The following is a 144,179-nucleotide window of genomic DNA, read 5'->3' as shown; positions in this document are numbered from 1 at the left end:
AATCATACATTCACTTTCGGGCTGCATCATATTCTTATTCATGAGGGTTTTCAGTTCCCCAAACAAGACAGTTGTCTCTGTTTATCCTCCCTGAAACATGAAAAGTTGCCTTATCTCAGAACATGAGTAGGCTTAACTGTAAAAGTTCCTTGTCTCATTCAGTCGTTTCAGCATCAGTTCATAAAACTCCAGTCATGTGTCTTGATCTTCTTCTGTCGCTTCATGCACAAATTTAATCTTGTACAGTTTGGCTTTCAAATGTTTACCCATTGTTCGTTGTTGACTGAGGGATTCGCAACTTCAGCGACCGCCGCGGAATCGATTTTCTTGGATTTCTCTCCAGGTTATCGGCAACCTTTCGTGCCGTGTTTGAGCTCACTGGTGACCGACCACTTCTTTGTATATCAAAAATATTCCCGGTAGCCAGAAACTTGCTGTACCAGTTCTTTATACTCCTGACATCAGGAGATATTTTTGTGTACTCCTCTGAAGTTTCGCTGCACCAATACACCTGATTTTAGTTCTGCATACCAACACAAACACACACAAACACACACACACACACACACACACACACACTGTGGTTTGTCTTGTACCGTCGCCATTTTCATTCCTTTGTTGTTACTAGTGTTGCCAGCCTCATCATTGTGATAGTGTTGATAACCAAAAAGTTACAGATCATCGCACAATTTAAAATGTATTTCACTGCAATACCATTACTTTTTAGAAAGTTACAGGCATTTGTTTTATAGCAAGGACTTTATAACAACCCTGCATTGTTATTTCTGGTTTTACTTTCGATTTCCATAAAGCAAGAGCAGTAAGTGCTAGCGAGTGCAGTTTTCTTCAAACGATTAAACATCCGAAGAATATGTTGGATTTTCGACTTTATGCCCCTTGTTTAACCGAAAGCTGTAGAAATCTACCCACCCCATGCCGTAAACGTCCCCAGCACCTGGCGGCCCACTTGCCGGTAAATGTCGATTGTCGCTATAGATACGCGTCGAAGGATTGCAGCTAGTGTGCCACTGGCGGCAGGGTTTCGTCGAGTCGAAAATGATATCTAGAATCGGGGTGTTGAAGATACCACCAAGTAGCAGCGAGGACTTCATTTTGGTCCGCGCTCCTTCGATTCATCGCGGAGTATCGCGAAGGGACCAGCACGAACTATCGCCAGTCATGTGCATGCGGTTATTATTATATATTGCTTTTCCTGACGAATTGTTCCTTAAGTGAGCTCCATGGATCAAGAGTAACCCCTGCCTCTACATCATGAAGTGAACAATCTTGAGATGAGTGCGTATAATTGTATAAATTTAGATGGCAACTGTCGCCGATCATTTGAAAGTGAATATGGGAGAACCATGGAATAAAGTAAACAGACGTTCGTCATTTGTTATAAAATTACATGGCGAATGAATTTTATCTGATTCCAAGCGGTTATTGTCGAATGTACACGGTTACAGGAGCATTCTGATTAGCCAAATTAAAAAGCCCTCCACGATGTATCCCTCTACAAGCGACTTTTTTTCCATCGCCTCCGTGGCCAAGTGGGATTCGAGTGCCAGCCGTCTTACTGTGCGGTCGTGTGAAAAGTGCTCTGAAAGTGTGTTTCTATAGTGTCTTGCTTAGAGAGCTTTTTGCTCGAGAACGTATAGTTTTCTGTTAGTGTTTTGTTTATCAGTGCATCATGAATACAATACGTAAAATTACCGTCAAATTTGAGTTTGATAAGAGTTTCCGCTATTTATTACCGACACCATTTGAGGTTCATACCTGGCTTGCCGAAGAAGTAAAGCTCACCTTGAACCAAATCGAGGCCATTTCAACTGCACACCGAAGATTATTGTGTTTGTTAAGTTTAGTGCCCCTAGTACCTATGATATTTTTTTGCGTACGACACCTGAAAAGATGATTTTACCCACTCTGGTGGAACCGAAAGTTTTGTCCATATTCTCAGCGGTTATGAAGATGTCATACGAGTGCTGGTTTTAGAATTGCCCATTGAACTCAGTCCCGAAGTGATTCACTCAACAGTAAGCCCGTATGAATCTGTTTCTAATGTACTCGATGAACAATGGTCTGATAAATTACATTTTCCTGTGTATAATGAAGTTCGTGTTGTGTATATGACTCTAAAAAAGCATATTCCGTCTAAATTGACATTTCAAGGTTATCATGCTACAGTTATTTATCCTGATCAGCCCCTACTTGTTTCTACTGTAGCAGTAGTACGCATGTTTATAGTCAATGTAATAAACGTCAGCCTCGTAATCTATCTGCCCGACGTTCACCTGGTCCTCTACACATGACTGAGTTATTTGCCGGGCCTTTACCCCAAACTCCTCAGTATTCAAGCTCTACTTCGTCTTGTCCCAACACTGCCTCGTCAGAAACTGTGGATATGACAGAACTCGAACTCGGTGTTCCTAGCATACAAAATGTGCAACTTTTCCCCTCCTCACGACCACCTGATTCGAAAGAGTTACCCCTATTATTACTAGTGCATCATGACACGTTCTGATATTCGTACCAGTGTAGTTAATCCCAAAGTGTTGGAATGTTCCCTGTCTACCCCTGTGCCTCCCCTCCCTCTTACTTCATCAAGTCTACCCCTCAATAGTCATGACGTGTCTGCTAACTCAATTGACAACTCTATAAGTGAAAATTGTACTGATAAGTTATTGATGCCTACCCCCGAAGACACAACTGGACGAAACAAGAAAAGAAAGGTCTCCAGATTTGGGGATGTCTTCTGTAATTGGATTAAGCTGATATATTGTAATTGGACAATTAAACTCAAAACTAATGGGTATCTCAGTTCTGCTTTCGAATTAGTAATGGTATTCAACAGGGCGGTCCGTTGAGCAGTCAGCTTTTTATTGTCAGTTTAAGGCCATTTCTATATAATGTCCGACATGCCCTTCATGGTGTCACTATATATAACACTTCTGTGCGAGTTTACTCATTTATGGCCGATGTTACATGTTTTACGACTGGTCACGCCGATTTAAACGTTTTAATACAGCACGTAAGGCTCTACGAATCAGTATCTGGAGCCCAGCTTAACCCTAATAAAACGTACGTAATGCCTCTTGGTAAATCACCCGTTATTGCAACTACTTCCATCGGTCAGATACAGCAGTCAGTTAAAATCTTGGGAGTGACTTTCAGTTCTACTATGTGCACATTATTACTAATAATGTTGGCCTTGTAGTCAATCGGGTAACTTATGTTCTTTGCCAACATCGATTTCGTAACCTTAGCCTCTTATCTTGCCTAGAATGTGTGCGTTTGTATGGGTTATCTCAATTATATTATATGCCCAAGTACTGCCTTTTCCTTCCTGTCATCTTGCAAAAGTTAAAACAATTGTGGGTAATTTTCTATGGAAACTTATGATTTTTTGTGTTTCCTTCCAAATCTTGTGCAACGATCTCCACAACCGTGGATTAAATTTGAAAGATATCGAATCGCAAACTAAAGTCCTATTTCCCCAACGATGTTTACGTTTACTGCACGAGCGTCCTGATCATCCTACCACTCAGCTCCTCCTGAACTTATTACACCGTGTTCCATTAGAAGCACCCTTTTATCTTGGACATCTCCCCCCTCAATATACTTATCTGAAATCAGTTCTGTATGAGGTTTGTTATCGACTGTTGAATAATGATTTAGACGAAATGCCCTCTGCAGTGTTGGGTAAGTTACTTGTAAAAATGTAATGCGTTACAAGTTACTTTACTTTCTCTTAAAATGTAACGCGTTATTAATGCGTTACTTGCCCCAAAAAAGTAACTGTTACTTTACTTCGAAAGTAACGCGTTACTTTTAGGTCCGAAACTTTAAAAATGTGAAAAAAATATGACTTCAATTTTCCGTACTACTATTACTACCGCTATTATTATTATTATTATTATTATTATTATTATTATTATTATTATTATTATTATACGTTCTGAATCGCTTTATGTAAATGCAAGGACAAATTTTTACTTGATATATGAACATTTCAATATAATGTAAAATTGATAAAATGCCATATGGCGTTACTCGTAGGATGGACACGTGCGAGTTATCTTTGAAACTCGATTCGACTAGAAACAGACATCTTTGAGCTCGAACCGAGAACTAGGCTCGAAAAATTTCCTCCAACTCGACTCGAATTGGGGTCGACTCGAGCCAAATCTGTGTATAGTTTCGAGTACTTCTTCAAGTATATTACATAGACATTATAATTATCAATGACACTACTACTACTACAACTTATATTATTATTATTATTATTTATTAATTAATTATAACAACACTGTATATAAAAATGAAAGATGGGTGGTTTGTATTTAAATACTAAAAAACTAGTTGATTACCAACCTCGGTAGTCGTAAAGTCTAGGAGTCAAGGACATTGTTCACGAGCTTCTGAATTTGGGTTGAGGTTCTAGGTTGAGTATTCGGGCTCGAGCCAAATACTGTTAAACGTTATAGGGCACTGGTCAAATATCTTCAAAACTCCTCGGCCCGAGTTTAGAATTGTCAACGACTCGAGTAACTCGGCTCACAGCTCATTCACTATCGACCCGAACCAAGAAGTGAGCCAAGCCAACATCTCACCCAACCGATTCGGCTAGAGCCCTCGGCTCAGTTGAGCCGAACCGAGCCGATGGTTCACCCCAAGTGAGCCGGCTCGAGCCATCTCAGTTGAGTCGAGCCGAGCTTGTTATAAAAAAGCTCTTGTGGTCTCGCTATCGAGATGAGACGAGATGCGAGCAGTGTCCCTTCTCGTGAGCAACACTAAAAGTATTCCATATTACTGTTTAACTTACATTTCTCATGGTTTTTGTTTTCCAGTGTAATCAGGCCATGATTTCAAGACGACTTAAAACGAACGAGCCATTTATCAAACTCGACTGGACTCGAAACTCGACGGGAAAAACTGAATCGGCTCGGAACTCGACTCGAGGATATTACCCTTGATTTGACTAGAAACTCGACTTGACTCGACTCGACTTGAAACTGATCTGAAAGAACTCCAATATTACATACCATCAGCAAACTATTTTCTAGTAATAAAGCTCGTCAGAACATAGTTTATTCATATTAATCCCTTACTGTAAATCGTTAATTATGGCACCCTAGTTATCGATTAATATGTTCCCCGGGGCACTTCAGACACTTTACTTTTAAATTCTGTCCACCATCATCCTCAGCTCTTAAGAAAAAGTATTCTTTCAAATGTTCGAACAGTAAAATATTTTCGTTCTCCAACTTTATAAAAACACCACCAATCAAAGTAAAATAGACTACCAGTATCATTGCACTCCTAGTTCACTCACTGAATGTATTGATTTGGAGCTGTCAAAACCTACGACAAAATCTTCCAGGTGCTTGCAATTAGTACACGTGATTTCCCCAAGGCTGTCCTCATCTTCAAAAAACAGCAAGTGGCACTACGAACTTATCTGTTTCTCTGTGTGTCTGTGACTGTCGGTCACTGACATACGTAGTTCATGCTCGATTGTTTCATTCTGAGAAATTCACTTACAGGAGAGAAACATTTGTTTCCGAAAAAATATACATATATTGTAGTTACTCATCCGAAATGTAACGCGGAAAAAGTAACGCAAACTAGGTACGTTACTTAAAAATTTGTAACGCGTTACCGTTACAGTTACTTTGGAAAAGATGTAACGCGTTACTAGGAAACGTTACTTAAAAAGTAACGCGTTATAAGTAACGCGTTACTTGCGTTACGTTACTTCTCAACACTGGCCCTCTGTCAAAAAACTGTATTCGGCCCTTCGCCAACCTTACTTCTAATATCGTTGCTAAGCATCCCCATCATAATTGGCAGCGTATCTGGTGTATTTTACATGCGTCTTATTTAACTTATCATTCAAGATCCGTGTGGTTTATTATGGTGCATCAAATTGTTGATACTATAGCCCGACGACATTCACTTGGATTTAGTGACTCTGATCTTTGTGCTTCTTGCAATGTAAAGGACACTATTCAACACAGTCTTACAGAATGTATTGAAGCAACAATGGTGTGGCCTCAGTTTTGTCGCTATATGGCCCACATGTGCCGCGCTAATGTGTCACGGCTATTTCAATAGACTTAATTCTTTTTCCCGACTTTACTTTTTTCCGAGCACTAAATACCAAGCTGTTAATTGATTGATTGAAAACACTGTCTTATATTTGTTAGCAGAATCTCAGAAACTTGTTCATACTTCCTATACTATGTTTTATATGTACAATTAAACCAAATTTCTTTTGCCATGCGCAATAGCTTATTTTTTCTAGAGTGCTACGTATATAATGTACATTTTCCTATACCCGCCATTTGTATCACCTTTCTTATTTTGTTTATTGACTTGTACTGATATTACGTTGCAATAAAAAAAGTCGTAAGAGCACGTTCCTAGTGATCAAAAGGTTGGTGGTTCGCGCCCACCTCGGGGTATTTTTTTTAACTTTTTTAGTGTTTTTAGACTCACCTTAATGTAAACAAATTACGCATATAGGCGATTTAACATATTTCGGGAGGGTAAGTTTGTTGTTCATTGGCGTTTTGTCGCGTCCTTGCCGCTGGTGGTATAATTGTCAAAACGGAAATTGCGCCACCGCGGATCGTCGCTGCGGGGCCACCAATTTTTGCCGAGATGTCACTAGTTGCCCATCGGTGGTCCGCCGATGCCTACGGCATGGGGGAGGTACTATCGGTTCTATTTCGAATATCAATCTTAATATGGTAAACACGGTCAAAGATAACAAGAAATGACTTTCTGATGTGGTTTCAGTGTCCCAGATATAAGATCCATCTCTGACCTTATTCCTGCATTACAACTAAAAGTTTAGAACAACTACAGTCAGTTTCAGTATTGGGTTCGCATATTTTGGAAGTCTACTGCGGTTTATAATGTGAAACAAAACTCACGTCTTTCCCCAGTAGCCCAATAGAGGGAAACATTGGGCATCCAAATGCCAGCGTTGGCCCTTCGTTATGATTGGGAGCTCTGAGAACCATTTCCCAATCAGTTCAATTGACAACGTAATGCCTGCGAAAGAAGTAAAGTTGAGGTTTTGAGTATGAAGTCGAAACTGCTGAAGAAATGACGGAACATTTGATTGGCCAATATACACTTAGGACAACGTTGCGCCAATGTAGCTTCCATCACTAATTCCTAACTATGCTTACTACATATTAATGTATTTGAGAAGCTTATTTTCAAAACGGGACATTTCCATTTCCAGTTTTTTGCTAAATTGACATTTACCAGTTACTGAATCTATAGGATAAACTCTGTTAGATTACGCGATAGGCATTATGCAAACAAGAATGTTTTGGGCAGAAATCACAGTGTAAAACTACTTTTGTTTGTAGTATAAGGTGTGATTTAAAAAAAAATACTATTAATGTAGCTGCATAGTGCCATTCATTGATGTTCTATCCATTTCAACTAGTAAACCCGGTAGCCTAAACCTTTGGTACAGTCAATGTGTTTGAACGATTTGTGATATGTTCGTTGGCTTCCAGATAAGGACGTGTTATTAGTATCTGTCGCGCGCCAACATTAAGTTTTCTTCTAATCTGAAAAACAAAAGTACCAAAGAAGCTAACAAAATGTCAAAATCATGTGTATGACGATGAAGCGGTGGCATTCAAGACTGATTGCAAGAGCTATGAGCGATTCAAAAGCAGCAAGGAGTCGGTTGAAAACCAGCAACGATCGAGACGTCCTTCGACGTCAAAAACATGAAAACGTGCAAAAAGTGGCACAAATTACTTGTATTTGTTCAAACACGCGGATGACTTTTCGAGAGCTCTTCGAAGAACTAAAACTAAACATCTCGTATGGGTCCGTGAATAGCATTTTAACCGCCGATTAAATAGGCAAATGGCTTCCTTCTTGACCATGCAAACGCGCCGTGCCATACTTTGCTCTTGATCTGATCTGCGAGTTTTAGGCCGACAAAATATTCCTATCTATCCACATTGGCTGTGATCTCCAGATATAGACCATGTGACTTCAGGCTCTTCCCAAAAATTAAAACCGTGCTTAAAGGAAAACGTTCTGACACCATTTCTGACATTGAGAGGGCCATGACACAGCAGCTGAACGCCCTTCCAAAAGAAGCCTTCCAGAAATTATTCCAGTCATGGATTCAATATTGGGATAAGTGCATTGCTAGCCAAGGACAGTTGTTTGAAGGAGATTAAATCAAATTCCATGTAAGCTTATTTGTTTCAATAAAACTATTCGCATTTTTATTACATCTCGTATATTCACTTCTACTGTAAAATTCGAGCGTTCCCGGGTTCGATTCCCGGTGGGGGCACTCGGTCGAAAAAGTGACATAAGCTTTTTCAGGCCAGCCATCCTGAATGAGGTTTTCCTGGGTTTTCCCCATTCACACCAGGCAAATGCCGGGATGGTGCCTGATATATAGATACCAGGTCTCTTCCTTCCTTCCCCAATCCTTTCTTCCTTCCCTTTGCCCGAATAGTGCTCGCCGAGGGACGTCATCTCTCAAAACGTAACGGTCTAACATGGCCATAGATGCCGAGAGCCAGAAATCTAAATCTATTGTAAGATTAGGAATTGTGAACCATCTTATCCCAAAAATTAAGAAACGATTAAAGTTAACTTCGCAAAAAAAAAAAAAAAAAAAAAAAAAAACTAGAAATTGAATTTTTTTTTCTTTTCAAAATAAGTTTCTCAATGTAATTGCTCTTAATTTACTATTGTACTCTGCAAAATATATATTTCAAGGTCTCAATGACTTCATCTCAGCACCTACACATAGATGGCGTATACTGAAAGAACGTATTGAGCAAACCAATACGAATAGAAAAGACCAAAATGAAAGCAAAAGGATAAGAGCGGACGGTGTTGAAGCTTTTGTTTCGGGTTGCAAAGAGAGTGAGTACACTCTTGAGACATTAACGAAAAATGCTACCGGATGGGAGTTGACGGGAGACATTTAGCAACCTGGAGTTTTGGTTCTATTTGTTTTGCTAAAATATGACATTCCATAAAGAGTGAACATCTAAAATGAACTAAATGCACCAACACAGAGAATTAGACCGCACAGCGTGACAAAAGAACTGAAGATCTTTACAATCGTTGTAGAATAACAGAGAGAAACATTTTAAGCCATGAAACTCTCTAGACTTCAAATCCCTTACTTGGTACAAACAGAAAATGATTAGAAATTACTTACTGATGAGAAATGATGATGCATTTGCTGATGAGAAAAGAGGAACCGATTCAAAAACAAAACCGAGGACTAAATTTCAAACTGGACTGTTTTTAATTATTTATTATCAATAATCTTGTAGTCAACTCAAGAAACGAGAAAAATTGCAATACCTAAGCAAAAAGACTTGCACAGTTCTATCATAAAATCATTTATGAACAAAGTGAAAAGAGCTAAATCATTAACAGTTTGTATTTCCAAGTCTGGTAAAACAGAAAAAAAAATGGTCTTCGTAAGTAGTGTATGTATATCAAAAGTAGCATTAAAAAAAAAAAAAGAAAGAAAAAAGATGTTCCAAATTTAAAACGAGCAATAAGATTTCATTTGTTGTTGCGTTTATCCAGGGCGTACTTACGTTTTGGCGATGCTTTGCCAATTTTAGTCCTGGAAATGTGAAATTTCTGCAAAATATTTCATTTACTTTAATATAGTAAATAAAATTTCGGGTGGGCTTAAGCCCGGAGGCCCCCTTAAATACGCCACTGCGTGTAGCCATTGCATAGCAGAGAGAGATCTGTCTGCATTGAGAGGAATTAAAAACAGGAAAGGTCAACAATAAAAGAAGCGAAGCTTTATAACTTTACCGTATAGCTTATTGCTTTTCTGTTATGAAAGTGGTATTACTAATCTTTATACTCAGTGTTGCCTAAATTGACATTGGCAACATTTAGGAATGGGTATGACAATGCCAAAGGCGTTGATCTTAATTATTTTATTTGGCTCAATCCTTCACTTTCAACGAAGATGTGGAAATGAAAACGCAGTAGGCATTGCTGTTACCTGTATTATTCCTATGTATGTCAGCTGTCCTGCGGATAGACAAGGGTAGGAAAGCTAAAGGCGTTGCTTTTCTTTCTTTCTTTATTTCATACATTCCTTTACCTTCAACAAAAGCGTTGTTCTTTATTTCTTTTTCCGGCATTTCTATATTCTGAAAAAATGCGTACACTTTATTCTTCCCATCCACAACAGCTGGCCTGAGAGTCGACAAAGGTGGCAATACCAAAGCAGAGCTATTCGTTCTTTATCTGAATTATTCCTTTACTTTCATCAAAGGCGTGGAACAGCAACGCCGAGGGCAAAGGAGGTTAACGGTTGGAAGGGAGTGACATTACGGATTTTTATCATTGCGCTTTCTTTGAAACGCGTATCCTAAAGAAATAAGGGGTTCACATACTTTCCGTAAATCTATTCTTCCCCTGCGAAGACGGGGTATTTCAGCTAATACATATATGTGTTCAGGTGTATACTGGTATAGTGCAAACAATCCCGAAGAAGGTTGTAATAATGCACCTTGATCTTTTTGTTCTTCATGATTCTTGGAAGAATTGAACAGAGATATTTCAGTGCTATACTAGTTTAGGGGGCACATAAATCCATTATTTATGTAGTTTTTTCCATCACAAAATCGACCCCTACTATCTTATAAATTGTTTCCTACAGGACGAGTTGCATTGCAGGCTGCAGATTCACATTAGGATGAATGAACCATTATGGGTATGAATCAGTGGTAAAAGAGAAGGGAAACGCGGGTGTATGCCGTTCCCCCACTTCCAAAAATGTATTGTATTTATTTTCATCCTTTTTTATACAAACTGTTCACAACGTGAACGTATGAGTTAAACACGTCACAAGAACATAGAATGTGTACATATTTATACATTTAGATCTTACATACAATATTAAAAATAGTGTCAGTTTAAGTTAAAGAGGTACAATTTTTCCTTATTCTAATTTACATATAACGATATAAAAACAACAGTTAATAAACTCTTACCTTATAGATATGCAAAAAAATATATATACTTTAAACCTTATTAACTACAGACATTTTTGATATAACTGATTATGGATTTGTGAGATATTCTTCTACAGAATAGAAGCAGTGCTCGAGTAGCTGACTGCTTTATTGAAACCGGATGTTTTTTTTTTTTTTTAAGTGGAAGGAAACTTGTTATAAATATTCACTGCCATAGGATATGTACTATTCTTATGCACTTTTAAACATGAAGACTCTACATGAAGATCCGACGCTTGTCTTGTATTATATAAATGAATACCTGAGTTCAGCCGGAAACTGCTGGTACCTATCTGTATATCTTTTCTTACAAATTTTAGGATTTCATATACAGTGAAACCTGTCAACTTGGCCACCTCTCTAAGTTCGCCACCTGCTTATCTTGGCCTAGTTTGTCTTGAACCTGCATTTTCCCATAAGACATTCGTTACTTACTACTCTATAAGTTGGCCACCAGTCTATCTTGGAAGTTGGCCACACTGAAGCAATGTTTATCCTATGATGATAATGATAAATTTAACTGCATATCTTGGCCACGCAAAATACAGTTTTGTTATTTTTCTTAATTCTTTCGAATTCCCATATGAGAGGCAGATGTTCTGTATTTGTGACTGGAGAAAAGAAGCAAGGATTCGCGCGATTTGTTCTTGGAGGTCAATGGCCAGAACACTAAGTAGTAGTAGTGGTCCCCGTTCGCCCGAATGACTCATCCTCACTCTCTTTTATGACCGGGGTGAAAGGTCAATGACCTTGGCCCAGGGTCAATGACCTAGGGGTACATAGGACCACCCCCTCTAAATTTTGGCAGGGGTACCATGGCCCACCCCCTAAATTTTGGCAGGGGTACATAGGACCACCCCCCTTAAATTTTGGAAATTGCCAAATCTAAAAATTTGGTGTGGTAGCCTAGGACCATAGTATGTACCTCTATCAGTATTGGGTGTCTATGTCGTTCCCTTTCATGGGTAAAAAATTGTCAAAAATTCAAATTTCGGGGGTTTTTGACCTAATTTATCCCCTTTGATGAGGTGTTATTACCCTAAATAGTTATATGGACGTATACAGGGGTCCATTACCTTTCATAACATATGGGTATATTAATGCACCCCTTGAAAAATTTGGGAGGGGTACCTTGGCCCACCTCTTAAATTTTGGAAATTGACCAATTTAAACATTGGGTATTATAGTACAGGACCCTAATATGTACTATGATAAATTTGGGTGGTCCACCTCATTTCCTTCTAGGGGTACAAAATTGCCAAAAATATACCGGTAAACGTAAGCAATACGTTATACCACGTGTTTGGTTTTTGGTCGATTTTATCCCCTTTGATGAGGTGTTATTATCCTATATAGTTATATGGTCATGTATAGGGATCCATTACCTTTCATAAGATATGGGTATATTTGTGCACTCCTTTAAAAATTTGGGAGGGGTACTTTGGCCCACCCCTTAAATTTTGGAAATTCCCAATTTAAACATTTGGTATTATAGTACCGGATCCTAACATGTATTATGATAAATTTGGGTGGTCCACCTCGTTCCCTTTTAGGGGTACAACATTGTCAAAAAAATAAACGTAAGCAATACGTTGACCACGTGTTTGGTCTTTTGGCCCAATTTATCCTCTTGGATGAGGTTCTATTACCTTATATGGTTATATGGTTATGTATAGGGGTCTATTCCCTATTATAAGACATAGGTACATTGGTGCACTCCTTTAAAAATTTGAAAGGGGTACTTTGGCCCACCCCTTAAATTTTAGAAATTGCTCATTTTATATATTTGGTATTATAGTACTGGACCCTAACATGTATTATTATGATAAATTTGTGTGGTTCACCTCGTTCCCTTTTAGGGGTACGAAATTGCCAAAATATAAACGTAAGCAATACGTTGTACCACGTGTTTGGTTTTGACCTAAATTATCCCCTTGGATGAGGTCCTATTACCTTATATGGTTATATGGTTATGTATAGGGGTTTATTCCCTATCATAAGACATAGGTACATTTGTGCACTCCTTTTAAAATTTGTGAGGGGTACCTTGGCCCACCCCTTAAATTTCAGAAATTGCTCATTTTATATATTTGGTATTATAGTACTGGACCCTAACATGTATTATGATAAATTTGGGTGTTTCACCTCGTTCCCTTTTAGGGGTACGAAATTGCCAAATTTTAGTACAACCACGTGTTTGTTTTGGCTCAATTTATCCCCTTGGATGAGGTCCTATTACCTTATATGATTATATGGTTATGTATATTGGTCCATCCCTATTATAAGACATGGGTATATTGATGCACCCTTTAAAAATTTGGGAGGGGTACCTTGGCCCACCTCTTTATTTTGGAAATTGCCCAATTTAAACATTTGGTATAATAGTATAAGACCCTAATATATATATATATATATATATATATATATATATATATATATATATATATATATATATATATATATATATATATATTACTATAAATTTGGGTGGTCCATCTCGTTCCCTTTCATGGGTACGAAATTGCCAAATTTTAGTACAACCACGTGTTTCGTTTTTGACCTAATTTATTCCCTTGGATGAGGTCCTATTATCTAATATGATTATATGGTCTTGTATAGGGTCCATTTTCTATCATAAGACATAGGTACATTGATGCACCCCGGGAGGGGTACCATAGCCAATCCCTTAAATTTTGGAAATTTTTCAATTTAAGCATTCGCTATCATAGTATATGACCTCAATATGTATCATGATAAATTTGGGTGGTCCACCTTGTTCCCTTTCATGAGTAAAAAAAATGCCAAAATATAAACATAAGCAATATGTTGTATCACGTGTTTGGTTTTTGGCCCAATTTATCCCGTTTGATGCGGTCTTATTACCGTATATGTTTATATGGTCATGTATATATTTGGTCTAGGAATTAATTCGTGCGGGTGGACAAGAGATGGCGCAACGAACCTGCGTCCCACAGTTCCGTGTATCCACACATGTGTTGCAAACCCCTGTCATCGCGTATCGTTCGTAGTATAGGGCAGTGGATTAAAGCGTCAACAACACCAGTTTGTAGTTAAGTGAACATGGCGAAATTTGTGCCTGATAAAGTGTTTTTGCGGGGTGTCCTGCTGCATTACTTTAACATGCAGAAAAGTGCGACTGAAAGTCATCGTATTTTGGTGGAAGTGTATGGTGACCATGCTCTAGCTGAGCGAACGTGTCAGAAGTGGTTTGCACGGTTTAGAAGTGGTGATTTCGGCTTGGCAGACCAAGAGCGAGCTGGACAGCCAAAAAAATTTCAAGACGAAGAATTGACAGCATTGCTCGAGCAGGATTCGTGTCAAACGCAGGAACAACTTGCAGCAGCATTAGGCGTTGATCAAACAACAGTCTCCAAACGCTTGAAAGCCATGGGAATGATTCAAAAGATGTCACATTGGGTTCCACATGAATTGAAAGACAGAGACGTTGAAAGACGAAAAACCATTTGCGAATTGCTGCTTCAACGACAGAGCAGAAAGGGGTTTCTGCATCGAATTATTACGGGTGATGAGAAGTGGATCCATTACGAGAACCCTAAATGAAAAAAGGCCTGGGTGAAACCAGGTGAACCAGGTCCATCACAACCAAAACGAGATATTCACTGTGCAAAGATTATGCTGTGCATATGGTGGGATATGAAAGGTGTGGTGTACTATGAGCTGCTGCAACCGGCCGGATAAATTTGGGAATTATCATATAACATAATTCGGTAAACGTTTTCTAGGACCATTGTAGATGTTGGTATTCCTCTTATGGTCAAATATTCAAAATTTAAAGGTTATTGACCGGCTTTATTATTGAATAAGTACAGGATTTATTACTTTTTCATAAGACACAGGTGTATTTGTGTACCAATCTTAAATTTTGGGAGGGGTACATTTCTTATTGTCATATCAATAATTGGTAATTGTTCTTAAAATTGGATAGTATCTCATTCATTGGGTAAATCATTGTCAAATATGAGTATGATCACGTGATCAGTTATTGACCTATGATGGGATTAGGAGTCCAGGACATTGGTACATTTAAACTTTGTAGGATAATTTGAGAATTGTCAAATGAAATTGACTCATTGGTATTGATTATTACAGCCAAATATAAACGTAAGCAATACGATGTACCATGTGATTGACCTTGATGAGGTAGTGTACAGGGATACATAGCTAACCTTATTGAATCTTATGACTCATAGTCTTAAGGGAATACATGCTACAACACTGGCAAAATTATTGTAGATGCAATTTGATTGGTTGATCACTATCTTTCGTGCAATCTGATTGGCTGATCACTATATTTCGTGCAATCTGATTGGTTGCTGATTTTCAAATCTTTGCTGCATTCAGTTTTAAGTTTTGTTTAACATTTAAAAATCTTGGTTTCGTTCAACATTTTGCACTCACTGATAAATATGATCAAAACCGTTTATTTGTTAATCGAATAGTTAAAAACCTAATAAAGTTTGACGGTTAACCGTGAAACGTAAATTTTTTTTAGTTTGAAAATTTTTTGTTTGAAAGTTTTTGTTTGAAAACTCTTGTTTCAAATTTGTTTGAATTTTTTTGTTTCAGAATTTTGTTTGAAATTTGTTTCATAATTTTTTGTTTGAAAATTTTTAAATTTTTTTGCTGCAAAATTTTGTTTGAAATTTTTTTGTTTAAAATTTTTTGTTCGAAATTTTTGTTTTGAAATTTTTCGTTTCCAAATTGTTTTTGTTTAAAATTTTTTTGTTTCGAATTTTTTTTTCAAAATTTTGTTTGAAAATTTTTTCGTTTCAAAATTTTGTTTGAATTTTTCGTTTCAAAAATTTTGTTTCAAAGTTTGGTTTGACATTTTTAAAAGTTTGTGCACTTATTAGTAAAGAACCGGAACTGTTTAGAACTAAAACCTCTGGCAACATTGTGGTGCAATAGTACACGTCCGAACATGATAATGCAACGTCATCAGTTTTGCATCATATATAAGTATCGTTCGAGGTAGTATTCATAATAACATCATCATGGCTACTTGTCTGCAGTTTCTAAACACACGTGATGTGATGAAATCATTTACCAAGATCACTGATTTACAACAAAATATACCTTATAGAATCTTAGCTAGCCAAAAAATCCCTACAAAGTTTGGATTAAGAATCGTAGTGAAGCTTGAAAATGATAAGAATATAATTTTACCAGCAAGATATTTACCCATGGAAGCATCAAAACAAGAAGAACTGCTGCGTTTCTTAAATACTGGATCTGTATCTTTATGTTACAAAGGATTCTTGGGTCGAAGTCATCAATTTGAATTTAGTACACAGCCGGTTTCGTCAGCAATTGTGATGAAATCATGAATTCAAACGTCAGCACATTCCTTTGACGTCAGACATAGTTGTATGAATTTGGCTAGTCAGCATGACGTCAGCAACTGTGATGAAATCATGAATTCAAACGTCAGCACATTCCTTTCCAATGACGTCAGCCGTAGTTCTATAAATCAACCAATACACTGTCATCCCACGAAATCATTTGAGCAAGTGCTTTTAAGGAGGAAAGATGTGTACTTCTAACGATAAAGAGTTCATCTTCGCAAGCTATTATCCAATAAATATATTTCAAACAAAACATGTGATGATTGGTATCAGTGCTAGAACATTTGAACCAGTGATTCGTTTGGGCAAAGCAGAACAATTTGGTGTACAACTGACCTGTGAAGAATGACAAATATTATGTTCACGAATCGACCAAATGAACGATTATTTTCATGATGAGCTAAATGTGACCATAGTCAAATCATTAGGCTCAAATCATGAAGTGGTGATGCGTACAGTCCTCGAAGAGAAGATGGTGCTGTTACGTAAAAAGAGTACATTCCATGTCCCTCGCAACATGGTGTATCTAACGCAAACGGAATGGAACAAATTCATCAGCGTATTTCAGTGTGTTAAACATGCAGTGGAAGTGTGTAACAAATCAAGTATATTCCTGAAAAAGTACTATTTTGAAAAATGTGTTATGCATATTGTACAACATGTATCTAGATATTGTGATGGTTATCAACATCGTTCGTGGGTGCATACCTGTATTGATAAACAGTTTATTTGTGATCAAATGGACATTGAGTTTCCACCAATTGATATTGCAATAGACCTTAAAAGACTTCAACAGGAATTAAAATTATATGCTAAAGACAAACTAGTGCAAGAAGTTCAAAATACATTGTATCGACAATATCCAGAACCACTATCTGGTATGGATGTATGTGGAGTGTAATAAAATGATCCATTTCAATGAATTGTGTTTTTTTTTATTTCAAGTACAACCCCATGTTCTGACGTGTACTATTGCACCACAATGTTGCCAGAGGTTTTAGTTCTAAACAGTTCTGGTTCTTTACTAATGAGTGCACAAACTTTTAAAAATGTCAAACTAAACTTTGAAACAAAATTTTTGAAACGAAAAATTCAAACAAGATTTTGAAACGAAAAAAATTTTCAAACAAAATTTTGAAAAAAAATCGAAACAAAAAAAATTTAAACAAAAAATTTTCAAACAAAATTTTGCAACAAAAAAATTAAAAAATTTTCAAACAAAAAAATTTTAAACAAAAAATTTTCAAACAAAAAATTTTGAAACAAATTTCAAACAAAATTCTGAAACAAAAAAATTCAAACACAAATTTGAAACAAGAGTTTTCAAACAAAAACTTTCAAACAAAAAATTTTCAAACTAAAAAAAATTTACGTTTCACAGTTAACCGTCAAACTTTATTTGGTTTTTAACTATTCGATTAACAAATAAACGGTTTTGATCATATTTATCAGTGAGTGCAAAATGTTGAACGAAACCAAGATTTTTAAATGTTAAACAAAACTTAAAACTGAATGCAGCAAAGATTCGAAAATCAGCAACCAATCAGATTGCACGAAATATAGTGATCAGCCAATCAGATTGCACGAAAGATAGTGATCAACCAATCAAATTGCATCTACAATAATTTTGCCAGTGTTGTAGCATGTATTCCCTTAAGACTATGAGTCATAAGATTCAATAAGGTTAGCTATGTATCCCTGTACACTACCTCATCAAGGTCAATCACATGGTACATCGTATTGCTTACGTTTATATTTGGCTGTAATAATCAATACCAATGAGTCAATTTCATTTGACAATTCTCAAATTATCCTACAAAGTTTAAATGTACCAATGTCCTGGACTCCTAATCCCATCATAGGTCAATAACTGATCACGTGATCATACTCATATTTGACAATGATTTACCCATTGAATGAGATACTATCCAATTTTAAGAACAATTACCAATTATTGATATGACAATAAGAAATGTACCCCTCCCAAAATTTAAGATTGGTACACAAATACACCTGTGTCTTATGAAAAAGTAATAAATCCTGTACTTATTCAATAATAAAGCCGGTCAATAACCTTTAAATTTTGAATATTTGACCATAAGAGGAATACCAACATCTACAATGGTCCTAGAAAACGTTTACCGAATTATGTTATATGATAATTCCCAAATTTAAAAGAGAACATAAACATATAGAGGTAATAAACCATATAACGTGCTAAATACTTATCAAAGGGGTCAATAACCTGAGTGGATGAGTCAAGATACCCCTCCCAAATTTTTAAAGGGTGCATCAATGTACTCATGTCTTATGATATGAAATGAACCTATATACATATACGGTAATAAGACCGCATCAAACGGGATAAATTGGGCCAAAAGCCAAACACGTGATGCAACATGTTGCTTGTGTTTATATTTTGGCATTTTTTTTACTCATGAAAGGGAACAAGGTGGACCACCCAAATTTATCATGATACATATTGAGGTCATATACTATGATAGCGAATGCTTAAATTGAAAAATTTCCAAAATTTAAGGGATTGTCTATGGTACCCCTCCCGGGGTGCATCAATGTACCTATGTCTTATGATAGAAAATGGACCCTATACAAGACCATATAATCATATTAGATAATAGGACCTCATCCAAGGGAATAAATTAGGTCAAAAACGAAACACGTGGTTGTACTAAAATTTGGCAATTTCGTACCCATGAAAGGGAACGAGATGGACCACCCAAATTTATAGTAATATATATATATATATATATATATATATATATATATATATATATATATATTAGGGTCTTATACTATTATACCAAATGTTTAAATTGGGCAATTTCCAAAATAAAGAGGTGGGCCAAGGTACCCCTCCCAAATTTTTAAAGGGTGCATCAATATACCCATGTCTTATAATAGGGATGGACCAATATACATAACCATATAATCATATAAGGTAATAGGACCTCATCCAAGGGGATAAATTGAGCCAAAACAAACACGTGGTTGTACTAAAATTTGGCAATTTCGTACCCCTAAAAGGGAACGAGGTGAAACACCCAAATTTATCATAATACATGTTAGGGTCCAGTACTATAATACCAAATATATAAAATGAGCAATTTCTGAAATTTAAGGGGTGGGCCAAGGTACCCCTCACAAATTTTAAAAGGAGTGCACAAATGTACCTATGTCTTATGATAGGGAATAAACCCCTATACATAACCATATAACCATATAAGGTAATAGGACCTCATCCAAGGGGATAATTTAGGTCAAAACCAAACACGTGGTTGTACTAAAATTTGGCAATTTGGTACCCCTAAAAGGGAACGAGGTGAAACACCCAAATTTATCGTAATACATGTTAGGGTCCAGTACTATAATACCAAATATATAAAATGAGCAATTTCTAAAATTTAAGGGGTGGGCCAAAGTACCCCTCCCAAATTTTTAAAGGACTGCACAAATGTACCTATGTCTTATGATACGGAATAGACCCCTATACATAACCATATAACCATATAAGGTAATAGAACCTCATCCAAGAGGATAAATTGGGCCAAAACAAACACGTGGTTGTACTAAAATTTGGCAATTTGGTACCCCTAAAAGGGAACGAGGTGAAACACCCAAATTTATCATAATAATACATGTTAGGGTCCACTACTAGAATACCAAATATATAAAATGAGCAATTTCTAAAATTTAAGGGGTGGGCCAAAGTACCCCTCCCAAATTTTTAAAGGACTGCACAAATGTACCTATGTCTTATGATAGGGAATAGACCCCTATACATAACCATATAACTATATAAGGTAATAGAACCTCATCCAAGAGGATAAAATCGGCCAAAAACCAAACACGTGGTACAACGTATTGCTTACGTTTATATTTTGACAATTTTGTACCCCTAAAAGGGAACGAGGTGGACCACCCAAATTTATCATAATACATATTAGGGTCCTGTACTATAATACCCAATGTTTAAATTGGTCAATTTCCAAAATTTAAGGGGTGGGCCAAGGTACCCCTCCCAAATTTTTCAAGGGGTGCATTAATATACCCATGTCTTATGAAAGGTAATGGACCTCTGTATACGCCCATATAACTATTTAGGGTAATAACACCTCATCAAAGGGGATAAAATCGACCAAAAACCCCCGAAATTTGAATTTTTGACAATTTTTTACCCATGAAAGGGAACGACATAGACACCCAATACTGATAGAGGTACATACATGGTCCTAGGCTACCATACCAAATTTTTAGATTTGGCAATTTCCAAAATTTAAGGGGGGTGGTCCTATGTACCCCTGCCAATATTTAGGGGGTGGGCCATGGTACCCCTGCCAGAATTTAGAGGGGGTGGTCTTATGTACCCCTAGGTCATTGACCCTGGGCCAAGGTCATTGACCTTTCACCCTGGTCATAAAAGAGAGTGAGGATGAGTCATTCGGGCGAACGGGGACCACTACTACTCACTACCCTCATAAAGGGATGGTGAAGGAAGATGTGAATAAGAAAAAGCACGTACAGGAATTCAGGAAATGATTGTACGTATTTGTTTACCCTGTCTGTTTTCGTAAAACCATTAGCTATATCAGCTCCTCTCATCAGTGGGGAGCTTTAGTAATGCCGGAAAATTCTCAAGGTTAAAACTAACCAACAATTGCCAACTATGAATGCCAACTATGCCAACAATGAAGCATAAGATATCAGCAATCTCATAAGAGCATTGCTTTAGAATTTTATCAGGAAGTTCATCATATCCTGAAGAACTCTTATTTTTCATTTTCAGTGTAGTATTTAAGATTTCTTGACTAGTTACTGGTTGTAAGAACAATGATTTTTCGAAAGTATTATCACCTCGACAGCGTCACAAACTGTCGTATCTGTTTTCTAAACTTTTCAGGAGAGCGATTTTTAGGTGTTTACACAACTTTGTACAGCGATAACGCAAAGCTATTTTACCGAAAGGAGTGAACATTTACCAAGTTATAACTTAAATAATAAGAAATCAGTGTAGAAAGTTTTATGAAATTTGTCTGTAAAACGTTGTGGAAAATTTGGCGGGAAAGAGATACGACAATTGTGATGATGGTAATCCTGTCTTGTATGAAAGATACGACGCATATTTTTATACTGAGAACTACATTAATAGATGACCAGTCGGAATGTATTGCACTTTTATTGAGAAATTTCATTTCTATTACACAAAATAATTTAACGAACGCTTTCTGGGATTCTTGAGAGTAAAACGAAATTCCTGAGAACATACAAGAAACACAACATTAAGAGCGTACTAACCATAACATAAAATAATGTCAGAATATAAAATCTTGCAAAGTAATTGCAAATTCATGCTTTGATATCGCACTTGACAACGATGGTTTATGTGGCAAGTTTCTGTAAAATTGAACATGTTCAGGGTTTCGAATGATTGGAGTTGGGCCCGGACACAATAATAACAAGTTCCTCGTACTTCTCTGGAGATAATTTTTGAGAAGTCTGAAAAGTAGGAACTTCTATCGTGGTGGATTCAATCTGCGTTCTTTTCAGGGGAATAGTTCTGTAAGTGTCCTCCAAATGACTTGTCTTAAACTGAATGCAGTTTAGAGAGCCTTTGTGCACTTTTACTTCGCGCATTTCCGTCCAATTGATTGGATCTCCATTTTCGTCACGTCTAACTGACAGAATACGAAGACTTTGGGACAGAGATCTAAAGTCTCGTAAATTGCTTCTGTCAACACAATGAACGGCATCTGGGTTCTTTTTCCTTGCCAGTTTAACAATCGGTTCAAGTTGCGAAGGTACAAAAATACTGCCACAGTGCTTAATATATGTGCTTATAGCACTGTGGACAGAATCTCCCTCATTTTGTCCATGCCGAGATTCAAAGAATCGGAGAGAAATTTCTCTGATGTTCTTACGTGTTTGCACCGCATACCGCATCATAGCAACCAACCTGAACTCCTACTAGGTCCATCCTGTATTTCTCTAACTCATTCGTTACGGATTTTAACGCGCCTGCCCTATAAAGAGTGTTAGATATAAAAGAGAGAGTGTTAGAAATGTTGGGGGAAACTGTATCATGAGGGTCGTCCTAGAGGGTATGGTGGCGGGAAAGAGACAGAGGGAAGAAGGAGACTACAATTAATGGATGATATAAAAACAGAAAGATCATATGTGAAGACGAAGAGGTTAGCGGAGGACCGTAGAGCATGGAAGCTTCTCAGCTGGGGAAAGTGACCTGCCAATAAGGGCAGAATACCTATTATGATGATGTCCTATAAAGACTTATAATATTCCATGTTTCAAATTTCATATCCATTTTCTTTTGCTGAGGTCGTGCCAAGTTATCAGTCCTGGTCCGAGGCTTCTGTGAATGTTTCTGAACAAGTGTCTTTTTGCTCACAGGATGAGTTTGTTAGCCTCACCCAAACCCCAAAGCTGGAGGGCCACTCTTTGTCTGTCCGCGACTGCTTATTCAGTATCTTAGGAACTAACCTCTATATCTAAAGGCCTTCTGCTCGATCCGCAACCTGAGGATGCCCCATGCCGTGTACATATATATACAGGGTGGCCCAAAAATAGGTATACACCCCTACATTGATCAAGTATAACATTCTAGCTTATAAGTTTATTTGCTTTGGCTGTTCCGAGCTTAAGATATAATTAAAAATACATTAAGAACAAATGATAAAGAAACTAGGTCTACCAAATGGATAGCAATAAGAAATGATATAAAAAGCAATGAGTTGATTAATACGGGACTGTATACCTACTTTGGGCCACCTTGTATATATAAACAAATTGCTTTGAATATAGACGTATCTGTCCTGTTGCGAAAGATTCGTAACTCAAGATACGACTGTTTGTGAAAATGGCTTATATACTTCATCTTGAGATACAACACAGTGACGTCATCACTACTGTCAAAACAACGCATATTACAGATGTGTCGTTTTGAGAAATTGTAGAAATCAGTGTATGCAAGTACATATAGTAAAATATCTCAAATTTCGATTTTTTTTTAGATACACTTTGTGACGCTGTCGACTATCATTGTGTCTATTAACGTATTGTTTGCTAGATATTGTTTAGTAGTTTTTGTTCATGTTATTACTGATAAGCTTTTCCACTTCATTCGTGAAGTAATCGTTAAAAGCATTTGCAATTTCAATCGGTTTTCTAATAATTTTATTTTGACAAGAAACGCTAGTTATCTTAGAGGAGGGTCTTCGTTCTCCAGATTCTTTCCGAATAACTTGAAATGTAGCTTTCATTTTATTGAAAGCTTTCCCAATGTAAGTATCATTTTCTAACATTTTTGCCTGTTTTATGACCTTATGTAAAAATTCGTCTGTACATTTTATAGTATCGTTAAACACGGGAGTACAGCAGCGTCAGGATTGTTGATGTAAATAGCGCTTTTTTTCTACAGAAACCTTTATTCCTAAAGTTTTCCACTTCGAAGGATATTTACCGATTTATTTATTTCAAATTTTCGTTTAGGAAAAGCAATATTAAAATAATGATTTAACAAAAGAGACACTGACCAAAGCTTAAAACTTTACTTTATTTTAAATTATAATTTGTAACTGTTTCGGATATCTAGCATATCCTTCTTCAGACACGATCGAAATTAATGAAAATACAGACATATATATAAATGTTGTTATAACACAGATATCCGAAACAGTTACAAATTATAATTTAAAATAAAGTAAAGTTTTAAGCTTTGGTCAGTGTCTCTTTTGTTAAAACAATTAATCCAAAGCCATGAATAGTCTTACTATAAAATAATGAGTAAATATACATAAAAAAAAAAAGAATTAAATTGGTCATTAACATTACATTCATTATAAACATCTTCCCACGATTCAGTTTTCAACAATTATCTAAAATATCCCACGTTAGTGGGTGTAAATGAACGCATTTCAGACCATTCCACGCCCACGTTTGTTTTCTTATTAATTACTTCCACGGAAAAATAAAGAAGTTGAGCATTATGATCAGAATAGCCTAGGTTTAGTAAATCAACATGAAATACGAAATTATCACTTGTTATTATAATTTGGTCAAGAGCGGAGATTCTTGTTTTGTCTATTCTGGTAGGAATATTTACGAAAGGTTTCAGGTTAAATGACGTGCAGAGCGAAATGAAATCTTTTTCTTTGCTATTATTTTGTAAAACATCAATATTAATATCACCACAAATTACTAATGACTTTTTAGAGGGCAAGAATTCGGAAACTTACCTAATATATTCAAAAAGTCATTGACATTACTGTCTGGTGTACGAGAGAGACAGATAAATATTAAGAGGACTCCATACCTCCACAAAAATGCGCAGAACAGACCTTCCGTTTTGAACATTTTTCTCAGTTACGACTAAAGATAGAACTATGGAGTTTTTTTTAATATTCTTCACAAAACATGTCGGCACAAATCTTTCAGAACAAAAATTTAAAAATTGTCATCCTTAATGAGTAAATTTGGTATTAAAATGGGGAATAAACGTCATTTTCGCATGCAATTATCTCCAGAACCCCACATGCTAATAAAAATCCGTTTTGAAGGAATTGTGCATTGATCTTTGCACTTGACATTCGCACTATAACTTGTAAAGTCAGTTTTGATATATCGATACTGTGCGTGGAAAACGAAACCATTGTAACAGCGTAAAGTTTCTCTGCACTGTAGCGACATCTTGTGCTTATAGTTCGACAGGGCCTAAGCCCCACCCACAGTAGAATTCGGAGGGATACAATAAAGTAGTTCGCGAGGGAAGATCCGCATGCGACGTCTGCTGGCAAGGAAAAGCAGCATTATTGTACAAACTTCAGTTCAATTTTGAGTTTGATCGCGTAAATATGTCCACTGAAGCAGCTTGTTTAGCTATAATAATGGCTTGTGCATGGAAGGGGGAAAACCCGCGAAACCAAAAAGGAAGAACAGGTTGTGGATGAAAGAGTGGTTCAAGAAACGGTCTAGTTTAGTCATCAAAATTTAATTACCGACAGGCACGTATCCAGGATTTCGTAATGGGGGAGGGCCGTGATATGAAATACGGTGGTCATCACACCAGGGGCTCGATCATTCTAAACTTTTTTACTGGAACATATATTGGTTCGTTTAGCCAGGATTTCGTAACGAGGGGGGGGAGTGACATGAAATTCTGAAGGCCCAGGAGCTCGATCAATCTAAAGTACTTTATTATCAACATATATTGGTTTATTAGGACAATAAAATGAGGATATGTTGCTAAGTATTTTAATAACAAACTATGAAGAAATTTCGAGTAAAATAATAAAAAAAAGTATTGAAAAAATTATAAACTATTTACGCCCTTCTTCTGTTTATTCAAATATAACAATTTTCCTTTCATTATGACCTCAACTATTATAAAAAGTACATATTCACTATTATAAACAGTACATACTCAATAATGTCTTGTAAAGTATTTTACAATATTTACGTTCCTTCGTTTCCCGGCGGGAGCTCATGTGGTTCGGATTCCACGTTAATCAGTAGGTCCACGTCTCATATAGCCTTGCTGCTGAAAGGGACGATAAACTAAACTCAACTCAACTCAACTATATTTGCGTTCCTTTCTCTGTTGAATCAAATGTTAACAGAACTTTCTTTCCACATAAATTTTTGTTTTTATTATTCCGTCAACTACTGTCTGTTCCAAATAACATGTCAAAAGAGCAGTAGAAAATTGTTTTTTGGAATAACATGTTTGATACTGTAAGGATGCGATGAAAAATTATGATTTAAAAAATGTCCCACGCAATTACACAACGGCACTATGCTTTCGGAAGCTTGAAATCTCCCTGACTAATAGCAGAAATTCTGACAATTCCGTAACTTTTATAGAAATTGCAAATTCCCTGTCTCTTCCAGGATATCTCGCTCACCTCGCCACCATGTATTGCAAGTAATACAAATTTCCTCATGAGAAAGAGTACCAAAAGCTTCCTGTAGTTTATTTATAACGCTGATCCTCTTTTTTTTCTCATTTCATTTTGTTTAATCTTCCCTTATTTTTTTTTCATTTCTGGACTCGAAGGAGGGATCCTGACCCCCCTAACCCCCCTTGGCTACATGCCTGTTGCCGAGCTTGAGATAAGTTCGACTGTGGTCTTATTTACGAATGGATTCAACTATATTTGGTGAAATATTGGAAATGGGTACTCCTCTTATTCGAGAACAGGATACAAATATGAGAGATGCGATATCTCGCGAGCAGAGGTTCTTTGGCACTTTGCATTATCTTGCGTGCGGAAACACGTACGAGGACTTAAATTTGAAACAGCCATTGTACCCCAAACGCTTGGACAAATTATTATAGAAACGTGTGAGGCCGCATTTTTCAGATTCCTGTTTTTATAATCTTCACTCTTTACCTTTCACAGTTCAGGTAAATTTCGATAAAGTTCAATAAATTCTTGCCAGAATTCTTGAATCCTATTCATTAACGCCACAGCGCGAGAAATAAGCGTTTCTACATTAGGTCTCCTACTTATAGTGCCCATACACGGTCCACGGTTTGTGCAAACAATTTGACCAGCTGTATGAACTGTTTGCGCAAACATTTGTGCAGACTTTTTCCACATCGAACTCGTTCAAAAATTGTTTACATGAACATACGTTTGCGCAAACACGTGGACCGTGTATGGGCATGTTTGTGCAAACACGAGCTTTATTTCCGAGTAAGAGGCCTAGTGTACAGACGCTTATTTCTTGCGCTATGGCGTCAATGAATAGGAATCAAGAATTCTGGAGAGAATTTATTGAACTTTATCGAAATTTACCTGATAAAGAGTGAAGAGAGTGAAGAGTGAAGAGTGAAGGTAAAGAGTGAAGATTATAAAAACAGGAATCTGAAAAATGCGGCGTATGAGAAATTGGTAGCTAAAATGAAGAAAATAGATTAGAAGGCGGATAGATAGTCAGTGAGGAATACAATCAATTTTCCAGTATTTCACCACATGTAGTTGAATCCATTCGTAAATAATTTTTATAGTCCACAGTCGAACTTATCTCAAGTTCGAATATTACCTAGGTAAATTTTGATGACTAAACTTAGACCGTTTCTTGGACCACTCTTTCATCCACACCCTCTTCTTCTGTTTTGGTTTCGCAGGTCTTTCGCTTCCAAAGCACAAGCAATTACTATCGTTAAACGAGTTGCTTCAGTGGACATGTTTACGCGATCAAACTCAAAATAGAACTGAAGTTTGTGCAAACAGTTGAACCGTGTATGGCCGAATGTTTGCGCAAACACAGTGTTTGCACAAACCGTGGATCATCTATGGGCGTGTTTGCACAAACATGCCCATACACAGTCCACGTGATTGCGCAAACATCATGTTCGTGTAAACAATTTTCGAACGAGTTCGATGTGGAAAATGTTTGCGCAAACAGTTCATACAGCTCTATACACGGTCAAACTGTTAGCACAAACCGTGGACCGTGTATTTATCCTATAAGAGATGAATCCTAAGTTTTCGGAAACGCAACCATTGCACGTACTGAATAAAGTGTGTAACACAGTGGTTTCCATTTCATGAATTTTTGGTGATTGTATGCATTTACACATTATTCACAGATATAGCAGTCTTTTTTGTAATTAGAGCTCAGATATTTGCTATAATTACGACTCGCTCTTTAAAAAATACGATAAAAAAACGCGTAAAAAATGCTTGTCATAAACATGAAAAATGCACTGAAAGAGCCTTAAACTATATTATGACATCAAATATTATTCTAAAATATGCTATTTTCACTGTACCTTAGCTGAGATTTATTACAAATATTTGAATTAAAGTGCGTCAAAATAAGTTTGAATTAAAGTACGTCTCCTTGCAACGTAAAATTATACCTACGCAATACTTTTATGATATGTTTGATACAGCGAAACAAAATTATAGGTTCACACGAGAGGTCATTGTTGAATTGTAGTGCAATTTTTATATAGTGTGAATGTTATATCGACTTGTGGAAAAACAATAGGGAAACTGTAGTCGCGTTCTTCTTCTTCTTCTTCTTAATAATAATAATAATAATAATAATAATAATAATAATAATAATAATAATAATAATAATAATAATGATAATAAACTGAAAAGCGGGAAAAATGTGCAGAAAAGTTCTAAAAAGGCAAACAGCAAGAATGCCAAAAATACTTTTACGATGAATGGTCAAGAGCGTTATTTTCCTCATTACATGGACAGCTAATGTATTTTGTTTTGTTCCCGACAAATATATATATATACCGTATTTACTCGCGTAATTTTCGCTCCTTTTTAGAGGAAAAAAGTTGTTTTGAAACAAGGGTGCGTAAATTATGCGGGGAAAAAAATTAGCCACATCAGTGAACATCATCTAATTTTTTTCCCAGTCAAAATAACACGAAAATACCGGTACACATTTTCTTTGTAATAAGAATTGACAACAAACAACTAATTCTAAATTTGTAGAAAAATAACATTAAAAAATTGATTAAGAAGTCATGTGGTTTCTTACAAATCACTATCAAATCCTCGCGTGCGCAAATTACGCGAGGAAAATAAAATATACAAAAAATGCCCTTCAAAATTGTGATGCGAAAATTATGCGAGGGCGAAAATTAAGCGCGTATTTACGGTATATATATATATATATATATATATATATATATATATATATATATATATATATATATATATATATATATATATATATATATATGTACTTGCCCTAGTTATAATTAAATTATCTACCATTTTGCTATGGACAATGTTGATTATGGGTCGTCAGAAAGTCTTCGGTATTATCTTGCAGGGGGCTGCCCTCATCCTTCTTTTCTCTTCGCATACTTTGAACAATTCGAACTGGCTCTTCTATGCGCCACGGCAACCGTCTTGTATGGATGGATTTCTAGGCGGATGGGCACTTGATGCTTCTATGTTCGAGCCAAACAGGTTTTCAGCATTACCTCCTGCAAGCAAATGCCAACTTCTCCCTCCCCCTGCCCGTTGCATTTCGAAGCAGATATATGCGAGCACACAGGACAAAAGAGGTCTTCGCCGGGATTTCACGGATTCTTGTCCACACCACAATTTCCGCAGCACTCGCCCCACACAGAATAATTTGTTTCACCCCCAAGTCCAAGACTTTCTCGTCAGCTGAGCCGTTGGCTTCAACGTGTAGAATGTACGAACTATCTCCTGACTCGGATTCTGACCATTGCGGCGGTGCAAGGGATTTTGGCTGAGAGAAACTGTCAATCTCGTGACGTATCTGCTACGTCAGTGGTAAAAGCCACGCAAATAACATCTCAAAAATCACGCCCTTTTTACCCCTGTTCCTCGGTTTTAAGTTTTCTCGCTTGTATGGCTGAGCCTTAAGTTTAACTTTTAAAAAAGCTAGAAAAACACGGTATAATAGCAAGTAACTTATGAGATACTTAAGAAGTCACTCAAATATATCCAAAGATAGGAAACTAGAAATATACAAAATAGAAAGGATTGTTGTAGAAAATCTGAAAATCGGAGTTAGTGTGGGTGTAGCTGCACCCACTGTGGCGTCGCCTATGGATTTAAATTATGATCACAAAATTCAAGTGCTACAGATTCGAAAGTTTTCTCAGCGTTCAATGTAAGGGTATTCCTTAGCAGTTTTGATACGAAGGTCTTCTTTGTCAAATATGACAATACCGCCATGAGACATATTTTTTCTACAATAGTACGCAGATAGTTTAAAATCTGCGAATTAAACTGTTTCTATTTCTTCTTTAGTCAGCCAGAGCTCCGATATACACATCAGTTTTATTTAATTCGTTTTCCAAAATAATTTTTAATTCGATTATTTTACGAGGGCGTGCTGGGAAGTCCTTAGCTTTGCCCCCTTCCGATATTTATAATGTTTGTTTTTATTTGAAAGGTACATGTGTCTATATTTTGTGACGAAATATTAAAACATTGGTACTAAGAAAAGTTATTTTTTTAGGTGAGTCCTTGAGATGGCAGGGCAGCCGAACAACTTCAACGATGTTGAAAGTCGAGCGGTGATGAAGTTCCTCTTCCTCCAGGGGAAATCTGCAAAGACGATCCATGGTGAGATGCAACAAACATTGGGGGTCCATGCACCTTGTTATGCCATAGTGAAGAACTGGGTTGTGAAATTTAAGCCAGGCCATTTTGGCACTGAAGATGACCCCCGCCCTCGGAGACCATCCATGGTGATTGTCCCAGAAATCATTGAACAGGTTCATGAAATGATTCTCAAAGACAGACGAATATCTGCTAAAAGTATAGCAGAGGACCTAGGTATATCCGTCAACGCGTTGGTGTCACTATTCGTGATCATTTGCACATGAACAAACTTTCTGCCAAATGGGTGCCGAAATGTTTGCAAGCCGATCAAAAGCGTGCAAGAGTGCTTGCTTCCAAATAGGTTTTGAGCCGTTTTAAGCAGGAAGGGACTAATTTTGTGGAACGTTTGGTCACGGAGGATGAAACATGGATCTGTTTATATGATCCGGAGACAAAGGAACAATCAAAAGAGTGCATCACAATGGTTCACCGAGGCCAAAAAAGTTTCGTGTGCAAAAATCAAGTTCAAAGGTTCTTGCCAGTGTTTTTGGGGATAAGGATGGAGTAATCTTTGTTGATTATCTAGAACAAGGTAACACCATAACCGGAGCTTACTATGCATCATTACTGGAAAGGCTTCACTCAGAGCTGAAGCAAAAACGCCGTGGAAAGTTGTCCCGAAAAGTTGTCTACCTTCAAGACAACGCATCTCCTCACAAGAGCAATGTTGCGATGCAAAAATTGGCTAGCTTAGGGTTTGAAAACTTGCACCACTCACCATATTCACCTGACCTGGCCCCATCAGACTACCACCTATTCCCAAATTTAAAGAAACACTTGAAGGGGCAAAAAATCGCCACCATTTCTGAAGTAATTACAGCAGTAAACTCATGGTTTGACACCCAACCAAAAGAGTTTTATTTAGAGGGCCTAAATAAATTGCAGGCCCGAAGCAAAAAAAATGCATCGAATTAAAGGGAGAGTATGTTGAATAAATCCATCAAAAATTTAATTTTGTCTTATTTTTCTTAGTAAAGCTAAGAACTTATCAGCACCCTCTCGTATTTCCTAATCCTTGGGCGTTATGGTGTAGGATTTGGAAACGGAGTGGAGGAATATATATAGCATTCCTCTACTTCCTAAAAAATACAATGGGCAAAGATAGGCACAGACGACGGCATAACGTTATGCGTCCTACCTTTTTAGATCCACTTCCCCCTGGTATGGACACAATATCATTACGAATGTCAGAGATAAGACCCCATTGTATTTTGATTACTTCTACATTCTTCTTTTGAAGAAACATTAAATATAACTCCTGTAAATTTTAAAAATCTATGCATCCCTAAAATAGGATAATAGCTAACTTCATTTGCATGTTGTGAAGCTCGCAATCACACACGTATTTGCATTTTGGAAGCTAACGTAGTTATTCATATTGTGTGACGGGAGTGACGTGCTCTCCACATTAGAACATTTTAAAGACATTCTATGGCAACTATGATTAACGAAGGAAACAAAAGAGTAACAAATTGCGATTACGTGCTTTGCATTGACCTTGTACTTAAAAACCAAGGAGGAAGAACTGCAGCAATATTGGTTTACGGAAAAGGTGTGTTATGGGTGATATAATGTTCACGCTGCAAATAAAAGAATTGTAGGTTTTTCAGCAAAGTAGTCCGTACTTACTGAACTTGTAATGTTTTATAATACTATAGGTAACTTGTGTATTGTACAATACTAATAGTCTTCTTATTTCTTTTAACTTAAAGTGCAAGTACACTTTCTAATATTCACAGAGTGGTCGAATGAAAAATTGTTTTTAGTTCTGTACGCTACAAACAATAACACATGGGCTGAAAAGTCCCGGGCCTAACACATAGATGGCGGTAGTTGTATTGCAGTCACCTTGTTTTCAGTGAATACTAACCTTCACAAGACAGCTGTGAGAATTTCATGATATTCTATTCATTCGTCTGTGAGTTATTGTGCTAAGAGTGACCCTACTTGTGTTAGTTTCAAAACAATGGATCAAAAACAATTTCGTGTTTTAATTTTACACTGCTTCTTGATGGGAAAAAATACCGTTCAAGCGAAGCAATGGCTTGAAAAGTGTTATGGGGACTCCGCTCCATCAGAAACAACAATAAAACGTTGGTTTGCTGACTTCAAACGTGGTCGTAGAGACACCGAGGGACGACTTGGGCAATGGGGACCAGTTGTCGACAGGGACAAGATGGGTATCATTCGATTCGTATTAACGAGTAGATCAATAATTGATATGCCATTTTCCCGAAAATTCAATGTTTACCCGGGAAATTAATAAAAATTCGGGATTTTGAGCAATGCTGACCAGTTGTCGACGGGGACGAGATGGGTATCATTTGATTCGTATTAACGAGTAGATCAATAATTGATATGCCATTTTCCCGAAAATTCAATTTTTACCCGGGAAATTAATAAAAATTCGGGACTTAGAGCAATGGGGACCAGTTGACGACGGGGACGAGATGGGTATCATTCGATTCGTATTAACGAGTAGATCAATAATTGATATGCCATTTTCCCAAAACCCAATTTTAACCCGGGAAATTAATAAAAATTCTGGATTTTGGGCAATGAGGACCACTTGTCGACAGGGACAAGATGGGTATCATTCGATTCGTATTAACGAGTAGATCAATAATTGATATGCCATTTTCCCGAAAATTCAATGTTTACCCGGGAAATTATTAAAAATTCGGGATTTTGAGCAATAGGGAGAGTTGTCGACGGGGACAGGATGGGTAACATTCGATTCGTATTAACGAGTAGATCAATAATTGATATGCCATTTTCCCGAAAATTCAATTTTTACCCGGGAAATTAATAAAAATTCGGGACTTAGAGCAATGGGGACCAGTTGACGACGGGGACGAGATGGGTATCATTCGATTCGTATTAACGAGTAGATCAATAATTGATATGCCATTTTCCCGAAATCCATTTTAAACCTGGGAAATTAATAAAAATTCTGGATTTTGGGCAAAGAGGACGAGTTGTCGACAGGGACAAGATGGGTATCATTCGATTCGTATTAAAAAGTATATCAATAATTGATATGTCATTTTCCCGAAAATTCCATTTTTACTCGGGAAATTAATAAAAAATCGGGATTTTGAGCAATGGGGACCAGTTGTCGACAGGGACGAAATGGGTATCATTCGATTCGTATTAACGAGTAGATCAATAATTGATATGCCATTTTCCCGAAAACTCAATTTTTACCCGAGAAATTAATAAAAATTCGGGATTTTGAGCAATGGGGACCAGTTGTCGACGGGGACGAGATGGGTACCTTTCAATTCGTATTAACGAGTAGATCAATAATTGAAATACCATTTTCCCGAATATTCAATTTTTACCCGGGAAATTAATAAAAATTCGGGATTTTGAGCAATGGGGACCAGTTGTCGACAGGGACGAGATGGGTATCATTCGATTCGTATTAACGAGTAGATCAATAATTGATATGCCATTTTCCCGAAAATTCATTTTTTACCCGGGAAATTAATAAAAATTCTGGATTTTGGGCAATGGGGACCACTTGTCGACAGAAACAAGATGGGTATCATTCGATTTGTATTAACGAGTAGATCAATAATTGATATGCCATTTTCCCGAAAATTGAATTTTTACCCGGGAAAATAATAAAAATTCGGGAATTTTGGCAATGGGGACCAGTTGTCGACAGGGACGAGATGGGTATCATTCGATTCGTATCAACGAGTAGATCAATAATTGATATGCCATTTTCCCGAAAATTTAATTTTTATCCGGTCAAATAAAATTTCGGGATTTTGGGCAATGGGGACCAGTTGTCGACAGGGATGAGATGGGTATCAATCGATTCGTATTAACAAGTAGATAGATAATTCGTATGTCGATTTCCCGAAAATTCAATTTTTACCCGGGAAAATAATAACAATTCGGGAATTTGGGCAATGGGGACCAGTTCGACAGGGATGCGATGGATATCAATCGATTCGTATTAACAAGTAGATCAATAATTCGTATGCCATTTTTCCAAAAATTCAATTTTTACGCGGGAAAATAAAAAGTCGGGAATTTGGGCAATGGGGACCTGTTGTCGACAGGGATGAGATGGGTATCAATCGATTCGTATTAACAAGTAGATAGATAATTCGTATGTCGATTTCCCGAAAATTCAATTTTTACCCGGGAAAATAATAAAAATTCGGGAATTTGGGCAATGGGCACCTGTTGTCGACAGGGATGAGATGGGTATCAATCGATTCGTATTAACAAGTAGATAGATAATTCGTATGTCGATTTCCCGAAAATTCAATTTTTACCCGGGAAAATAATAAAAATTCGGGAATTTGGGCAATGGGGACCCGTTGTCGACAGGGATGAGATGGGTATCAATCGGTTCGTATTAACAAGTAGATCAATAATTCGTATGTCGTTTTCTCGAAAATTCAATTTTTATCCGGTCAAATAATAAAAATTCGGGATTTTGAGCAATGGGGACCAGTTGTCTACAAGGACGAGATGGGTATCGTTCGATTCGTATTAACAAGTAGATCAATAATTCGTATGCCATTTTCCCGAAAATTCAATTTTTACCCGGGAAAATAATGTAAATTCGGGAATTTGGGCAATGGGGACCTGTTGTCGACAGGGACGACATGGGTATCATTCCATTCGTACTGACGAGTAGATCAATAATTGATATGTCATTTTCCCGAAAATTCAATTTTTACCCGGTTAAATAATAAAAATTCGGGATTTTTTGCAATGGGGACCAGTTGTTTATTAATGGGGAATACCTAAACAATTAGATGAGAATTTTTTATGTATTCTATGGCATTAGATAAATTCAAATAGATTTTGTGAAGTTGTCCATTGCCGGTAACACGATTTGTAACGTTATTAGTAGGTTCCTGAGGTTATTAAGAAAAGAGCTATTTGACATGAAACTATATTGGGCTGTGTTAATATAGTGGGAGGTGTATTTGAAAAGTCTGGCTTTGATAATTTTCTCGCACACGATATATTTATTTGTGAGTTGCGAAGTAGGCCTGTAAGATGACACATGCTCTTTCAGTGCGGATTTATAGATGATGTTGAAACGGTCTGTTTTCCAACAAGATTTAAAATAGCGTTCTTGACGATATGTGGTATTTAGTATTGTTGGTATTTACATGGACAATATAAATACATATGACATATTATATGAAGTATAATAACATGTGTAGAGGAGAAATCACCTGATTAGGTGATGTCGAAAAAGAGAGTTGTGATGTAGAAGACAGAGGCTCTTTTTTGGTGGTGGAGGCCATCTTATGCATCCTCTTGCATTGTTTGTTTAATGTGGCTAATATCTTGTGGATGTAGGTTGTGACAGCTTTTAGATACTGCAAGCTGGAAATAAACTACTGGAAACCCGAATCTTGTTGTGAAATGACTTGATATTAGACCGAATATACTTGTTTTATGTTTGTTTCTTTTATAATATCAAATGGTTTCCTTGCAACTGAGTCAACTAATTTTCCATTTCCCTGTAGATTAAAAATTCACATTCATCTTTACTAAAGTAGATGTGTGTAACATTACTAATAATAGAACTGCATCCTAGTTATTTTTTCGCAAAGAATAAGTAGAATAGCATCTAAAATTTATGACGAAACTTGAAGAAATAGTTTTCCTTCTTACAGGGTCTGTGATAAGTACTAAAGAAAAATACCCTAGAAAAATCTCTTCCTGCACATAATTCTCCGTTTCAAAAGATTATACAGAACGGGAATTCCAGTTCTGCCTAAAGATAAGATCATTTAAAATGTTTTCTACAAAGTGATGGAGGGCCTTTAGGAAGAACGAGAAGACATCATATACATATATATCGGATGTTATAAAAATGGCACCCATAGCCCACAGATCACTATTCTAAGAGTTAAAATAAAACAAAATATATATTTATATACCTTTCGAGCCTTCGTCTGGAGACACAAATTGCACTATGTCGCAACGTCGCACATAACGTACCATAGATTATATTTACCAATCTATGAAAAAATTATATCGATTCTTTCCAGGTGGCAGCTAAAGTCGATATTGATTGACAATAGCATCACTTATTAGTGTAGCAATCGGTTTAACTGCTTGTTCTATTCGTAGAGTAATGCTAATGGCTCCGAATTAATCTGCTACATTGCCACATTGTGAAATTTTGATTCCCCATAGCGGCTGAAGGAGGCTCCGGAGGTCAAATCATCATATAACATTTTCGCTTTATTTCGGCCTGTAGAATAGTGCTCTGTAGTTCGTGGGCGCCATATTAAAACACCCAATATATAACGTAAAGAAATACAAGAAACTTACGTAGGTACGTTGATCACACTTCAAATATGTATTTAAGTACTATATAAAAACTATTTTTTTAAAAAAAAAAAAGTAATCAATGGCCTTAGAATCTAAATTTCAAAGTGGAGGGGCCAGAGAGAAGTTCCCCCATTCCAACTTATTCTGTAAATTTATCTTTATGATTTTAGAAACAAATGATTTATAAAATTTAATCTTTGAGTTTTACGTCCCCAATTTATGCCGGCTAAGCGAAAGCAGACGGTGATGATGAAAAATGAGTGAAATGGCTTAATGAAGAAAGTGGGAGGAAACGGGAGAACCCCGAGAAAACCCACGCACACAAATGATTTGTTTTTCCTTTTAAAACAATCAATGGCAAAAGGGCAAAGGCAAATTCATCCAACAGTAAGTTCATGTTTGACGGTAGCTGCAATCAGTCATTAGCTGCAATGATACCCATCTCGTCCATGTCGACAAAAGGTCCCCATTGCCCAAATTCCCGAATTTTTATTATTTTCCCGGGTAAAAATTGAATTTTCCGGAAAATGGCATACGAATTATTCATCTACTTGTTAATACGAATCGAATGATGCCCATCTCGTCCTTGTCGACAACTGGTCCCCATTGCTCAAAATCCCGAATTTTCATTATTTTCCCGGGTAAAAATTGAATTTTCGGGAAATCGACAAACGAATTATCTATCTACTTGTTAATACGAATTGATTGATACCCATGTCGTCCCTGTCGACAACAGGTCCCCATTGCCCAAATTCACGAATTTTTATTATTTTCCCGGGTAAAAATTGAATTTTCGGGAAAATGGCATACGAATTATTGATCTACTTGTTAATACGAATCGAATGATACCCATCTCGTCCTTGTCGACAACTGGTCCCCATTGCTCAAAATCCCGAATTTTTATTATTTTCCCGGATAAAAATTGAATTTTCGGGGAAATGGCATATCAATTATTGATCTACTCGTCAATACGAATCGAATGATACCCATCTCGTCCCTGTCGACAACTGGTCCCCATTGCCCAAGTCGTCCCGACACCGATGATGCAGAACGCAGTGGACGTCCAAATGAGGCAGTAACATCAGAAAACATTAAAAAAAATCCACAAACTTGTTTTGAATGATCGAAAAGTGAAGGTGCGTGAGTTAGCTGACATCGTAAAGATATCAAAAGAACGTGTCGGCTTTATATTGCATGAGCATTTGACTATGAGAAAGCTCTGTTCAAAGTGGGTGCCGCGTTTGCTCACTGTTGACCAAAAACAAGAACGTGTTGATGCTTCTGAGCAGTGTTTGGCCATGTTTAAACGTAACAAACCGGACTTTTTGCGTCGATATGTGACCATGGATGAAACATGGATCCATCACTTCACTCCGGAATCAAAACGATCGGCATCTGAGTGGACAGCAACTGGTGAACCTCGTTCAAAGCGCCCGAAAGCACAACAATCGGCTGGCAAGGTTATGGCCTCGGTATTTTGGGATGTGCGTGGTGTAATATTCATCGACTATCTTGAGAAAGGACATACCATTAACAGTGACTATTATATAGCGTTATTGGAGCGTTTGAAGGCCGAAATTGCAAAGAAACGACCGCATATGGCAAAGAAAAAACTTTTGTAACATTATCATCAAGACAACGCACCGTGTCACAAGTCAATCAAAACAATGGCAAAACTACATGAATTGAACTTCGAATTGCTCCCACATCCACCGTATTCGCCAGATTTGGCTCCCAGCGACTACTGGCTGTTCGCAGACCTGAAAAAAATGCTCGCCGGTAAGAAATTTCGCACGAATGAAGAGGTTATCGCTGCAACTGAGGCCTATTTTGAGGCAAAAGATAAATCGTTCTACAAAAGTGGTATTGAAATGTTAGAGCGGCGCTGGACTGATTGCGTTGCTCTTCATGGAGATTACGTTGATGAATAAAGCTAATTTTGAACCAAAAAAACGGTGTTTTCTTTGTTAGGCCCGGGACTTTTCAGCCCATGTGTTACGTGATTAATGAAGGTGAATTAATATGAAAGAATTAATGAAATGATAGATGAGGACTAAGGAAGCTAGTGATTCTGTGTCCATTTCAAACTCATACGAACCTTGATCTAGTAATGGAACCTTTATACCAGTGGTAATAGTTATCCCATTAAGTTACCGTACCGTATCTTCACTTTCAATGGTCAAACTAGTTCCATATGACCCCTACATGTTTTCCGGAAAACCAGTGTGAAAAATTCAGAGTAACATTTATTTTACAAAGAGCAAGTGCCGGTAACACGAAAGAAATTAAAATTTTACCTCACCTGCTACACACTTAGGTTGTTTGTTAAGCAATGTTTTACTTTGGTCATTTCAATCAATGAATTGACTCGTAGGGAACTCGTCGCGGTCCATGTACCGTTAAGGGGGTCCAAAAGTACACTGGACCCCCTTAAGCTAAGCTAACCTAACCTAACCTGACCTAACTTAGCCTAACCTAACCTAATATAACGTTATATTATGTAATCAAACGAAAATTAATAGAAAAAAGTGGTGTCAAAGGCACTGGACCCCCTTAACGAAACATTGACCCTAGTCGCTTGGAAGGATTCGTTAAATATCACTAGAAATCAGTTCCTAACCTAATCATCAACAGTAAGTCATCACGGGACTCACTATCAGTAACGAATCTAGAAGAACAAATACATTCTCTAAACCGGAACCAAAAGATGCAAATCACTGAATTGGACATTACTGCTGTATCGCCGGATCACACGAAAATTGAAGAAAAAAGATAGTATTATTTAGTTTCTTTCCCACCCTGGCACATTTGGTAGTGATTATTGTTCGAAATATAATGTGGACGTATGCCATAGAAACTAGTGCATAAAACACGAACCAACTTGTGCTAGGTGGTCACTAAAAAGCACGAATGCTATGTGAGTTAAGACAGGAGCGCAGCAGGGGGGCCGAGCGGCAGCAAGAGGATGCATCCGAAGGGAGCAGGCACGTCAGCGGCCGTGGATATACGCTTAAACTAGAATAGTGAAAAAACACTTTCTGTCATAAAATGCAAGGTAGGGGAGATACAAAATGTCATCCAAAAAAGTACCAAATGTACTAAATTCGGTTAGATTATATTGGGTTTGTTTAGATGTTCCTCTTCTTTTCTGTAGTTTCAATTCATTTCTACACTTACGACAATCTGTTCGCCTGTTTAGTAGCCCATGCTTTTCACAGAATTTCAACAACTATTACTCCTTCTTTTTGTACAACTCGATAAAACTCATACACGATATGTGACAGTCTTGTCATTTACGCACCATTTCTACACTGCCTTTCCCATAAATCATAACAAGTGTACCTCTCCGCTAAATAGTCCCTTCCGCCTCCACATATAGTGCCGCTTACAACATAAAAAAACGATTATTTTTTTCTTAACTTCCACTATTGCCTTGACCTGACTTTCACTCACTCTTCCTCACAAACCAAACTAAATTATCCATTTCATCTGGTAAATTTTCTAAAATTGATCCTGTGATACCCTAAATCGAATGAAATGACCTAACTAAAAACTTGCCGTTTGTTGATTTGAATTTAAAGTACCTTGTTAATAGCGATGTTAGATGATAGACGACCAGTAATATTCTGACACAACATACTGTAACTAAATCTACTTCACTATTTGGTATTATTGTGGTGGAACGTGGTGCAAATGGGGTGGGTGATTTCTTTCACGTCCGAAGGTATGAATAAGATGGTCTAGTCTGAAGCACGAACAAGGCTTGAATTTGATGCAATAGCCGGATACACAGACCATAGGGCCGTTCCCCACCATACAATCTCTCCTTCAACAGAGTTGAATAGGACCAAGTCGAGAGATCCAGAAGAGAAGAGTACGGTTGTATAAGTGTGTGTTAATTAACACTCAAGTACACACGCCTTGCCGTAACCACACGCGATACGGGGATTCCCTCTGAAAATAACTCCTCATAGATTTCTACTTTAAAGGTATTTTATTTAGAAATTTTTACTACAGTATAACCTATGTATCTATTTGTTAAAAAGATCAAGAAAGTTTTGTAATTGTTTTTCTGTGAGCGCCAAAATAACCTTTTGCAAATATGTTGAAATTGCAGTAAAATAAGCAATTTTTTTTTTTTTTTTTTTTTAAACGTAAGCACACGCGGTGACGGGGATTGCTCGCACTTTAGAAATTTATTCTTCTCGTAACCTCTAATACAGTTTTCCAAATCTCCCTTTATTCTTACTTAAAACTACGTATGCAAAAGTAGATTAGACCTATACTAAATGAAAACACATGAAACATTTCAATGTAAAAACATTTGGAAAACTAACGTATTTGCAGGTTGATCCACATCACTACGCACGGAATCCGCATCACCTTCACAATCTGACATAGGGAACGGTGGTTGTGATAGGTCAGCTATCTTTACCTTCAACTTCATCATCTCTTATTGAGTTAAACAGTTCCAAAACCCGTCTCTGCTCTTCTTCATACTCGATTGTGATCACAGATACAAGTAACGCGAGTATAGTATGATTATCAAAAAATAGAAACGCATACACACGCGGTGAGGGCTCTTCCCTACAAAACTTTGTCTTTCCACAACGAAAGTTCAAAGAAAAGTGAGCGTCCCATATACATGCAGAAGGAAACAAATTAGGAAGTTACAAGGCGCTTCGGCTACGAGCATAAAGCTATTGTAAAGCAATCATTTTCTTTTTCTTCAAATGCGAATAATCCTCGCTAGCGCATGTGCTTAAGTGTTAATGCGGATACGACATGCAGAAGTTTACACCGTAATCAACCAACTAGTATGCTTTACTGTACTAATGTCCAGCACTATTCAATAGTTCAAGTAATAGGCTTTGAATAGTATTCTATAGTGCCCGAGAATTTGTCATTTTATTTACTTCCGTTTGTTCCAGTTCCCAGTGGGTGAAGAAGTGTCTTTACTTAAATCGACTTTGGAGTTGCGACTCCTAGTAATTTCCCATCAGATTTAGTGATATGCTTATTTTGTTATTGATCTAGTACGCTTTTGGTGTAAAAGAACGTAATTTAATAATGCGGATGTCTCATTTGTGGAGTATATAAATGACAAAAATTTTATTCTCTAAATTTTATATATATATTTTGCTCGAAAGAAATATTTATTTTTCTCTTCGTCTTTTTTCAATGTTGAATCTCTGCTATTAACTGATTGATGGAATGAACAGGTCCTGTCTCCTGCCATATTTTCTTTGCTTATAATGGGATGTGATTCTTGGTTGCTTGATGGATGAATTTGTTTTCTGAAGTAACTGCGGAAATAATCGTAAGATGCTTTTACGTTTCCTTACACACATAGGTTTAGCTCTATTAGTATCTTTTGCTAAGTTTATACTGAAAACCAATCATAAAAGCCTATACCTCTGTTGTGCAGGATCCCTGGTTCAATCCCAGAGCTTGCCAAATGAGCTCTGTGGTGGGCATATACCGTATGCGTATGTTTTCTCGGAGTTCCTCCGTTTCCTTCCACTATCTTCATTTCACAATTATTATCCATCTTAATATCATCGTCTCCTTTGGTCTTGGACTATAATCGTGGGACGTTATACTAAAAAAAAAAATAAACAAACACTATTATTATTATTTACTGACAGGGTTGTTGGAATTTTCCCCAGCCCAAAATTCCCCAGTGTTTTATTTGGGGGGGAGGTAACACCCACAATAAAAGCAAAAAAAAAAAAATGGCCAACCTCAAAAAATATACTTCAAAATTTGGATTGGAATTATAATCTTAATACGATTATAATTACTTGCTTTAATCGTACTTATTAATGTGTGCCTAGTTACAAAATTGGCTTAAAATATGTATTTACCACCAGAATAGAAACCACTGAAAACGCAAAAGGTTTGGGAATCATTCACAATGAATTTTGTTCATGAAGGATCAAATTCGCTGTAACATTGTTCAACTGTAATCTATTACATAAAAATGAAAATAATCCTGTTTCTGCTCGCAACACAGGAAGACGGTTAAAACGTTTGGAATGAATTTTCGGATGCAGTTAGAAAGGTGACATTTTATATATGAACTTCCCATTAAAAGCAAGTGGATCCGTGTCCCTGTATTTCTGAGAGTTTCCATTTTATGTGGGGCATTTTCTATAATTTGAAAGCAATTTTAACTGGTGTTTCTGATCATATCACACGGGGAAACGGTTAAGCAGTTTGAAATGAATTTTTGAACATACAACAGTTAGTACCTACCCTGAGCTGGGATTTTACGTATATCACTTTGATTCAAAAGCGCATCCTAAAACAAGAAGTAGAGGAAGTTCAAAATTTATGTAAAAAAAAATACAATATGTGTCGGGCACGTCAAGTTAGGAAGATGAAATTCGGTATATAAATACCTCAATAAAAATAAGAGGACATGTCACTTCCTGTTTTTGAAAATTTCAACCTTAAAGGAAGAAATAAGGGGGCTTTCTGTAATTTCTTTCTTCACATTTAAATCTACGATGTCTTTTTTTGTGATTGCGTCACGGGAAATGGTTGCGCGGTTTGAAATGACTTTTAGAACATAGTAACTATCTTAAGGTGGAATATTATCATGTAACTTTCCTTAAAAAGCGTATCCTAAGGAAAAAAATAGGTTAAAAATTCATCCCAGAAATAGAATATCTTACTACACTTTCATTAATATGCGTACCCTAAGGGAAAGAACAGGCTCAAACATTTTCCTTGAACCTAATTCTTCCCGTGCAAAAAACGGGTATTTCAGCTAGTATGAAATCAAAAGTAATGCGGCTACATTTCCTTTGTTTTTGTTACATACTTTGTTACATTTCCTTTGTTTTTGTTACATACTAATATAAACAGATAAAATGTATTTCTCTATATGTCAGTTAATTGTAAATCGAGAACGCTTCACATGAAAAAGAAAAGTACTAAAAAATACACCTCTATCTTCTCAACATTAACGGCAATCAGATCGTGGAACTCCCTAATTCTTCTTGCGTATCTGATGGCGTATGTGAAGCACAGTACAATTATTATATGTCACAAAATCCCTTTAATCGTAAAATCTATTGTTAGAAACCAAATTGGCAACTGAAAATCAGGAAAAAATCCATTTTCAACATTTCACTTCTTAAAAAAAAAAAAAAAAAAAAAAAAAACATTCAATAAGGCAATTTTTTTTATCTTTGGCTCCTGAACTTGAGGCACTATCCCAGTATTTGCCTGGCGTGTTTTCAATGAAACCCAGGGCGGCTGGCTCAGTGATTTAAATCATAAATGTGAGAGGGGATTTTATTCCTATTCTGTATTACATAAAATTACCCACCTCCTTGTTATTGTAGATAATTGTGTACTTCCTTCTTCTAGAAATCGAAATATAAGCGAGTGTCGATGGTCCAAAGTGTGGGATTTCACGGATTCCTTGGACATATTTTTTTCTTTCTTCTTGTTATTTCTAAGTTTAGTTCAATGTTTCATGATTATGCACCAGGGCTAAGGGAGACTGTGACGATATGGATAATAATGATGGCGTGACAAAAGTGGTAAGGAACGGGAAACCTTGAGAAAACCCATTCTCATGATGTTTGTCCATCATAAAATGCATTTGGCGGAAGCTGGGATCGAACTAGGAACCCGTGCTAGATGTGAAATACCGCGGTCCCACAAGGGAATTCCATAGTTTCATGTGTACAGTAGAACATATATGCTTAAATGATATATTAAAGTAAAAATATAGCTGTATATATATAGCCTACGCATAAAATTTAATAAAACCCAATTTTGCCCAATAAAACCCAATTTTACTCAATAAAACCCACTGGGCTGGGCTTTTTTTTTTTAACTGGGTTTTTCACAACCCTGTTTATTGATGAACGCTATAGGATACTCACTCACTCACTATTTCGTATGGAACCCAGAGGTTTAATGCCGTATTTACAAAAGCTCTCCATTGACTTCTGTTCTTTGTCAACTAGATATAGTTTGTATTTGTTTTCCTATTGCTGCGAAATCCATCTTAATATTGTCCTCCCACCTCGCCTAGGACTTCTTAATGGTCTTTCCCCGATTGGTTTCCAGTTAAAATATTGAAAGCGTTTTTACTTTCTTCCATTTTGGCTACATGATCTGCCCACATCACCCTCCTAGACTCAATGATTCTAACTATGTTGGGTAAACCATATAAATTATATATGTTCCTCGTTATACAACTTCTGTCGTTCCTCATTCCCATCCGTCTTGGGTCCAAATATTCGCCTTAGAATTTTATTTTCAAATACTTTCAATCTTCGTTCTTCCTTTAAAGTAAGTGGCTATGTTTCATAACCATACAATACAATAGGCATAATTATTGTTTTATATATTTAAACTTCAAATTCTTCGACAGGATTCGCGAAGACAAAAGATTTGAGAACGAATAAAAACGCGAATTCCCTGTCTTCAGTTGACATTTAATTTCTTCGTGGATAAGGTTTTGGTCTGTTAATGTTGATCCAAGATATTTGAAAGTACCAGTACCCACTTTATCGAAAGTATTATTTGATATTTTAGCGTATCCATAATTTGTAGTGTTATGGTGAGGCGAACTTCCATGTATTTAGGTTTCTCTGCATTTATTTCTTGTTGTCACATTATCCACTATCAAATTTACGTCGTCACCAAAAGCCATAGCCTGATGACTGTCATTCAGCGCTAGGCCCTAATTGCTATCTTTGATATTCCTTACAGTGTATTCTGGAACAAAATTGAATTTTAATGGAGGTAAGGCATCTCCTTGTTTCATGCCATTCTCAACATCAGAGCTCGTGGACAGATATTTTCCTATTCAGATTTTACTTCGAGTTTCCTTTAAACACATCTTAATTAATTTTCGATAACTTTTTCGATATTCCTAATTTGGCAAGAATGTTAGGTTTGTTTAGTAACAAAGTCGTAGACCTTTCTGAAATCAATGATATTTGATGTACTGCAATATTGTATTTCCATTTCTTTTCTAGTATTTGACGAATAGTTAATATCTGGTGAATAGTTGATCGATTTCGTGTAAATCCGCATAGATAATCTCCAACAATTTCATCTGCACATGGAGTGAATCTTGCTAATAGTGTTTGAAAGAATTTTATAGGATGTTAACAAAAGAGAGATCCCTCGATAATTATTATAATCAGTGAGAAAAAGCAGAAAGGCAAAAAATATGTAGCAGAATTTTCTTCTGCATGCAACAGGTAGCGCTTTCGGAAGATGCAACTTCCTTCTTCAGCCTGTGGTAGGCTTCAAAAAGGATAAAAAAACATCGAACATCAATTATGTTAAACTGGTTCTGCTATCTACTAAAACGTGATCAATTTGGTTCTGTGATTTTCCATCTGGTGAGGTCCAAATATGTTTATGAATATCACGATGTGGAAGTTTTGCACTTTTCACGATAAGGTTTTTGGATACCTTGGATGCTGCAAAGTTCACAAGTCTAACACCGTTATCATTGCATTCCTTATGCAGACGCTCGTTCCCTATAATCGATTTGAAAATATTATTTCGTCCTACCTTCGCATTGAAATCAAAGTGGTGAATACATATCACAAAATAAATAATAGAGCTGTCTGTGTATCCCGTGACAAATTTCCTTTTATTTGTGAATAATATCTCAAACGATACAGAATTTTTCGTGATTTTCGAGGGCGACAACTTTTTAAAACGATTAAGATAAAGTACTACGACCAGAATTAGTTCTGCGGAAGGTCACAGAGCAGACCGGTATTATTCATGAATGAAAGGAAAATCTTCATATGATACAGAGATAGAGAATCGTAAGTGTTCTTCCATCATTTGACAGATCACTTGCGCAATTGAGAAGCTTCTGTGCACCACGGTCTTCAGCTAATCTTTTTGTCTTCAGGTACGATTTTTCTGTTTCCATACCTTGCATCAGCTGTAGCCACTTTCACCCCTCCCTCTCTTTCCGGCCACCATATTTTCACACAGTTCTTTCATGATAGTCTCTTCTTAACCTATGTTCTAGCTAGTTTCTCCTTTATTTAATTACATCTAATATTGTAATTTTCTCCTTCTCTAATACCTTATTTGTTTTCGTTTGACCCACATAATTCTTTCCGTTTTTCTCCACACAAACATTTCGAAGGCTTTTGGTCTTTCTTCATCGCTTTTGCATATTGTCCTGTTTCAGCTCCATATAGTATATTACCCCATACGAAGCATTGTATTAGTCTTTTTCTCAACTCTTTATTCCAGAACAAACAAAATCGTCTTCTTCCTAAGTACTTCTGTCGCTATTCTTATCCTTGCTTCTATTTCACGTTCACATTTCATGTCAGCATAATTAATACTACCCAGGTACGAAAACTTGTTACATGTTGTATTTTCTCCCCTTGTACTTCTGTATTCGACACAAACTGCTTTCTGTGAGCTCATCCGTGGCTAAGCGGTTAGCATACGCGTCTTTGGCGTGGGAGACCCGGGTTCGATTCCCGAGGGAGCCCATGTGGTGTGGTTGGGATACAACATTAATCAGTGGATCCACGTCTCATATAGCCTCGCTGCTGAACGGGACATTAAACTCAAAATCAACTCAACGCCTGTGTCTGGTGTTTGCAAAATGTAAACAAACGCCATTTCACCCTTGTTTATACATATGTGGATATAAGTTTCCGGTGTTAAAACGTATTATGGACATTCTTTATATCTGCAAAGCCGTACCGTAAGTGGTGTTTTTCTGTGAGTACGGAAAATACTATTAAAGGTAAAAGAATGATAAAACCATCCCCTTACCTAATATATAATCTGTCGCTCCTCACTCTGTCTTGGAGCGCGGAGCGTGCAAACAGTGACGATCGAGGTTGGAAACAGCCCTATACATATACGTATCAAATAGGACAATATAGAAGTATGTGTAGTTTAATAATAATAATAATCTCGTCTTTTAATTAAAATTACGCACTATTTCAGCTCTTTCGAAACAATAAATCCTGTAATTTAAGTACGAGGTTAATAATTATAAATTATGTACTATAATTTTTTATAGCACTAACATAAATAAGAGGAAGTCAGCGCTGGATTCAGAAGAAAGGGTATAGGTAAGAAGTTGGGAAGAGAGCCCTAAATATAGCTTTTATATAAAGGAAATTTGGACTTTGTAACTTATGTGAAAGTGATATTTAGGATAACCTAGGAAATTTAATGTGAAAAAGGGACTCTTGACGAAATTTAATATAAAAAAGGGGCTCTTGACGAAATTTAATTAATCTTATTTGGCATAAAACCTGGCTGTCAGTTCGGAGCCCATGTTAAGATGTATTCCGAATAATATTACGATCTTTTCCCAACGAGCGACCGGCAGTGAAGACTATTTTAGATTCCAGCGGTGATGGGACTATGCTTGTAAGGACAAACATTTGTTTCTCTTATTTTCTTACAACAAAATGTTATTATATTTTTCCTTCTTAAGTTCTTCTATCCTCTTGTTACTGACATAGCGGATAATTTTGATTTTCAAACTTTTTTTTTTTTTTTTTTACCTGGGATACCTTAAATAAATAAAAGTGTCCCTAAATTAAAAACACTTGTCATTTAATGCAAATGTTAATACAATGAAATAACTTAAGATAAGTTAAAGTAACAAAACAACAAAAAGTAATTTCGTACTGCCAATATTAATTTAGAATACCGAATGAAGTTTCGTAGTTGGAATGACACTTCAGCAAGTTCCTGGAATTCTGATAATAAAGGATAAATTAATCGTCAGATGCTATTAGGATTAAGTTAAAGTTTACTACAGTTTACTATTGCATATAGAAATCAGTTTGGAAGCGCATATTCGCGAATTTTATTGTCAGTGTTTTTAATTTTCTTCGAGCCTTATAACTAATCTAAGGTATAATTATCAGCGCTTATTACTATCATCAACCATACTAAGTAATATTATTTATTTACGTACGTACTTATTTTTGTAATTGTTGGAAAGACCAGTTATATATGTAAAGGGCTGAACCGTTGGAAATGAATTTTTGAACATAGTACTGTACCTTAAACTAGATTTTCGTCATATCACTTTGATTAAAATACGTATCCCAAAGACGGATCGGAATCAAAATTTATGCTAGAAATAGTGTGTCCAAGGAAGTTAAGAAAATGAAACTTGGTATATAAAATCCTCGTAAGAATAATGGGTCATGTGTCTGCGGGTTTCAAAACTTCCGTTTTTAAGCGGGAAGGAGGAGGAAATCTATAATCCCCCCGCCTATATTCAAATCAATGTTTTCTGTCATACCATCACGGGAAAACGACTGAATCATATAAAACAAATTTTTGAACATAGATGGTCGATCCACTTTTTATCATGCCATTTTCATTAAAAATGCGTCGAATGAAATGATATCTTGTTGCTTAACGTCCTACGATTATACCCTTAGGCTAAAGGAAACAGATGATTAATGAAAGTGAAATCAATTTTTTTTGTGCTCTCCTACCGGGAATCGAACCCAGAACCAAATATACCAAAGCACACATGCTAGCTACTAGACCCGCGGAGAAAGCGCATTAAAAATGTGTCCCAAAGGACTGGAAAAGGGGGGGGGTTAAACTGTATTCGAAAAATAGAATATCTGACGAGCCCCATATGTTCCAAAAATGAAAATTCATATATATTCTCTTAATTATAAATAAGTGACCTTGTGCTCTAGTGTTGTAGAAAATTCCGCTTCTAAGGGCACAGAAAATTTATGTATTATTCTCAATATATAAAAATAACATCGACGTTGTCTGTTTCATCGTCATGGGGAAACGAATGAACCATTTGAAATAAATTTTTGAGCATAGTTAACATTTGGCTCGAACCGAGTTTGTATCTTGTCACTCACCAAAATGCATATCCTAGGGGGAGAGGGGAGGTTTAATTTATGACAAGGGAGGGTTTCAGATTTATTACAAAAATATGTATCGTACGTTCCCTCCAAGTTAGGAAGATGGAACTCAATATCTTTATTGAAAATAAGTTGACGTGTCTCAGGATTTTGAAAATTTAGCCTCTAGAGAGGAACATTTCTGCAATATTCTAATTTCTTACTTTGTATTCTTAAAATGGCGAAAGTGAGGAAACAGTTAAAGGGTTTAAAATCAATTTTTAAACATAAGTCGGGTTGACCTGGGTATTTACCATTAGCTCTACATTTGGATTGAAATTTGTGTCGTAAGCGAACCGGAACGGGGGAGTATATGTTTCGTAAACAGTATCGACTGCACTGTTTAAGAGGATTTCTTGAAGATAGTTAGCACTTGGCTGAAGCTGGATTTCTGTCGTTATATTTCGATTAAAATACTCATCCTAAGGGAATGGAAAAGAGGGTTGGGTATATTTGCTATAAACTTATTCTTCCCGTGCTAAGAACAGTTATTTCAGCTAATTGAAAATAGGAAGGAAAATGAAAAATAAATTTGAAGAAAAGAAAGCTTGATTCGAATCACCGTACTACTAAAAGATCTTACACATTATTTTACGTGTTATTTTCTCATACTGACAGTGAGTGCAGATAATTTGAAATCAAATATTCATCTATTCACACACATTTCATTCTGATATGCAAATTTACCTTAAATAATTTTGTAATTTTAAAGCAAAAGATACTGATGTTCATTAGTAAAAGGTTATGACGAAAGAGTATAAAAAATGCATTCAGTTAACACACATACGCACTACATATATATATATATATATATATATATATATATACTGGGGCGGATCCAGGATATGATCAAGGGAGGGGCTAAACCATATTTTGCCGTTTTATCCAGTACAAAGCAGGATTTTATCCAGTGTATACCTGAGCGTCAAGGGGGGGCTATAGCCCCCCCTTGGATCCGCCACTGTATATATATATAGTCTTTTGAAAAGAATGTATATTCTGTTTGGAAAGTAATACAAACTTTTTGCAGTTTACAAAATGGTACACGTTCATATTTTATTTTGGTTCTTTACTGATTAAGACGCCTGAAAAGAAATATGTACTAAGGAGGTTATTATAAGTATCTGTCTTTAAACCAATTATTGTGAAGTGAAGTCTCAGGATCACTGTGACCGCCCATTCGTTTATGTAGGGAAAACAATAATGTACTGCTAGTAATTGTCACGTATGAGGAACACCAGGGAAAAAAAACATAACATAAATATTAGAAAAACCCTTATTTCTGTTTTATTTTAATATTACTTAGTAAAAAATATTGAAACCTCCGTGGTTTACGAATTGAAAAGAAATATAATTTAAATTGGATTCTGTTTTTAGAAAAAAACAAGTACAGATGATTTTTTTAAAAAAATCAACCTAAATGATTTTTTTAAATCATATTTTATTAACCCTGCTTATAGTAATTTTTTTCTTCCTTCTTTCTGAGAAAGAGTTCTTTAGTTTTGCTTATATATAAATTGTCTTCTGTAGCCTTGTGTTGTTCGTTGTTCAGTATTGTTTAAAAAAAATGTATTCTTAAGTTTAGTTATTCATAATATCCGTAGTGTGTGATTAGTGATGAAAACATGAAAGATGAACGCAATTTACACATTTAGAAGAAAACGGCTACATGTGGGAATGCTTATTCAAATTTCAATTAAGCTGAGAATAATATTTTTAATGGAGTATATGTAATAGTCACAAATTTTGGAAAAGGAAGAAACAGGGTTGGCTGGTTTAAACCAACTTTAAAATTTAAAAAAAAAAAAAACTGGTTTAAACCAAAAAAAAGAAAAAAGAACGAATAATGCTTTAAATCTTGTGAACTTCATGGTGACGTTTCCACATATCAAATCATCTGCTTTAGTTTTATTTCCTTGTAATCAAGGTGTTCCATTTTCAATTCTCAGTCGAACCACATCCTTTCTTTCAAGTGTTAACCAAGTAGCAGTTCGGGTGTCACTTTAAGCGAAAGCCTTGATAACCTTTGTATTACATAAGGATATTAAGCCTAAACATACAAAACGACATCAAATTGTACATTTCTGCTTGCTTGGATGTCTGTTGTTTTATAAAGAAACCAAGGTTGCTTACATATATTGATAGAAATTGGTAAAATTTAACGACTGCCTACGTAGCTTCCAGCATTAACTTGGATTGGACTTTCAGTTTTAATTTTATTGAATGATGTCTACGTACTAAATCTGTAATTTCATCCCTCAGTTTTAACATACTGATTATGATACGTTTACCTTAAAATTTTGCATACCAAGCAATAACGAAATTTTCCCAATAGCTAAGGCGGGAGTTTCCCGATTTATATATGATGATTACATTACAAGTATGTAAAGATCAGTACAACGTATTTTTATCAGAATGCTTCGTGAGCGAGTCAGCAGACTCGTCGTATTTGAGGCCAACTAATCCCGGTGTCGAGTTCAAATGGAGAAAATTTCTCTCGGATGTAAGCCGAGAAGCGGTTTGGATTCCGCTTTAAGCTTATGAGACTCCTTTTAGCATAACCCCTTGTTGCATAATAACACAAAGGCGAAACAAACTTATTTCTGTCCATATGTAATATAAACACATAGAGCAATTCATTAAAAAAAAAAAAAAAAAAAAAAAACAGGTTTAAAAATTTTTTTTTTTTTTCGAAAAAAAAAAAACATGGTTTTTGCCAACCCTGGGAAGAAAGAAAGTATACATTAATGTGTTGGCAGTTTTACTGGTAAAGATCATAGTGAAGTTGATGTTTAATACATTGTTCTTATATATAATGACTATAATGATTCCGTCAAGATGTTCATTAAAAGATCAAATGACACAGTAACGTTAAGTGACATGAATAAAATCGAAGTCCCAATAAAAAAAAAAAAGTTGAGACGACTTATGCGATGCGGACCAGTTGTTGACTCAGACGAAATGGGTGCGATTCGACATCTTTACCAAAGATATTTCCTCGAAAATTCTATTTTAACTTGGAAACTAACAAAACTCTGGGATATATTGCAATGGTGATTAGTTGTCAGCTGGGAAGGAAATAAGTGTCATTTAACTAAGTAGACAACTGGTCCCCTTGCTTAAAATCGGGATGTTTCTTTTAAAATTCTGGGTTAAAATTGAATTTTCGAGAAAAATGTCTTTGTAAATCTAGATATATGGAACGATACGAATCGAATGACAACCATTTCATTTGACTCTCATTACCCAAAATCCAGGAGTTCTAATGGTAAAGAATTTACTAACCTTCCTAGTATTCTCACATAGTCATTGTCATTTCAACATATCCCGGCGGGAGCTCATGTGGTTCAGATCTCACGGTCAACTGTAGATCCACGTCTCATATAACCTCACTTCTGAAAGGAACACTCAACACAAATCATTTCAACATAAATATTTCGAATGCTTCAATTGGCCATTCCCCGTCAGGAACGAATACCAGCTTAAACCATTTTTTTGCAATAAACTTTTCACATGGGTAGTTGGAGTAACGCAATGGAAATTATGAATTATATAACTATTTTTTCCAATTCTAGATAGTCTTCTCCCTGCTCAATTAAAATGGAGATAACTCTATTTTCTTTCAAAAATCAACAAATTTATAAATGTACACTACTAGGAAATAACCTGTTTATTATTCCTGTAGAACAGAATTCTTCTTTTCTCAACTGAAGTTTTTCAGTAACTGAATTTGTTAAAAGTATATTTATAACGTAGCTCTCATCATTAATAAGAAGACTTATTTAAATTGATGTAGGTTCAATGTAGCCATGCAACAATGTTATCCATGTTTGTGCATTAAACCATACCACAATGCTATCCATGGTGGTACATTCAATGATTATTATTTATACAAATCTTCTTTTATCAAATAAATAACATAAGGAATTAATATATAATTAAAGAGACGGGGTTATATTGTACTTTGAAAAGTAGTACATTTGCTTGAAATTCAATGGTCAGTTATCTCGGGGTGAATAAAGCTATTTTATTTCTGTTTCGAACCGTTTAAGACACAGTGGGGTGCTTTAATCAATTGTAATGTATGAATACATTCACAGGATATTCAGAATAATAAAATAAGTATGTTAAATTCATCCGTAGAAACATTCATATGTTTATCGTAAATACAAGCCGCAACAAAAGTGTTTAATTGAATTTGATTTAATTTTAGCATTCCTTTCAGTAGTGAGGCTATATGAGACATGGACCTACAGCTTAACATGGGATGTGAACTACATGAGCTCTGGCCTGGAATTCACCACGGGTTTCCCACGTCAAAGACATGCACGCTAAGCTCTTAGCACGAGGGAGCTCAAAAGTGTAAATTAAAATCAAACCTGGCTGGTAATGTGAACTGAAAGAAATAAATTCAATATCACACCCCTAAACCATATCTGTTATTGTTATTGTTATTGTTATTATTATTATTATTATTATTGCATGCTGTATACGATGTATGTATGTATTTGTAGTTTTGGTGATTTTTTCTTTTTTATTTTCGATTAGAAACACACTCATTTTTGTTAATTGAAGTTTCTTAATGAAAACTTGTAGTTTATAAATATATATAATATATATTCTACTTGCATGCGCCTTATGTTTGTGTATACATCCTTTTTTCATATTTCTTTTTTTTTTCTTTTGTCGCACTTGGGACTTTAATGCTGTTTGTGTCAGTAAATATATTATCATTATTATAGTTGTTTTAATTTCTACCTAATATATTTATCTAGGTATGAACAGATTCAAGCATATATTAGATACGAATCAACGAAAGAATAGATGGTCCCTCGACCGAAGATCTGTAGCATCCGATAATAAAGATGTGCTGAATGCAGCTGATAGAAAAGCACCCAATACAAGTATTAAAGAGCCTACACCAGGAGAAGGACTTAGGTCAATACGCACCACAGGAGTTTTTAGAGCTGTTAATTTTGAACTATATGTGAAACCAGTAAGTTTTCTCTTTCATTTTTCTTTCTGCGGTAGTGAGTCGAAAAATTAATGTAACATTTGAGTTGAGTTGATTTTGCGTTTAACGTCCCGTTCATGAGGGAGGCTATATCAGACGTGGACCTACTGATTAACATGGAATTCGAACCACATGAGCTTGAACCCGGGTCTCCCATGCCAAAGGCGCGAACACTAACCGCTTAGCCTAGAAGTAGCGTAACAATTGTTACAAGATTTCTGTAGTGAAGTAAGTCCTGGAGTGGCCACTTTAAAATGACAATGTCTTGTATATAAAGCTGAATTATTTGTAGCATGTTTGTCCTGTATACAAATCAATACTGTTGAACCGTTTGAAATGAATTTTGGAACATAGTACCTGTCTCGAGCTGGATAGTGAATTGTTTAAAATTGTTTATGCGCGTTCTGAGGGGAGGAAGCAGCTTCAACATTTATGTCAAAAATAGCGTATTATCTCAGTAGCTCCTCAAGTTAGAAAGAGCTAAAAGTAATTGGACACGTGTCCAAGCATTTTCGAACATTCTGCTTCGAACGGAATAAGGGATATGGGAACCGTGGGTAAAACAGCAACTTCTTATCCGTCTTACCTATACGGTTAGCGTTTGGTGCGGCAGACCCGCTTCGATTCCTGATAGAAGCTTATGTGATTCGGATACTACGTTAAGTTCTAGGTCACATCTTATATAGCCTCGGTGCTGAAAGGGACGCTAGGCTCCAAGCCAATGAATCAATCTACTGCGTATTATATTTTACCGGAGTAACGCTAGTACGTCATCAGCTAGTAGCCAATAATGATGCAGCTTCTATAGTCAATCAGATAAAAAAAAATCAGATCAAGTAAGAGATTGTTGATTGTTCACCTTGTATTCTCAGTCTTTTAAACAAAGAGCGGTCGCGAAGTGTTGGTCTGAAAATCATAATAGTATTACTTTGGAGGTAGATTCCAAATGCTCCTTTCGCTTTCGTCGAGGATCTGTTGCTTTTTCCCTTATGTGAATGGTAGCACAAACAATGATTTTCAATACAGCTATTTTCAAAAATGATATTCGTGACTACAATAAAGATTTCACGGAGGAAAATAATGGTATACTGGGTGTATCAAAAGTCGAGGGTTATAGGCCAACTCCGATTTATGAGTGAAGGTATGGAAATTTTTTTTACTTATTTATACATGTTACTGGACCTTGCCGCCATTTATGGCCTTAAGCCCGTCACGTATGAGGAATGACGTCCCTCGCGAGCACAGTATCTGGAAAATGAAGAAAGGAATCGGCTTCGGCTTGTGTGTGTGCGGTGCCATCCCGGCATTTGCCTGGTATGAATAAGGAACACCCAGGAAAAGTCTCACTTAAGATTGGGTGCTCTAAAAAAGGTGTTACACCTTTTCGACCGAGTATCCCCACTGGAGCGTTACCAACTACGCTACGCGGATCCACCAGAAAAAGGAAAAAGAGGAATGTGATTTTGGAAATAGGTGGTTTTCAATCTAAAATGGTGGATTAAAAAAAAATCCATTGGTGAGTCCCTCTTATGTTAAATAAAAGGGCAATATTGCCACTTTAACAGGTTGTTCCTTTGGATCCTCACCACACCAAGAATACAGTATTGTTGAGAAACGGATTCCAGGTGTTCTAAGTTCCCTTATATAGCAATATTTACATTTCTCTGTCATTTTTGTGAGCCCTTTCATTCCGTTCGAACAGCCTGATGCACTGGAAACGTCATTTTTTCAACGTAAAATATTCTTTAATAGACGCATACCAAGGATAATGATAAGCAGTCGTTGAAACGTATGTGAATAAATTAATAAATATGGACGCTTAAGTGAATTCAAGATTAGTATGTCATTATTATAACAGTAGACTTGTTTATTTACTGTCATATATGTGTATATCGAAAAAAAAAAAAAAAAAAAAAAAACTTGAAGAAACATTCTATATTTTGGATGCTGTAAAATGTTTTGATCCTAAACCTTTATTTTTAACAAACCCATTTCTAACCTAGCGTTGAATTATGAGGAAGAACAGGAAAAATAGCGTTCAAAATGCTAATATCAAAAATTGAACTGTTTAAAAACAGGTTTTGTTTGAAAATCCTAAAATGATTAATGCTATAATGGAACAGCATTTATATTGATTGCGCAAATAATTGTCATTATGAGTAACTGTATACAGCTCAAAAATCCATTAAAATAAGATTAAATTGCTCTTTTTAATTTTTCTTTTAGAACAAATATGTGATGGCGTTCGGATTGTGTGCCATAACATGCTGTTTAGGTTACATTGCATACATGAAAACTAAATACGAAGGAATGGGATTTTATACCGCAGTAAATGAGGATGGCGAACAAGTTTTAAGAAAGAGAAGATCCAGATGGGAGTAGAAATGTAACCACAATTTAGTATATGATATGTATATATGTATATCTTGTACATAGCTGATTGTTTTCTATACTTTTTTCAATAAATTTGTATAGAATCTTTAAATCGATTATTATTGAAATTGAAATGCTCTCTCAAATTGCAGCTGAATGTAAATTTTGTCATTCAAAGAGAACATCAAGATTCCGTTTGAATTTTATTTTTACAATATCAACAGCATAATTTCTTAACGATCCTGTCCATTCTCTGAGCAAACCGAAATCTCCATCAGTTCGTAAACCTATTTTCATTGACATGGTGGAAGACGAACTGATGGATGGCAGTAGGTTCGATTTAAACGTTGATGTTTCCACTATGGTGCTTCTCCAATGGAACATTAACGGATTCAGCAGACATCTTGAGGAATTGAAACAACTTATCTCTGAGCTGTCACCAGTTGTTATGTGCTTCTTGCAGAAAATCCATGCCTGACCCTGGACCTAAATAGGGGCACCCTTTTTTAAATATATACCTTTCTTAAGGAAAATTTCTTGAAATTTTCTCCCGAATTTAGGGACGACTATACATGTATGAGGTATCGTTCGAAAGTCTGCATCCTTCTGAAGACAATGATGCACGAGCCATGAATGTAAGGTAATAAAGGTACGAATAGAAGCCTCTTAATAAAACAGCAAAACTTGATGAGTCAATCACAAAAACTCGAGATACAAGGCAAAACTTCTTATTTTGCTGTATAGAATTATGTTTAATACTGCACTTATTCCGGTCAAATTAAATATAATAAAAAAAGATACAAATATAACCCGGTGTGGCAGATTTTATATATATATATATATATATATATATATATATATATATATATATATACACTAATCTTTCTAATTGTGAATCACTTACAAACATGAAAACTGAATCAACTAAAGCCCATAATATACGATTTGGTTTTAGCCAATTTATCATCAAATAACTAAAACAATATGCAACGTATAATATTTGCAAATGAAAGACATACAATTGTTAAAAAAATAAGTAATAATCAGTAAAATATATAATCTAGATAAAAGATTTTGAAAACAGTTTCGTTATCAAATGAGTTTATAACAAATTTCTATAACAATCATAAATAAAGCGCCATGGCTCACATTTAAAAAAAAAAAAAAAAACTAATACATCTAATAGATGCAGGATGCAGTCTACGAGGATCAATATCTGCGCTTGATAAAATTACCTCTGAAAGGAATGGGAAAGAAAAGATACCCAAATAAGAAGCATGTGGGATTTTTTATTCCCAGCCGATAAAACCGCGAGAATGTTAGTGACAATACGTTTGTCATTTGAAGAATACGATGGAAAGGTCACTAAGAAAAATTTTGCGAATACAGTACAGTACGTCAAAATACTCCACCTGTCAAAGAACTCCACGCAAAATTTTCAAAAGCACTTTTATACGAATACTCCGTGTAATATGTAAAAGAGAATTTTAGACATAATTCAGGTTTTGTTAGAATAGTTAATCCATAGCAATGCTAGTATCTCGTATTTCCTGCTCTACCAAAGGGCGGCTAGAGCAGCAAAAGAGCCAGATAAAAAGAATTCGCTCCTGCAGTGGTTATTAAGTTTCATTACTCGAAGCTTTAAGAAAAAATCACGTGGTTCACAGAAAGATTACTTCACCTGTCTACGTATGCGAACTTGCATCCACATGCTCTTCATGAATCACTCCTGTACTCTAAGAAGACGGCAGGCACGTACAAATAATTGTATGGAATGTGTTGACACGGAACTCAACGCAAGGTTATTTTCAACAGAATGTACCACACGCAGCTGAGTCTCTCTCTGTAATCAGTAGTTTCTTTGACGAAAGAATCGTTTCATCAAATTTGTTCCGATTATCAGGTCTGTCGTCACCTTTATTTCTTGCAGAGTATTTTAAAGACCGTTCATACTAGAATCGGCCACGAACCATGGATGATTCAAAGAACAATATACTAATCGAATCAACAGCATTGCGAATACATTGCAACGTACTGTACAAAACATGTAGTGACGGATATGAATCCGAAGTTAAGTAAAACTCCCATCAGAGGTACTTTACATTTAGAACGTAGTTGTATCTTCATACTTTCTATTAAACAAAAATTCTGAAGATTTTAAAAACACCTTTTTAAATGAATCACCCTGTATAAATTTTACTGCTTATATAACGAATTCATTACCATAAACAGTGAAAACATTCCAAATCCTTCACCAAAGTTTTTTTTTTCTTCAGATAAACTGAAATTTAAATCAAACACTTCAAATGATTATTTCTAGTGTAACTATAAATTACTGTGATAGTATCAGATAATAGATCAATAAAAACACTTAAAAACTACACTATGAGAAATTAACAATAAATGCTCCATGAGACATGAAGGAAAGAAGCAGAATAACAAGAAAAATTAAAGAACAGAAAAATGACTGTCAAGTGTCCAAGTAACTCTCACCTTGATTAATATCGTCGTCGTCCTGGCAAAAGTAACGAAGGCCAAAATATTAGTTTCGAGATATAGCTGTTTTAAAGTTTGAAACCATTGCTAAAATCGGTTTCGCAATTAATTACCGCCAATATATCTTTATGTTCTTACTCCTACACATAATTTTACTGTTCTTGCACTGTTCAATTTGCTGTATTAATTTCTCAGATTCATGGAGTTCATGATTTCTGCCAGAATGACGATATATATATATATATAATTAGTATTTTAGTGATTAACATAACCATATGTCATGGTACAAATTGCATATATTCTTTTGGCATAATCCAACATACAAATATGAATGTTCAAAAATGTATGAACGATGCAATTCAAATAATACGTAATTCTTATATTATCTGAGAGGAAGAAAAGGATGTAAACAATGCAGTAATTCGTCTCAATAACAAATACACACATGCAAAATTTATGTACATAAGTTCTGAACACATTTTAAAATTGAGCTCTAATGTAAATCTACACTGACATTGACTAGAATAATACAATTTTGTACAGATAAAATATTGAAACTTAAATTATACATCTTAAAATAATTGTTTTATTTCAACTATAAATTATTGTAATGCAAAGACTGATCATTAACATATTGTCAAAAACGAACCCAATTACTCTAAGCTCAAGCTTAGTACTTGTTGAAATAACAGATCAGATAAGCATTGGGCTGACAAAGACGACAGATATTAGTCGCTGAAATTGATACAACTCATTAACGTATACATAAAAATGTTCGATTGCAAGAACTGAAAAGGAATTCCTTTGAATACAAAGGAAGAAAAAATGAAAAGTGATATGAGATTGAAAGGAAGGTAGATTAAAAAGTTTTGAAAATGTACTATTTTGGATATCTGCTTTACGTTATTTTACAAGTATTATTTCTTTAGTTAGTATATTAGAACAATATAGAGAAATCGCAAAGAAACAGGTATGACTTCATAGAGTAAGTAAAAATACTTTTAGGAGTGATAAAGTGACCCTTGTTCCTTACATTGATATGGCTTTCTACACCCCTGAACCAAGTTTTTACGGCTGTTTCTATGATGACTAGTTTCACAGATGGATCTAGGCCCGGGGGAGACTAGGCCTTCCAGTTTTTTGAGTGAAAAATAATTGAAGCTATTACTTATATATTTTTGAACGTTTATAATAAACACATGATATACCTATCATATTTGATTCTGGCTGCTTCTACCCCACTTTTAGCTTCTAAATCCGCCTCTGACAGGATTCCACTAATATTGTCGTTGGCTAGTTTCTACATGGCTTTACATGAACCATATAAGATCGATGATTCTATGAAACAACTTCCAAACACTCGGCGCTCTCTTCTACATCTGGTCCATTTCTCCAGCAAGCCGGAGCTTTCTTTTGTATTCTTGAACTCCCTTGCTCCTTCTCGTTTGTCTAAAGAGAATTTGGTGTCTACATACTACGCGGTGTGTCGGTACATAAGCCGGCCAAGAGGGGATGCTTGTCTAGAGAAAAACTTAGGTCATGGATGGGAAAAGGTGCTGAATGATGTGTCCAGTTCATTACATAATCGCTTTTAGATATAAGTGTTATCTTCCCTCAATAAGACTTGTAAAAGAAAGAGGAAAAAAAAAAGAAGCCGAATAATGAAATCGCTTCGAAAAAGTGAACGGAAAATAAAGTTTAGGCAGGAGTCCTACCTTTGAGTCTAGTCGAGGAATTTTTGATAGGGATAGAACCAATAAATTAATCCTCAACAATAATAATTACTGATTATGGTAATGCACTGGGACTTAAAAGAAAAAGCTGAAGATCGAGAAATGTTTCCCGACTCGAACCTAAGAAAAGAAAACTCATTAGTTCCAGGACCTACCGACAGGCAGAATACTTAATAAAAATAATATCACTAAATTGGCAGAAGATTATTACGTAATTTTAGTTCTCACGGTTAATTATGGAAACTGGGCTCCCATCGAGAATCGGATTCGAGGTCAGCGCTTTATATGCTAGATACCCAGGAGGCCCGAAACAAGGGAGAGAATAAGTTTGTAAATTTCCGATGAGAAACTGATTTTTTTTTTTTTTTTTTTTTTTAACGAAAGAATCCGCATGTAAAAAAAAAAATCATTACGAAACTACTTAATTGAAACAAAATCAATCTTCAGCTCCTCCTTAACAGATTTTTTTAAAACATCCCATGATTGTACTCCGAAGCCAAGAAAGACTAATAATAATAATGAACGCAATAATGGAATGAAAACAGTCGAAGGAAATGGAAGAACACACACACATGGTGTTTGCCCATCCATCTAGTGCGAATTAGGATCGAATCAGAGGCACCATGGCCCCGAAAATTAAGTTTGTTCACATACATAACGCTGTTGGTACTATTTTAAGGTTTCAGAATAATTTGATCTAGTCAGAATTTTTTCTCTAATTTTAAAGATGAGCTCCTCATGGCTAAGCGATTAGCGTACACGCCTGTGGCGTTGGAGATCCGGGTTTCATACCCGGCGGGAGCTTATGTCGTTTGGACCCCACTTTAAGCTGTAGGTTCACGTCTTATATGCCCTCGCTGCTGAAAGGTACGTCAAAATCAAATATAATTTTAGAAATTTAAATATTTTTTTCAGTGGTCAGTGATGATATTTTATGAACGCTTTTCTATCAATATTCATGCAGATCTGAATTCTACACATATCAAAATGAGTAAAAGTGTGAAAGACGAAAATTATAAATCTTGAAAGTAACTCAACTAAGAAATAGGAACTAAACATATAAAGACACATTCATATCTTTGTTTACGTGTGCTCCTTTTCATAAGATTTTAACAAATCGTACATTTATTACAAAACAGTAATACTAACACAACAATAAAAGTAAGCTGTAAATACAAGTATTGTTACTTGTAATTTGTTACAATTTCATAATCCTTTTTTTTTTTTCTTTCTTTATAAGTTCTATAATAATATTTCCAGATTTATGTTATAGACTCGATCTTTACAATTGATGTATATTTGAAAAAAGAGTAATTTGCAGTTGTATGATCACTTTTCCATTTTAATGTGCATATTTCAATTACTATGTCTGTTTACCAGATATTTAAATAAGTTTTCCGTTATTTTGTTGCTGTTATATGATGTATTTGTACCTATCATTTTTTGGTTCCCTTGAAAACTTACTGTTAAGTTGCTATTGTTACTGCCATTGTATGTATAGTAAATATTTGATATACTAGTGGCTTGGGCAAAAAAGTTCATAGATTGGACTGTACACTGTACGTTATTAATAAAACAAATGTAATTACTTGCATTATAAACTATTGATTAAATCAACAAAGATTAAAACTTTTCAATGTTATAGACATAAAGAAACATTCGCTTTCGGGAAAATCCAAAATCCCATAGAAAATGGTGGCAAATATAAAACTGATGCTAATGGTAATATTACAGGTGCAAGAAAAGGTACATTTCCAGATTTCCGTAGCTCTAAGGTCCTTCCGTTTAGCAGACAAAACCTAATGATTTAAAATAAAATAAATACACGTTAGTGATTGTGAAAGTACAATAAAGTTCAAGAAGTGCTTCAATGTAAAACCATCTTGTAACAAAAAGTAAAAAATAAAATATTTGAAAATCATACTTTAGTTTTAAAAAAATTAAACAACTCGTAATAAAAAGTAAAAAATAAAATAAAGTAAAGTAAAAATAAAGTAAAAAATAAAATTTAAAGAATATTTTTAGAAACATACTTTCATTAAAAAGTAAAATATTCGTAGTAAACAATAAAACAAATCATACTAAAAGTAAAAACAATTTTGTTCTTAGGAAAATTACTTAAAAAAAAAAAAAAAAAAAAAAGGGCTTTTATGCATGACTATAAAGAAAAGCATGCGGAGCGCTTTCGTATAAAATCAATTTATAACATGAGTATATGAGAACGCTCCCCATGCTTTTCTTTTAAGTCATGAATAAATAGCTTTTTTAAAAGTAACTGTCTCAAAGAGGACTTTTTATTACTTTTTAGTAAAATTTGTTCTATTTTTTACTTCTAGTATGATTTATATTATTTTTAAGGAAAACACTTTTAATATTTTTTTTATTATTATTTTATTGTTGATAATTTTATTCAATGTCGTTTCAGATCTCATTTTTCTAAGTCATTACGATGCATGTGTTGCTCGAGGCGGCCTTCAATTCGATTATGTCTTTGTTGTGGTAGCTCATTATTTCTTTAATTAAAACAAAACTGAGCTTTGCCGTAGGAAGGGGAGTCAGAGAAGTTAGCTCTAGAACATATAGGATCCTGCAATCCTGTTATAGAGTGTGCTTTTAAATTTCTTCTTTTTCTACTGATACAGTACATGTTTTCGAATTTTCTTTAATTAGCTTCCTAATTGTGTCGTCCTTTCTATTTTGTTAATTGCAACATATTCAAACTCTATCATTTTAAAATGTTATTTTTATTTATCTATTTATTTGTTGTTAATACTTGTTTCCCTTTCGATATAGCACTGATATTCTATATACATTTCTGAACAATTCTTTCTACATTCACTAGAATTGGCTAGTTTCTCAAAAATACATCTGAATATTCAACCAGTGTGTCCGTCTAACCTCTGACGGAAGTGCAAACAATTGATTATCTTCCTTCAAGATTTATTTCTGTGACACACACAAAACTCACTTTATGAAGGAAAACTTGAGTTCGGAATGGAATTCGTGTAACAAAATTCGAGCCTCCTCTAATAACTAATAATCCGAGTTAACCTCTAATAACTATTTGAAGGTTTCAATAATGTATATATATATTTTTTTTTTTCACACTGGTGGAAGGAAATATGCACTAACACTGGTTCAATATTTGCTACGTTGTAACACACACATATATAATTAAATATTGCGGTCCCAGTTCGATTAAAATTACTTTAAGAATCACCAAAACTTATCACGATAGTTACTTCAATAAATTAAACTATTTTTATTATTTTTAAACTTTGTATTTCCTTAATACTTATCATTCATTTTGCAGAAATTAAAAATACACTTCAATCACTTATGGCTTCCTCACTTATTATATATTTAGCATAAATAAAACAAGTTGAAACAAGTCTGGCCACAAGAGTTATCACAAGGTATCAGACTATTGTCCTAGTTGTCCTAAAACTAAATATACATAAACGTTATCGCTGCAACGTCAAACCAACTTTATTTTACATACACACGCTCTTCGGTTTACAACTACAAAAATGAATCTTGAAACAAAAATGAATAAATAAATAAGTAAACCCGTTGTCAATTTTAAAACTACATTATTAATCCCGTCCCTGCCGTCCTTGCTCATATCTGAATATATATATATATATATATATTTTAAAGTTATCTCACTAGTACAATCCTACTAATTAAAATTGTAATTTTTTCTCTCTCGAATATATTCAAGATACCTTAGAAAAAAAAAATAATATATATATATATATATATATGCATGCTCAAATTCCTACCTTGATTGCAATCCTGATTTTGCTGTAAGTAAATATTCATGTATTTCAGTTTCATTCTCTATTCCCTTCACAATGATTTTAACGTTAGTACTTCTTAAATTCATACCAAATATAGTTATGGAACCACGTTCATATAATCTTCCCTTCTTCGTGCAGTGACAGTAAAATCGAACATGTTCTCTTTCTCCAGATAAAAGATCAGCAGCTAAAACTTCTTCACCAACGAACTTCTTATACAGAACAGAAAGCCAAAAATCCTACCAAAGAAGAAACTGATTAAGTACACGCAGAATGGAATTTTGAATTAAGTGAAAACTGGAGAAAACAGACGTTTTTCACCATATCCTCTATACATGCAAATTAAATTGATGAGTTGATGTTTGAGTTTAACGTCCCTTTCAGCAGCGAGGCTATATGAGACGAGACCTACTGATTAACGTGGGAGCCGAACCACATGAGTTCCCGCCAGGAATTGAACCTGGGTAAAAATTAAATTAAATTCACAGAATGGTAATGGTACTGGGTTCTGTGATTTACTTTGCCGGTGCACTACAGGTTGTTCGCTGTATATCCAACAATTTTCGATTCGGTGCTGCCATCTGGTGTATCATGCTGGAACTATGGGTCTGCTGGCGGGAACAGTGTTGTGTCTAACCTTGCAATTACGTGAGTGTTATCAAATGGCGCTGAAAATTAACCGGTATTGGAGGGTTACGGAATAGGAAGTGATGTAGGAATGCCTCTCTTTTAAACGAAGTTTCGCATCAGCTGCGGAAATCTTTTCGATGACCGTACGCTCTCGGATACACTTTTTCTCTTTAAAAGGTTGGATAGATCCTAGACCAAGCAGAATTACCACCCTTACAGTTGTCACATAAGGACTTGGTCACTGTACAGTGATCCGCACCGTGACTTCTCTGGCCACAATTCACACAAATAGCAGCAGCCGCATTACACGACGTGCTGGTGTGCCCGAAATTCTGATATTCCGAAACAACCAAGAAGACAATGTTTCTTTCCGTTGGCGGCGCTCGAATATTTAAATTAGTAAGTCTCTGTGTGCTTATACAGTCTGTATATGTTGATAGTGAAGGAAAAAGGAAGCAAATAATACAAAATATAAGTGCAATTACTAAAAGGACGGGAGAATTTTGGGAAAATCGACAAGAACTACCTGGTCATTGATAATACATGAATTATATGAGAAACTAATGAAGTAATAAAATAAATTACCTACTGAAAGTAATTAAAAAACACAACTAGAACTAAAGTGTGTTGTGTTTTCACCGACACTCTCAACCAATAAGTGATAGCAGAAGAAAGATGAGTGATGAATTTTCCTATCTAATGATGCGTCAGCGAAAATTCTTGTAACTTGGTTTTCCTTTATTTGTAATTTAAGACATTATGTTAACTAAGTTTTGATAAACAGTTAGTTTTCCACCGCCCTTAGGAAAATCATTGTTCCGAAATAATAAAATATTTAGAAAAAGTGCATAGCAAACAGAAATACTATTCCTATATTTCGATATTATATACTATTTTCACGCTTGTAATACAAACATTAAGGAGATGCAAGAGTTTGAAGAGAAGAGTACAGTGATAACCATGATAAATAAAATATTGCAAGATGCAAACTGTAATTAAAATCCCAACAAAATGAACTATCCTTGCACCTCCATGAACTCTCATTCATTAATTAAAACTAATGAGATTGAAGTTATATTTTGCCTTTTCACGACAAAACAGCTGAATCCTTTGAAACGAATTTTTAAACAGTTATATTTGGGTTACGCCAAGTTTTTATCGTTTCATTTTGATTGGAACACAGGAGGCAAAAGAGGTTCAAATCGATTTCAAAAATACGGTATCTCATGAGTCCTTCAAATTAAGAAGAAGAAATAAAGTTATCATTAAAAGATGACCACATATTCCAGATTTTCAAGAATTCCGATTCTAAGGAGGGGAGGGGGGAAGCAATTTCCATACTATTTTAATTTTCAATTTTGTATTAATAAAATGTGAGGAAAAGGCCGAACCGTTTGAAATGAATTTTCGAATATAGTGTAACTGGGATTTTATCATTTAACTTTGACTGAAATAGTATTCAAGAAAGGGAAAAGACCAGAGTATAACATGAGCACTTCAAGTTAGGGAGATAAAATTCGACATACTCTTATTAAAAATATGTTTTTGAAAATTCCGCTTCTTCACGGAAAGAAAAACAATCCCTACAATATTCTACTTTCAAATTTTGTATTCATAAAATACCCATTGTAAGAATTTTCTTAAATTGGAAGTGTGAAATAAGTATGTAAGTACTTCATTAAAAATAAGCGAACAAGTGTTTCAGCGGTTTTGAAAGTTCTACTTCTAAATGGAGAAAGGAGGTCAATTTCTATGATATTCTAATAATCGATTTTGTATTTATAAAATGCCCAATATGAAGACTTGCTTGAGTTGGAGTTGTGAAATTGTGTATATAAACTCTCCATTAAAGATAAGCGAACAATTTTTTTAGTGTTTTCGAAAAATCTGCTTCTAAAGAGGGAAAGTGAATGTAGTTTATGTACCTCTACTAAATCAAATTTGCATATACCTTCCAATTTTTTTTATATATTTTATTGTGCTAGTTAATGATGAAAGTAAAGAAATAATTGAAGACAACGTGGGCAGGTTAGCAATATACTTACAGGTAAAGGTTGTAGATCTTCGTCAATAAGAGAGTAATAGCCATGGTAAAAGGTTTGTCTAATGACAAGGTCTATGCCCATTCGTGCCGATAGACCTAACTTATCTAACCACAAGAATCCTGCCACATATCTGTCAGATAATCCAGGCGCACCTCCACCATACGCACTCCCAGTTTCACCTAAGGATAGAATACAGCAACAGAAACCAATCATTAAATAATTTACCAATAATAATTGTAATGATTGTCTTAAACATATATGAACAATTTACATCCCCTATCATATTAGGTTCGATTTAATAATAAAAGACTATCATATAAATTTCGAACATCGATTCTTCTACATTCAAGACAGTTGTAAGCGGGAGACCATGTATTTATTTAATATACTTGTTTGAATACAGAAAAAGATATTCAAGGTTTCTACACATATAACATGAGTGAATGTTGAGTGAGCTGAATAGTGAAAAACATATAACATGAGTGAAAAACATATAGTAAGACTATTCATGGCTTTGGATTAATTGTTTTAACAAAAGAGACACTGACCAAAGCTTAAAACTTTACTTTATTTTAAATTATAATTTGTAACTGTTTCGGATATCTAGCATATCCTTATAAGAACCAAAAATAAAGGAAGTGATTAATTGGAAAGTGAACACGAAGACTTATAGGATGGGCTGAAGGCCTCGGTAAATAAGAAAAATAAATAAATAAATAAAAATAAAAAAGTACAACAATGACTCTATATATGACTGTTAAAAGAATTTAATTTTTTTTTATAACAATGAATATATATATGACGGTTAAAGAATTTAAACTCTGTTATAACAACATTTATATATATATGTCTGTATTTTCATTAATTTCGATCGTGTCTGAAGAAGGATATGCTAGATATCCGAAACAGTTACAAATTATAATTTAAAATAAAGTAAAGTTTTAAGCTTTGGTCAGTGTCTCTTTTGTTAAAATAGAAAAACATATGTTGACTTTTGTTTCACGGAAAGTTGTGTACTTCATATTTATATTCCTTTTAACCTTGCTTTTACCCATCCATGTTTAAATTCATTTTGAACTGTTAAGCTGATAATGGAAAGTGTGATTTCCGAAAGCGCTTCTTAAAGATATATTTTGGTCTGCAGTGAGTACTACCATTTTACTTGTATTTCTTTCTACGATTTAAATATTTTTAACTTCAAATACAGGATATTGAACAAATTCTTCAAAATGCACCAAATCAAATATCTGTACATTAACCTCAATTTAAAGAAAGAAAGAAAAAAAACTTATTGCATACTTACCAAACCAAACTGGAATATGAGGATCGATATCACGTATAACTCCATTCATAATACTTATTTCAGTAATCAAGGAGTTAAATATTTGGGGATTGACGAAATCTTCTAATGTAGCAACTCTGCCATTTAAGTAATACCTTAAATAAGAAAAATATACATCTTAAAACTGTGAAATATACAGAGGGCACGGTGGCTTAGTGACAGAGCGCTCACCTCTGATATGAGGGGTCGCTGTTTTTATCTCAGCCTACGTGGACTTGTGATGAATAAACATCGTGTGTGTGTGATTTTCTATGAATTCTCCCGTTTCTCCTACTTTCGTCATTCCACCATATCACCCTTCTCATGTCAGACTAATGTGCATAACTGTGGGATGTTAACCTCAAAAAAGAAAACACGGTGATGATAAGTGGCAGTTATTCCAACGTCCATCCCGACCACGTTATACAATGTGTTCAAAACGAAGGAATATTAAACTCCAATCAATTAAAACAGAAAATAGTTTAACTGCTAAGCAGCTGATTTTCTACAAAATTTCATTCATTATTGCAATGTTCTCGTGATATCTTCTAGATCCTTACCAATTCCAATTTAACCAATAGCATTTTTTCTCCACTTAAAAAAATATTTTTCTGTTATAAGTTGACATTTAAAAAATCCAGTAACCTCCGTACCTGAGGAGTGCCAAATTTTTTGAAAATGTGCGATCGTGATAACATACTAAAGGAATTGGATTATTGCTGGTGGGATTTTTGAATATCAATCTGTACTATGCAACTTGCTTGAGGATGTTTGTAAAAAATTAATTTAAAATCCTTTAATAATAATGATCCCAACACGCCACGCGTAAATCATACAGTACTAACTTCAGCATGTTGATTTGCCCTCGCAAAAGTCCAGATAAAGTTAGAGAAGAATGCTGAAGTTGACGAATATACGAATATACGAACTCTCCAGAATGATATGCAGAGGCAAGAGGAATATACAGTAAATGTCAGAATGTCAGATGTGCGTCCCGTATAGAGAATGCGAAGATACGCTGGATTTTCCTGTTTACTGGCCGGCAATGTGTCCAAGACAAAATATTTTTATTGCTGAATATCATTGCAATCCCTCTCGGTACCACCGTCCATACAGGATGTTCGCTGGCGTCACCTGACATAGTAGACACAGAGTGAGTTCCACACACAACGGATTTGCATACAATTACACTTCTTATGTTATCCAACGTTTTCCAAAGTAGAAACAGCATGCTCTACATAACATGTAAATAAGCACTACGATCAGCCTCTCCTCTACGATTACCAATGTGGTCAATTGTTTATACTAAGAACATCATGCCGTCTGCACGGTGTGGTGCAAATTTCGTTCAAATCGAACGATATATAAAGTGTTCTTAAATGTGTTTCCACTGGTGCATAATGATGGAGTCAAGTTCGTAAAGTCAGTTTACACATGCTTTACGAATCCTTTGAGTTTTAACGTATTGCTTACGAACTGCTTTTTTTAGTCTTGACGTAAAAATGGTCTATTTAATATTTTCATCAAGTGTAATTTTCTTCCATTCCCTTCCCTTCCGTTCCTTTTTTTTTTTAACCATATCTTCTATTTTCTTCAGAATGCAATTTATTTTCTTTTTTCTTTAAAGATTTTATCAGTTTTCTTCATCTCTAGGGACCTTAAGGGTATTATCAGTTATTTTTCCAAATTATTCTAATATTACTTCTATCTTCAATACTTTCTCACAGCTTTGTACTCCATTTAGCTAATTTCACGATTATTCTGAATACTCATATTCCGATTTATTATCCTCATGCGTGCATTATTTTAAATTCCGACTGTGTAACCAATAACAATGAGTTCTATTAATGTCTAGCTTCATTGCTTTCTAGCAACTTCATCACATATTGAAAATGGGACACACTATTCACTTATTCATATGCTAATACAAGTACATATTTATATGTTTCACATACAAATAGTAAAACATTTTATGACACTGGAAGTGTTGCCAATGTTAATTCTGAAATTAGGTCGGCTAAAGCCTACGTACTATACCGGCATTCGCTCTGAAACTCTGGAAAAAAAAATCTGCTAAAACTCCGGTAAGGATGGCAAGCACAGGTTCGAATTCATATTCTTCAGATTACGGTGAGAGAGAATTGAACCAAACTATGGATTTCTTCTTGATATCTATCAACTGTATCCATTGGTATCTAAATAGTTCTTTCTAAGGAGATAAACAATAATATGAATTCTTAACGAGAAACAACTATTTACTTTCCACAATACCGGTGTGGAAACTAACGCAATGCTGGAGTAAAGTATCTCCGTCTATTTAAACTAATTCTTTACGGCGTTTTTACACTTTCTACTTTATCAAATAAGCATTCATGTGACCACACTGAAAATTCTAAGAAACTCCAAATATAAGTGTGTGTGTGTGTGTGTGTGTGTGTGTGTGTGTGTGTGTGTGTGTGTGTGTGTGACGAATATTTTATTTATTTATTTATTTATTTATTGAACAAATTCCCAGATACAGCATAACTTTGCCATTTTACACAGGGAAAAGTTAACAAAAGAAAGAAAAATAAGACAACAATAACAACAACAACATACAACAGTATCAAAAAAGAGTGTAAAAGTAATATTATTCCGTCAAAACTCGTTTAATTGCTCTATCAAACACCGGGTAGCTCGAAAAAATGTCCACATCAATTGTTACTTGATTATAACAGTCTGGTATTCTGTAAAAAAAGAGACCTCTGTATAATTGCCAACCTAGGACGGGCAAGATGGAATAGGTGGATATTTCGGGTGATGCGGGACGGAACACGTAAGGATAGTTCCTGAAGTAATATTTCCGATCTTAAGTCTCCATTCACTATTTTATGAAGATATTTCAGATCAGAGATAATTCTACATACTTCCGGAGTCTGGATATTCAGGTGTCGCAAGAGTTCCTTCTTAGATAATATTCGAATTGCAGGAACATGGAAACGGACTATAGCGATAAAGAAATTGAGAATCGAGTCAAGTCTCGAGAGATGTGTAGGTGCTGCCATGGCCTATATGGAAGAGCAGTATTCGATCTTGGGCGCTATTAAAGTTTTATAAAAACTTGCTAATGACGAAACAGTGCGTAGTTCAATGAATCGATAAAGAAGTCCCAACATGCGCATTGAATTCTTAAGTATTGAGGAGATGTGGTCAGAGAATGTGAGTTTTGAATCAAAGATGACACCAAGATCATTATGACTAGCAGAATGTGTGATAGGGGAATCATTGACATGGTATGTGGAGGAAACAGGAGACTTTTTCAAAGTAATAGTAATACTGTCACATTTCTTATTGTTGAGTTTCAAGTGCCACATTTCACAGCAGTCTATAAGGTAATTAATGTCTTCTTGTAGAGCAATTGTGTCATGGAGACACGATATTTCTCTGTATAACTTACAATCATCAGCAAAAATCAGAAGGGCACTAGGTTCAGCTGATAAGTGCGTGTAGAGATCATCCATAAACAGGACAAACAGCAGAGGCTCGAGTACACTTCCCTGAGGGATCCCTGAGATCATAGGTTGGGGGTTAGAAGTCGCCCCTGAAAGAACAACTCTCCGTTTACGGTCCTTCAAGTAGCTGCTGATTAATGAGAGAAATTTGCCATGTACATTAAATCTATTGGAGAGTTTATGAAGAAGATGAATGTGCCTGACAGAATCAAAGGCCTTCGAGAGATCAAAGTAGATAACATCTAATTGAGTATTGTTATTCATACATTGATATAATAAATAAACTAATAAAAGTATAATTACTTCTGGAGCGTATGAAACACATCGTAATGATAACCTTCTCGTATTTTCGTTTCAATTTTTACATCCATATTTCAACTTCTTCACTCGGACATTCCTCTTCTGGATAAATGTAAACTTAAATCATTTATTCAATAAGTTTTTCACATGTTTAGTTGTATTAACACAGTGGAAATTGCAAGAGTTATATATCAAATCCATTCTTTAAGTAAAACTAAATTACAACTCCTAGTAAAATTGGAGGCGAATTCTATTTGTATTTTAACTATTAACAAAATTATAAATCAATGTACATACGTTTTTAATACACTTAAAACTGGCAAATACTTATACTTGTCCTTACACTTATTATTATTATTATTATTATTATTATTATTATTATTATTATTATTATTATTATTACATGCTTTCCCTAGCCGGAAGACATAATTAAATTAACGTAAGTCTAATGCAGTCAAACCATGATCGTCCAATTAATCATGAAAAATTCCATAATGATGTATTCAGTGATTATTATGTATAATTAACTATTGTTAAATAACTAATGTAATAAAGATTTTTATGCTAATTTTTATTAGTGAAGTCGGCAATGATGTTATCCCAATCTGCAGCAAAACTTCCTTTTTAAGCTTTTAAGTTTGTAAGTGGTGAGATTTTGAGTTTAGCGTCCCCTTCAGCAGCGAGGCTACATGACACGTAAACTTACAGTTTAACGTGGGATCCGAAACACATAAGCTCCCGCCAGGAAGAACCTGGTCTTGCATGTAGCCACGAAGGAGCTTTTTAAATTATTAGTTTTGAATTTTATATCCAAATGTATATGCTTCAAACACGTTTCTTTCAACAAAAGAAGATATACAGTGCAAAACAGTAATATCCTGTGTTGTATGTTTGATCGATTAGATGTGTTTAGACAACCCAGAAATGGCTTCTTTGTTCTCTCGGGACTCCCTTAAATGTTCTTTTAACCTAGTACTGATATTTCTTTTTGTCGTTTCTATATAAGTGTCTTCCCAAGAGCAAGAAATCTGATAAATGCCTTTAATGTATTTTTCTCCTCGAAGCGATTCTCATAATGGCTAAAAAACCTTTCCAAATTTCTAAAAGATTATAACTGGCTTTTGCTTTCTGTTTCACGCAGTCTGTACGGTAAACATGTAAATCATGGGAAGGAAACCATTGATAACTCTCATCTTTTTGTTTCTTTAATTTTCTCTGTTAATAATGTTCGAACTTCTACAAATATTGTACGCGGATTTTTTTCTTTTTTCCAAATTTTCAAAATCATCAAACTAGAACCATTAGCGAGATCTATATAAGTAATTCACTTAAAGTACTCTATTAGATCTACTGATAGAGACCTAATCTATAGGTTCTAATGAAGATGATGATCCAGATTTTTGCTTTGACTTGCCATGGACGTCCAGATGTTTTGTGAACAAAATTATTACTCGCGTAGATAACAATACTATTGACGCAAAAATGGAAACAGAAGTTTGTGCTTTGGTCAATGCCCACCCAATTATAACTGGCTTTAGTGGTCATAATAGACATATATAGCTCTATCCCTATTATTCCATTTACAGATTTCTGTAATTCCTGAATTTCGTTTAAGCTTCCAAGCTTTCAACTCTCCCCTGAAGTCTTGGTCACAGAGGCTAGAAACAGGAATAAAAAGAATATAAACATCAAGGAATAAATATGGAACGAACTTGCCAAGCGAAGAGCTATATTGTACGGAAACACGTTGTCAAATGTCAGCGATCAGTGGATAAAGATGATGCAAACCAAAATATGGCGGAGTCAATTTGTCCGCCTTTCTTGTTCCTTGTTGGAAGGTTGCCAACTCATATTATTTTTATTGGCATGCCAATGTTGTGAAAATCTTGTAATTACTGCCTCCCACTCGTCACTCAACCATCCCTTGTTTAAATTTAATTTCTTTTTTCTTTCTTTTTTTTTAAATGCATAAATAAATTTTCAAAAACCACTCTGACTGGGTGGCGTAGTGATTAACGCATCGGCACGGTATGTCAGAGATCGTTGGTTCGAGTAAGGCCCAGTCAATCACTTTTTCACTCTTTGCATTTGACTTAAATCTATATTTGTTCCGAAGAGGAATGCCCGAGTGAAGATTTCGAAATATAGATGTAAAAAATTGGCAGAGAAACACAAGAAAGCGAATTAAATTCATTATTAATAAGAATATAGCAAATACTAATAATTACTGGAACAACACAAAAAATCTCATCACTGGAATTGCAGAAATGAAACTTTCCTCTCTTCTTTGCCGGGCGCATGCTCTACCACTAAGCTAAGCTACCAGTAATAAATCAGTTTGCTAATTACTTGTTCTTCAAGCCTCAACTAAGCACCTTTTGATAAGTACTGTGTAAAGGCAATCAACTTTTCTGGGGATAAAATGCAATATTACAGTTCTGCATAATGGTGAAGAAATGTTACAATCAATTTCAGCAGTTAAATGTAGCAGTTATCTTCAAGGGTAAAGGGACAAAGAAAGTAGGCTCCAAAAGATTTTCATGTTATTATTTCTACGTCTAATTCTAACTTACCTACTTTAACATACTTTCCTTGTCCTCTTACACCTGAAGATGGACGCAACTTTTAGTGCTGAAGTTAGTTTCGAGAAGAAATTGAAATTAATTTCTTCTTTACTTTATAGATATCTAAGTATTAGTTTTGTATCTTAAGGAAGTGTTCTGCTTCCATTCCTATATGTACTTGCAAATATTTCGAATAGTGACTTTTCCGCTCTACACCTGTAGAACATCAAAAATTTACAAATTACGCTGTGAATTTGTAAATTAATATATGGAAACATATGGAAAAGTAACGCTATTAGGTACTCGAAAGCTTCTCTGGAGGAAAACATTTATAAATGTGTACACAAAACGAATACAGCTAATAGTTTATGGTCCTCATGATTGTTGTCAAGTAAAGCAAATAAATGAAAAAATACATACAATACCAACTCACAATAGACAATGATCTATTACTTACAATTTCTTTTTTCTGCGATTCACAATAATGTTTTAAAATATCAGGTTGTCCAAAAAAGTACTGAGCCACTGGAGATCAAAATTGAAAAATTGAAATTTTTATTATGATTTCAGAATGACATTACAAAATCACATATGCACTATTTTGTTCTATGACCTTCTGCCATTTTTCCGGAAACATTATAATCCCGTCTCTACAGAGCTTCTGTGAATTCTAGTTAAAAAATTGTGACACATAGTTTTCACATGGCTCTTGTGAAACTAACTTAACGCCACTACGGAGTTCTGCAGAGACCGAAACAAATGATAGTCTGACAGTACCAGGCCCAGACAATCCAGTCGATGCATTAAAACTTTCCAGCCAAATTATCTTAATTTCTGACGGGTGTTTAAACATGAATGCTGTCTGTATGGTATACGACATCCTTTCTGTTGATCAGTTCCGGCAGTTCTTTGAATTGCTAAGTGCAATCACGATAATTGTAGATAGTACGGGTCCGAGTCTATCGTTCTGCCCAGAGACATCAGCTTGTGATACATGATGCCCTTCCAATCCCCCCAAATGCACTGCATAACATTCCTGGACGTGTGTGGGCTTTGGCATAGACTGTTGAGTTTTTCGCACATTGTTGTCATAGGTTATCCACTTTTTAGCACTCGTGATGAACAGGTTCAGAAATGGCTTGACTTCGTTAAGTTTCAGTAGAGATTTGCAGACGGAAATCTGAATCGGAGTACATGTTTTTGAATCAGGTCATATGATACCCAAACGTCAAGTTTCTTTTGTAAACAGCTTTCTCCAAATGGTTTAACATTTTGGTGATTTACATCATTTGCCATGTCATGACTGCTTATATGCCGGTCTTGCTTGACTTTGCCAGTACATAATCCACTTTTACTGGATTGGTTGACCACTGCGAGCAGTATTTTAACATCGAAACTTCCGGAACGAAAACGACCCAACGAATTTTAAAATTTTATTTCGATATCGTAACTTGCTCATAAACATCGCAAATTTCTTCATCGGGCCTGTACAGCAGTTTTGCTTTATCGAAATAAAATTGTAAAATATACCCCGGTTTGGGGGAAATTTACTCATCTTCACCGCGCAATACCATACGTCCGTCCGATTATAATAATTCCATCACTTTTTTCACATCCACTAGCTTCAATTGTCAGCTGTCAAATCACGTTAGGCTTAACCTGCTGCGATTCATGTACCCTGAGATTTGGGACACTAACGCTATCTCCTGCGCAAAAAGCTCAATACTTGCTAGACTACATGGCATGTGTAAAATGGTAGAAATACCTTACCAGTATTTTCGATTCGGTATATAAATTTATACCCCTGAACGTCAATACTATATTCCATAGTTATATACACAAATGTATATTTTAGAAGGGGATACTTACTGATGCCAAGTTACTGCATCAATGTAATTTACAGCTTTTTCCAGATAGCCTCTTAAATACTTCGCAGAATGATATGTTGGTGGTCTAGGCCTCGTTACATCAGGTCCAACAATTGTAGCATTTTTATAACGAGAATATTTAAGAAGTAACTTTCTTAATTTCCTTACATCCTTTCCAAGTTGACTACTACTAACAGTAACATTGAAAACATGATGAAATGCATCTGGTTCTGAAAGACGAAACATAAATTTCATATAAGTTAACTGGAATCCAAATTTAAGAATACAACAGATCTGGTGAATAGCTGGGCCATTCCATATAAAATCAACAAATCAAGGTGGCTCATGTCCTTTAGAGTTTCTTCAAATTTTGTACAAATGTTGTGGTATCCAAACATAGCACACCTGGCAAATTTTACAGCTCTATCTCAAAGGGGAATGGTACTTGAAGTTTCAGATTTCTGGCAGAATTCATTCTTTCAGTCACCTCAGTCTTGACAATTATAAATATTTTTAACGCGGAAAATTGGAAACAGTCATTGGAAATTTGGGGGTTTTGTGCAAAAAGTGCCTAAATCCGCCCTCAACTTACATTGTATCATAATTTGTTTTTCTTGAACATACCAAAACACACCCTCCAATATTTTTATATGTTAAAGAGGAACACGAGAGCTACTTATTTTGTAAATTTGAGGTTGGTGCTAGGTGGCCCTTTTTCAGAAATACTTGTCAAATTTTGACTATTTTGTTCTTTTTTTTTTTCCCTCTTGGATGGTGAAATTCATATCCTTAACCTCACTTGGGAAGTACATTACTACAATGTTTTAATTGCTACAAATTCTAAGATTGTTTTAGTGAAAACCATTTTCAAATAGCTTCAATATCTCCAGAGATCTAGCGGTTTCAGTACTTTAAGTCGAAGGCGGACTTGGGTGTTTTTTGCACAAAACCCCCAAATTTTGAATGGCTCCTACAGCAGTTCCCTTTGAGGTAGAATTCTAACATTTTACAGGTGTGTTATGTTTGAGTACCACAACACATGTACAAAATTTGAGTAAAAGTTAAAACATATGAGCCACATTTTAGTTTCAAATTCGGTGATTTTATATGGAATGACCCAGCTTTATATCTATCTATCTAGCTAGCTATATATATATATATATATATATAATACTTCCGGAGGTAAACGCCCCAGAGCTAAGATAAATTAACTTGCAAGTCCATATCACTCTTGTGCAGACTATTACATTCCTCTGTACCTCCCTCACATTTTGATTTTCCTTCTGCCTCTCCGGCCAGACAGCATTTTCTGGACGCAAGTCTAAATATTAATCAGAAAGGAAGCCAGGACCATTGTATAAAGCTACCATTCTGACTTTTACCAAGTGTGACTAAATAAAGTCTTCAAGATGACTAGCCACGCGACTGGAATATTGAATCTCCTAATTATGATGCAATAAAGCTGCTAATTTATTTCTACGCCTGTAAACACTTGAAAAATTATAATGAGGCTTAATCATGGTTACGACAGGGAAATAAAGCTCCAAATAACATCAAAGTTTACAGATTTGATTTAAATAATGATAATAATAATAATGAACCTATGGCAAAAAAAGATACTCATTCAGATCAAGCCACGAAATATTAGTCTTTCTTAAAACTCTACCTTCGGATATAAACTTCATGAATGGTCTTCAGATGTTAACGAAAACTATGGCATAAAACAATTATTTAAAATAATCTTAAATTACAACAAAAATAATAAATTTCCTTACCGAGCAGAAAAATACAAGGACATCTTAACGGGGAGAATTCTACTTCAATTCGTGATATCGTAGCTCTAACTGATGTATCGCTTTAATCATCATATAAACATTTTTATATAATAATAATCTGGAGACCAGAAGAAATATCATCTGAAACCTATATATACAAGTAAATATATAAATTTTTGAGCCCATTCAGATATACTACGAATTACGTCAGATAAGGGACACATTCATGATATTAAGCAAGCATACACATAGAACACGTATTATTCAAAATAATTGTAAATAAATCTTGTAGTGTTCACTATTGTATTTCAGCCCACAATTATGACAATTTCGCTGTTGTCTTCTTTGAAGATATTAGTAAGAATGGATTAGGAAACTTAAGATGCTACAAATAGGCTAGTAACTAAGTAAGGATAAACTTCTTTTCTACACGAACAAATCTTGTAAGGATATATTACGTTAAGATAAGAGCTATCCGTACTTAAATTTTTCATACCAAACTCCAAGTTCTTGTTCTTGTTCTTGTAACCTCATATAGAGGTTATACATAGGGGAGATGCGGCACCGTAGTAGTTAAGTCCGCTATGGCCCTGGAATTGCTGAAAAAATAAAAAATTGACAAATCTCTACTAAAGTCATTGCTTAATGTACATTTGTAACTCCTTGCGTCCAGTAAAAACCTTGAAGAAGATACATGTTGCGTGCACTGAAGACCAGACCTCAAGAGAATAGTTGAACTTAGATAACTATGTTAGTAATGATCTTGAAAATTTTCCTAGTGGGAAGATGAAAAATGTCAAATGGATTTCGGACAGTTCTCTGGTGATGAGAGTGATGCATAACAGGACATATATATCATGAAGATTGTCAAGCAATATCATGTTTCCACTGAGGATTGAGTCAGTTTATTATTATTATCATTATCACCACCACCACTACCACTGTTATTATTATTATTCATTGGTGTTCTTGCCTTTTTGTATTTTGATAAGCTTTAGAAGTCAAATTGAGAAAAAGAAAAAAAAATCACAGGTGAAGTTGATAGTAGCACTTTCGCCAGATGCATTATCAAATGCCTTGAAGTTATTCCCTTTTTTATTTATTTATTTATTTTTATTTTTATTTTTTTTACGGTATCCATATAAAAATGAAGAATATATTTGCACCGGGTTTAGTAGTTTTTGAGAGGGATACCATTTATCTGTAAAAATTCAATCAATAATTGGATGAGAGTCCAAGAGGTCGTAGCTAAAATTTGTGCAACAGAAAAAGGTCCATAACCAAGTGCTCTGTGAAGTTTATTGATCATATAAGATCTGCCTTTAGTAAATTGTTCGCAAACAAAAATTAAATGATTCAAAGATTCAATATCACGCTGACACCAACATAAAGGTTAGTCAATTTATGTATTTGATATAATTTATAAGGCGTTAAGGCGGTGTCAAAAAGAAGGCGATATAATAGAATTACTCTGTATCTAGACCAATTATGTATAGTAAGCCATGGTTTGGGTTGAGAGATAGACATGATTTGCCAATAATGTCGCCCTGGTCCAAGCCTATTTTCAGATTTCCAAGCATGTAACATCTGGACTTGATTGCGTTTGATGATAGGAATAAAGTTTAAGTGATTAACTTTAATAAAAGCTGATTGACCATCATTACATGCAAACTTTGCAGCTAGGTCTGTATCATCATGGAATTTTATATTAGAATGTGATTTCGTGTGTAAAAAATGTATAATATATCCTTGTTCTTGAAATTGATGGTATAAAAATTTTATATTTAAAAGAAGCCAAGTTGTTTTAACATTCCAATGGGTGTGTCTCAAAGCGTTAAGAACACTGAGAGCATCAGAGCAGATACAGGCATCAGAAAGTTGTAACTTTTTTATTAATAAAAGAGCTTGCAGAATGGCAAAAGCCTCACCTTCGAAAATGGTAAAATATTGAGGAAGTTTGAATTTTTTGATAATATGAAGAGTACGAACAACAACTGCTGCGCCGACATTTTGATGAATGTATTTAGATGCATCTGTAAAAACAAGTGTACAATTTGAAGATAGCTGATCCACACAAGAGTGTCAAATGTAATTATTGATATTTGGTAAATGTCCTGAAGTCGAAGAAGAGACGTAGTGGGGAAGAATTGTCTTTATTTGTACCAAACTCGTTGTATAGTGAAATATGTAGCAAGGCAGTGATGAAGATTGTAGGATCATTCCTTCGTACATGTGAACTTTAAAAAACGCTTTGACTATCCATGGTGATTTATTTCTATACGACACCTTCTGATGTCTATTTTCCAATATATGTTTAATCTGATGAAGCTGTGCTATAAGAGGATTATTCCTTTTCGCCATTCGTGACAAAAGAAAAGTTTCTGCTAATTTGGAAATTTGTAAGTCAATAGGAATCATACCAGTTTCCTCAAAGAGAGCATTTTTGGGGCAGAAGGTAGGCTGAGAAAGGATGATTTTAAGTGCATCATATAAAAGTTTGCTTATTCGCTGGTAAAAATAGTTCATCTTCTCCTCATAAAATATGCTTCCATAAAGATTTTTTGCCATCATACAATGTGTAATAATTTTGTATAGACAAGTTGGATTGAGTACCCAACGTTTTGCACTTAAGCTTTTGAGAATGTTGTTGTATGAATCCAATGCGGTTGACAACAGAGCTAAGTGAGGTTTCCAAGTCATTTTTGTGTCCAAATAAAGCCCAAGGTATTTGAAGTGTCGAACATAGCGTAACGTACGATCTTCGATATGAATGGTAGGGCGTGTATAACAACGTCTTCGTGTGAAGACGGAGTATACAGTTTTCTCCCAGTTGATGTCGATACCATTGTTTATAGACCAACGTAATAGTTTCTGTAAGGTTTGTTCAATAAGAATTGTCCCTCGGTGAAGATCATCCGTTGTCAATATGAATATGTCATCAGCATACGAATACAGTTTTACTTCATGGTTAAGTTCTGTTATGAGGTCCAATATATAGAGATTGAATAGAGTAGGACTTAACTTACTACCCTGGAGTAAGCCAACCGATGTAGTTCTAGGTTTATTGTAATGTTTGCTAAGTTTGATAAAAATCTTTCTGTTGATAAGTAAGTTATGAATGATTCTAATAAATTTGGAAGGTATCTGTAACAGGTATAGCTTTTGAATGAGAAGATCTAAGATAATTGAGTCATATGCTTTTCTCAAGTCAACGCTAACCGCAATAACTAATTGTTTTTCAAGATAAGCCTGATAAATGTCAAGAATGAGAGGCCCAAGTGCGTCGTATGTAGAGGTGGCTTTTCGAAAGCCGGTGATAGTAGGAGGAAAAATTTGATTATGTTCCAAAAACCACTGTAATCTGGATAAAAGTAAGTCTTCAAATATCTTGAGGAAGCAAGGAAGTAATGCAATTGGTCTATAGTTGTCCGCTTTGCCAATATGTTCTTTCTTTTTTAAAATAGAAACAATAAGAAATTGTTTCCATTGAGATGTAATATGGACAGTGTCTCAACTTCCCACGAACAGCAAGAGTGGTAAAATGTTTATAATAAATACCATCTATGCCAGGAGAGGTGTTGGTACGAAGATGCTGAAAAACAACGTCGAGTTCCACTTCTGAAAAACTAGTTTCCAAAACAGAAGATCCCTGTGGCAGAATAAAAGGTAAAAGATGACGCCGAGAATTATTGACAGTGCAGGGAGCCAATTGTTGATGAAAATCTGTGATCCATTTGTGGTCATCCAAGTGATGCATAGGCTGAGGTCGTGAATTATGATAACGATGAATTTGATGTTTGAAGAAATTCCAAATCTTAAATTTGGGAGTGAGATAGGAGAGATTATTACAAAAATGTTCCCAGCTTTTCCTTTTGTAATATAAGGTGATCCTTTTAACAATGGCTTTACATTTACGGTAATGAAGAAAATCGTCTTTTGTTCTGGTCTTAAAAAATAATTTCAAAGATTTTTGATAATTATTGACTGCTTGTTGACATTCTGCATTCCACCAATGTGGATGATGAGATGTAGAGGTACGGTTTGATAGTTTCCTAGATGGAGGAGTAGTGGAAGTTGTCTTCGAGACTGAAACAGCATTCCAAGTTCCTTGTAGATATAATGCTTAACATTTGCAATATTTCAAACACTCCTTGGATTTTCCTCCTCTGGCAGTAAAGATGGCGATTTTCTTCATATATATTTCTATTTCTTACGTTTTTCTATTATTGAAGTCCTTAGATGTGTGTCTCCTATCTAAAATTTACACAAAAAATTAATACTTTACAAGATAATTGATGTAACTCAATGTATGACATTGGCAGTAAAGTATATTGCGGAATGCAATTAAATTGGATAAATTCACACAGGCCACTGAACGATACTACAAAATGGTTGTTAAATTAAAAGGTTTTGTAAATAATAGGATTTTTAATAATATAAAAACAGTAAGTTATTTAGATTTATGCAAAAAGAAGAAAAAGTTGTGTTTAAATGTACACTATAGATACAGTATACCACATTGACTTGACACATAGTTTTCCGTTCCAAGCACTGCCATCGGCTGAAGGAATTCCACTCCCTTTCGCTAAGGCTCTCTCGCTTAGCAACATCTGAACCCTTATTGGCTCAACGCGTGGGTGTGTCGAGGGTGTGAGCTTTAGTTCGCATTTTTGCCATGGCTCAAGACATTTTGGCAGCACTATAGAAAATAACAGAAAACTATATTAATATTTTATAGACTCAGTTACGTCAATTATTTTCCAAGTTATAAACTTTTGAGTATGTTCGACAGAAAATCCTAAGGAATCTCAATGATCAAATATATAACATGTGAAAAAAGTCGCAAACTTTACAGCCAGAAGAAGAAAAATCGAGTACATTTTTCGGAATATTGCAGATGTTTGTGCACTATATCTGTGTTTAGCAAGGTGGTTTAGGAAATATGGAGGTAAGTCTGTAGGAACTTTAAATAAATGTTCCTTACGTTCTTTAAGCAACTATACTATTTATTAGCGAATTTGTGGCATCTATAAAATTTCCCAACTCATCCTTCTGAATAGCTTCGTAGAAAGTAATAACGCAAGTTGCCGAAATTATCAGTTGCAACAACTACAATAGTGCACACCTAAGGTTTGTACTTTATGTTTTACAGTCACTGAAGTAGTACAATAACCACATTCTATGATTTCTTGCTTGCCTGCAAGCATTTTTCATTCCCCCTATCTTGAAGGTTTTATCATCACCATAAAGCTTCATCCTCCCTTTGAAGTTACCTTCCAGATATAGATTAAATGTTCTTCCAAGGATACTATCATAAGTTCCGGTTTCACTGTGAAATCCTGCCTGGAAGTCGACATTCTGAAACTGCCTACCATCCACTATCTCTACTTCTAGATCGAAGGATGCCTTTTATGACATTTGCAGTATGCTTTGGTTCGACTGGCACGTTTCTATAGGTCACTTCAAGCGGGCAAATAATTGTTCGGAATCCCGACATTCGAAACAATGTAGAAGGAAGCACGATAAGTTTCATCAGGTAGTTGTTCAATTTCCAGGATACATAAGAGGCTGACATCAACCTTTCCCGGAAACATGAATCTGATAGAGATGTCAGTTAATAAGGCAAGTTAAGTTAAGTCCTTTAGATCTAGTTACTCCAAAGAAATCCCAGTTACCTTGTTGAAGTACTACTTGATTTATTAAACAATTACATATACAGTTAGAACAAACATACAACAAAAGTTACTATACGACAACAGACATCAGCTTAGCTATGACATGCAGTGCAGTAGTTAATAAAACAGAATAAACAACCAACTACTGATAAAATAAGTATCAGGACACTACAGGGTCTTCCAAAAGTCCTGCAAAAAAGTAAAAAGCTGTAATTTTGTAACCATTTATTGTGTTTGTACAAAACTTTTACTGGACTTGTAAGAAAGTCTGAAATTTTGTTTCCAAGCATTTTTTCAACGCCAAACCTTCAGCTGAGCACCAATTACGTCCAAACATTGCTGAAGTCTTTTCGGGAATCCAAGATTGACATTTCACAAAACTCACTTCTTATGTCACAGTCTTCTTCCGTCAATTCCTGTACAAGTTTCAACTTATAAGGCTTTGCCTTTATTTTCTTACGAACGATATTGTGTAGCGTTGTCATTGGCACTCGCAGCTCCAAGGATCTGCGTTTCAACGATTTCTTTGGACTTCGCAACACGTTTTCCCGCACGGACTGAATCACATCAACACTGGTTGTTGGCCTTCCGCTACGAGGTAAGTCCAAGACACTTCCGGTAGCTGGGAACTTATCGTACCAACTCTTGATACTTGAACCTGCAGGTGGTTATTTCTGATATTTTTGTCGCAATTTTCTTCTCACCAAAACGCTCACAAAATCACGCCACACACACTGCGCTTTCTCTTGAGTAGACGCCATCTTTGTCACGTGATTTGCGGTTATGACGTCAACATTTACATCCGCTCATTGTTGCCAACAAAAATTTTAACATTTCCACTAAACATTACAAACAAAATACAAAATTGTAAGTAGTACTTTCAAAGTTACAGCTTTTTACTTTTTTGCAGGACTTTTGGAAGACTCTGTATCTACTTGCTCGGCTCTCTCTGGAGCCTTCTTGAGCAACAGTCCCTCTAGTTGCCCTTTTCTACTCACACATTCATCCTCAAAACGGATTCTTCTAGTATATTTGAAGAACATAGCGTCATCTGAAAACACTATTGAAATCTTTGTAGTATTACTTATAAATCCCTGTACTTCTTTACGTATAGAAATATGTTTATATATATATATATATATAGAAATTTCAAAATATGAGTATCACTAATAATGTTTAAAAGACTATTTCATAAATGAGTGAAAAAATGTAATCTTAAGCCCGAGCGACATGTCGTCAATTTTATTTTCTCCACTTCGAAATTAGAAATTTAAGCAAAGAGAAGTTTAAATATATAACGTATATCGGATATGTAGACGATTGTATCTATAAGGACAAAATCATTTTATTCTATTGGAATTCATATCCATTGACAGCAACATAAAATCTGTATTGGGAGAGAAATAAAATCTATAAAAATGTTGGACGAACCCCCTTCGTATCGTTTCCGAAGAAAGAGATCTCCCTTAACATATACAACTGCTATTTGAGCTATGAAAGAACAATTGTTTTGACTCGCACAATCTTGGAAAATGGAAAATGTCAACATGCGAATTCCACAACAGGCTACCAAAACCTTGTATTCATTCCAAACGATTAAAAAAGAAACAAACAAAAAAAAAAAGAAAAAAAAAGATTTATTTCATTTCAAAAGAATTACGCAACATCGGATTTAGCACATAGATTTAGCATTAATTTTACTTCAAAATTTGGCACTAGTTTCCAAAATACATTGACCAAATTTAAGAATTATCACAGGAATGAGTTAGCCACTTTAGAGATTTACTTGAAAACAAGAGATTTTTTTGTCCTTGTTCGAAATCTTATTAAATATGACTAAAAAAACATTTCCATCAGAGTGAAACACCATGAGAGGGATTCGAGGAGCAAAGAGTCCCCAACTTATCCAAGAATTTACAAGAAACAGGACATAAAAGTGATTGGTTAAAGTACTTCAAATCCGAAGACGGTTAGAGTTCTTGAGTTCTTTTTCATATGAACAGAGAAACTACTACTTAATCTCGACAAAAAGAATTTAGATCATAAATGGGATGAAGTCATAGGTAAGTCCAATAACTTCTAGTTTTGTTTTGCCTTTATTTGTACACTCAATAGTTTTCTACATCATATAAATAAATTCTCTTTGTTGTGCTCAAAGTTTAAGTTTTTAGTATAGCAACATATGACCACTTATTTTTTCTTCATACCGCAGGTTACTAGAATGAAACATATAGTGTTAAGAGACTGAACCAGGAGAGATTGGAAATATTGAATAAAGAGTACTAATTTTTACATAATTAACCTACAATTACTGAAAATAAGTATTTACAACAAAAATATTCCTCACTGTTCAGATTAAGATGTGAAGAAAAGTGACAGTAAAATTCACGACACGCCACTGGAACAAAAGATTACACTTTTTGCCCACTTGTAAAATATCTGAATATTCAAAAAATAAAAAATAAAAAAATAATAAAAAAATAAAAAAAAGAATACACACTGAACTGCATAGAAAATTTATTTTCCAACCTACACGATTAGATTTCTGGGAAAAGTAAGGCTTCAATCCAATTTGAAAAATAAGTATAATTTTTGGTCAAACTAAATGTTCCAAATGGTGGTTGAAGTTTAAAATTGTGGCCTTCAGCATTGATACAGTCCTGAGTACGAGTCATGACTGCTTCCATACTTCGTACCTTAGTGTCGAGTGGGATATCGACGCACACCGTTTGAATCTTATCCCAACGTGTGTCCAGATTACGTGGTTTAAGACGAGACACCTCATCTTTTACTGTGCCCGTAAGAAAAAATCGAGCGGAAGTTCTGAAGAACATGCAGGAAACTCGAATGGTGCCCTGCATCCTATCCACTGGCCTGGTACATTTTGATCCAGGTATGTTCGCACATCCCTATGACAGTGCGGTGCGGCGCCATTTTGTTGGTAATAAAACTTGTCATTACGTACATTGCACGAATGACACGGAAAATCGAATCAGCATGCATTGTTAGGTACTTTTCTCCAGTTACAGTACTGTCAAAACGGAAAGGCTTAATGATTCCCCTAGGAGACAAACCACATTCCATATTTACATCAGACAAATTCGCAACCTTTTCAACAATAACGTGGGGACTGTTACACACACATAGCCCAGTACACACAATTATACCTATTGACATTTCCATCAAATTTGAATTTTGCTTCATCCGACTAAAGAATAATACCCACAAATCTCGGTTCACGTATAACCATTTCCTGAATCTATTCACAAAATTGTCCTGCAATCTGAGTCGTCGTCACTTAGCTGTTGCACAAGCCTTGGAATGTATACATGCAACTTAGCAACCAGCACTTACATCGCTCTGAAATGACTCTTGTCCTGAAGATTTTTGTGATGAGCGCTGAAATAGTCCTAGCACAACAACTGAGGATTCAGTAGTTGAATTCGTGCAAGGTCGCGCTGATCGACCTTTCTACAGATCACACACTGCTCCATGAACCTCGAATTGGTCTAATAGATATGTAATTATTAACCCTGAAGGTAGATCAGTCCAGTACTCATGTCTCACTATTTCTGAACCGCAACAACATTCTTAAATTTCCACTACCACTTAATAACCTGCTTCCGCTTTTCAAAGTTCAATGCCCGTTCGCCATGTTGATGTTACTCTCTTGCCACTAACTGGTTGCGCAATTTTGCTGTCACCCGTTGATAAAACATAACATTACTTTTTGCCAGAATTTTAACCTTGTAGGTTGGAAAATAATTTTTTTATGACAGTTCAAAGCGTGTGCACATTTTTTTTTCTAATCACTATCAACGGAGAAGTACAGAAATTAACAAGTGATACTACAAAATTTTCAATGGTGTTTTCAGATAATCCTGTGTTCTTCAAATATTCCAGGAAAATCTTCCTCGAGGATGAATATCTAAGTAGAAAAGGGCAACTAGAAAAACTGTTGCTCAAGAAGATTCCAGAACAGCCGAAATCATGTAACAAAACAAAAATTAACTTCCGGATACAAAGTGAGTGCCTAAAGCAGTTAGCATTAGTAAGTAGTTAGTAAGTAAGTAAGTAGTTAGCATTAAGTATTGTTAGAAAATTAGTCAGTGATAGACCAGAATAGTGGTATCATAAAACAGTCAGATATATATGAATATCAAAGACAGCACATAGAACAACAGACATCAGCAATTCATACTCAGTAAATAAGTTTCCAGTTTAAATAATGCGTCGCACAAACTAATTATTTATTAAAATAGAAATCATTCATTACTGACTTTTCATAGGCTACATACAACGGGTACTGGGACGAGATGAGAAAGAAACTTGATGAATAGATTGAGTTAAGGTACATGGGCAGCGAAAAGACATGCTTCGTTATGCTGATGATATAGTTGTACTGGCAGAGAGCAAAGACCAACTTGGAGCGTTCTTATAGAGATGGAGGCCACTATCAGCTCTGGTTATCATATAAAACTGACAACTAGGGAAGCAAAGACACTGACGGTGGGAAGACATGACACAATTGGTAGCTGTAGATTGGCACAAGACAGACTTAAGAGGTGAATTACTTTACATAGCTTAGAAAAAAAAAAAAAAACAGATATGAGAGAGCGAAAGAGAAAATTGTAAGCAGCACACACCAGACAAAAAAATAAATGAATAAAAAACAATTTTATCACAATAAACTGTGGAAAGCCGTAGTTTTGAGACCCCTGTTGTAACACATACTTATATTACTCATTATTATTGTCGATTTACTCCTAGCATCCGTATTATTAATAACCTCATATTTATTCGTTTTGATTCAAGTTTAAACGTAATTAAAATGACGTACTCCCATGCGCAAAAAAAATTGCGCGTATACTGTAACTCAAGATTTTTCGCATTTATTCCATTTTCCTTACGTTTATGGGTAAAATTCAGTTATTAGTATGTGGAGATAATAGAAAGCAAACCATCTAAGGAGATATTTCCAAAAAATGTAATAAAATAATAAAAATATAAGCAAAAAACAAAATTATGCTCGGTTTTGTGTATACTGGCAACGATGATTTCTAGGGATTTTTTCAGTAGCAGATCACAATTGCGGAGGGAATTCAGTAGGGGAGTCGAGGTGTTGGATCAAGGAACTGGATAATGGACTAAAATGTTGCATTTATTGGTTAAAACCTAGTGTGTAGATTGCCTGCCAAATATAAATTAGCTTCTGTAACTAAGATGTCGTACGAAAATATAGAATTAAACAGAAAAACTCTTATCTTAAGGTTCGAAGTGATACGGACCATGGTTATGAAGATTATTTCTTTAAAAAAAAAGAACCAACACAAAGTAGCCTCCGTGGTTCAGTGGATAGAGTGGCGGAGTCGCAGTTATTTTATTATTTTTACACCACATCGAATCCCATCCCATCCCATCCTTTTTTTTTTTTTTTTTTTTTTTTTTTTTGCAAAACATTATAGGAAGTGTATAATTTTGATGTTAATAAGAACCGAAACAATATAATAAGGAAATAATTTATTGGTAGTATCCTTTAATCGACGTATTTATTCAGTATTAGAATACGTGTACTATTGGAAACAGTTATTGTTTTCAGTTTGTAGTCTTGTATGTTACTTCCCGTTCTTGAACAGCAGACAACTCACTTCGGGTTTGTGTGTCAGGAAGAACATACGCGACCTTGACAATCTGTCCAGTCTTACCCCTTGTTACATCGACCTGATGTTAAATGTGTTGCACATACAGACCTTTTTATGTGGTTTTGTTTATCAAGTTTTCGTTTAGTGACGTCAGGGTGAGTGACGTGTATTACCTTACGCCCTCTAGTGACAATACGTAAGGGTAGTTGTTGTAGCGAGATGCACACACACACAGAGTTCGTGTTCTGTATGAGTGCTGTGCGCTGGAAGTTGCTGCTCTGTAGGAAGCAGTCGTATGCAACTATCGTAGAGTGCGGTCAACACAGATCGTGTACTTGTCTAACACATGAGTTTAATAGTAAATGAAGCGAGTATAATTACGTGCTCCGGTGTGATTTTTATAGCTACTGAAAGTTAGTGCTGCAGGAAGTTGGGACGTGTATAATATTGGACTCCAGCCTGTGCACAGGACTGACAGTGTGAAAATCACGTCGAATCTTCTAGAAGATAGGAAGATCAAAGGGAGCATTACCTGTAAGAGAAGGTTTTTTCTTTTTATCCAAGACGACGAAAGGAAACCACGCTTGTCGAAATTGAGGTAAGGTACTCACGTATTATATTTAGTTTTTTTTTATATATATATATAAATTTTTCCAACATACTGGTTATGGGCCCAGTGTGCTTAATAAGGCCCAGTGTGCTTACTGAAATTTTCCGAAACTGCTGTGTCTGGTTTTAAGTGCTTGAATAGTGCGACGAACGGCTTACACATTATTTTAGGTGTGCTAGTGACATATGCATATTCTAAGTGTAGTGCAACTAGTGTGGTGTGAAGTGCAAATAGATTTATTGCATTTTACGTTTCCTAGTAGTAAAAGTCGAGACGTTTGTATTCAAATACACCTAGTAGGTTAGTTGGTCTGTGTCAGTTTTGTTTTCTTTCTTTAAACACGAAGATGGATTTGTTAAAGAATATAAAGCCGTTATCGTGTGAGAAAGAGTGGCCCGTATGGAAAAGAAAAATTAGGGACTTATTAGAATACCATGAAGGGACACTAGAAGTTATCGATGGCAAGTTGCGAAAACCGGAACCGTTAGAAGATTCCGCTTCAGAAGCTCAAAAGAAGAAATATAGAGCAGAGGCTGACGTTTACCGGAAAGCTAATAGTTATGCGAAGTCGATGATAACTAGTGCAGTAACGGACGAAGTCTACCAGAAGATAATGAAAAAAGATACGGCTGAAGAAATGTGGTTAGCTTTAAAGAAGCTATTTGAGGCAAGTTCCACAGATCAATTGTTCAAGATTTGTATGGACTTTTTCGCCTTTTCTTGGAGTGAAAGTGAAGATGTTTCCACACACATAGCTAAATTGAACAGTTTGTGGATGGAACTTAACAGTGGATTGAAGGACAAAGGACATACTGAATTACCGGATCTTTTGTTGATCTGTAAAGTGTTACATATCCTACCCAGTACTTTTGAAACTTTCAAATCAAGTTGGATGTTGCTGACCAAAGAAGTACAACGTACGTTTGACGAATTGACTACACAATTGTGTATGTTCGAAAGGAACTTTGTACAGCGGTCACCAGTAGGCAAGTACAAGGGTGCGTCTTCAGAGCAAGAAGCATTAGTAGTGAATCAGCCGAAGCAATTACAGAAGAAGGTGAAGAAAGACGATATTTGTAATTACTGCAGACGAAGAGGGCATTGGGTTCGAACGTGCAAAAAGTGGATTGCAGATGGGAAACCGCCTAAGAATGAGAAGAATAATAATCAGAAATCTAGTGAAACCAAGTTGACAATTGTCTATTCTGCGAACGAAGAATGTTCTACAGAAGAAAATGGACCTTTCGTTTGGTGGACTGACAATGGTGCAACGAAGCATGTAACACACACACCCGATTTCTTCCTCAATTATCAGAAGTTTGAGAACCCGAGTAGTATTTCAGCAGCAGGTAAAGAGAAGCTGCTTGCAGTAGGGAAAGGTGACGTCAAAGTGCTTTCAAAAGTGAAAGGCAAGAAAGTTGACTTAATCCTTACGGATGTGTGGTACGTTCCGAATATTACGAAAAATCTGTTCTCAGTTTTGGCCGCACAGGATAGGAATAGGAATAGTAAATTTACGTCCTCTACCACAGAGTGTTTGTTAGAAGTGGACGGAGTTGCTATCGTTCATGGCAAAAGAAAAGTACAAGGGGCATTGTTCAAAGCGCAGTTTGAACCAGTACCCTCAAGTAATAGTGAAGAAGTGAATGTTGTGATGTCTGATAAAGCTCTTTTACAATTGTACCATAGCAGATGGGGACATCAGGACAAGCAACATATCAAAGATTTAATGAAGAAAGAGCTGAATATTTCTGTGAAAGATGAAAATGTTCTCTGTGACTCTTGTGTTTACGGAAAAGCACACAGACTACCGTTTAGTAGTAGAAAACCTTCATCTTCAGTGGGACAGTTATTATCAGCAGATGTCTGTGGTCCCTTTAGTGAATCGTTTCAGAAATACAAGTACTTAGCTATATTCAGAGACGATTATTCAAAGTACAGGTTTGGTGTTTTTCTACATCAAAAATCAGAAGTGAAAGATGCCTTGAAACAGGTGTTAGCCAGTGCCAAGGCAGAAGGACATACCATTAGAGAGTTTCTTAGCGACAACGGAGGAGAGTTCGATAATGCCGAAGTACGGAAGATACTCAAGGGGTATGGCATCCATCAACGGTTCACAGCGCCTTATACACCGGAACAAAATGGGGGTAGTGAGCGTGAGAATAGAACCATTGTGGAAATGGCAAGAACATTCCTTTACTCTAACCAAGAAGTGCAATTTCCGCAAGAGATGTGGGGAGAAATGGCCTCAACAGCGATCTACATTCTTAACAGGACCGGAAAATCTTCACAAAAAGGTGTCAGTCTATATGAACTTTGGAAGAAGAAGAGACCAAGGATTAAGCATATGAGACAGATCGGTTGCAAGTGTTACGTGCACATTCCGGTACAAAAAAGAAGAAAGATGGACAGGAAAGCCAAGCAAGGATATCTCATTGGTTACAATGGAGATGAAGCATATCGAGTCTGGATTAAAGAAGAAAGAAGAGTTATTATCTCCAGGGACGTCATTTTCAAAGAGAGTACACTTGAAGAAACGTCTAGAGAAGTACAACTACGAACAAGGGACGTTCAGAGTAGAGAACCGGACGAGATATCAAAACCTATAGTCAAGCAAGAATCGGCAAAAATGAAAGAAGATAAACCGCTAGTGTTTCCCAAGCCGAGTACGGAAGAGAAATTTAATGGTCAGGGCATTGTGTTGCGAGACCGAGCGACTCTGAAGAAACCTGCAAAATACGACGATTATGTGATGGCCGTAGAAGAGTTAGTTAATGACTTATACAGTCCCAGTTCCTATGACGAAGCCATACAAAGCAAAGAAAGTTTTGAATGGAAGAAGGCAATGGACAAGGAAATGGAGTCGTTGCGCGAGAATGAGACATGGGAACTATGTGATTTACCGCAAGGAAAAAAGGCAATTCCATGTAAATGGGTGTACAAGGTTAAGAATAACCCAGATGGTAGCATTGAGAAATACAAAGCGAGACTAGTGGCGAAAGGTTTTAGTCAGAAGAAAGACGTCGACTACAAGCAGACTTTCAGTCCAGTGGCAAAACTTGGTACAATAAGAGCCATGTTGAGTGTAGCAGCGAATGAGGGACTACATCTACTTCAATTTGACGTATCCACAGCTTTTCTCTATGGAAATCTAGAAGAAGAAATATATATAAAGCAGTCAGAAGGGTACCAAGATGGCTCAGAAAAGGTGTGCAAACTTAAGAGAAGTCTGTACGGATTGAAGCAAGCACCCCGTTGTTGGAACAGACGGTTTGGTGATTTCTTGCTTAATCAGGGTTTTAAGAAAAGTGATGCTGATCCATGCCTTTTTATTCGGGAAAGAGATACGGATAAAATTCTCTTAATTCTTTATGTGGATGACGGCCTGGTCGCATTTAGTAACAAAGAAAAAGTTAATGAATTCCTAGCGACGCTGAAAAGCGAATTCAAGATAACTGTTCAAGAAGAGGCTCACTACTTCCTGGGATTGGAAATAGAGAGGCGTGACAATGGCGATATCAAGATACATCAGACAGCATACACCAAAAGACTGCTTCACAAGTTCCATTTTGATGCGTGTAGAGCAGTAACCACACCTGTTATTAAAATGAAAACATCTGAAGAAAAGGTAAACAAAGACTATCCTTATCGCAAGGCAGTGGGTTGTTTGATGTATCTCATGCTAGGTACGAGACCAGATATTGCCTACAGTGTGAGTGTGCTTTCAAGAACGCTTGAACATCCTACAGACACTGATGTCATGAGACTAAAACGTGTATTTAGATACATAAGAGGTACTGTTGAGCTAGGAATTGTTTATCAGCATAACAAGAATACGGGTATTCTTGAATGCTACAGTGATGCTGACTTTGCTGGCTGTGAGAAAACAGGGAAGTCAACCACGGGAGTTCTTGTGCTGTATTCTGGAGGAAGTATAAGTTGGTTGAGTCAACGTCAAAGTATGGTAACGACCTCAACCACAGAAGCTGAACTAGTAGCAGCTACAGAGGCGGCGAAGGAAGTCATCTGGCTAAAACGGCTTTTCCAAGAGATTACACAGCTGGAGAAGATGCCCGTCATTCAAGTCGATAACAGCGCAGCGGTGAGACTTGCAGAGAACCCGGAATTTCACAAGAGGACCAAGCATATTCAGACCAAGCAGTTCTTTATTCGCGAAAAGGTAACTCAAGAAGAATTAGGGGTGAACCAGATCTCAACACAAGAACAGCTGGCAGATTTGCTGACAAAGCCTCTCATGAGAAATAGGTTAGCACTACTTTGTAACAAGATAGGCCTTGTAAATTAGAACATAGTTAGTTGTACATTAATTGTATATATATGTAAGTAACTCAATATTGTTATCCATATATCATAATATTGACGAAAACTTGTCGACAAGGGAAAGTGTTGCACATACAGACCTTTTTATGTGCTTTTGTTTATCAAGTTTTCGTTTAGTGACGTCAGGGTGAGTGACGTGTATTACCTTACGCCCTCTAGTGACAATACGTAAGGGTAGTTGTTGTAGCGAGATGCACACACACACAGAGTTCGTGTTCTGTATGAGTGCTGTGCGCTGGAAGTTGCTGCTCTGTAGGAAGCAGTCGTATGCAACTATCGTAGAGTGCGGTCAACACAGATCGTGTACTTGTCTAACACATGAGTTTAATAGTAAATGAAGCGAGTATAATTACGTGCTCCGGTGTGATTTTTATAGCTACTGAAAGTTAGTGCTGCAGGAAGTTGGGACGTGTATAATATTGGACTCCAGCCTGTGCACAGGACTGACAGTGTGAAAATCACGTCGAATCTTCTAGAAGATAGGAAGATCAAAGGGAGCATTACCTGTAAGAGAAGGTTTTTTCTTTTTATCCAAGACGACGAAAGGAAACCACGCTTGTGGAAATTGAGGTAAGGTACTCACGTATTATATTTAGTTTTTTTTTTTTTATATATATATAAATTTTTCCAACAAAATGATCGTTTATGTTTGTGTGTGTGTGCTTGTTTTTTTGCTTTTTAGAGTATTGACTTCCTCTCTTTTTTTTCATATCCACAAGTGCAAGAATGCTTTCGTTGAACGTAACTAAATTATACAGATCTATGTATGCCGAACACGAATATTTCCAAATATAGAATGAATATGAACGATAATCATACCATATTTCTACATTATATAGTAGCGTGAAAAACTGATATTAAAATGATATAACAAACAGGCATAAGCTTTTTTTCTAGCATGGCAACACATTATACGTAACTCATTAAATTTTGAGAATTACAAATTATCACCTTACGTGTCGTTGTATTCCTATTCTTTTTCACGTTCAAGAGACGAAAGAAGAAATTGTAGTAATAGTGATAAAAATCGAATTCGAGATTTCAATGAATTCAAGTTTCACGCCCCCACATATCGAAAAAGTGATTTTGATGTCTGTCCATCTGTTCGTTTGTTGGTTCGTCACGCTTTTACATGCATTCAAATAGAGGCCATACTGTTCGACGTATCTGGACCTAAGTCTAGACATGAAGTTTTTATAACTTTATCGTTTCGAATTCTATATTCTCGGACACCTAAAAATAAGGGTAGTTTACTGAAGGATGAAAATTTAAAATAATTAAATTGTTTCAAAAATAGCTGTAAAGATTTTGCTTATTTTTTTTTACAAATATGGTTTGAATCATTGCTCTGAAAAAAATACATAAGATGTAATTTACTGTATGGGATGCGTTTTTTCGAGCAATTTTCTCAATCACATTTCATAAATAATTGTATCATTAATAACCTAACAATATGACACAACTCGTTCGTCCTGTAAACATTCAGAAGAGATAGTTTACTCTTCTCCGACGATTTTCCCATTAACGCCTGACGCAATTTTGTTCATATTTCATAAATGAATGTCACATAAATAACCTAACGATATGGTATAATTCCATCACCCTAAAAAGCTAGAAGTGGTATATTACTTTTTGGGGCAATTTTTACCCTACGATTTTGTCGAGAATGACTCTGGCAATTTTGTTCGTATTTCATAAATAGCATAACTCGTTTGTCCTGAAAAGATACACAAGGGATATTTTATTCTTGGAGATGACTTTTTTGACGATTTCTCAGAAAGTACTCAGACGCTTTTGCTCATAGTTCACACAATTATTTCCTTAATAATTCTAATATATGGCATAAGTTATTTCTAACAGAAATATGACCAATGGGTACTTTACTTTTGGACATAAGTTGCTTCGAACAAAGTTTTCCAAAAACACATTACTTTATTCGCATTTCCCAAATAAATGTTTCAGTAATAGCTGCAGCCTAACACGAGTCAGTTTAAGAAATTCGAGTGAGAAAATTCAGTGCGTTTCATCCGTACCCATTCTTAAATATATTTTTAAATGTTACACCTAATCACAATTTTCCTAACAAAATCGAAACTTCTATTTAAATGTGCCTTGTTGTTGCCAAATGGTTCAAGTCCATTGGTTCTGGATTTGATTCCCGGTGAGAGCTAGTGTATTTTTATCCAACGTTAAGGTATAGGTAATAAGTAGATGCAAAGAGAAAAGTGTTTAAACAAGCCTAACCAACCTAATAAATAATACAAAGAAATAATACAATATTACGAAATTATAGAAGAAACGTTGTTAATATTAGATATTTGCGTGTGAGATTGTCCAACCGATGACTGTCAACTCCAAAGGTAAGAAAGTGAAACATCCAATACCAGGTTAATCAGTGGTCTCTAGGTAAAGCTATCCTACTAGGAAATGATTGAGATACCAAAAAATGTTCTAATCGCTGGGAGACATGTTAGGAGAATACATTGGGTGAGAGACTTTAACTCATGAATAGTCTGCACCTTCGTTGGTGTATTGAAGTGCATAGGTGGTGTGTGTTTAGCACATCGGGTTCCTTTGTTGTTAGTCCCAGCTTTCTAGACCGGATGCAGTTATTCCCGGTAGAAAATACAAGAAAATATACATTTCTATTACTATTAAAGTAAATAATTACACTCATTCCCTCAATGTGATACTTGTTTGTTTAACTGTATACAGAGAACTGATCCGTGGAAGAATCGTTCATAATAATAAATAAAATAAACTCGACAAATATTCTTGTAAATAATAGGTAAAAGTTTGCGTCACACTGTTCATTTTGCTCGGCACGCCAGTGTGCCACGTTATCCGGTTGTGGCACATTGGAATATAGGGTATGGCTTTCTAATTTTTCCCAACTATTTTAACTGCTTCAATTGAAATGAATTTATAATAATAAGAGAGTGAATTTAGTCTTCTTACCCTTCAATTTAGAAATAAGGTCCGCTAGAATTGTATATATAAAAAATAATAATACTCAGAATTTTATAGAGTAGTTTGTTTTATTCGAAATGACATACTTCCTGCAACTGTTTGGGTTGGAATTATTTGAAATCAAGTCTTTAAGTTTTACGACCCACGGTTATACCGGCTAGGCTAAAGGACACGGTAATGATGAGAAATGAATGCAATGGTGGAATGAAAAAAGTGGGAGAAAACGGGAGAACCCCGAGAAAACCCATGCACATGGTGTTTCTCCACCACAAAATTCACTTGGTGCGAGCTGGGGTCGAACCAAGGATCCCATGCACCAAAGGTGAGCGCTTTATCACTGAGCCACCGCGGCCGCTCTGAAATTATTTATAGGAGAGAGTGACTACTTTTATGAAAACTTGATATCGAACACATTTTGTTTAAAAATACCAGCTTTTTGTGAAATATTGCTTAATATTCAGGAAAACCTAAGTCAATAATAATAAAATAATAATAATAATAATAATAATAATAATAATAATAATAATAATTATTATTATTATTATTATTATTATTATTATTATTATTATTATTATTATTATTATCTTAAATTAAAAACTCTCTGGACCTAGTGCATTGGCACAATTCCACGAATTAAAAAGAATGTGTTTACTTCTCATGTAAGTGTAGAAAGACTTAATCCCTGTTGCTTTCAATATAAAAAGAAAGTGTCCAACTGTCAAATGATATGCTACATAAAATGCCCTATGCAACATAATGTAGTATAGAGTCATCATTCCAGGTTGTCTAAAGAACACTTTCGTTTTAGCAAGAAAGGAAGAAAATAGAAAATACTGAGTTTTAACCCAGTAGAAAGTTTGCAGATTTAAGGGAAAATGCACAGAGTTGTTGGATATAAAATGTAGTTCGGATTAATGGAGTAAGACACCGTAAATATTTTATTGTTTGAAATATACTGGGAGTGACCAAGCCATTACACATGGAAACATCGAAAGAGATACGTTAATGGTGTTAGTTGCAAACATTTTTAGAAAGGAAAAAATTAAGGAAATCTCTAAAACTCTGATATCACAGATCCAAATTGACTGACTGTTAAGTAAAACTGCTAAATCTGAGTAAAGCAAAAAAAAAAAAAAAAAAGTATTAATGACCTGTGTTACAGTTTCAGACATATCATTCTCATATCAAAACTACGATAGAAGTAAATTATGAATAAAGGTAAATTCACAGTTCTGGAATACCAACAAATGATTTTGCTAGATGTAACTTTTCGGAAATCTTTTTTATAAGGCTTTAGATTTATTAGGTTTATTATTATTATTATTATTATTAGCTTCTCCATGCAGTGAATGTCGCCAACTCCTAGTGGCCCACTTGCTGGTAAATGGCGATCGTCGATATAGCGACGCGTCGAAGGATTGCCGCTAGCGTGCCACTAGTGGTAGGGATTCGTCGAGTCGAAGCAGATATCTAGAATCGGGGGTATTGAAGTTACCACCACGGAAGAACGAGGACTTCATTTTGGCCCGCGCTTGTTTGATTTGTCACGGAGAATCGTAAAGGGACCAACATGAACTATCGCCAGTCATGTGCATGCGGATATTATTATATATTATTTTTCCCTGGCGAATTGTTATTATAAGGACAATCCTTGAGCTCCGGGGGTCAAGAGTAACTCCTGCCTTTACATCATGAAGTGAAAAATCTTGAGGTGGGTGCGTATAATTGTATGAATTTAGTTGGCAACTGTCGCCGATCACTAGCAAGTGAATATGGGAGAACTATGAAAAAAGTAAATAGACGCTTGCCATTTTGTTATAAAATTACATGACGAGTGCATTTGATTTGATTCCGAACAGTTGTCTTCAAATATACACGGTTAAAGGAGCACTCTGATTAGAAATATTAAAAAGACTTCAACGATTTATCACTCTACAAGCTGTGTCTTCATAATCGCCTCCGTGACGAATTCGGAAGAACACGCAATTAGTAACCCTAAGGTTGATGGTTCACGTCCAGCTCAAGGCACTTTCGTTTTATTTTTTTTAAAAATGTTTTTATACTCATCTTGATGCAAAGAAATTACGCATATAGGCGATTTAACGTATTTTAGGGAAATAATTTTGTGGTTCGTTGGCGTTCAGTCGCTTCTCTGCCGGTGGTGGTATAATTTTCAAAACGGAAGTGGGACCAATTTTTGGCTGCGGGACCGCCAATTTTTGGGGACATGTCACTAGTTGCCTATCGGTGGTGCACCTACGCTTACGGCATGGGATTGTCCCCTCACGAGTGAGGCAGATTGTAATCGACCAAGAGTGTTTTGGAAAAATGGGAAACATCTTCCGACTTCGACTTCTGAATAATCCGTTTAGGATCAAGTCGAATCAAGGCTGCGCCACGGGAAGGTAGAACAAGTGAGGCAATCGTTCCAAGCACTACGCTCGACAGCTTCCGTCTCATTCAAGACTTAGACTTTTCAGGAAAAGTAACAAGTTTATTACTTGTAATTTATTCTTTGAGTCAAAGTATTTTGCAATAAACCATCGTTTTGTAAGATATTTTTACGATTGTATACTATTAATTACGAAAATTGTACTCATAATATAATTTCCCATCATGGATTTGAAAAAATCAAAGTTAGAACAAAGAAAGATCTCCGATCCACATGTCTCTTCATGTTTGATATGGAAGTCTCATCTTCATTATTGACCCTTAATTTATTTTAGTCCAAGGCAACGCGAATCGTCGGGATGGCTCTAAGTGAAAACATTCATTTAGATGGTTCAGTAATCAGGAAATTCCTGCTGTTATTTCACGAAACACAACAGATCTTGAGGGGGAAAAAAATTTTGCTTACCAGGGGAAGGGAGTAAATCATCTGCTTACGTTTGCTTAACTAGGAAGAAGGCAAGGGCGCCGATCCTGGGGGGCCGGGCCCGCTCAAAGCTCATGTAGGCCTCCTTTGTATTTATGAATATACAATATTTGGCATAATTTGAGGGTAATTTGTCTTAAAATCCTTATATATATATATATCTTCTGCATTTGAATGCTCCCCCCCAAATTTACAGAGAAATTGGCGTCCTTGGAAGATCTAGTGAAATGAATAAAAATGTGATAACGTAATACTTGAACAACTCTATCTAATGGAGGAAAGTAAATTAGTATTCAACACTTCTTTCAGTTTTAAGCATTTCAAAGATTCTCGTAATTTAGTAGCGTCCCGGATTTGTATTTTTGAAGTACGGGAACTTTATCTATACCTTAACGTGGGAATCGGTTTCGGACCATGCACTTAATCCGCTTTGCCATAAGAGGCACAAGGAGTTTTTCTTTCGATTTCCTTAGGAATATTGCGAATGGTATAACTTTTAAAACTATGTTTAAAAAAGAATACATATCGACATAATAAGATGATAATCTGATACCTAGGAAATATATTGAATTGCTTTAATTTGTTCTCACGCTACCAAAACAGTACTTATGCTTTTTTTATTCCAGCCTTTTAATATAAGCATTTCAGACTATTGTCTGTTCTAGGACGATACAATTCTAATTCATGTATATGCTAGCTTTGGAAATACAGTAGAGTTTCGCTTATCCGACATAAACAGACAGGCAGAACGCTGGATAATATGGATGTGTTAAGAAAAGACCTATTAAAAGTAAAACTTATAATTTTACATATTACGCATCTAATAATAATGTTTTATAACAAACAACTGCACTGCACTGAATCAGGGACGTATCCAGCGTGAGAGCCTGAGAGCTGTCTCTCTCCGAAGCTCAAGCACTTTTTAATAAACTTGCCTTTACCCTTTTGAGGTTCTTTTATATCAGTTTACTAGTAGTCAGCAGAGCCGTAGCTAGAGATTTCGGCGCCCGGGGCGAAGTAGAATTCGGCGCCCCTCTACACTCACATTACCAAGCTCTTTTTTAACATGTAAGAGAAGCAACTTTTGTTGTTATGCTAAATTTTCATCAAGCTTCTTGACAGACCATTGAAACAGCCAAAAGCGATCATTATGTATCCTTTTACAAATAAGAGCTGCTTTCAAGATGTTTATTTTGTACTTTCTATTTAACTTGACAAAACTACTTTTGATTGTATACAAATCCATTTGCAGAACAGTTATGGAAAGAACATAAAGCCAATTTTCCTACGCCAGGGAAACCTGTTAGACATTTATTTGGTGGACGCGTGTGGTGGCGTTGGAAATATCCGGTTTTCCTGAGCATAGCAGTAATGTCAGAAATCGAGCCAAGGCCTGGAGGCCCCAGAAATGGCCAGGTCTTGGGCTCGGGTTTCTTCTATTCGACTATTAAACATGGAGTTCTTGGACGCGGGTGATGGCGTTGGGAAGATCTTTGTCCCCAGCACATCGGTTATGTCAGAAATTGAATCAGGCACTCAAGGCCCCAGAAATGGGGTCCTGAAGCTTTTGCCTTGGGTCTCTTCTATTCATCTATTAAACATGAAGTTGTTAAAAGGAGTTAGTAGCATTGGAAAGGTCTTGGTCCCTTGAGTATAGTGGTGATATCAGAAATCTAATCCGGACCCCGAATTCATAAAGATAGGATCCTGAAATTTTGGGGCCACGTTCATTCTATTCGACTAAAAACCGTGGGATTCTTGGACGCGAGTGGATTTCGTTAGCGAATGGAAAGGTCTAGATTCCATTAGCACATTGGTGATGTCAAAAATGGAACCCGAAGCCTGAAAAATGAAGGTCCGAAATTTTGGATTCGAGTCCATTCTATTTGCCTATTAAACATGGAGTTGTTGGACGAGGGTAGTAGCGTTGAAAAGGTTTTGGTCCCTTGAACACAGTCTAACATCAGAAATCGGGTCCTGGTCTCAAAGCTTCAGACCGAAATTTTGGATTCGGGTCCATTCTATTTGCCTATTAAATGTAGAGTTGTTGGACGAGAATGGTAAAGTAGGAAAGGTCTGGGTCTTCTGAGCACTGCGGTGATGTCAGAAACAGGGGATCGGACCCTGAAGCCTCAGAAATGGGGTCCTAAAGTCTTTGTCTCGGGTTCCTTTTATTTGCCTATTAAACATGGAGTTGTAGGATGAAAGTGGTGGCGTTGGAAGTCTTTGTCACTTGAACACAACCTTGATCAGAAATTGGTTCCGGGCCCCCATTTTTTATTTGTGTCGTAAACCTTTTTCTAATTTGATCTCAATACCTGATTGTGCAAGATAAAACCATCTTAATAGCTGAATTGATGGTTTTATCTCTCGCAATCAAGTATTGAGATTGAACCATTGCAAAGGTTTACAACACAACCCAAACTTCGAGACCCGGACCTGATCTCTGACATCACCGCACTGCGGTGGCTCAGTGGTAGAGCGTTCACCTCCGGTGCTTGGGGTCGCGGGTTCTATTCCAGCTCCCACCAAGTGAACTTTGTGGTGGACAAACACCGTGTGCGTGGGTTTTCTCGGGGTTCTCCTATCTCCTCTCACTTTTTTCATTCCACCATTTCATTCATTACTCATCATCACCGTCTCCTTTGGCCTAACCGGCATAACCGTGGGACGTAAAACTCAAAGATTTCATTTTCCTCTACTTTTCATATCTTCATTTCCACCATTGTGATTAACAGGCTTGGGTAGAAAGGCGTGATTAACTAAGCAAATTCATCACCATCAAAACACATTTCAGACTTTGACCGTTTGACTTTGAAAATGTTCCTGCGTAATCTATAAGACATTACTCGGCACCTTGATATCACATCGTCATTAATAAATCATATATAATAACTTACTTTAATAAGTGAAAAATTTGTGACTGTTATTGGAACGTTTAAGTTGCGAGCGGAGCGAGCAAGAAAATTTTTAACAATTTCATTTCTTTGCTAACCGACAATATTGATTTAATAGGGCGTCAGAACTTTTACGGGGCGCCTCATCGTTTATTCATTTTCAACACTTTTCCTTTCTTCTTGCAAGTACGGCGCCCCTTGCTATCAGCGCCCGGGGCAAGCGCCCCGCTGGCCCTTCTCTAGCTACGGTTCTGGTAGTCAGTGTCCAAACTTTGGGCAATGTACTGTTGTCTTGTTATAATTCTAAGAACATACCATAATACCATTATACCAGGTGCAGTGGCGTATTTAGGGGGGTAGCTTCCGGGCTTAAGCCCCCACGAAATCTTACTTAGTATAGTAAAGTAAATGAAATATCTTGCAGAATTTTCACATTTCCAGGCAAAGCCCCCCCCCCCCGAAAGTTAGCAAAGCCCCTCCCGAAACAAAATCGTAAATACGCCACTGACCAGGTGGAATTAAAGAACAGTTTTAAATTTAAACAGAAACAGAGTTAAATAAATAGGATTAACATTTCGTTTCCGTTCTGTTTTTAACTTTAATATATTAGAACGATACACTCCATGTCTTCTTGCTATTTTTGTTGTGATATACGTAGCAGACAGTTTTCTTTAGTTACATTTCTCTCGAAAATATGTTTCATTTTGTTTGTGCTATAATGCAGTTTCCAAAATAAACCGGTTTATAAATGAAAAGTAGGAAAAAGTTTAAGAGAAGTACAGAACTGTTGCATTATTATTATTATTATTATTATTATTATTATTATTATTATTATTATTATTATTATTATTATTATTATTATTATTGATATTTAAAAACATTAGAATTACGTGCTTACGAGGATTCGTGTTGGGCCCCCTCCGAATAGAAAACCTGGATACGTGTCTGCACTGAATGATAGACGTATGAGTCAAGGTGTAGACGGGCGCGCTAGGCGATAGACTCCAGAGCATGAAAAATAGATTAAGACCACAACTTGCAGATCTTCTTGCCGATTGGTGCTATTTGCAATGATATATCGGATCATACGGTATGTGGAACAAAGGATGGTCGGATAAGCGAGACCATGGTGTATTGGTGTTTCACGCACCTAAACCTGTAAAATGTTTGTATAAACAATTATCTTTCACTCCCTAGCTAAATTTGTGGGTATGATCACACACCTTGCCTCATAAAGTATAGTCTTATAAAGAAAAAAAATATTTTTTAAAGCTAAAACCTAAAGAAAAAGCCAACTTCATTTTTTTTTTTTTTTTTTTTTTTTAATAATGGCAAACTAGTCCACTTCATCACGATAAATCACATCGTACTAAGATGTCTTTTTCTGTCCGTATATATCCTTCACACTTCGTTGGAGACAAAGTTGTTTTTTCCCCCAAGAAAACAGGATGAGAGAAACTATACAACAGCATGAACAGAAAACAATAGCTATTAACAATAGTTCTCTAATCCTGGATAAATACGTCATTACAGGAAAATATCAGTAAGTTGTCCTTATTATATTGCTTCGGTTCTTATTAACATGAAAATTATAATGTTTTGTAAAAAAAAAAAAAAAAAAAAAAAAAAAAAAAAAAAAAAAAATGGGATGGGATGGGATTCGATGTGGTGTAAAAATAATAAAATAACTACGACTCCGCCACTCTACCCACTGAACCACGGAGGCTACGTGGTGTTAGCTTCTTTTTTAAAAGAAATAATCTTCATAACCATGGTCCGTATCACTTCGAACCTTAAGATAAGAGTTTTTCTGTTTAATTCTATATTTTCGTACGACATCTTAGTTACAGAAGCTAATTTATATTTGGCAGGCAATCTACACACTAGGTTTTAACCAATAAATGCAACATTTTAGTCCATTATCCAGTTCCTTGATCCAACACCTCGACTCCCCTACTGAATTCCCTCCGCAATTGTGATCTGCTACTGAAAAAATCCCTAGAAATCATCGTTGCCAGTATACACAAAACCGAGCATAATTTTGTTTTTTGCTTATATTTTTATTATTTTATTACATTTTTTGGAAATATCTCCTTAGATGGTTTGCTTTCTATTATCTCCACATACTAATAACTGAATTTTACCCATAAACGTAAGGAAAATGGAATAAATGCGAAAAATCTTGAGTTACAGTATACGCGAAATTTTTTTTGCGCATGGGAGTACCTTGTATAATCTCAGCGAACCGTTTCTACACTGTTATTTATACACTCCTTTACGGAAATGTTTTTAATTTTATAATTTGTCCAAAAAATTTATCAAACATGTTCACTCCTAGAATTGCCCGTCCCAAAGGTTATTTATACTTGTAATGGCAATAAGTCTATGCTTGTGTGAGATAATTATCGAAATTCAAAAATTGTAAAATTCGAAAAAACTGTTAAATTTAAATGCAAAAGTTATATTTATTTGTAATTTAAGATATTTGTATGTAATTTAAGTTGATGTTTGACATGTTTGATAATAAACCGAAAGGTAAAAGGTTTTCATGAAACTAAATGTAAATACGTTCAAAGGAATATTTACACCAAAAAGAAGAATCAGTATTAAACGGCGTGACAAACATTTTGGCATTTGTAGGCGGCGTTCCAAGTTCCCTTTAAATGCTGCTAGCAAATGAGAGGCCAGCGGTATTGCCACGTTTATTTTGCACACATCCACGTCTATCCCCTGTCACCTGATCGCGCTGTAGTTTGTCTGCTTACCCATAGTCACACCCCTTTACCACTTGGCAACGTCACGCCAGAGCTTGCGTTTTATTCGTTTAGCTGAAATGCTAAGATAGTTGTCACAGGCCTTAGTTACTTGGAACTACGATTTTAAATGTCGTGTACTTAAAGTACGAAAGCACTCAGTAATTGTAAAATAAGTTGGACTGATAAAAGAATTTATGGTTCGGAACATTGACGGAATTAATCTAGTTAACTACATGGTTTATTTTCGGACCTGTATTTGATTCTAGTGTAAGCATGAATAGTAAGATGTAGTAAATACTTTTAGGTCTGCGATCTATCTAAGTAGTGATGGTCGATATTTACTTATCTTCTTTCAAATTAACCAAAAGAATGAGTACGATATCCTGCTGAGACATACATGTACTCTTATAAGTAAAGCTATTGATGTAATGTTGCAGAAATATTTAGAAAGATTAATATGTACATATATACTTGCTCTCTAATTTCTGTACTCGACGTACCCCCACTTAATTTTATCTTAATTGACTCTTTGCGTAGCCTAATATGAACCTAATGTTGTTTCAAAAATGGATGATGTATACCTATGGTGCCTCGGAGGTAATAAATTTCTCTGAGTAGAAAATGTAATTGTGTGAAACTTTATGAATGTTATAAAATTGCTTCTCAGTGCTCGCTGATGAAAGTCAGATCAACCTTTGTCGTTAGTATTGTAAATGAATGAGCTTTATGAACGTTTTCTTGTTAATGCTGTCAAACCTATACGCAATTCAAAAAGATGATTGCATATACGTAATAAACATATGAAAATTCAGACAATATGCATATTCTGTTCTTTATTGTGTTCTACATAGATGAAGGTTATATCTCTAGATTTCTCTATAAACTGCCTATAGCCAAAGCGAACACGGATTAGTGCTGCAATTCGATGACATTCTGGAATGAGAATCTTTCTGCCCATGTCCAAAGCAAAATAACGAAAAATGTCCTTTGGTAGTTACATCAGTGATTTATTTGTGGATTTTGTAGAAGGGGGGAATATTTATGAAAGATTGTGTTCCGTATAACAGAACAACTATAAAGTCAGGTTGGGACAACGTTATTTTTAAACCTATCTACTTTGAAATTATGGCACTAGTTTGATAGGCAGTCCCCAAGTTCATACTTTTTTCATTTAGAAAAAATGATAAATATTGGTAGGGACGTTAGATAAAATTTGGTTAGGTAGATGAGATTACATTCGTTACTTGCCTTGCTACTTTTCGTCCTACTGCTGAGGACAAGTGTGCAGCATTCAGCAAAAGCCCTATAGTTACATTGCAACCTGCATAACTTGTTATAACAAGTGTCACACTCCTACGTAAAACTGTTTTGTTATGACAAGTAATTCTTTAGTCCATTCTTATTAGGTATTTAAAGGCGAAATTCATCGGCCGAACAATAAATACTACAAAAGTTAAGAGTTTACTTTTTGCAGAAAAGTAATAGGTGCACATACACTTGAATCTAATTTTATTAAACAGAAGGGGAAAGACGGTACTAAATGCCATTCTTCATAACATAAATAAGTTTTAGTACCAGTAGAATTAATAGTACTTTCACACCGTACCTCACTTTAGAATAGTGAAGCAATAGGAGATTGGGTTAAATCGGATACCGTCCTTTTCCCAGTTGATTTGTCGGTAGCAGCATGATGTCCACTTTTTATCCAGCTAATGACATACTTTTCTGCATTGAAAGAAGTCGTAATGTCTGGTAGATTCGAGAGTTTTTACAGATAAACGGTTTCTAGCGTCAGTGTGCTGTAAGTTTAAGCTGGTAAAGCCTCTCCCACAGTATGGAGAAGAAACTAGAAGAATAATGATTTCATGTTAAGATTTTGTAGATTTGGTCCAATATTAGGAGGTTCTCTCGGAATGCTGCAGAATTTTGGCTGTATTGTCAGAGGAAAATTTTATTATTATTATTATTATTATTATTATTATTATTATTATTATTATTATTATTATTATTATTATTATTATTATTATTATTATTTAATTTCCATTACTTCTTTGTCGCCGTATAACATTCTTGCAGACAATTCTTCTGGCCACTTGGATTGTAGCAAAACCTCGACACTACTGAACGTTTCGTTAGGAAACCAAGACCGTATGTTATCTGCTAGACCCTGACAAAATTGCAATCTTATTTGCTGGTACTTCTCAAGAGAACTGTCTAAGGGTTTTGCAAGTGGGAGTCCACAAAACTGATAAGTTTCTTCAAACTGATGTTGTAATTCTTCCATGAGCATGCCATCCTTCTCTTGCAACGCTTCCAGTACACGTACAGTTGTTCCAATTTTGCTTATTGCCTGTACAGTACAAGGGATGCTGACCTTTCTTGTAGAAACAGGCTAAGGGCATCTAGAGGTTCCAGCACATCTCGGATCATGTACATTTCATAAACAAAATGCCACTTAGTGAGTTTTACGTACAGATCTGAAAATATTGTACGCTGCTGAAAGCTTCTCTGCAAATTTGTAGAAGCTTCTCGAAAGTGTTCCACTAGCGCAGGGTAGGACTTTCACAATGCTTCTACTGAACGGTAAGAAGAGCCTGACCACCGTATATAAAAAACTATAGTAGTATTATAGAAGAGAATACCTAGTTCTTCTGATATTAATTCGATTTCTCGTGTTCTACGGGGACATTGTTTACATTACAAACATTACAAAGTTACGTTTTAAAACATTACAAAGTTTTGTAAATGAACCATATCTGAAACCATATTAACAACGTTGTCAACAACCAGTTCCATCTTCTGACTCATGTAGTAAAACACGAGTAAATTGGTGTCTAATTCTCGCTGCAGTAAAGAGACAGCATCATTTATTTTGCCTTGCATGTTACTGGCGCTCACAGACAAGCTGCCATAAGCCTTTCCCGTAATATCGTTTTGGAAAGATTCATACGTTCATATAGTCACGGAATCACAAACCTCTCTGCATGTTATTGCCTGTAAACTCAAATAATCCTAAAACTATATTGATACATACGTGGTTAACTACAGTACGGATATGTACAATGAGAACAGATTTATGAGACACAGTGGAGGATTCATCCACCATTAGCTCGAAGGGTTCAACGGAACGCGCAAGGTACTCAGTCAGTTTGCCTTCATTTCTGTAGCTAAAAGTCAATAATATTTGCATATGTAACATACGAGTCAAGAACTTATCCGAGCTCCATTAAATTTATATCTTGCAATTTAATAAGATGTGGGAGCACCGTAAACGATAGACGATTTTGGCCAATAACGTAAGCAGTCCTAAATATTGTAGCTGTCTTTTTAAGACGAATTTCATTCATAATTTTACATCTGTCTTCTGCATTTGCCATTGAAACCTATATTTCTTCCCCATCCCTTTGTTCACATATTGACATGTAGACATTTCTTGTGTACAATAGACTTTTCGTGGTCAAAGATTTTATAAAAACGTTTCTTTGATTCTTTTGCAATAATATCGTTGAACTATACACTTTGTACATTTATTCTTCTTTCTGTATGAATACCAAAATGAAATGAAATCTTTAAGTTTTACGTCCCACGTTTATGCCGGTTAGGCTAAAGGAGACGGTAATAATGAGAAATGAATGAAATGGTGGAATGAAGAAAGTGAAAGGAAACAGAAGAACTCCGAGGAAACTCACGCACTATATCAATACTGAGTTTACGAACGGAAGCACATATAGTACACACAATGCGAATGTCATTAGTATTTTGTTTAGCACCTAGCCCCGGTCGTTTAATTTTCCAGCTCGCAAATTGTTTTTGATCACATATAGAAGGAAGCAAGTCACTGGGGCTAGAAATAACGTTACCATTATTAACACTAGGTCCCGAATCATTTTCATCTTTCTGATGAGATGTCTCTAATGTGATTTCGGACGTTGCACTATCTTCAAAGCCTCTTACTTTGTGTGCTGGAATTACTTGCCTCATCGTCAGGAGTTTTTTTTTTTTTTTTTTTTTTTTTTTTTTTTTTTTTTTTTTTTTTTTTAATAGTTTAATATCCATTTCCTTTTAAGGTGCTTGCCAACGAAGAAGATACCAATTCACAACTGCTATGACTGCTCACTGATTACTGGAAACGTTTTTTTATTACTGTGCTACTCAGATTAAGAATGATAAGTAGTGATGCCAGTTGAAAGATTTTTTTTTTCCTTCAGGAAGCAATTCTATAAACAAGACCAACACAGCTCGCGTCAATAAACATACTGAAAAAATAAAGAACTGCAACTAAAACATGAATTTGAATTATTGTACTTTTAAAACAGATTGTATAGTCTAAGAAAGGGGGAAAATATCTTCCCAGGTTGGGAAGACTGAATTAAATCTAGAGACAGGGAAGTCAAAACTTAGAAGGGGGAAATTCCCAGGCTTCCCTGGCTACAAATAAATCCCTGAGTTACATTGCTACATGTTGTAAGAATTAGCCTGAGACGAATGAAGGGATGAAGCAGCGACAAGCTGGCAGTGTATATAACCGTCAAAATTCATATTTCTACAGCTACAATAAATGTTAACTCCTGGAGGCGCGGTGGCTCAGTATTAGAGCGTTCACCTCTGGTGCGTGGGGTCCCTGGTTCGATTACAACTCACGCCAAGTGAACTTTGTGGTAGACAAACACCGCATGCACGGGTTTTCTCGGGGTTCTCCCGTTTCCATCCACTTTCTTCATTCTACCACTTCATTCATTTCTCATCATCACCGTCTTCTTTAGCCTAGCAGGTATAATCGTTGGACGTAAAACTGAGAGATTTCATTTCATTTCATAAATGTTAACTCCATCCCATTTATGCTAAACACCAATGTGAACTTAATGAGCAAGTTACACTGAATGAGAAATTAATAATAACCAAGTTATGATATTCTCCGTAAGTTTAGGAGTAGTATTAATAGTTGTAAAGAATCTATATTCCAATAATAAAATTTAGATGGTTTGGGTTTGAAGTTGCTTCAGCAAGTCATTTGAAACACGAACATCACACCAAATAAGTAACATTATATTTCGTTTGAGTATCTTAATTCTATATTTTGTTTAAAGCTAAAAATATTGTTTCCTAAATCTGTGCAATATATATATATATATATATGCATTTTCCAAGATTCTTCAAGAATTTATACTTTCTGGAGATAAATTTAGATTATTATTGTTTATCCTATCAACTCTCGACAATTTTTCTAAGAAATGTGTTTGATGTTCAGCTATTTCCTTCTTTTGACGAAAACTGCCATAAATACCAATTTACGCAACAGAACACTTACAATTTCGATAGTGTGCCAAATTGGTCGGTCTAAAAGTTTCTTATTACAATATCTACCAAATAAAACAAACAAATAAAATAAAATGAAATAAATGCTTTTAGAGTCAAAGATATTATATGTTACAGATATATTATCACAATGAAGGACATGACATACAAGAACGTCACAAATGAAATGAAAGATTAACTAGAAGATAAAATAACAAACTATGGAAATAACGAAATAAAATGAAACGGAAACAAACTGATAAGGAGCGCAACTGTAATGACGGGCCACTTCAAAGTTCAGCACAATAAAGCACAAAAGCTGTCATTTCCGTTACAATGTGAAAGCAAGACCTAAACACTCTGCAAGTTACAATATGTAAAAAGGAAAGACACTCACCGTTCCCTAACTCCCACATCAAATTATATTTTCTTCTTTCTGAAAATTGAATCAGTTTTTGCGCATTCGTGACACTCCATCCAATTTTGTCTCTCAAGAGAACATTTAAATCAAAAAGTATAATAAATCCAGCATTCTGAGCAAATTCATTCACAGCTATCCATTCTTCAGCTGTAAAAATAGTAAGAAGACAGTCTTTAACAGCATCAAATACTAAGAACACATATCTATTACGTGGAATTGGAAACACGTCAGAGCTCTGGGTTACCTACGATCAGGCGGCAACTGCAGCGCCTGGTTCGTACTATGTGAGGAGTAGTGAAGTGACAGTGTGCAGTGAACTGAACAGACAATGCTGGTATAAAACTGGCTACCTCTCTAATTATCAAAGAAAACAAATTGTTGGTGCTCGGTCATGTAGGGTGAGCCGAAGATGGCAAGTATATTGGGCCTGTTGCAAGCGACAGTGTCTAAGGCAGCGTTTCCCAACCGGTGTGCCGTGAATGGGCCGCTGGTGTGCCGCGAGTAAAACGAAACAAAATTATTGATTCTATAGCAATTAAATTGCAGGACATAGGGAAAAATGTATATTTGTATTTCACATTATTATGAACCTCTAATATGAATCTACAATTTTAAGTTTCATACCGCGTTACTTTTCTGTACATTTTTAATATTAAAAAAGATATTTGTTATCATTGTTATGACGTTATGACCATTATTGCTTCTTTATTATTGCAGACTATTTCGTAACTTCAAATTTTAAAATATTCAATCCTTTCGACAAAACAAACATGCATACGAATTACCTACATTTGTGTTTTAAAAGTAAAAGAGATTTGTTTGTTCGTTCGTTATTTAGTGATCTTCCTTGTTAGTAAAAATTTGGATGCTGTTTTCGAAAAAGAAAACGTATTTTTAAAAACCTAAGTCCAATATTTCATTGCAATTGTTTTCTAATTTTAAATTAGAATGAAAAATAAGCATAATAGTTTACCATGGTGGAAAATCAGTGATTGAGCTTTCTTCTCTGTGAGGAGATCAGTAATCACAGAAAAAGATACCATGGTATTTTATATTTAAATATAATAAAATCTATGTGTGTGCCGCGAGAATTCAAGTTACACCCATAGTGTGCCGCAAGTTGAAAAAGGTTGGGAAACGCTGATCTAAGGTGATAAACGGCTAAAAACTTCACGGCAAAACCACATCGGTCAAGAGGAACAGTGGTAGAAAGAAAACTCTGTGACAGGTCTTGTCGAGCATTAAAGCAGATTGTCTCCCAGAAACGTCGTGTGACTGCAGTGTAAGTGAAAGAGGAGCTCAAGACCAACTCCCACACCCTGTGTCGACAATCGCAGTTCGCCACGAGTAACATGACACAGACATATGGAGTCGAGCAGCACGGGCGAAACTGCAGATAAGGGACCCTCGTGCTTTAGCACCATGCCAATGGTCCGTAAACAAGCAACATGTGATAGGTCAGGTGAGTCATCATTCATCTTATTTCAAACTACGGTCTAATTATGTGTGACGGACGCCCGAAGAATCGTATTGTGCTCATCCCCGCGAAACGTGGCGGCGGGTCTGTGACGCGGTGGCCACAATATTCTGGCTTTCAGTGAGTCCTCCGATGACGCTAACTTGATGCATCACTGATCTGTCGCCCTTTTAGGGAACCATTTGCATCCTATGGTCCAAATGTTGTTTCCGAGCAATGACGCCATATTCCAGGACGATAACGCCTCTACTTACACAGCTGTTGTAGTGTGATTTGAGAAACATAGGGTTGAACCTTTCCCGTCCAATTCAATTCCCGGATCTGAACATAATTGAACTTCTGTGGTCCGTTTTGCAGACAAGAGTCCGGCGCAGAATTCTGCCTCCAACTGAGTGCCGCACTGCATACAGAATGGTGTCTACCACATCTTCCACTTTCTACCATTCACAGCCTCTATGACTCCATTCTACGTCGCATCAGAGGTGTTTTAAGGGCGAAAGTTGCTCCAACGCCATGTTAATCCGGTAAGTTGCACTCTTTTGGTGTTACCATTAAATTGATAAGTATATGTCGTTGTATTTTGTTGATTCCAAAGTAAATAACAATTTGTCGATCTACTGTTATTACTATTATTATATTAAGTATATTTCGTCTTCCTGTATTATTTACGAGTCTTTTATTACAATTCGACACAAATAAACATTGTTAAAAGCTAGAGAGGGCACTAATTATGTATGACTAAAAAACAAAAACAGTAATCATTCACGCACAGAAAGTCTTTAAGTGTTCTTATTTGTTTTGAAAATTCTTCACACCTTCCTATACACCTCCTAATTGTTTCTACCTCCATCGCAACATGTAACAATTTGGGAAAAAAAGACTATGAAGAGGAAAACAATAGATAAGACACTGTATAAGTTGAGTATTTAAAAAAAAAGAAAGGTTGTAAGTTATGAATAATCCAAAACTTTTAACATGATACAATCAATGATTTTCTTAAAATATCAACCTTATACCTTCTTTGCCTATGATCCCAAACGAGCAAAATTTTCTATCAATTTCGATATAAAACGGAGAGTATTTGTAAGAGGATTCGGGTGAGCCACAGGAGAAGCTGTCTTTCATGTTTAATGAGAAAGTAGCATAGTTAACATGAGAAAATATACCAACAAAATAGAAGAGTACGATTAATTACCTTATATACTGCTGGTTCAATATGCTATTATGGTAATGGTTCGATTTGAATAAACGAAATGTTAAAAATACATTTGAAATTTTATCATATATTTAATTAACAAATCATATATTTAATTAAATATCTATAGAAGTTGCTAAAATAGTAATAAATGAGTATTTTAACAATACATGATTTATGACAAAGTTCTTCAAAGTTTCATAAGGGTATTATGCAATATGTTGTTCACTAATTTCACTATAATTCACTGTAATTTCTATAAAACAAATACTCAAGTGCAAGTACAATATTTTATGATCCTTTTCCAATGCCATGTAAAAATAAAAATAAAACTTAAAGCAAGAATGAATTTTATTGATTAACATTTTTTTAAAAACTTTAATACATAAAATAAAGAATATTCTTTCTAAGACATTTAAGCCAAAAGAACATGTTACATGACTTTTAGGTAATAATTTTAGCATCCTATTATGAACTATTTTCAACTTCAAATATATGGATACTTAAGCTTCACAACAACACTTAAAATAAAATTAAAAATATTTCTGTTTAATTAAGTGCAAATATTCTGACCCTGTTAAGCATGCGTTTTCTAGTATGTTTGCAACTCTACTATAGCACAATCCCGTCCATACTGGGATTAGAAAAACACTTTAGCGGATGTAGATTAGTACTTTCGTTAACATTACACTAAATTTCATGGAAAATCAAGATTGGGTTTGGAAGATGTTTATTTTATTTAGAATGAATAAAAATATATTGTAACAAATAAAAAAGAAATACTTCTAGGAAAGTAACTTACTCGTCATTGTGAAATTATGCAAAGTCTTCAAATCAAATCCTGGAAATCCACAAGAGTTCACTCTATAAGACTTCCCCTCATACGAGCAGTCTCCGCCATCTAACGGAAAGGATTCCCAGATGACTGGTGCGGATGGATTTTGAGCAAATACCAATCTATCAGCTGCGGTTCCACCGACTCTTAAAATCGCTGGCGACAAAGCTGACGCCATATTTAGAAGAAAAGGCGAGCTAGAAAACCAAAAGTTCAATTTAATCTCAGCCACTACTATTCGGCTTAATACTTAAATCGGTATAATTGAATTTCTACTTATTTTAAGCCATAAGCGCCTAAGTCGGGAAATAGGGGCATACTTACCTTTCCTCCTATTTCCAAATTAAATATGTACGGTAGGTGCTCACGAGGAACAAATTTCACGTTAAGATGTAGGTCTACGTCTCACATAGCGTTAGTACTGAAAGGAATTCTTGAAAGTTGCAATACCACAAAAGAATGCGTCCAAACTCACAGTTCACTATGATGTATGAACGATTACAATTTCACCGGAGTGGCGCAAGCATGGGCCCAGAAATATCCTTTGTTTCATGCCCGGAACAATACCTTCCACTCGTGGACAAGTGAAGAAAATAACATGTGAGTAAGCATTACCCTGTCTCGTCGACGTTAATGGGCACAATACAAATCGACGGCTTGGTTCGATGATGGCAAAATCACCCAAAAAACGACAGATTCAGTGCTCATCAGTCCAGCGTTCACAATTTTCTGTGCTATTCCATGTTGTTTTGTGAACACCAGAACTAAAATGTGTTTGAAAACATTATTATTATTATTATTATTATTATTATTATTATTATTATTATTATTATTATTATTATTATTATTATTAACTACCTTACCAATAACAAAAACATAACCATTACTGAATACGTCGACCAAACAATAATTTATTGTTTTACGCATTTAATTAAACAATTTATTTTGTATCTCTCGTTAAAAGTTATGGACTGTATATATTTGTATAGTTGCTGGAATTACTAAGTATTAGAATGAAGAAAATACAAACACTGAAGATCCCGCACACGAGGTTTTTGCAGGAAAGCACAACACAGCACTGACAAAAGATGCGGGAGGCGGCCTAACAGTATTTTTCAAAAGAAAGACAAGAGACCGCCAGAGTAAAAGGCTACAAATAGAAACAATATTGACGTGCAGAGACATCTCTACAGCAAAACTGACACTACATAAAACATATATTGTTCAAAGTCCTGGAATACTGGCTGTAGGCTCAAACACGCAAAATATACGCCTACTTTTTTATTCTTATTTCTATTAAACAAATAGAGGGCAAAATGGCCCGAACAATTACACATACCTGAAATTCAGGTTTCTCCATTTTCTTTGAATCAGTGAGGAATCAAGTGCAATGCTTAAAAACTTTTCATCCACCACATAAAGTATTCGGCTAGCATCTATTATAAGAGTTTCATTAAAGCCTCCAGTCATCACACAATTTCGAGTAAATATATCAAAAAGACTGAAGCCAATAGTGAGTACAAGGATGCACGCTACACAGATGCTCTTATATGGCACCATTTCTGAAAATAATATAATTAAAATGTAAACATAAGTTTAATAATCCTAACAGACTGATGATAATTATTGTACATGTAAACACGTAATACATTCCATTTCCTTTTCAATCAACACATACTATAATTAAGACAGTGGCGGCTAATGTTAGTGTTGCAGCGTTGCGCAACGACCAAAGTATTTCAAGAAAAAATATTATTATCAATAGTAGTAAAGAACAGAAAAAAAATACTTTTTAATACTCGCATATATACACTTTAAATAACATATTTTTTTACTTCTGTAACTGTCCGTTCCGTTAATCCGTTTTAAAAAGCGAAAAATAATCCGTCACAGAGTCTCTAATTTATATTGCGTTGCAGTGAGCATACAACGACCAGATTCCTTCAGCGCGGCAATTGGAGCGAATGTTAAGTCTCCTTTCCCCTATCTCAGAAGTTAAAGGGACTGGTCGTTGCAGTGCTTCTGCAACACAGCACGGTTTCCAGTGAACGAGAAGGTTTTTCGTGCTAAATAAGATTTCTGAATTTTATTTTACTAGCAATTAACAAATGGAATTTATTTTATGCATTCATATTTTTAAATTCCAGGACCATATTTAAGCAAATCAATATAATGACAATTAAAAAAAGTGATTGCAGAATTACAAAATAAAAAAGAAAATATCTAGTAGAGCAGAAAACAAATGAAAGTGGACCCGCATTTACAAGTTAATTCTTATCTTATATAGATAATGAAGGCTTCTTCTACACTGGTTTATGAACCAAATATGTACAATCTCCCAGCCCTCCTTGTGGATAGTATTTTAGTATATACATATTTCTTTTATAAAATAAGTGTATTTTATACTATTGATAATTTCCACATAAAACTGTATGATGGGGAATGAAAAATGGAATTTGGGACTGGTTAGCAATGCTCAGGGGCGTAGCCACGAGGGGGTCTACCGGGTCCGGACCTCCTAAAAAATTCGAAACTTGACTAACATTTGTAGACTTTCCTAACGAACTACACTTGTTTAACAGAGAAACGATTGATGTAGGCTAAATATTTTATTTTACGCCTCATCATGTACTCTCTCTTTTCTTAAAACTATCGTTCTATCATTTTTTTGATAAGAATATAGGTGACAGTAATTAAGAATTACTTATCGTCTTTTCGGATGCAGAATAAGAAAGGTATATATTGCATAGACGTATCGAATCCCTCCCAACACACATTTCTGGGTGTAGAACTGGCAGTGCTGTTTGTTTTGATGTTCTTCGACTTTTACCTTCTGTTAGGTATACATGCTGATCCTACATCTGGCGGGTTTCGAGGTTTCCTTTCGAGAACATATGACATTGATAAGCATTGTTTCGCCTCATGTGGAAGTATATTGTGTTCATCGTGCATTGCATAACAATCAAGACGGATGACTTGGAATGTAGGTTTTTTTTTTTTTGTTTTTTTTTGTTTTTTTTTTTTTGTTTTTTTTTTTAACGCACATGAGTGTGTGTTGATGTATGAATATGTGACATTCGAATTCATATACCAGTACCTCTTTCGTATCAACTGTTTTGGTTTTTAATTATTAGATTTAATTTTATTGTGTGTGCTTTAATTCTGTAAATAACTTACAAAAAACATTGACCAGCTTTCAACTGAGGAAAAACTTGCAATTAAGGCTTAGACAAAACAAGCAAAGGACAATTCAGGAGAGTGTTCGAAAAAAAAAAAAAATCCAGTTTAAATTTACAGGATGTTTTATGGCCGTAATGTTGTTTGCACTAGATACATTTCCTCAATTTATTTTAAATTTTCCTGGATAAACTGTGTTCAATGGACATTTTTTATAACACTAATCTCTGTTACGAACTCTCTTCAGTCAACGCTGAAGATGAATTCGGATCACTGTCAGGGACTGAGTTTGCTAGAATGAATCGTTCGCAATAATTAAAAAAAAATATTGTGAGAATCTACAAAGCTTCTGAAATTAATACTAACTGTACCTATGACGTCAGCAAAAGACAAAAAGCATTTTTCTACATGAAAAAGAATTGAAACTTTCAAGGAATTGAATGTTCCAAGAAAGGTTATCACCATTAGGTATACTTTCCATCGAAAAAAAATAAGAATACCAGAGTTCAACCAGCAGGTATTAGACAGATTTGCTCCAATCAAAGAGAGGAGAATGAACTTACTAATTAATTAAGGTGATTAATTGGATAAGATGTTCTGCATTTTTTTTACTTTTAAAAAACAGAATTTTATTTAATTTCACATGTCACATAGCATTTGCATCTAAAGCTATGCTGATTAGTCAATGAGTCCACTTTATATCTTATGTCTCTTATCGTTCGTGCTGCAACACCCGAAACCACAATCCACCGGCCGCCACTGAATTAAGACCAGAGTTGCCTGGTTTAAACCACCTGGTTTTTTGAAGAAAAAAACTCGTTTAAACAAACAAACAAAAACAAATTGAAAAATGCTTTAAATCATGTGAACTGCATGGTGATGTTTCCACATATCAAACCATCTGCATTAGTTTTATCTCCTTTTTACCTTTTAATCAAGGCGTCCCATTTTCAATTCTCGGTAGAACCACAAAACATCTTTCAAGTATACACCAAGTAGCGATTCAGATGTCACTTTAACCCGAGAAAGTCCATGCTAATTTTACCCTTAAAAGGCCCAGGGGGTGCCTCTGAGGCTCCCTGATGCATATACAAGCTACCTGAACTCACCGCGACCATTTGTATTTTCCGTCATTAATAGGAAAGGCTAGTCACTACTTTGATATGAAATCATTTGTCAATGGTAATAAACAATGAACAGTATCAAATAATTAGAAAAGTACATACTTCAATAGGAGCCTCAGAGGTACCCCTTGAGCCTTTACGTTAGTATGAAAAATAGCGCTTTTTTTCTTAGGTAAAGTAAAATAAAATGTTTAGGAAACGCAATCAGAGGGTGTATTTCAGAGAGATAGAAGAATTCTAGAGCGCAGGATACGGGACGAAATATCTATTAAGAATAATGGCATTAAAAATTGACCAAGGTGCCTCCGAGGCACCCCTTGGGCCTTTACGTCAATATAAAAAAATAACCTTATTTTTTTTTCTGAAGTAAAATAAGAAAACATATGAACAACTCAATCAGGGGGCATATTCCAAAGAGATACGAGAATTCTAGAGCGGAAGACACGCAACGAAACATCTATTAAGAATAATTGCATTAAAAGTGGATCAGGGTGCCTCTGAGGCATCCCCTGGGCTTTCTCGGGCTAAGCGAAAGTCATCTTCTTGATAACCTCGGTACTACGGATGTTAAGCCCAAGCATACGAAACGAACCTAATTGTGTATTTCTGCTCGCCTGAATGCCTGTTGGTTTATAAAGAAGCCAAGATTGTTTAAATATATTAATAGAAATTGATAGTCGTAAAATTTACCGACTGCCTACATAGCTTCCAATATTAGCTTGGATTGGACTTTCAGTTTTAATTTTATTGAATGATATGTACATACATAAAAATTTGTAATTTAACATCTGTTTTAGAGTACTGATTATGATACGTTGACCGTAAAATTTTATACGAAAAGCAATAACGAGATTTTTGCGTTATTGCTTTGCATTTAAAGTAACAACAGGATTTTCCCGGGGGCTAAGGCAAGAGTTTTCCGATTTAAGAAATTTACTGACCGGACCACCAAACTTTATAATGAAACGGGACAGTCCTGATTTCCGAATAAGCGAATATACTATTGGTACTGGAGTGAAGTAGGTGGAACTTCCATTCTGCTGTTCCAAGTCCGAAAGGATGACAATTTATCTCGGATGTAAGCCGAGAAGCGTTTTGGATTCCGCTTTAAGTTTATGTGACACCTTCCAGCCTAAACCCGTTGTTGCATAACACCAAGGTGAAACAAAGTTATTTCTGTCCATATGTAATATAAATACACAGAGCAAATTATTTAAAGCAAAAAACCTGGTTTAAAATTTAAAAAAACGGGTTTTTCGCTTTTTTTAAAAAAATGTTTTTTGCCAACCCTGATTAAGACATCCTAAATACACAACCACTATTACTCTTATTACTTAATTAAATATCTACAGAAGTTGCTAAAAATAATAATAAATGACTATTTTAACAATACCTGACTTATAACGAAGTTCTTAAGTAGATTAAGACTAGTTGTCTAGATTAATACTAGTTAATTTTCATCCTTTTTTTAAAGAATACATTTTGCATTCTGTTACCGTGCATCTGAAATGGACACGTCATTTATGGATAAAAGTAAAATAAACAATAGTAAGATAAATTACATAGATTAGACAAATATTGTAGAGCTACGATTACTTAAACGTACTGGGACGTAAGGTGGAGTTTCACACTTTGAATGTAAATGCAATTTCAACTAAAACTGTTTTAAAGTATTTAAAGATTATAATAGGTAGATTTGATTATCGGTTATTTTAATCAAATGTTTCATAAAGGAAAGCAATAGTTTAACATCAACCGAATTATTTGATCGCCCTAACCACAAAATAAAATAAGTAAAATTAATCATTTAGTGAAAAACAAAGTATTTCGATCAGGGTGCCTAAATATGTAGAAATCTCAAGAGATTTCCATTTCAAAGGGAAGGAAAGAATAGGTCACAATTCCGTATTAGCTATTTTGCTACCATTGATGGTTATTTTAACCAGAAAACTTCTGATATTGGTGTATTCAGAAGACTTGTATAATTTCGGAAGTATACTCACAATTTGGTAGGGAAGTTTTTTTTTTTTTTTTTTTTTTTTTTTTTTTTTTATCTATAGGTCATTGCAGACCCTAAAACTTAAAAACTAAAGTTAGGATTTCTAGGAGCAGTTCTAATAGGAAAAAAGGAAGGATAAAGATGCTAAAGTATGGCAAAGCACAAAATGATACAATTTCCCACAACCATTTAAACAATTTTCCTTTTATCTAATTGAAAAACCTTGCTAGAAATTAGATACTTACTCCCTCTCTCTCTCTCTATCTCTATCTATCTATAGATATTTATAGATAGATAGATATAGATATATATGTATAAAATCTGGGGCAATAGTAATACGACGTTGGAAACAGGTTCATAGGGGACTAATCAGGGACCGCCATCTACAGAACATTAGGCCATTAATCAAAGTATGCAAAGCACGGATTCGTCCATTCTAGCCGTCAGTCAGTCTACATATTGAAGCGAAAAGAAATGTGCTAACTTATGTTAATAGTATCCTAGAGTTGTGGAATTTCCTTTTTGTGTGTGTGTGATTTACATAACGTAACGTACGTAATTACCTGACGCAAGTAATGCGTCATGTAATTCTAGAACATGAATAACCAAGTAATCGAAATACATCAGGATGACTGATATTTAGTATCTCCCTCAATGCTGCAGGTATAAGACCTCCGTGCTGTCTCCAGTGTTAATTACTTCACAAAATATACTTGAGCGAGTGAACGGCCTTAGAGCCCGTTTTTTTCTATCTTTATCACAATTTAGACAAAAACAAGGTACTCGATTCTGGAGCCATCAAACAATCTGGGGTAGAAACTAAATGCCATCCCATAAGGATATTACCTGTAACATCCTTTATAACATACAAATACATAATCCAACACATAAGGTAAGGGTTTTCATGCCATATACTATTTTGTGCTATCCTCGCTTGTGTATACATACCACCTTGATGCTGCTGTTCTCTTTGGGTTTACTCCACTGACTCGGTTACATACCATTCGTGCTTTTTAGTGGAACCTAGCACAAGTTGGTCAGTGTTTTGGGGTACAGTTTTACTATACGTATCCACAGATTGTAAAATATACAGAAAAAGATGTAGAAGTAGTTTTGGCGCACCACATTTTGGAATATTTAAAGGTAAAATTCAATACCTTGCATCAAAAGACATGTCTATATGGAACAAATTTCTGCAAGCGACAAAATGAAATACAAAAAAATACACGTATATTTTAGGTTTACAAGAGCAGGGTTACTAGTGTAAAATCATTACAAGCATTTTACGACGGATAAAATAATTGAGTGCAACTGAAAGATGGCTCTATTAGATATTTTCCAACGGCACCATATTTCTGCATAATATACAGAACTTGCATTTTATAAGTGCAGCGTTAGTAGTATGAAACTAGGACAAGTACTACTGAAACTCGTATCATTGCCAAAAATCCACTTTTCACTATCCTCGCTTGTACACACCCACCATCGCTGACGCGCCTGCTCCCTTTGGATGACACTTCTGGGCCCAAAAGCTAAGCTCTGCGCGGGTGCGGTTAGATAGCATTCATGCTTTTTTTAGGGCACGTAGCACAGGTTGGTTAGTTTATCGTTCGTAGTTTTTATGCTACAATCCAGAAGCCGCATTTATACGCGAATCGTCAAAGAATTGTAATGTTTCAACAAATACATCTTGTGGTCCCCTCAAATTTTATCTATGCCAAGTTAGATACTTGCATGTCGCCCAGTGGAAAACCTTTTACGGGACAATAAGGATATAGTGAAAGAATTATTTGCAACAATTCTTTCTAGTGGTGCACCAAAAGTAAACCTGTATAGAAAAATTTGGACAAGTCTTTAATTTGCCCAGTTTGTGTCGAGAACAGAACCCAGTGTTGCCAGGTCCCCAGCTCCCAAAGTCGCTACTGTGCCGTCAAAATTCCGCCACGTTCCGCTTTGAAATTTCGCCTCTTTCCGCTACATTATAAAATTAAACTTAAATGGTAAATAAAAAAACGCTAAGAAAACTGCAAAATATTTCACAAATTAATAATAGGCTTAAATTCTAAATGGAAAGCCCTGATTTAGCACTTCACTAAATTTTATGAATTAAAAAAAAAAATTCAATCCTATTTGAATTAACATTATTGAAAAAAAAAGTCACGGTCAATGCTTATCATTCTTTTATTATAATGTACTTTACGAACACATTAACATTGTGTAACATCAGTACTAATTCTAAATATTTTTCTTTTAAAAATAGAAGAAAGAAAAGGGATATATATGATTTATTCGTTACTACAATAACTACGTACAACAATTTCTACATTATAGTGCAAGAATAATTACAAGATGTCACTTGACAATAAATTAAACAAAGATTAGCGTGGAAATAATGTTGATACATGTATCAAATATAAAATTTATAATATGCATCGTTACTATCACTTTCAAGAAAAAAAGTTTTTTTCGTTTAATGCTATTTTTTTATTTCTCCCCCTAAGAAACTATTATAAAATACTATTTAAGTTCATAAAAAGTTCTATGCTTTTGTCTCAACAGTACTTCTACCTTACAACAAGTGAACCCAACTCCCTAAAACAATACTCTGATTAACACCTTGAAGCGTAATGAAAAAAAAAGTCAAAAGAGATTGTGATTCCGATTAAGAGTTAGAAACATTGATGAACAGTGCTGCTATAGTTTATAGTGCTGCCACCTACGAACTTACGTTTGATAAATTGACCTATCGAACCTTGCAGTTATACAAGGTAATTTGTAGAGTCAACATGTTATAATTTTGATAGTGAAATTGTTTCGAAATTGTGTCGTGAAGATGAGAAGTTGAATAGAGAAAGTGTATTGTGGTTTGTATAAGGAACCGGGAGCATTGTGAGTGCGTGATTAATATTCACTAATTTCTAAATTTACAACCCTTTTTTATTGTATACCCACCCAACACAAGTACATACTGATCATGTGTAAAGAATGTTCCTCGAGGTACATTGGAATGTACATGATAGGTACGTGAATAGAGCAATCATGTGAAATACACATGTAAGGAATAAGGTTACTTCCGCCCAAAAGTACGTGCATGACACATACCGAGGAATGTATCTATTATGTGTATATCACGTACCGTTTATGTACTTGACACATTTACTTGGCATTGGCATGTGCCAGGAATGTACTAGGCATGTCAGTAATGTTCCTTAGGGCAGTGCTATGCAACTGGGTGTGCGAGTACTTAAATACTAAAACCTTAACGCTTCACTTTTACGTTCGAATTTAGAAGCTTGTACTTGTAAAAAAAGCCAAGCAACTAACTCTGAAAATATATGCCCTCCTCCGGCATCTGTGTGGCAATTTAACTATCTATTAAAATACTACAGTAACATTTACGAGCGACCGAGCTCTAACCTATAATCTTAGCATTCAAACCTTTGATTTACGGTTATTTGTGATTTCACGTTTATAACAAAGACAAATATTTTTAAAAGAGTGTAGTTTAAATAAATTACTGAAATAAATATTTTTCACAAAGTTTATCCTTTTAAATTATTGTTCAAAGGCCTTTGCCTTTAGTAAGCCTTCTCCGAAATACATGCAAATGAATTGTGCTGCCATCTTTGGAGCTCTTTTAAAATACACATATATGTTTCTCGACAATGAGATCTCAGAAACTACAGGCTCTAGAAAGATGACGTTTTCACTGATCGATTGCAAATTTCATGTAGATTGTCCAGTTCTAATTGAATATTTAAAAAACATGGGCACTATTTCTTTAGTACATTTTTACGGGTACATTGGAAGTGTTGAACTTTCAAAAAAATAAAATAAAACATCACATCCTAATCATTACACATTCCAACACCACACTGTTGTATATAGCGGTTGTATATGTCTCCGGCATTTGTTTCATAGCCAAATAATAATGGAAAAGGAAGGATAACCATTTCCTGAAGGATGTCTATATTATCAGGCTGAATTTCTTTAAGGAGTTAGTTTATACTTAAACTTACGTCTTCCCGAAAATTTTATTTAACGTCTAGTTTTAACGTACAGGTTTTGAACTAATTCTCTGCTGTGTAACGTCACAATATAACCATCAATGCTAATTTTATGAGGACAATTCTGCCAGTGGGGTTTAGAATGTTACAACCTAGAGAACGCATCAAACGTCAGAAAATTGCAAAATGACACACACAATATATTACAATGTGGCTAAACTCAGAAAGTGGCTATAGAAGTGAAAAGCATATGGCTAAAAAGCCACTATTGGCTCTTTGGAAATTATGTGACTAACGACGTTCTCAAAATGGCCAGATCTCGTCACAAAGTGGCTAAATTGGCAACCCTAGTCGCAATACGAAGCAACTTACGCACAACCATGCCATGGTACATGGGGTATGTGCCATTCACATTCCTCACATTCCAGTGAAACATGTAAAAGTACCTTTCAAGTGTCAGAAATTCCTCGAAAGGCACGTACCTAGCGACACGTGCTATGCATATGAAATGTACATTTTTCAAGTACCAGGTACGTAAACGGTACATATGGAACTTAAATGGCACGTTCCTAGAATGTACCTGGTTGGGTGGGTATTTTCGGTGAACGATAAGGTGAGTATTGGTCACCCACTTGGGAATGGCCCCGACTCCTATTAGATCAAAGGTGCATGTAATTATTAGTGTTAGATTTGGTAATCTATTTCTAAGTGAGATTTTGAAACTAAATGAAACATTCAAATTTAATCTAAATTATTTGAAATTGAATGAATTGTGAGAAAATAGCTAATTTTCGCCTTCCGACATTAAACTGTGATTGCGGAGCAATTTCACCAGGGAATCGGTTTGTTAGTTGTTATTATATTTATATGTTGTCCGTTGAATTATTTGTTATAATAAATTATATCTCAGTTGAAACTGATTCCTTCTAATTTAAAAACTGTTTAATAACCCTTTCACCAAGTCTTGTCTTCCGTAACCACTCGGAAAATGCAGTGTACTTGTCGTTTCTTTGACATGATTGCCGCATATTACTTTTAGTTACCTTGTATAACTGCCCGGAAATATTAAGACTTTGGTTAGAAAGAAAGGGATTTATATTATTTTGGAATTGAACCTGAGCGAGAAAATACGAATAAATGTAAGGTCATTAATTGGAAAAGTAATAATAATAATAAGTGAAAATAGCGAGAAGGTATTTCGGCTTAGTATTAGAAATTATAGCTTTTGGATTTAAACCTGAAAAAAATGTCTCAAAACCTTCTTGAGTGTTTTTCAACAGGTGAGAATGGCAAAGGTAATTCTCTCTTAGTTGACCTTGGCGAGGGGGAAGGAGTGAATGCTTGCGGGCGAGTAAACGATGAAGATTCCTCGCTTGAGTTCGCAGGTGTTGTTCTTCCTCCACATCGCGTGTCAAAGCCGGCTGTCAGACCTGCTATAAAATGTAATTTCGATAAGCTTCTGGGTGATAACATGTATAAAGCTATAGAAAAGCAAGTTAGTAAGTTATCTGAAATAGATGGAAGTAATGGCTTTGAAGTATGTAAATTTCTATTAAAATTTGACTTGTTACAAGCCCAACTAGATACTTGTATAGAAGCCTCGTTAGTAGCCTCTTTGAGTAAATATACAGGCCCAGCATTCCAAGAAATGCAGCGGTTATTAAATGTCACCACTGACTGGGAAAGAATTATAGTTGCATTTCTAGAAAGATTTGTTACTCCGGTAGTTAAAATAGAATTCTTGAAAATAACGTTGTATACAATAATGCAAGTAGAGGAATCTGTGCTAGATTTTATTAAGGAAAAGTTAAGCGTATTATTCATTTTTGATATGAAAATGTCGGAGGATGAATTAACTAAAACTATCGCTAACCTTGTACCACCTGAAATACGTGATATAATGTTAATTACTCAGATTCCCCATACAGAGAAGGAATTAGTTGCGTTTGCAGAAAGCTATGAGATGAATCGCCGTTATATGTTGGATTATAAATTTATAGTGCAAAAGCAAAACCAGAATGTAAAGCCCCTTGGTTATGTTAATGAGAGGAATAGGCAGAGGAATAATTTAAGTAAATGTAATTCATGTGGTCTTAATATTTTTGGAAAGTGTGTCCTTATAATAAAAGAAATATTCGTGGAGAGAAAACATACAATGTCAGTGAGGAACAACCTTCCTCCTTATTACAAATGCCGATATCTGTGTGTCGAGAACTATATCCCTGTATTATCGACTCTGGACGTAGTTTGTCGTTAGTTGAAGAACAGGTGTTAAATAGGACTGAACGAAGGTGCCGTCCAAAAACTAGAGTAGTGAACTTTACCCTCTCTGTTATGAATTCTAAACCTGTTAAAATCTCTAAACAAGTGGAACTAATATATTTCATAAATTGAGTTAAGTTTGTTAACTCGTTTTCGGCGGTTCGACATCCATCTTTAAAACTGTTAGTTGGACTTGATTTCTTACATAAATATAACGTTAATATAAATATTCGTAATCGAGAGTTGAACTTTACGGACATTAATTTAACCGTAAAATTATCTGAATGGAAACAAACTAGTTGTGAATCCAGTGATCTGTGCCCTCAAATTTCTCGTTTTAGGTCTGGTCCTGAAAACACTGTGTCGTCACACGACCTTGACGCAGGGGGAGCGGGGAAACCCAGACATAGTCAGCGAGCGTTTCAGCCGTCATCCACTTGTCAACTTCGGCCAGCTGATTCACGGAATAGCGGCAGGTTAGCCCAGCAGTGTTTCCATACACAGCGCAGAAGAGTCCAGCGGAATTTTTGTAAGGAATAGTCCAAGGCCCAACAACCGGATCCAGGGACAAGGCAACAATCTTCCACTGTAATTCCGAATCATGGTGCTATGGGAGGAGATCAGTATCAAGACGTTCCAGCTGGAGTACCAATTTCAAATCCTACCATCCATGATATTTATCCGGAGGAAGAAAATACAGGTACAGTAAACCTTCATGAAAATATTTTTTCTTACGATTTAATACCATATGTCGAGAATATGTTTGACAAATATAAGGACGTTATTAATGAAGAACTAGGAACTGTTGAAGAGTTTGTTTATGAAATTAAAATGAATGATTCAAGTCCGAGTATAGCTCAACCTTATCCGATGCCCCGGCATAAGTTGCGTGAATTAGATGAATACTTGGATGAATTAATTAAGAAAAAGGTATTTGAGGAAGTTTCCAGTTCTGCCTATATCTCTCCGTGCTTCCTCGTTAATGACCGAGATGGAACCAAGCGGCTAGTAGTAAATTATTTTAATATTAATTCTAAAGTACTTGTAACTGGGTTTCCAGCTCCTAATGTTGAAGCTACTATTGCCAATATAGGTAAACATAGGATTTACAGTGTCCTCGATGCCAAGGGAGCATTCCATCAATTAATGTTAGATGAAAACTCAAGGCAATATACTACTTTTGCTACGCCAACTAGGTTATTAAGATATTTGAAAATGCCGATGGGTTTCATAAACTCACCGTTTATTCTTTCTAGTATCATGAATAAAATCTTTAGGGATCTCTTAGGAGATTATTTACATATATTTTGTGACGATATTATTATTCATACTGATACTATTGAAAAACATAAAGAAATATTAGAGCTAGTTTTGCAGAGACTACGACAATGGGGTATCACAATTTCTAAAAGAAAACTAAACTATGTAAAAATAAAATAAAATTTTTAGGTTATATATTTTCAGGTGGATATATGATGATCGATGAAGACCGAGTACAGGTAATTAAAAATCTACCACGACCAAAGAATCGTCGATCGTTGAGTAAAATGATTGGTTTCTTGTCATATTATTTAAAATTTGTGAAAGATTATGGTGAACTAATGGGTCCTTTGCATGCCCTAAAGTCAAATAAAATACAGTTTCGTTGGGGAAAAGAAGATGAGATCTTAGATCAAATAAAAGGCAATTATTAATCATATTGTATTGAAAGTCCCAGACTTCTCTAGTCCTTTTGTAATTCACACAGATAGTAGTAGTCGAGATTATAGCGCTATTTTAAGTCAGTATGATGAGGAAGGGCGTTTATGTCCTGTATATTTCTTTTCTAAAATGATACCAACTAGTGATTGGTCTAAGAGTATTTTCGATCTTGAAATGAAGAGTTTAGTTTATGCTTTAGATAAGTTCGATATTTATTTACAAAAGAAATTCACTATTTATACTGACAATGCTAGTCTATCATGGATTTTAAGAAATCTTAAAAGGCAAAAGAAGTATGGTTCACCTGCGTTCTTTCAAAAACCATCTCGCCGATTACATCAGCCGTATGTATAATTATGTAGATTTTACTCCACCCAACAGTGTAATAGTAGAAATTAATACGATTAATGAACAGAAGGTCCATCTTTTGTAAATTTCTGGAGTCACTCGATTTTTAATAAACCACTGGCTGAACATCAAAGAGAAGATCCTCAGTTAAAGGAGATAATTTTAGCTTTAGAAAGAAAAGAAAATAAGAATCCTTACATATTAAAAGAAGGTGTACTATTAAAAAGATGGTAAAATATGGTGGTTTACGTGCAGTAATTCCCCATTCTTTGCGCTATTCTGTTATTAAATACTGACACGAAGAATTAGTGGGGGGATGTCACGGTGGAAGCCAGAAAACTATCTCTAAAGTAGCTTCTAGGTTTACATGGGATAAAATGTATGCTGAAATTAGTGATTCTGTGAGACGATGTAAAATTTGTCAGGAGAGCCAAAAACTTAATCGGAAACCTTATGGTACTTATTATTCTAAGGAGCCTCGATACCCAAATAATGTCTTACATTTAGATTGTATGGGAGCTTTGCCTACTAGTAATGGATTTAAATATATTATGGTTTTGACAGATAGTTATAGTCGATTTGTAATAATAGAATCTTTAAGATCTTTGAATTCAAAATTAATTTGTTCTAAGTTAACTAAGATCTTTCTTACTTACGGATATCCATTTTCGCTTCTGCATGATAATGCGTCATACTTCTCTAGTGAGTACTTCAAACAATATTTGTTTAGCTTAGGTATTAAGAATATCTGTACATCACCTTACTCAATGTCTTCGAATAGAACAGAGCGTATGAATAAGACAAAGGGATACTCCGAGCATATATTAATAAGAATCATACGAAATGGGCTAACTATCTTTATCAAATCCAATATACTTTGAATATTACTGAAAATAGTGAAACTTAGAAAACTCCGAGTGAGCTTTATCTTGGTGGGAAAATGTTCAATCCATTAGATGTTAATTGGATTTTAGATTTGGGTATAATAGGGAAATCACAAAATAAAGAAGAAATTAGTGATACTATAGTAGATAACATCGAGAAAGCTTGGAAACGAAGACAACAAGCTTATAATAAAAAACATGTACCTAGTAATTTTGCCTGTTGGTGAATTAGTTCTTGTAAAGAAAATGTTAAAATCATCCTTGGATAAGAAATATTATGCCAAGTTTGATACTAAATATTCTGGTCCTTTCAAAATTTTAAACTATGTGACACCCAATACTGTTTGGGTTGAGTTAGTTAGTAATCCTGATGTAAAGTTAAAACGTCATGTTCAATTTATAAAGAAGTACTTGCCTCCAAGAAATGTAAACAGTGTTACAAATATTAGCAATAATAATGACTAAACTAAGAAAAAATAAATTGTTCATTTCCAAGATAATGTAAGTTACATATATATCTGTACCTGTGTGTGTGTGTAGTTTCTCTAATGTTTTTGTAAGAAATGTACTGTTGTGTATTTTTACAATTCTGCAGGTACAGAATTATGTGGATCCGCTATGTTTGTGTTTGCGTCTGAGACATCTGATTACCTTGAATTTACTGCTTGGTCGAGAAAAGGCGATTTTGTCAACACGAAGGCGAGTTATGTTTTCCACTCTTGTCATCTTATGGGTGCTGCCAGTCATTCTGTTGTGGATGGGGAGGAAGATCTCATCTTGTTGTGATCATCAACTTCTGGGACTTGAGATAGGACGTCCGGAATCGTGGTAATATCTGGAAATTGTTGGACTACTCTTGGTGAGTCGAACTATCCTTATTTCTGCATGCAGTGATTTGACTTCTACTTCTACAGTGAATTATATTTTTTCTTTTTCATTTCGCAAAACCATTGTAAAGAAGTAAAACTTCCCAGAGGGGAGGAACTTAATATGAAGCATAATGAAAAAAAGTCAAAAGAGATTGTGATTCCGATTAAGAGTTTGAAACATTGATGAACATTGCTGCTATAGTTTATAGTGCTGCCGCCTACGAACTTACGTTTGATAAATTGACCTATCGAACCTTGCAGTTATACAAGGTAATTTGTAGAGTCAACATGTTATAATTTTGATAGTGAAATTGTTTCGAAATTGTGTCGTGAAGATGAGAAGTTGAATAGAGAAAGTGTATTGTGGTTTGTATAAGGAACCGGGAGCATTGTGAGTGCGTGATTAATATTCACTAATTTCTAAATTTACAACCCTTTTTTATTGTATATTTTCGGTGAACGATAAGGTGAGTATTGGTCACCCACTTGGGAATGGCCCCGACTCCTATTAGATCAAAGGTGCATGTAATTATTAGTGTTAGATTTGGTAATCTATTTCTAAGTGAGATTTTGAAACTAAATGAAACCTTCAAATTTAATCTAAATTATTTGAAATTGAATGAATTGTGAGAATATAGCTAATTTTCGCCTTCCGACATTAAACTGTGATTGCGGAGCAATTTCACCAGGGAATCGGTTGAATTATTTGTTATAATAAATTATATCTCAGTTGAAACTGATTTCTTCTAATTTAAAAACTGTTTAATAACCCTTTCACCAAGTCTTGTCTTCCGTAACCACTCGGAAAATGCAGTGTACTTGTCGTTTCTTTGACATGATTGCTGCAACCTGGACAAGCATTAAATACACAAGATAGATTTGACTTTATGCAGAGTCGATTTGGCATATGATTAGGGCCATACTAAAGGTCTGACTGCTGCAGGAAACATCTGTTAGTCGAACTCTTTAGTATGGCACTAATCGAACATAACAACAACTATGCATAAGGTCCGAATTGATTAAATTTTCACGTTTTCTAACTTAAAATAAATGTTTTCTAATCTAACATAAACGTTTTCTAACGTAATTTCTTCACTTCTTTCAAGCTATGGAGGGAAAAATTGGAAGTTTTAAGATAGGTTTTCCAAAGTCCCTACATTTTTCGGATTTTAAGTTCGTCGCCGCTTTGTCACCAGAGCAACGAAAAGTCGCTACGCGTAGCGAAACTCCGCTACGGTTTTCAACACTGACAGAACCCAAACAACCCCTGCGGGGCTTCTTAACCTGTTCATACCCGTACTCCGTTTCGATTCATTCCTCTCTCTCATAATCTTTTGATGCTCCAGGAACTCGTCCGCTGAGCAATACAGACGGTAAAGTGGGGATCTATACTTGTACAGATGAATGGTCCAGGGTGAATTTGGGAACAAAATGATATACGCTTTATATGATATAGGGAAGTGTTAATCATGGCCGAACAATTGTGCAACACATTTCGATTTCGTATTTCATGTATTTTCATGTTACAGACTACCCATGCGCACATCTTTTCCGTAGTTGCCACATTTATTTTTCTCGCCCGATGCATTGAAGTTATATTACTTAATCATACCCAAATCAACTTTTTAGTTGTATTCAAAGTAGACTCTGGTTACCAAAAAGGACACATTCCTTAGTAAAGAGCTAGTATGCCACTAACTAGGCCGTGACTAACCTTCATTAACGAATTCTGTATACCGCTCTGTATTATCTGAGTTGGGTTAGAACTAGGGTGAAGCTGCAAAACAAATTGTTGTTGCTAAATATTATTTTCTTTCTTTTTTTTTTTTTTTTTGAGAAGCAAATCATGGATAATTTGCTTCACCTAAACTACACGTAATACCGGAACTTTGCAATAAGTCATGTAAAGTATTTACTAGAGCTCTAATTCTGAAGAAAAGTTTACGTTGCTTGAATCACACGTTGAGCTGTGGTTTTATCTTACTTAACTTTATTGCTGAAAGAAAGTGACAACAAAATGCAATTCTTTTAATTCTTCAGTCGATTTTGTAAAAATAACTTAGCAACATTAATATGTATAGCTTGTTATGAGCAAGCTTAACAGAGATATTCTTATTTATTTTTATTTTATTATTCATAAAATTTGCATAAGCAATCTAAATTTTATATTCAGATTTAATATATATATTTAATTAGCTTAGTTATTTTTATACATTAGATTTCAAGCTAATCATTCTGATATTATTTTATTTTATTGTAAATTTCATTAAGTTTAGTGGCACAACAGAAAACTGTTTTTTTGTATATTTGTTGGAAAGTTCTATATGATCTTAGAAACTTCAGGGAGATAGAGGTTAGTGACCTCTACAGTACCAAATATTGCCAACCTATAGTATCTAGGAAATACTATAAACAAGATTATTTTAGTGTGTTATAACTATTATAGAAATATATATTGTAAAAAAGAAAGAAATTCTAAGGATGGACAAAACAAAATTGGCGACAGAAAGTCGCTGAGCAATCTTTTGTTGAACTATACACATCTAGATACGAATTTTCAAATACAATACGTGAGAAATTGTTTCACTGACCGCGATATTCACACTTTTAAAAGAACCGCTACCTCTCCGGTGGGAGCGGTTCAACGGTTCTGGGTCAGCGAACCTTCATCAATTCAATTTTCATATTGTTCCAGGGTTACCAGAAGGTACTGGTATAGTAAATATATTTTTGAATATAAATTCCAACCTATAACAATTCTTGGACAGATCCGACATAGTTATATTAGTATATAGAATCGTGATCCTTACCGTATATTTTTATAGAATAGCTATTTTGGCAGTTTGCTATTCTTTGCTTAATCTTAAACTCAGTATGTTGATTCTGGCACTTCCGGCATGCCTTGGAGTGTGATGAAGGGTAGCAGAAGACAATTGTCTACCACCAACAAGTTATTTGGTATTTTTTCTGCTTTTTAACAATGGCAACTCCACCCAAGTGTATAAATGTAAAATAGGATATTTAACTATTGATTTTCAACTTTTGTTACATGTCAATTGTAATTCGTTAATCGGTAATATCATTAATTATAAATGTAAATTGAAAAGGATATCGGCTCACTCAGAGAGGTTGTTTACATTCGAAAAAGAAACAGTAATCGCTAGTGGGATACACTCGTCAAGCCTCTCGCAAGCAACCCTTATTGTGGAAAGAAAGTCCCGCTATCCTCTGATAATGAAAAAAACTTTTGAAGCCCCGCGCAGGATGCGAGTTTTGGTAAAAGCTAGCGTTCGTGTGTGTAACAAAAGCAAATGAGAGAAAAACATTTAGTTAGTTGAAGCTTCACTGTTATCGGAACCACATACTACAGAGAGTCTACAAATGATTAAGTTACACTATTATTAAGACTATTATTCTTGATCACTATTAATTTTCACGAACATGTATTCTATACAAGCTATAAAATATATTTGACTGAAAAGTTTCAAACTACATTTTTATAGTTATTAACATGTTTACAATTAGTGAAATTAAGTGACAACAGAAAACAACTATAAAGATGGAATAGTATGAATTAGTGTTATCCAAAGTAAAGAAACGATATTATTTTAAATAGTGTTCTTCCAATAAAGTGAATCATCATGTTATGACATGAAAGATGTAGCAGGACTATTATAATTATACTAAGCTATTTATACCAGAAAATTCATCGTGAACATTTATGAGAATATTAACCAATGTGTGAGAGACTAAAAGAAGAAGTATAATTGGTCCTCTCCAGGAGAATCATCTGTAGTGAAGTGTGATCACAGTGACCAAGAAATTAAATATCTTGTTTAACGGTTTAGTGACAGTGAACATTCGAATTTAAGAGAGATCTCTATTCTATTTTATTACTTTTTAAAAGAAACTCATTTAAGGCAGTAATTAAAGTGATTTAAAAAATGATATCTTTTGAATATCTAGTGTGTGAATATATATATATATATATATATATATATATATATATAGCGTGTGGTGGTGTTGTGTGTTCATTGGTGATATTAAAATAAATATGTATGCATTTTCTAGAAAGTGTGTGGAGTTTTTTTATTGAATACTTAGCCGCAGGGTGGGTACAAAATAACTTGTAACTTTTTTCTTTTTACCTTTCATGCATTCCAGGATTTGTCGTGTCTGCCAGATTTAACTAATTCAATTTGATGATAGATTCACATTTTCTTAATATTAAGATAATATCTGACCTAAAGTCAGAACCTCAAGCAGCATTATTGTCGCTAACGGGGCAATGGGACGTTAAAATAGAACTCATGTTACAGGAATGTAAATTCTAAATTTAATTGTAATTTGGCTCTACAGACACGAAATTATATTTTTAATTTTTTTATTTTTATTTTGGCTAATCTAAATGTTATTAATTATTTACAACATTTACATATAATTTTCATATGTCGTACATTCCTGTGGTGAGAGGATGAGATGGGTATTGAAAGCACCTCCCACCTATCTCATGCTCTTCACAAGCTATTAATATGGTAATTAGAACGGATACAAAAAAGACTCGAAAAATGGTTGCACCTATGTCCAGTGGTGTTATTCTAATTGTTAACTGGGTAAAATTTACTGTTATGTCTGTATATGAAAAAACGTTTCTACGAATTGGAAATATTTTGACAACTGGTTCTAGCGAACCGGCTAAATAGCATCACTGCCTATGACCATCCTCCCCATGCTTGGATACAATTCCCCAAATTAATTACTCTCCCACCCAAAAAAAAGTAAGAGGAAAGACGCTCTCCCAAAAATAATGAACCCCTAAACTTAATTGCATGACGATAACATACCTGGTTACATTTTAGCCTGCCCTCCCTAATTCTTAAAAATAATCAGTCTATAATCCAGAGCCGGATCCAGGACAGAATTGTGGGAGGTAATGGGTTGTAAGTAGCAGTATCACAACTCACCGCCTCCCAGAATTCCGCCCTGGATCCGCCTCTGAATTATAGAGTGATTCTTTTTTAGAAGTATGGAGAGCAGGCTAAAATGTAACCAGCTATGTTATCGTCATAAGAGCTCCAAACTCTGCGATGGGTTATATTTATATACAAAATAAAGTGTCATTTTCTGGATCTGCTCCTTGATCCGCCCCTGACACAATGATTATCACATTTTACTGGTAAAATTATGTAGAAGAGAAATCAAATTTACCACTATATCACGTTTTTAACACGGTATACACATTATTATTGTTTCGTGCCACAGTGCTCCCAAGTAATCTCATCGTAATTTCTTTCAGATTGTGTTCAAATCAGTGTTTGTTGATTTCTAATACTAATTTCAAACGGACAAAACAATACATTATTCAATTCTTTGACTTCCAAACTGTGATGTGCATAAGTGCCGGAACTCTTATAGAGCGCTTTGTCTGTCTGCGATATGTATCAGAGCAAACACGGTAAGAGATGTCGATTTCATTTTTTTACAATGGATTCAACGATGTAACAATAGTTTCAATCTCCTCCGCAGTTTTCGTAGGTTTTCTTAAGTAAATTTCCCTGGACTGACACAAAATGTTTCCTTTATTTTTCTTAAATTTCCAATTCCTATGACAGAAGTTCTGTGACAAGATTAATTGAGCCATATGAAAGGAAGTGACAACCACACTAATCAAGAAATAATATTTCTGCATAAATTTTAATGAAATTAAAAAGAAAACGAGAATACGTACACCCAACCACAAAAGTTTCCCCCTAAGTGCTCTAATTCCATTACTTGGTGTCCAGGTAATTTGGAGTTGTGAGAACGCCTAGATAGATGTAACCCAACTTACACTAAACTATTCTCGACACTGACAACAGTTGGTAGCCCTAATCCAGATCAATGTTTATGCAGGTAAAATTGTAAAGTAGGTGACTAACGGAACAGTTTTTCATTCTGAGATGAATCTCTATAGTTCGGATCGTGTTTTCCAAAGAACACCATATATTAATCTCAATATCGCTGTGTATGTAATGTATTATTTCCTTATATACTGTATGTTTAGAGAAATAAAAATACTGACCACGCATGAATCAGTAAATGCTTGAAAGTAGCTGAAAATATCAAATCTAGAACAACTGCTCGAAATAAGTTTGTAAATGTCCATTGAGAGACCTTCTCCAATTCTCCTCATTCCAACATCTTTTTTTCTTTCTAAAGGAGAGAATATCTTGGTTGTCACACTGAGTATATCAGCGGCGAATGGTACTATATGTTGCATGGTTGTGCAACCGGATATGTTTTAATACTAAAACTATTTTTAAGTATTAAAGTAGTGTATCAGAAAAAATAAACATCTGCTCTTGAGCGCAAAACGGTATTGATGCATTTCTGAAAAAAGTCAATTAAAAACGGGAAGAAAGAGAGAGATTTACATTTCCGGTGGCAGCGAACGTTGGCACTGGAAGCAGTAACATTAAGCATATGGCAGCAAGCTCCTATCTCTTAACATGGGGAAGTGGATTTATTCTTGCATCGCTCCTATCTTCCCGTATAGCTCTCTTGCGGTTGCCCTTCTTCCGCAACTGGTCAGCTTCTGTAATAGTTACGAATTCCTCCGCTTAACAGCGCTTGACTCAATTGATAGGATGAGGGAGATACAGACGCTTGGAAGAAAGAAGTTATTCACAAAACATAAACTCGCGAAGAACAAATATAAGTCTGGTGGTAACAGGGACGGATCCAAGCTGAAAGTTTGAGAGGCGGTCGTTCGAAGTCAAAAGACTTTATTTAACATTTATAATATGAAAGTGAAAATTCTTGGGATAAGATTTATTTTTTAAAAAAACTATTCTGGGGGGAGGGGGTCGATCGAGTCTCAAAGAAGAAAATGTCTTACTACTGGTCTAATTCCTAGCTCTGTGTCTTTCGTTCACATGATTCCGTGTTCGATTTCCGGCGGAGAGCATAAATTAATATCAAATCATTCACTTCCAATACTCATCTGTCTTCTTTAGCCTAATTTGCTGAAATGTTAAACTATTTTTTTTTTCATTTTCGAAGGAAAACATCTTAGATTTCATGCTTCTTTACAGACGAAGATACGTGGTTTCTGGAAATGAACTTTTTGTACCGTATATTTATCCAAAAAAAAATGCTAACAAAATGCATATTGTCGGAGCAGAGAGGTGTTTTTGGACCCTAAAGAAAATAAAGCGGAACATATTTGTGGTAGCGATGCTTTCTATTCAGAGAAAAATTTGAAGCCCAAAAGATCGAAGAAAGACCTTCCATTCTAAAATAATGCATAGTTTATATAATTAAATAATTTTATTTAACTGCGTGCACGCAATTTTCTTGCTTTTTTTCTTCTTTTCGAATTAACACCATTATTCCTGGCTTACAGCACATACTATATATTCGATTTATCTCGTGTTCAATAACATGAGTGTAGAGGTTTTGTATATAAATAGTGTATAAACGTACATTGATATTGGTTGTTTGAAAAAAAGGAAAAAGCTTATATATTAAATCAATATTAGGGAAACAATTTAAACAATAATATACAAATAGAACTTAAAAGACTTTCCTCTTCATATTTCCTGAATATTTTGGGGGGGAGGGGAACACTTGCGCGTACCTACATACCTTTGATATTGCAACATTGCAACCGGTGCTTGTACAGACTACGAACCGCAACTGGGGTATATATTGAAATTGAAACATTTCAAAAAGTTTGAACCAGGTTCGGATTTGAACCCGGGTCCGGCGAATGAAAGTTCAATGCGCTTACCACTTACCTACTGCGTCACTTCATCTTTCATCTAAAATATTAGCTAGTTAAAATCGTTGCATATGAGACTAATACACAAAATACTAATGCTCATATAAGGAGATGTTCCTTATGAGTGTCACAATGATTTACTCGAGATATCCTTCTTTAACTGAAAAACAAGTTATATAGACCTTCGTCAATAAGGAAAATATCAGGAAAGGTTTTTCAAGTTGAGGTTACCTCATCGTTTCTAACTGGTCCCGATTACTACCATTCTTCCTCAACGTAACCTCTAATTTCCAAAAAAGAAAAGCTGGTAGACGTTATTTGCGCATTCTTTGAATTGTATAAACACATGTAGAAAGTTCTATTTTTACCTTCCTTAACTACTAGTTTATTTTCTTATCTTTGTATGAGGAATTTGTGATAAATTGGCAAATTATGAAACTCGTATGGCAGAGACGGGTTTAAAACCCGTCGTGGCGATTATTTTTTCTGAATAGGAAGATATTGTTTACGTAATTGCTATTCTAATTCTATTATTATTATTATTATTATTAATATTATTATTATTATTATTATTATTATTAGTAGTAGTAGTAGTAGTAGTAGTAGTAGTAGTAGTAGTAGTAGTAGTAGTAGTAGTAGTAGTAGTAGTAGTAGAGGGAAAATGGCAGTACTACGCCACTGAGCTCGTACCTATTTCATCAGCCCGCCTGAAGGAGTGAATGACTTCTCCAGTGGCGCCTGATACGCGATGTCAGACGACTCAGCTACGAGTCGAGAAATTGAAAAAAAAATGAAAATGAAATTTTTGAGTTTTACGTCCCACGGTTATGCCGGTTAGACTAAAGGAGACGGTGATGATGAGTAATGAATGAAATGGTGGAATGAAGAAAGTGGGAGGAAACGGGAGAACCCCGAGAAAACCCACGCACACGGTGTTTGTCCACCACAAAGTTCACTTGGCGGGAGCAGGGGAGTCGAGAAATTGAGTCCTCCGTTACAGGGGTGTATTCCTTCCCTTTAATGACCACTCTTTAGGGGGTGTATTCGTTCCCTTTTACGACCCCTTTTTACAGACCCTATGTAAGATGTCACACCTATCGCCCAGCTATGGACAATCGAACATCCCCCGTAGAACTCGTTCCCTTTTATGGGGTGTATTCGTTCCCTTTTACGACCCCTTTTTCAACCAATATGTAAGATGTCACACGTATCGCCCAGCTATGGAGAATCGAACATCCCCCGTAGAACTCGTTCTCTTTTATGACCGCTTTTTCAACCCCTATTTTAACTTAGTCAAAATTACATAAGACTACGAACATATAGCAGACGCCATGACCCACGTACTGTCCAACAATGAAAAGTCGATCACCACGGAAACTCGTTCTCTTTTATGAGCACTTTTTGGGCGTGTTTTTGTTCCCTTTTATGACCACTTTTTGGGGGTGTATTCATTCCCTTTTATGAGCACTTTTATCAACCCCTATTTTAACATAGCAGAAATTACATAAGGCTATGTAACATAGCAAAGGCTACCAACATAAGGGGTGTACTTGTTCCCTTTTATAAGCACTTTTTTCAACCCCTATTTTAACATACAGAAATAACATAAGACTGTGTAGCAGCAGAAAGGCTACTAACATTTTTAACATAGCAGAGATTATCAATATTTTAGGGGGATAGCACGTAGCAGAGCTGATAGAATATGGCATATTCTTACACCTCTATTTTAACATAACAGAAATTATATGACTATGTACCATAGCAAAGATTACCAACATAATAAGGTAGGTGTATTCATTCCCTTTTATGAGCATTTTCTCAACCCCTATTTTAACATAGCAGAAATTACATAAGACTATGTAACATAGTAGAAAGGCTACTAACATTTTTAACATAGCAGAAATTACATAAGACTACGAACAGGTAGCAGAGCCAATAAAAGAGTTTGGCTTATTTTTCTACCCCTATTTCAACATAGCAAGAGTTACATAAGACTATGAGCACAGAGACTACGAAAACACTCCTATGTAACCTAGCAAAGACTACTAACATAACAGAGAATAATTGGGGGTGTATTCGTTCTCTTTTATGACCACTTTTTTCAACCCCCAATTTTAACATAGGAAAAATTAGACAGAGACTACGAAAACCTATTTTCGCAACCCTCTATGTATAAAAGAGTATGACCTATTTTTTTACATCACCATTTGACAACCTCTATTTAATACAGCAGAGAATATGAACTAATAGCAGGAGTGTACTCGTTCTCTTTTATCAATACCTATGTAACATAGCAGAAATTACACAAGCAGTCATCTAGCATTGCATGTCCCAAAAGTACTGAACATTGAGGTCAAAGTCAAATATTTAAACTCGTAAACGGTGCCAAATATTGAGGTGCTGTTTCCACATTTAGTAACAGCTCATCAACTACTACATGTCCCAAAAGTACTGACCATCAAAGTCAAAGGTCAGATATTTAAACCCGAATAACTCAGAGCAACGAATTGAGGTGCAGTTCCCACATTAAGTATAGGTCATCAACTACTACATATCTAAAAAGTAGACTACTGACCATCGATGTCAAAGGTCAAATATTTAAACCCGAATGACTCGGAGCAACGAATTGAGGTGCAGTTTTCACATTTAGTAATAGGTAATCAACTACTACATGTCCTAAAAGTACTGACCATCGATGTCAAAGGCCAAATATTTAAACCCGAATAACTCGTAAACGGAGCCACATATTGATTTGTTGTTTCCATATTTAGTAATGGGTCACCAACTACTACATGTCCCAAAAGTACTTACCATCAAGATCAAAGGTCAAATATTTAAATCCGAATAATTCGTGAAAACTTCTAAACGATGCAATATATTGAGGGCGCGTTTCTACGTTTAGTAATTGGTCATCAACTACTTAATGTCCCAAAAGAACTGACCATCGAGGTCAAAGGTAAAATATTTAAACTGGAATAACTTGTAAACGGAGCAACGTATTGAGGTGCTGTTTCCACACTTAGTAATATGTCATCAACTACTACATGTCCCAGAAGTGCTGACCATCGAGGTCAAAGGTCTGACGTTTAAACTAGAATAATTCGTAAACGGAGCAACGGATAAATTTGTGACCTATTCAATTTTGTACCAACCAGAAAAAAGTGAAGAAGGAATAAATTTCAGTGGCTTATTAACTTTTGTATTAATGAGAAAAAATCAAAGAAACGCCATTTTAACTAGCTCAGACTTTCTGTTCCTTTTTGTTTATTGAAATAAACGAAAAAATAAATTTTGATGTAGTATTTAAACGAACCAGAAAAAAGCGAAAAAAGGACCATTTGGTACTATTTAAACAAAACGAAAGATTAGCTTTTGAGTGAGCATTCAATTTTGTAGCAGAAAGAAAAGAAATCGAAGAAGAACCAATTTTTAACTAACTCACATTTTCATATCATTTTGTAATACTCAAATAAACGAACAAATAAATTATGTTGGAGTGTTTAGTTTTATACGAATCAAAAAATTGAAGATCCATTTTAACCAGTTCAATATTTCTGTACAATTTTGTACTACTCAAATAAACGAAGGAATAAATTTGGGTAATCTATTTTATTTTTGTAGCAATCAGAAGAAAATCACGAAAGATCCATTTTAACTAGTTCAGCTTGTTATATCTTTTTGTGCTATTCATATAATAGAGGCAATAATTTTGAGTGATCTATTTTATTATTGTATCAATCAGAAGGAAAGGAAAGAAGGGCCATTTTAACTAGCTCAGCATTTTATACCGT

The 144,179-nt window shown here is 35.4% G+C and overlaps 2 protein-coding genes across 5 annotated transcripts; one reads left to right on the top strand and one right to left on the bottom strand.

The window, feature by feature from the left end:
* The first annotated feature begins 32,028 nt into the window (after positions 1 to 32,028).
* LOC145666740 (small integral membrane protein 8) lies at positions 32,029 to 57,352 on the top strand. 2 transcript variants are annotated; one of them, XM_081734278.1, is made up of 3 exons: positions 32,029 to 32,155; positions 54,629 to 54,849; positions 57,094 to 57,352. In XM_081734278.1, exons 1-3 carry the CDS (start codon positions 32,035 to 32,037, stop codon positions 57,247 to 57,249), a joined length of 498 nt encoding a protein of 165 aa, XP_081590404.1. In that variant the 5' UTR covers positions 32,029 to 32,034; the 3' UTR covers positions 57,250 to 57,352. The 2 variants fall into 2 exon arrangements, with proteins under 2 accessions (XP_081590404.1, XP_081590405.1); XM_081734279.1 differs by having other exon boundaries at positions 32,132 to 32,261.
* A 2,662-nt stretch (positions 57,353 to 60,014) lies between these two features.
* LOC145666738 (heparanase-like) lies at positions 60,015 to 124,483 on the bottom strand. 3 transcript variants are annotated; one of them, XM_081734275.1, is made up of 10 exons: positions 123,504 to 124,483; positions 121,950 to 122,059; positions 117,595 to 117,817; positions 116,223 to 116,452; positions 112,725 to 112,895; positions 77,493 to 77,721; positions 69,251 to 69,384; positions 67,948 to 68,126; positions 65,255 to 65,511; positions 60,015 to 63,268 (listed from the first exon to the last, which is right to left on the bottom strand). In XM_081734275.1, exons 3-10 carry the CDS (start codon positions 117,813 to 117,815, stop codon positions 63,109 to 63,111), a joined length of 1,581 nt encoding a protein of 526 aa, XP_081590401.1. In that variant the 5' UTR covers positions 117,816 to 117,817; positions 121,950 to 122,059; positions 123,504 to 124,483; the 3' UTR covers positions 60,015 to 63,108. The 3 variants fall into 3 exon arrangements, with proteins under 3 accessions (XP_081590401.1, XP_081590400.1, XP_081590403.1); XM_081734274.1 differs by lacking the exon at positions 121,950 to 122,059; XM_081734277.1 differs by lacking the exons at positions 121,950 to 122,059; positions 123,504 to 124,483 and adding an exon at positions 122,801 to 123,495.
* Positions 124,484 to 144,179: the final 19,696 nt, after the last annotated feature.

This window comes from Thermobia domestica, chromosome 12 (assembly GCF_964235325.1).
Source record: "Thermobia domestica chromosome 12, izTheDome1.hap1.1, whole genome shotgun sequence".
NCBI lineage: Eukaryota > Metazoa > Arthropoda > Insecta > Zygentoma > Lepismatidae > Thermobia > Thermobia domestica.
This window is presented reverse-complemented; position numbering and strand designations above follow the sequence as displayed.

Coding starts and splice junctions, on each gene's coding strand:
- LOC145666738 (XM_081734275.1), bottom strand. CDS start 117,815: ATGGTGCCATATAAGAGCATCTGTGTAGCGTGCATCCTTGTACTCACT. Junction 112,896..116,222: donor GCATAATTTCACAATGACGA/GTAAGTTACTTT, acceptor CTATTTTTACAG/CTGAAGAATGGATAGCTGTG. Junction 77,722..112,724: donor GATGTGGGAGTTAGGGAACG/GTGAGTGTCTTT, acceptor TTCGTCTTTCAG/AACCAGATGCATTTCATCAT.
- LOC145666740 (XM_081734278.1), top strand. CDS start 32,035: ATGGCAACTATGATTAACGAAGGAAACAAAAGAGTAACAAATTGCGAT. Junction 32,156..54,628: donor AATATTGGTTTACGGAAAAG/GTGTGTTATGGG, acceptor ATATTTATCTAG/GTATGAACAGATTCAAGCAT. Junction 54,850..57,093: donor TTGAACTATATGTGAAACCA/GTAAGTTTTCTC, acceptor TTTTTCTTTTAG/AACAAATATGTGATGGCGTT.